Source organism: Esox lucius, chromosome 16, assembly GCF_011004845.1.
Source record: "Esox lucius isolate fEsoLuc1 chromosome 16, fEsoLuc1.pri, whole genome shotgun sequence".
NCBI classification, from domain to species: Eukaryota; Metazoa; Chordata; class Actinopteri; order Esociformes; family Esocidae; genus Esox; species Esox lucius.
Window position 1 is genome coordinate 32685813 of NC_047584.1, and position 132346 is coordinate 32818158.

Consider the following 132346-nt stretch of genomic DNA (forward strand, 5'->3'; position numbering starts at 1 on the left):
CATGTTCTAGACGTGTTGGTGAGCTGTGGTGATTCATGTTAATGCCAGATAAGAGCTGTCCTCAGGGACAGAGTATCGACATGCATAGAGCACTACCACCATACAGCCATCTACCACAAACTGCCAAGGTGCCTTTAAAGTCATTTCTTCCTTCCGGCAGCCATTGTTAAAGCTATATCAGTAGCCCAGCCTGTTAGTGAATCACTCTGCTGTTTTGCATAATGCAGGTCGACCAATATGACGACGCCTTCAGCTCAGGCCTTCACTACGCCCTTCAGCAGCACAGCAAGTGCATTTTGAGGGGATATTCGTGGTGCACTTCAACACAAGGGAGTTGCTACAGGGCAACACAAATGGTCCAACCTTAATGTATCTGACACGAAGACCGACAGGACAGCTGGATGAAACATCAGTCCGGGTCCTTGTCAGTCAGAACGACTGGGTGCTCTCCACCCTTCTCCACCTGGTCTACTCCAACCTCTAGTGATGCTCTCCACCCTTCTCCACCTGGTCTACTCCAACCTCTAGTGATGCTCTCCACCCTTCTCCACCTGGTCTACTCCAACCTCTAGTGATGCTCTCCACCCTTCTCCACCTGGTCTACTCCAACCTCTAGTGATGCTCTCCACCCTTCTCCACCTGGTCTACTCCAACCTCTAGTGATGCTCTCCACCCTTCTCCACCTGGTCTACTCCAACCTCTAGGAACGTGTGTGTGAATATACTCAAGAGTTTGTGATGACTCCACCCTGGTCCGCCTCATGGTCATGTCACAGGATCTCATCTCCCCGCTCCGAACTCAGATGTCAGCGTGTCATTCAGCCGCACAAATGCCCCTTCCAGTCAACTGTTCATCACCCAGGTAACCCAGCGGAGGGGTCTGCAGCGTGTGCAGTGGGATTTATTCCTGCTTCTGCTCCGTGTTCTCCCGGTCTCTGTTGAGTCAGGGACGTCCGTGTTGTTAGACACACTAAAGATGACCTTAGGTTGGGTTTTTTTAGTTGGAAACACTGCTGAAACCAAACAGCTGTTTGTTATGCTCAGTGGACTTTTAAAAGCACTGTGTCATGAATGGTCTTGATATACTGATGAGGAGGAGGCGCAGGGAGACATGAGGAGGTGAAGGAGGTGGATGAAGGGAATAGAAGGATGACGAGGTGAGAAAGAGGATAACAGATTAAGAGAATGAAGAGATCATCAAAGAAGAGAACGAGATGAGAAAGAAGAGTTGGGTGAAGAGTTTGAGGACGAAATCAGAAGAGAATGAGGTATTTCTATATGTGCAGGCTGGAGAATATGATGACATCAATGGCACACAGACCACACAGTTAAAGATGCCTTCTGAAGATGTCTTTTTTGAATAAGAAACTCCCATTTTGGGCTGGATGTGTAACACAGCTCCGGAGAAAATTAAGAGACCACTGCAACTATTTCTTTCCTTTCCAAAAAAGTAGAAAAGAAAGGTTTTGAGTGAGGAACAGAAGGGTTAAAATTAAGAGAGCACTGCAAATTGAACACTTGTGTTCCTCACTCAAAACTTTCCTTATCCACGTTTTTGGAAAGGAAAGAAAAAGGTGCAGTGGTGTCTTAATTTTTTCCAGAGCTGTATGTAGTTTATATGGGCATACACAAAGCAATCCAGCATTCATAAGCTTTTGAGTCTAATCAAGTGATGGTATATCTGTAATGACAGTAAGACATTTAATATAGAGATGTTATTTCTGTGATAACCACATTAAATCTAATCAAGAGATGGTGTTAATGTAATAAACATTTATTTTACAGCTGTTTTTACTGTAATAACAACATTAAAGGGGTAATCTGGATTTACAACACTTATTTTCTTTCTACAAATGAGCAGTAATTGTCACTTGATAATGTTTAGCAACAAAGGTTTTATGTTTTTTTTAATTGATGTTCATCAGCTTGAAGTTACATTGGAGATGATTAATCCAATTTCCCTGTACATGTAAGTCATGAGTTTGGCATTTCTGTTTTTGTTCCGTGTAGTTTAAGATTAATGCACCAAGTGGAAGTCACACTTTAAAATTATTCAGATGGAGAATATAATGATCATGTTGCAGTTTCATCATATCTAGTGAAATGTGGCGTGGTCACTAATGAACAAAGCCCACATTTGGCACAGATATGCCGACCCTAGGAGAGGACACTTCGCAATCTCTGTATATTTAACTGGAATGATCTGTAACATAGCATGATATGTTAAATACTTCATGGATATTTTAACTTCCAACCACAAAACTTCCCAAGAAATCCTAAAAATGTAAATCAGTTATGCAATTAAAATAAGCAAAAATGCATTTTCCTTACACAGAAAAAGTTAGCACACCTCAATCATTACCATCACATAAAAGTTTAAATCAGGTGCAATGAACAGACCACTGGCAGTCAACACAGGACAGGTTGTCCCAGCACATTCAGCACAAGAACTGACCAAAAGATCTTAATAGAAGTTTCTAAGAACCCTAAGGTAACGTGAAGAAATCAATGTCAAAATGCGTGAGTCAACTGTGAGAAAGAGAACGAGTCAGGAACAGAGACGGCATGACTGAAATTGGCCAGACAACACCTGAGTAAAGACCAAAACTACTGGAAGAATGTTCCCTGGACAGATGAGTCAAGGTGGAGTTGTTGAGCCACAATGTTAGACTGCATGTTTGATGAAAACTACCATTGACCAAAAGAACCTCATACTCACCATAAAGCATGGAGGTAGTGGCATTATGGTTTAGGACCTGGCAAACTTACAATCTTTGTACCATTGTACCAGAAGTATGTGAGGCCATCTGTCACAAAGCTGAAGCTGAACCAAACAGGGATCTTGCCACAGGACAAGCAAATCTACAACAAATCTACAACAAATGGCTTCTGTAAGGGTGCAGGCAAAGCCTAGATTTCATTCCTATTGAAGTAATGTGGAGGGACAAGAAAACTCTTAAACATGACATAGTTGAAGCAATATTGGAAAGAATAGAGGCATTAATTAAATCCAGTCAATGTCACAGGCTGATATAGTTTTCAAAAATGACTAAAGGAAGTTATTTCAGCCAAACACCAGCTAATGAAGCTGGGGATATTCTTATTTGTTCAACACAATGAAATTGTATTTCAGTTTTTTGGATGAATACATTATTCCAAATTATACTCTTTCAGTGTCATTTGTTATCAAGTTTCATTTATCTGACAATAGTATATATAAGTCCAAATACATTTTTAAAAGACATTCCCGGAGGTTGTACCCTTTCATATTACTGTAGCTCTTTAGGTTAATATTAAGTGACTCCATTACTTGCCATTTAAGTAGCTCAGTTCATTCACAGTCACAGTCTGTCCTCTTTACCAGTATGCAACGGAGTGACATGCAAAGCATAGTCTTGATTTTGTAAATATTGTTCCATCTAAATTCCCATCTTCATCCACTAATAGGTTGCTGGTGGAAAATGAATAAAATTCGTCATTCCCTCCATTATTTAATGCATACTGTACCATTATCATAACTTATCCTGGAAGCGTTTATTCATGTATTTTATTTTACTTTTTTCTTGTTTTATTTTCTCTGATACTGAACAAGATCAACAACAATTCTAATTGGTTATTCTTATTGTGTTAATGTTAGGAGGACATATGAGGATAGTTGTTGCCATAGAAGCTGACATGACCTTTCATAATAATTGACCTCCCTTTTAACCCTTTACTAGTAAAGCTTTTCATTCAAATGTGCTCCTAGGACTCGGGGTTAGTTTGGTGTTTCAGAGTTGAAAGGTGATAGTTTGAATCCATGACCAGGCAAGATAAAAATGTCCTTGAGCAAGGCAGTCAGCACTAAATGCCACAGGCGCTTGTAATTGCAACTCCAAACACCTTCAAACACGTTCAGTTGGACCTTGTGTGCAAACTGATACATATGGTGAAACAAATGAACACTGGACTGATGTAGATAATGATATTGTTCTGGCAGGTATTGTACTTTGTACGGATTAACTACATGTTTACTTTTTTTCAAAGTAACCAAGCAATAACCCAATAATAAATGTTTGGAGAAACATTTTATGAACACATCCTTTAGGCACTCTCCTGTTCTATTAGTTTTTAAAATCACTTAATTTCATTGTCTAGCACTTGAATGCATCATCCCTAGTAATACAAGCAACACTTCACAGCGATTGCATTGTGAATTATCCGCTCTTTCTTGCATTTCGAAGTGATATTTACACCCACGTCCATGAAACCAGTCGCATGAAACCTGGAATGTGCCAATTACATTTCCTACAAATTACATTTTGAAACATTGCATTCCACCTTGCACAAAGCTCAGCTTAAAATGTCAACACATAACAGGTAATCACAAGGGTGAATGCCAGTCACACATTGGGGAAGGAACCAAAAGGTCAGGGGTCAGTGTTTCCGTAGCCAGGAGAAATTCACATTTTGAAACACCTTCCTGCAATCCTCCACATTTTGACACATACTTACTTGACAACAGATAGACACAGTGGTCATTCCCTACAAAGAGTAATTGAAATGTATTCATGCCATGATGGTCCATGGAGAACAGCATATAGAAATGTTGTATTTTGGAAAAAGTGTTTAGACAATATACAAGCTGTACAATATTACACTGAACAGATGTAGAGGGCCATTCTACAGTATCCTTTTCATCTCTAATCTCAGCATCCAATTTTGAATAGGTGTCTATGGGATGAACCGATGTTTGCCCAAACGATTGGGCGTGGCTTTGCATGTTCGAAATCATGACGTGATGCGGATGGTGACAATGAGGCAATGTAACTCACTATTGTCATGACAACTGAGCATAATTTTTAAGCAGGGGATCAAAAGCTCTCTCAGAATTTACACTATTGGCATTTTGCAAGAGAATGAACCACAGAATGCTATAGTAAAATACATATCTTTCTATTTTTCCTTTTGTAGCCATGGAGACGAAAGAGGTAAAGTGGCATGACAGTCTTTCTTATTAAACTTCTGCTAATCCAGATAGCACTTTTGGCCAGAGGTATGTGCAGCAGACCAATACAAATGCCAAATAATAGAACTGAATGGAATACTACTTTCCAGTGAGAAAACTTTCCATGGTGGTTTGAGAAGAGCTAAATTCCAAGTAATCAATAGGAGAAATCAACACAACATTAACCCATTACTTCTGCAGGGAGCAGGAAGTTGATCAGTCCTGCATGCCGATTCCTGTTCTGAAGTAGCGCACAATTAAGAGAATGGGATGTAATTTGGGACCCAGAACTCATAATAACTAATTCTGTTGTTGAGGGAAATCATTCACACTGACCTGATGTACTGTAGTCTCATGTATCCTCAAGTCTCCTGTATTTTTTACTCCAGTCATGTTTGGATGTTTCTGTTCCTACAGGTCTATGGTAGTGCTGACACACTGGGGGCAGCAGGACCCCTTGAGACCCTGATGGCAGGGAGACAGAACCTCAAAGTCCCTCGAACAGACTACCAACCAGTAACACACTGAGTTCAAAGTGAAACCCAATTCCCTACACAGTTCACTACCTTAAATCGTGTGTGAGAGAGAGTGTTCCTGCTCAGTAATTGGTCCCCACCTTCACACATCCAGAGCCTTTCCACGTTTCCAGAGGCCTTGGCTCAGACGCAGAGGACGGCATGTTAAGGAATGTTGGTGACCGGTGTTGAATAGGGTCCCAGTTAGCCATTCAGCCGCTGATTGGAACACACCCCCGCCCCCCGTGTTCAGATTCAATGTGTGTCGTTCGCTAACCTCTGACCTCATGACTACCCTGAACAGGAATCAACGCTCATTTCTTTCGGCGGTGGGTGTATTGAGTGTGGTTGTGCTCTATGGGCGAACGAGCCCGTGGATGGGTTTGGATGGTGAAACACTGCTGAAAACAAACAGTCAGCTGAGCTGCAGTGGTGAAACCCAAGGTGAAACCCAGGGGGACACAGAGGTCAGTCTGCGTAATTACCACCAAGGATTTATCTGACTAACAGAACAGAGCTCAGTAGTCGTGAGTCTTATCAGAACACTGTGTCTCGGGATTATAGGCTGTAATCTCTGCAGCAATGGGATTTGATAAGATTAGATGGAGATTGCATTGCATCTTGTCACGTCGTTGCTTCAGCAAGAACGTTGCATGACTGTTGTGGATAGTACATTTTAAGGGTTGTTTGTTTGTGTGTGTGTGTGTGTGTGTGTGTGTGAGGGTGTGGGTGCTAGATACTGTAATGGGGAGAGACAGAAAACGGACACTGTTCTGGGCACTGTGCATATTTTAACAAAAAAAGAAACACAGTGGGCAGGTACAAGCATAACCCCCCACCCCCCAGAGGCCCTTTTAGCGGTCCGCTGATGAGGCATGATTGGGCCAGGTGTGCCTCGTCAAGAGGTGGCAGCTGTGTTCAGAGATAGCAACTGAGCTGTGTTCAGAGATAGCAACTGAGCTGTGTTCAGAGATAGCAACTGAGCTGTGTTCAGAGATAGCAACTGAGCTGTGTTCAGAGATAGCAACTGAGCTGTGTTCAAGGGCCCCATTTCACAGCCCCGCGTCAGCTGGTTCTTCCTGGGGGCCGTTGGCCAGGTGCTGATATTGGAGAGAGTGCGTTCTCGCCACCATACTGTGACCTAGCATCTAGTTTGATTGTTTTTTTGTGAGTGTGCTGTGCTTCTGCTTTTTATTATCCATTTGACAAAAATGAAAGACAAAAAAGGCAGTGCAAAATAATTTCCTGCATCCTCTGCACATTTGGCTGCACCGTAAGTAGGAACAGGTGGTCCGCGGAGTATGATGTCAGGCTTTCTGAAGAATTGGTCACAGAGAGAGACGTAAATCTAACTTCTGTTCCATACCTGAAAATTCAACCTGATGCCGTAATCCCTCTGAAAGGTTATCTTCCACGTGACTCTGATAAAAGAGCTCAGGCTTCGAAGAGAATTGGGTTTGGAATTGCAGATGGTGTTGTTGCAGATGAGATTCTAATGAGCGTGTTATTGACTATGTATTCTCATAACTCCCTCCTCTCACAAGCCCACTGCCCACATTGGGTAAACAGATGTCCTTTACGCTGCAGGACAGTATGACTGTTCATTCTTTGAAGTCCAAGTAGGTGTTCCTTCCCCTCGGCAGGTTCGTTTTTCCTGCTTTGCTGACTATTTCAGTACAGTTACAGAAATATAATTATTTTGTCCTAACATTTCAGCATCGTTGGATTAGGTGCTGTATTTCAGATTTTTGAGAACTGATAGTGGTCGTTTTACCAGGTAAGTATGCTAAGAACAAATTAGCATAATTATAGGTAATGCCATCAGCTACAATAATAGCTAGAAAGAAAAAGGCAAGGTATAAGAAGAATCAAGAAAACGTTTCTCCCCCCAGAATGTCATGGCCAAATGTCACTCTAGTTCAAGAATGACTCCAATGTTCCATCAAAAACCCAATCAAAACCCAGTGATTTCCAGGAAGAATCAGTGTTCATGAAGGCGAAAATACTTCCATCATTATTTTTCTCCCCTTTTCGTGCCCTCTTATTTCTTCCGTCTCTAAAAAAAAAAAAGCATTAATAAAAGTGTCTTTCTAGTATTAACCATGATGTTGTTTATGTGAGCGAAAGTCCAAATAAATATCAACATGTTTCAAGGTTTTGAACATGGCCCATTTTAGGTATTATTAGCAACATGTTTCAAAAACGTTGAGCCAGGGGCATGTTTAACCACTGTGTTGCATCACCTCTTATTTTAACAACACTCTGTAAGCGTTAGGGGACCTTAGGAGACCAATTGCTATAGTTTTGAAAGTGAAATGTTTCCCATTCTTGCTTGATATAGGATTTCAGCTGCTGAACAGTTCAGTCTCCTTTGTGGTATTTTTTGTTCCATAATGTGCCAAATATTTTCATTGGGTGACAGGTCTGGGCTGCAGGCAGGACAGTTTAGCACCTGGACTCTTTTCCCATGGAGCCATGCTATTGTAATACAGGCAGAATGTAGTTTGGCATTCTCTTGCTGAAAAATGCAAGGTCTTCACTGAAAAATATCTTGTCTGGATGCCAGCATATGTTGCTCCCAAACCTGTATATATTGTTCAGCATTAATGGTGCCTTAACAGATATGCACGTCACTCATGCCATATGCACTAATGCACCCCCATACCATCACGGATGCTGGCTTTTGAACTGTGCCCTGAAAACAAGCCAGATGGTCCCTCTCCTCGTTAGTCTGGAGGACACGGTGGCCATGATTCCAGGCCACTGGACAGTTTTCCACCTGGCCTCAGTCAGGCCTAGGACTAGAGAAGGCGGCGGTATTGTTTTTATATGGTCTCTTCTTTGCATAGTACACTTTTAACTTGCATTTGTGGATGCAGCGACATACTGTGGTCACAGACAGTGGTTTTCCGAAGTGTTTTTGAGCCCATGCGGCGATTTCCACACCAGAATTGTCTGCTTTTAATGCAGTGCTGCCTGAAACATTATTCTAAAATTGTTGCACTATTTGCCTTCGCAGTCTTTCACAGAGTGGTGAACCCCTCCCCATCTTTACTTCTGAAAAGTCTCATCCTCTCTGGGATGCTCTTTTTATACCCAATTATGTTACTGACCTGTTGCCAATTAACCTAATTAGTTGTGAGATGTTCCACCAGGTTTCTTTTAGCATTACAAAACATTTCCAGTCCTGTCCCAGCTTTGTTGATGTTGCTGGCATCAAATTCAAAGTGGGCACATATTTTACAAGAAACAATAAAATGTCCCAGTTTCAACATTTAAAATGTTGTCTTTGTACTTTCCTATTAAATGTAGGGTTTAAATGATTTGCACATTATTGCTTTCTGTTTTTATTTCCATTTTACACAGCGTCCCAACTTTTTGGGATACATGGTTGTATATTTATTTTAAATGTACATTTAATTACTGTATAACCTAATTTTGGATCAGTTACTCTTGCTTTGTATGAAGTTATCTTATTAATTTAGCAAATGATGTCAAAGGATATACAGCAGCTACCAAACAGGACAGTCTACTGTACCAAACAGCACAGTCTACGGAACCAAACAGCACAGTCTACGGAACCAAACAGCACAGTCTACGGAACCAAACAGCACAGTCTACTGTACCAAACAGCACAGTCTACGGAACCAAACAGCACAGTCTACTGTACCAAACAGCACAGTCTACGGAACCAAACAGCACAGTCTACGGAACCAAACAGCACAGTCTACGGAACCAAACATCACAGTCTACTGTACCAAACAGCACAGTCTACGGAATCAAACAGCACAGTCTACGGAACCAAACAGCACAGTCTACGGAACCAAACATCACAGTCTACGGTCCCAAACATCCATCTGAGATTACAACACAGCCTGTTCCCTTCACCCTCAGGAGGGCAAATGTATCCTTGTATTAAGCCAGAATTACACAAAGATGTTGATACAAATTGCTTGAGCCATGAACGCTTCACAGAATCACATTAGTTTAATGCTTAAAAATATCTTATGTTTAATTATTATTTTTTATATTATTTTATGACAGATGCTTCCAATATGATCTTAAGTGTTGTACGAGGACACTCATTGAAAATATGATTTAAGCTGCTTATGTGGGGCCGTGGATGTCCAGAAGTGGATGTTTGAAGCTTTTCCCACGATAGCAAGGGATATTAAACAGGATATGTATGACTACAGAGGTACTGTGTGGAGGCTTGTACAATGGGCGGATTTTGAGCATTTGTGAGAGCAAAATTGCGGTAGGTGACAGCCAAGTCGTCTGAGTAATTATTAAATTTTCCCGTTGTTCATGATGATGGTGATTCCGTTCAAAATATACATGCAGTCCAAGTACATATTTTCAACCTCAAAATGTCCTCATTTAAAATAAAAATACTCTCCTATCAGGCAAATCTGTCCATTACTAAGATTAGGTAAGGGCAGCGCTTGATTGGAGAAAAGTCATGGCCCATACATTTGGTCTTAAAAGCACCACATTTATTGGCAGTGTCTTTATGTCTCCCAGTAGAGGATTTCTGATCCTGGTGGGTCCACCATCTCTTGACAGTGTGACACTAAGGAGAATAACAGCTACGTTAGGTTACTGTATAAAACAGACGGGAGTGTGGAGGCATTTGATACAAACCTGAATCCTTCCTAAGCATTTCAAAGTCTTGTCCTGTAGCTGAAGTCAGTGGTATCCTCATGCCACTTCAGTTGTATCAGCCAATCACTGTTCACCATTCTCTGTGCACCTCACAGTGATAACACAGTTACTATGAGGAAGTGTGCTATTGGAAGTCGGATATATGTGTGTGCGCGCCTTCGTAGATCACCAGGAAAGTGTTTAAACTGGAATACCATCTCCTTGTTCTGACTGGACACCCTTGTGGTGGTTGCTCAACGGCCATCATCAGCACCTAATAATGCATCTATTGAATTAGTGGTCCTTCATCACCCAACCACATTTTCCAATTTTTAAATGTAATAGTCATAATCCATGATTCCATTATATAGCACAAAATAGGTAAAACCATGATCATCGAAAACAAAAAAGCATAATTTAATTAATAGTTGATTAAACCAACCGTGGGAAACCTTAAGGTGATGGATTAAAGTCAATCAATTACTTACACTATCCTATAACACAATCCAGGAACCTATGCAAGGGTCCTGTTTGTGGCATTTAGCTTTGCATTTAACACCAAAAAGCTGCAACATCAGAAACCCTGGAAACCATTAAGCCATGTCTTTCAGTTTATATCTGGAACAAAATTGTTTTGCATAAGTCACGATAGTTCATATTCAATTGCTGCTTGGTCGATAGGTGTTATTTAACACCTTCATATTGAGACGCAAATAACCTAACGGCATCCTTACAAGTGCATATTAGTTCTGCATTTCAAAGCCGTGTGAACGGGATCGCATTGTTGTGGATTTCCTGCCTCCCCGGTCAACTCGGGCTATGCGGCTGGATTATCCTTTTGGCTTGTTTTAATTTGTGTAACTACTGATGCTTGTAGACAAGTAATCTTTCTTGTCCAAAGCCAGTGTTGATACCCCGTCTACTGGGTAGCAATCTGCGTCTAACCACTACGCTATTTAACATCAATATTTTAACAACAATATTTAGTCAGACGCACTTGCTCTTCTTGGGCGCTTCCGGGTAGCGGCCCGGCAGAAAGCTGTATAGTTGCAAATACATCTAATACAACAAGCGAAGCAAAACATTTACTGCCGGGTGTGGTTACAGAAAATATCGTGGACCACGTTTCACCCGCGGCAAGTGAAGAGAGTTTACTACGCTGCTTCGATGCGACGTTGTAGGGGATTCGGCAGCGGAGTAGGCCGGGACCAGCCGAACGGAATATCACAACTAAGTGGCAGGGAACTGAACTACAAGGACAGCAGCTGATGTTTTTTTGAAGGTGCACGATTGGCTAAGAGTTGTAAAATTGTATGAGTATAATAGCAGTATAATCCAATCAGTTGAATTAAGACAGTCAGTATTGTGAGTCCCATAATACATAGACTTTATTAAGTGTTATAAATGTGTGTCTACATTACTACTTTGTATTTCTTAATCTCTATATTTGTCTCTAATGTTTGGAGCATAGATAAAGCGCTAGCTCGGACAAATAGTTCAGACGTCCCAGTAGATCCGCAATCTTGCCATAAAGTCAAACGATACGAGGGAGGTTTATTCCATTTTAATCAGTAATACTTTACAAAGGCAATATGTTAACATAATTAAATAACGTTATTAATGTGTATAATCAGCAGATGGCGATGTTGGGTAGCTTTTGTCCAGAAGAAGTAGCCTAGCTTTCTGCCCCGTTCTGTCCTCCAATGACTATGTAACGAACCAAATTCAGCAAGCTAGCTAGCTCTGTTTAGCATACTGTAACAAAAATTTTATTTTATATAATTAAATTATAATATGTTTATGTACAATGCATACATATACAATATATACATATATTATAATGTAAAATTCTAGCAGATTTTTATTGGAAGTAAAGAAATATACAAAACTCCCTCTTGCTACTGATGTGTTTATTTAACACATCAACAAACAGCTTGGCTCCACAAATCACTTTTAATGACAGAGCGGCTTGCTTCTACCAGGTGTTGTAGTACACATACTGGAGAGAGAGAGAGAGAGACCTTCTTGCGTAATTGCTCTCCTTCTCTCACACACGTGTAAAATTACCACTGTAACATTGGTAATAGGACCTAAAATTAGGAATGCAAATTAAGAATGCAACCAAGCTCAGAACCAATGTGCCTACAGGGCCATACGCGAACAGCAATGAGCTCAACACCACTGAAGGCCACAACGAAGTGGAAAGACAACTTCAGGGATACAGATCCATTCTATGACAACAGGCTTAATAGATAAGCATGGACACACTGACACTTGTCACCATCTATATCAATTGATCCAGCGCAAAAATATGACCAATGCACAGACCAGCACCACAAAGGCAGGACGATAAAATATCATGTGGCTGTCCTATGGTATTGCGAGTGAAGGATTTTACCCTCTTCAAGATGGAAAAGTTCCTCTCTGACTCGGATGTCATCATAGATGTTGTTATGATAATTTTCAGCAGAGTGACGGTCTCAGCAAAAGCCTCCTCTAGGTTGTTCTCATGGATGGATCTTAACAGAGACAGGGCCGTCTTACCAGTGTGAAGCTCAGTGTGGTGGTACAGAGTGGTCAGCTCAGACTTCAACTTTTCCTCGTATCCTGGAGGCCATTGTTTCACCGCACAGTCAAGCTCAGATGTAGGGAATGACAGGACAAACTGTGGGAAGAGCGAGCTGTCAACCAGCTTGGCAGCGATCAGGTGGTCACTTTGTGGAAACCTCTGCTCCACCTGGGAGATGACTATGTCGCATGCCTCCTTCATCAACGGCGCTGTGATGGTTACTCGTCGGCCTGGCTCGTCTGTTCCATCGTGAACTGTGGCAGCCCATTCATCAATTTGCTTCCGCATATTCTGGACATTCTCCTTGAAACGGGTGAGCGCACTGCTAAACAGCAACTTTAAACATCAACTTCTGGCATAAGGAAGAAAGAAATTCCAGTAGCTGCAGTAAGGATCGGTCCCAGAGTTTTTTTGACAGGCTGAATGCCTCACTTATGGTGGCCTCATCCCATCCTGGTTGTGTGTGTATGTCCTCCATACACAGGAGAAGCACGGTTTTCCCAAACTGCATTGACAGTTCTACTTTTAATGTTCCATCGTACAGCTAGTGGCCTTGGAGTGCGTCTCTGTGTTGCCTCAGCAAGTGCCGTTTTGGAGCGCCAGAGAAAAAGGTGGTAAAAGCAGTTAAATCTGCTCATCCATGCTGAACAAAGTTGCTGCAAGATCAGGTTCAGCTGGTGATCATAGCAGTGAACAAACTGGGCATGTCTCTTTCATTAGCGTCTGTACCCCTCAGACGTTTCCACTCATTACAGCCGCACCATCATAAATCTGAGCGATCAGTTTTCTCTCAGCTTCAGTGGTTCTAGCACACCCTTGATGCTATTAGAGAGGCAGAGTCCAGTTTTATCTTTGACTTCCACAAACTCCAAAAACCTCTCTGTCACTGTATTGTCAGGCAACATGTATCGCAACACAACCACCATGTGATTTACAGGAGACATCAGTTGAATCATCTGCCTGTATGGCAACAAATTATGTCTCGTCCACTTGCTTGGCTCTCTCCTCCCTGTACACTTCATACATACTCTCTAACAGTTTGATTTGTACATTGCTAGATGTCCCTTTGAAGATGGGCTCAACATCATAATGGCTCTGAAGTCTCGCATCTGAATATTCCAGGATTCAGGAAGTCCACCGACTCGTCGTGCCCCCACAGTGCGGTTCCACACAGTTTAATACGTTATGATCCGACTGAGAACGTACCTGTTTTCCTCCACCTGTTTGTTATGCTGCTAAATGGAGCGCCTGTATGCACTGTCAACTTGGGCTGTGACATTTACCCTTCCAAGTAAGCCCAAATTCACAGCATTGTCCAGATGACTCCTGATCTCATGCAATCCTTTCAGAAAGATGTTTTAAATCCTCGACCAAGTACCATCTCCACCAAATAGCAGACATGGAAAACAGAAGAGTGCCTTCTTCTGTATTCTAACCGTTAGCCACTTTTTTTTCCAAAAACCACTTAATGTTAAACCCGCGGTTACTTTTACCAGCAGTTTGAGTGATGACAATATCCTGTGGTTAATGGGCACCAAGTCTCTTTACTTCAAGTTTCTCCTCCAAATTAAGGGTTTCAAACTGGAGCTCAAGGAATTAAATCCACTTTATCTGGCGTTATCTGGCGTTTGTGAAGCTAACAAGCTAGCTAAGACAATCTACCCTCCTCGCTCTACTTGCCGACTAATGTTGGTGACAGACAGATAGCCAATCAGGTCTGAAATATGAAATGACACTGTAGTGGGGCTACCGGCTGTCAGCCCCACTTGGCATCAAATTTGTGTGATCTACATTGATCACACTAACATTCTGAGCATGCATATTAATATTTTCACATGTACAATGTACATTGCATTGTGAGAGAGGGGCTAGCCCTACATTCACGCTTAGCCTATGCCCTACTACTGCAAACTTGAATCTGCAGAACGCAATCTGAAGCAGCAAGACAGGGACCAATGAACATGAAATAAAATCCTAAAACAAATGATATGCAATTTAAGAAGATGCTATATTCATAGATAATAAATTATAGGAAGTAATCTTTGAGAAATTAAAATAACAATTTTGTTGCAGTTCTTTCTGTTGACAACAGGTGGGGCTGTGCCCCACATGCCCTTAATGACCAGTCGCCCCTGTCTTAAATTAATACATTATTGAAAACTATCTCAAATGGATTTGTTTGTTAATATGGTTGAGCTTGTTTAGAACAGGTTCCAGCTAAGATTGTTCCAAAATGGCTCCTTTCTTATGTATAGGGGCTCTATGACCTCAGTTTATCTTGTGTTGTTTTATCTATGGCCTGGATTATCTTGGGCTCTGTACTCTGGGTCTCATTCTTGCGTCACAAGGCCAGGCATTTAAAATATTGCCTCTGGTCGTAACCTGATAGGGAACCCTGGCATTGGGCTAGCAGACGTATGCATGAACTGTACAGCTGGCTGTTAGCATGACTCAGCAAATCCTGACGTGATACTTGTGAATGATCTAGCAGTATACTGGTGAATGATCTGAAGAAAAAACTACTTAATGTGATACATTTTGTTACGACTGTTTATGGAGACCCATCCCAGTGTAGCTGCGTATTTTATCTGATAAACCATTTATTTACCAACTGCCACTGAGTGGACCAGACTAAATATTTTACGGACCGAGGGATGCAGTTTCCCCTAAAAATATCAATGCTCTTGCTAAGGTTTATTGCCTACCCTTTGTGTAGTAAGAAACACTACACAACTAGAAAAGACTTAATAACCTAAACATATGGCTGACACCAAACAAACAAAGACAAGATACAATGGGAAAGGAAGAACTTAAATAGGGTCTGTGATCAGGAACACAGGTGAGGCAATAATGTGAAACAGGTGTCCATGCTCCAAATGAGGGAGAGAGGGGGAGTTGGATCTCACTGGCACAGCAAGCCTGCAAGCCTGCCATGCCAAGATGTGACAGGGGTAGTAGCTACCAGTATTCTTGTTTCTGCCTGGGTCATTCGATGTAGAGTACGCAGAAAGCAATTCATATCGTCTGTGCTTCAGCTTCCCCGATGTTTTGGCCACAACATTTGGGCTTGGAACATGAATGCTTGAAACTATTTGAGTAATTGGTGTGTCCAGTGGCAAAGCTTTTGGGAGACATCGTAATTAGGATGACAAAAGTTTAACATGTGAAATTGTTCAAAGACAATAGCATGAATCAAATTGCACATCCTGGTATTATTTTCATCATTTCATTTAATCTGCGTTGCATATTTTCATTTTGTTTCAAGCGTAATTCAAAAAAAGGGAAGAAAGTGTATGTCTTGCACCAGATCATGCTCCTGTGTAACAGCTAGACAGCTGTACCCCAACCTGACCGGCCAAAGGTGAGTAACATCACCAGTACTTGGATGTGACCCCTACTGTCCTCATTTAAGGGCTGGCTCACGTGGGGAGGGAGGAGTAAACTATCAATGTGATCTGGTTTTCCGGTTATGAAAAATAAAATGCGTTATTTTTCTGGTAGTAAAATAAACAACAACGCCATGCTCAGTTTGTTTACCATACAGTGTTTGAAATTAAGTAATACAACTAGTTTCTTCCTCAAACTCCTGCGACTGGCTTCTTCAGCACCTACAATCGACGCAACTAAACCAGTTTAATAAGTATTTTGTCAAAACTATCTAACTTTAATAGAAGGATTTGGGAGAATTCTGAGATAATTTTGTGTTATAGGTTCTGCAGACTACGTAGTCCCAGCGCAAGTTCATCTTCAGTCTTGTTAGAAATTGCTCAATTCTTGTGATTATTCCTAGGAGGTTAGTAGATACTAGTAACCCTGTGACTGGCTCTTCACGAATAGCCACATACCTGTTAAAAAGGTTGCTTTAGGGATTGACAAGGATTTTTTTAATTCATAGATAAAACCATCATAATTTTTTGGTAGGGGGAGAGAAAATTCACCAAACATCGAAGTTCAAAATGTGATGGGGTAAAATCCTGTACAGATGGAGTATTCAGAGGCGCTACAGCTCAGAGGAACTGTGCACAGAAATACAATTATTTTCTTTCTACCCAATCATTACTTCCATGTCGTTTTAATGGAAGCTGATTTATACTGCAATGATTGTTGACATTGAGCAAGCCTTAGTAAATGTAATGACTTCCATGGCAAGACAGCGGCCACCTTGTAGCGAAGGACACTGGGAGAGTGAGGCAGGTGATGAGAGAGCCTTGTGTAAAGTAGAGCTGAGGTATAAAAGGGTTTTGAGAGAATGGCAACCAAAGGTTTCTTAGGCTCATCGCCACACATTACACAACCTCACAAAGGATAATGAGAGTATCATTCAGATATGTTTCCTTGGAAACACCAATGAATTCAGTGCTTTCTGGGTATGGACCCTACTATGGGGGTTTTCTAGCCACTGTGCATCAATTCTGTCATTGCTTGCTCTTAGGAGTTTCAGACTGGGTATCTGTAAGAACACTTTCTGGCAACTGATTGATTGAACAAGTGAAAATAGCTTGAGTGTAGAGATTCAGTAGATTTCCAGACACCAGTGTTCCACTGCATAGACTGACAAACCTGTGCAGGTGAACTGGTGCGTGAGGCCACTGCTGAAACCAATACAATGAATGTCACCATTACCTATGTTTTGTTGAGATACTGAGCACTCAGAATTAGCTCAGCATTTGGTCACATGTCCTTTGCATCCAATAACTGCCTGATATCTTATGACCCTTTGACCTCAGACTCTGGGCATCTTCATCATGTGTTAAGTGCAATCTGTTTGGTGGTATTTGCTTTTACTGCTGACAGACACCAAAGGCAGATTCCAAGAGACAATACCATAAAAAATAAGCAGATAATCTATACTATCTACTATAACCTTTATACTAATCATTTCATTTCCAATCCAAAAGTGGGTAGTATAGAGTCTGTGGAAGAAAAAATGCTTACTTTCCCGATAATGAGGCCTATGGGTCGTTATGTATTAATAATCTCCTTGTCTTTGTATCCAACACCATCACTGCCATTGAAAAAATAATGACATCCCAGTCGACCTTAACAAGCATTGTATGTAAACGTGTGTTGTGTGTAAACGTGTTGTATGTAAACATGTGTTGTGTGTAAACATGTGTTGTATGTAAACATGTGTTGTATGTAAACGTTTGTTGTATATGAAGGATGTGTGTGTTCTATATACAGCTCTGGAATAAATTAAGACACCACTGCACCTTTTTCTTTGTTTTCCAAAAAAGTTGAAAAGGAAAGTTTTGAGTGGGGAACAGAAGCGTTCAATTTGCAGTGGTCTCTTAATTTTAACCCTTCTGTTCCTCACTCAAAACCTTCCTTTTCAACTTTTTTGGAAAGGAAAGAAAAAGGTGCAGTGGTCCTACATTTTTTCCAGAGCTGTATTATCTTCCATTTAGTGATGGCCATTTGAAGCTTCAATACTGTTCTTCTAGCAGCAGGATATTATGCTAGCAGCGCTAACGCAAATTTCATTTTTCGAAATAAAAGCCATCATTGAGATATAAATGGTAATATAGTTAACAATCATTATATGTTAAATGTCCATTCCAATGTTGTTTTTGTCTTTTCTCTTTTACAGATTGTTAACTATATTGCCTTATAAATTTCAATGATGGCTTTTATTGTGATAAAGAAAATCTGAGCGCTGTCAGTATAATATCCTGCCGCTAAAATAACGCTAATGAAGGCTCTTTTGGCCATCACTACTTGCACTCACCGCAGCAGTAACCCCATGAACATTTTGAGAATGTGCAAATGTACTTCTGTTTCTGACATACAGGTCCATAGTTCTTTCCTCCATATTTTTTATGATGGGACAGTGTAGTACAAATAATTAAATGATCTGAGAATGTGAAGAGTGTGAGGGTGTCTGTGTGTCTCTATGTTTCTTCCACTGAACATTAAATAGTTAATTAAAAAAGATGTGAAAGAAGAGCCATTTCCGTCAAGCTGATGATAGAAAACAAACAAATTCTGTCCTTTTATTAATCAATAAATCTAGCCTCTGTGGGAGTTTTGACGCATCGCTGACCAAGGCAAGGAACACTTTGAACATGCTGTGCGCATGCTGTCAAGTAAATTGAAAATGTACAACAGTCCATGAAAACCACCATGAATTAATTACTTCATGGTTAACTGTCATCATATGTCTCAAACACGTGTGTGTGGGGGGGGGGGGGGGGGGGCTGATTTCAATTGGGAGGCAAAATAAAACATGTATTATTCCAAAAATACTATTTGTTTTTAGTGTTAAACCATCCTCTGTGTTTTTGTCGTCTGTTGTTCATCTGAACAAAAGATTAGGGCCAATCTCTCTTTACCTGCTTTTGTCGATGTCTGGACAAAGGATGGTCAGTACATGCAATCCTACAAGCTCAAACCTGGTTGTCACTGGGGAGTACACTCTCCTCAGGTGCGTAAGTTCCAGCAAATACCTCCTGCTTCAAACAGCAGTGAGATAAAAGGCAGAATAGCATGAAGCAGAACATCGGAGCGTGCATGTTTCAATCTTCTAATTCATTTTTGCATTGAGGCCATATTCGCAAATTTGACATAAATTTCGAGATGGAGGAATATATGGAAGAAAAAATTAAAAATCAATGCACTTAGAACAACAAAGAATACTTTTAGTCATAACTTTGGTATAGCTGTGGTATACAATGGCTTTCATAATACCCCCCTCTTCTCTCATGGATTATTGGTTAAACATAGCAACTGAATGTTTAATACATTTCCTACATAGTTGCTTATTGCCTGCCGTTCTGGTTCTGGACTATATTCTAAACTGGTCAGCAAGCAATTTTTTTCTCTGTACATTTAATGAGTACTTTTGTAAGTACAAGAGGAAGTTCATGTGATCTTATATTATTTTGTTATTGTACCTCAAGACAGAGCACAACCACAAATGTCACATTTAAAAAACTGAAACAAAACACAAATAGTTGTACCTAGACAGAAAGGTGTTGGATGGCCAAACATGTATTTAGATATCGCATGTACTGGTGTGATGTACACACTGCCCACTATTCACGTGGCTAGGTGTGTTGTCCTGTCGCAGCCATAGGCCAGGTCATCCTTGAAAACGGTTCTCAGTTGGAATTCACTTGTTGAATAATTATCGAATGAACAAAACCGGAAATGAGAATTATAAAAACTAAGACCTGGTATAAACTGGGGAGAGACAGTTTATACAACAAGGCATGGAACAGAGAAACGCCCTAATGGGTGTGGAAAATTACTCAACTGTGCAAAAGTTTTATGAATGAGCCACTGTGCATGCGGTGAATGATTCTGTTCTCTACATTTAGTACGCGTAACACGTAGGTTTAAAGTTCATCCTACCAAATCGCAATTTATACATAAAACAGTTGTGGTTTTGCTTGGGAATTTAGCAGAATGTATAATATTAATATGATTTATATAGTCAAATAAATTATCAAAAGGCCACATATTTACTTACAAAAATCCATTATTGAATCTGCTACCGCGGCAGGCTGCTCAATCGAGGACTGGAATACTCAATGGCCATGGCTTGTCGTCTGTCGGCCCATGAGGGAAATATTCTAAATTGTGTAGTTTTATTAGGTTAAGTTACAAATTAGCAAAGACATATTTATTATTAACTTTTTTATTCGACGGTTGTTAGAAAACTTTACTGACGTAATCCTTGATGAAAGATAGAGCGTATATTGTTAAATAAAGTAGTAGCACGCTAATGTTATGTGTGTGTGACAAGGCAGATAGCTTAAGAGCTAATTTATTCAGTGGTCGCCGAGCGATATACAGTATTAATGGAAAGATATGCTGAATTGGAAGTTTGCTAGGATTACTGCATTGATGTTGATAGTCGTACCACGGCGCACAGAGATGATAAGGCACAACTGGCAGTGAGTTTGAAACAGTGTGCTAAGCTAACTAGCTAGCTTTGTTTATAACGTACAGGAGGTAGCCACGTAGTAATCTATATCCAGTCCTAAGTCCTACGTGTAATATTACCACGCGTTAATTTGCCAGAAGTCTATTAGGTAATCAGCAAAAAACTCGATCTAGAATCCAGACGCACGCATTTTGGTCCGTGGTACTGAGATGTTATAAACCGGAGCCTCGCGTGCTTCCGGGTTAGATGTTGCATTGAGCAGATGATGAAGCGAGTCATCTGGGTGATATCAGGACTAAACCGAAGGATGATGAAGCTTCTGGTCGCCCTCGCGTTGATCGCCTACATTGCCTGTAAGTGTAATACGCCCGTTTATAATATAAAACCTTGACCTATTGTGTTGGAGAAGTTCAGCTGTATTGTAAAATCACTGATTTGACTTGGGTCTTTTCCTTCCTTCGTTCTAAGCAACAATTGTGACATGAAAGACTTGTTTACATTGTTCTAAAGGGATGTACGGTAGGTGATAGTTGTAAAAGTTCTCTTAAAATTTTGAATGAACATTAAATGTCTAGTGGCTTAACTCTTTTATTGTTCTTTTCTAACTTAGTGGCAGAAGTTTTCGTAATATTTGAATATCGGAGAAATATGTCAGACTCTTTGGTTTTTGTAAAACTTCTGAAAATGGTGAAAGAAAAAAAGCGTAATTTATCAAACAACTATTAGAACAAATGTTGTGACAAATAATTTCACTCGGGTCCAAGTTTCAGACAGTGGCAAACAGATTTTTCCCACATGGCTCGGTACTGGTAAAAGGTAATAATATTGTTGACCCAAGCTCCCCTAGCTGGTGCAGTTGGGACTGATTAGCAGGAAGAGCCCAGTTTGGTCACATGTTTTCATGCAAACAAGAGACAGGGTGGGTTGGTCAATTCATTTTTATTAAAGCTTAAGTGGGAAGAATTATATTCTGGCGGCGTTCGTAAAGGCTGATCAGGCAGCCTCTACAACCACGCAGAAATTAATCTGTCCTACTTCTAATGGAGTACTGTTATTATTGACCAATCACAGTGGAATGTGTTGTTCGTTGATAACGCACTGCGTAGTTAGTTTGACATCCCTCGTTTTAGTTGGTTTATTTATTTATTTTCATCTAATGAGATTATAGTAGCTGAGAAGTACAGGAAGATGAATGCCTTAACTAGTCAGGAGTTGATTTGTGTGTGTGTGTGTGTATACAGTGGATATAAAAAGTCAACACGCCCCTGTTAAAATGCCAGGTTCTTGTGATGTAAAAGAAGATAAATCATGTCAGAACTTTTTCCACCTTTAATGTGACCTATAACCTGAACAATTCAATTGAAAAAAAAAAGAAATCATTGAGGGGTAAAAATAAACAATTCACAATAACCTGGTTGCATAAGTGTGCACACCCTTAAACTAATACTTTGTTGAAGCACCTTTTGTTTTTATTCCAGCACTGTCTTTTTGGGTAGGAGTCTATTAGCATGGCACATCTTGACGTGGCAATATTTGCACACTCATCTTTGCAAAAGCGCTCCAAATCTGTCAGAATGCGAGGACATCTCCTGTGCACAGCCCTCTTCAGATCACCCCACAGATGTTCAATTGGATTCAGGTCTGGGCTCTGGCTGGGCCATTCCAAAACGTTAATCTTCTTCTGGTGAAGCTATGCTTTTGTGGATTTGGATGTGTGCTTTGGGTCGTTGTCGTGCTGAAAGGGGAACTTCCTCTTCATCTTCAGCTTTCTAACGGACGCCTGAAGGTTTTGTGCCAAAATTGCCTGGTATTTGGAACTGTTCATAATTCCCTCCACCCTGACTAAGACCCCGGTTCCAGCTGAAGAAAAACCGCCCCAAAACATGATGCTGCCACCACCATGCTTCACTGAGAGTATGGTGTTTTTTGGGTGATGTGCAGTGTTGTTTTTGCAGCAAACATAACTGGAATTATGGCCAAAAAGTTAAACCTTGGTTTCATCAGACCATAACACATTTTCCCACATGCTTTTGGGGGACTTAATGTTTGTTTTTGCAAACTTCAGCCGGGCTTGGTTGTTTTTCTCTGTAAGAAAAGGCTTCCGTCTTGCCACCCTACCCCATAGCCCATTCATATGAAGAATATGGGAGATTGTTGTCACATGTAGCACACAGCCAGTACTTGCCAGAAATTCCTGCAGTTCCTTTAATCTTGTTCTAGGCCTCTTGGAAGCCTCCCTGACCAGTTTTCTTCTTGTCTTTTCATCAATTTTGGAGGAACGTCCAGTTCTTGGTAAAGTCTCTGTTGAGCCATATTTTCTCCACTTGATGATGACTGTCTTCACTGTGTTCCATGGTATATCTAATGCTTTGGAAATTCTTTTGTACCCTTCTCCTGACTGATATCTTTCAACAATGAGATCCCTCTGATGCTTTCTGCAGACCATGGCTTTTGCCCTGAGATGCAACTAAGAACAGCTGAACTTTATTTGTGATTTAATCAGAGTCACTTTAAATTATGGCAGGTGTGTAATTACTTCTATTTAACGTGAGTTTGAATGTGATTGGTTAATTCTGAACATAGCCACATCCCCAGTTATAAGAGGGTGTGCACACTTATGCAACCAGGTTTTTATTTTGAATTTTTCACCCTTAAAGATTTCAGTTTGTTTTTCAATTTAATTGTTTACATTATAGGTCACATTAAAGGTGCAAAAAGTTCTGACATGATTTATCTTTGTCTCATTATTTTACATCACAAAAACCTTGCATTTTAACAGGGGTGTGTAGACTTTTTATATCCACTGTATATACAAACAATTTACAGCAAATACAATTTTGGAAGTCTGTCAGTTGTTCGAAATTCCGATAAAAGGCTTTGAAAAACAAGGCAGTCTCCCATAAAATAATTATGTTGTCATCTGAAATTTCGAGTTAGGCGTTTTCAACTCGTACCCTACAAGGTCTGGTACCTGTCACTTTTATGTTGTAGCTGATAATTGCACCCTTTGTTGTCCGAGGTCTTAAGTCAGGACCTGATTAGAGGGTTGAAAAAAGCAGCGTAGAGAGAAACACACAGTGGAACTAGCTTTGACATTCATCGTTGAGTTTCTGGGTTGAAGGTCTCGTCGTGGTATCTACAGCTCTGACAGGAAGTGTCTGTTTGAGCGGGGCACATTATCCCATTCACTGCAAGCTGTGGTATAATTGTGTATATATATTTTTTACCTTTATTTGACTGTTTCAGAACCAATTCACATTTGCAACATCAACCAAAGGTTTACAAAGGGTTGCATACAGAAGGCATAAAATGAACTGTGTATGATGGAGCAAAAGCAACAAGGTCATTGGTTTTATATCTTCAGCATGCCAACATTTAAGAGACTAAACATATATATATATTTAAAGGTATTCCATGGACTCCTATAATTTTTGTAAATCCATTTTATGAGACATCAAAGTTGTGATGTGTATGTGCTACTGTATGCTAATGTTATTGTAGATTTACTGTTGTGATTTATGTAGGCTGTCTCTCTGTTACACTAGTTTGACTTTTGCCTCTGGGCTTAAACTAATCGTATGACTAACCTCCTTGGAACCTACCCAATTATAATGACACTCCCTTGAATTTTAAATGGGTGAGTGGCTAAATAGAAAACACACAGACTGGTCCACACACACACTCACTTGCCACATATACTATAGCATTTGGGAATGGGGACCTTCATGAGTGCTAGTGCAGAAACACACACACACACACAGCTACAGTCTTAGAATAAGATATATTTTCTTCCAATTAGCCCTGGGTGTGTGGCCTTTGGCTGACTTGCAGGGGGTTGGAGGGAGACACAGAGGGACATCTGTTTTTTTTTTATCATGCCTCTTTTCAGGCAGGCAGAGAACATCGAACACCACAACAACAACTAGAAGCATTCCACGCTGCAATGAATTGTTTCAGTGAACTCTGCTGAACTTTCCGGTAGAAGACACCCGGTGCTATTTTCCACCGGTTTGGTTTTCATGCACGGAGGTAGCCAAACCGCATCGCATATGACCGTTCATTTGTGTGCGTGTCTCCGACACACGGTCTGGCTGTCTTAGATCGCTGGTGATTCTGCACCAGCGATGCCTTTATAGTCTCTGACGGTGTTATGGTATACGGTAGCACCCTCAGCCTAACCGGATAGCCTATGTTTGGGTGAGACGTCTCCCGCCCGAGTGGCTCGTTCAACATTTCATGGGTGTTTTCCTCTTGTATCGCATTGTGTGTCAAAATTGATGGTGACTTGCGCTCGTTCTGGTTGAGTGGTTTGTTAGTGTCGGAAAGAAATTAGGGTGCTTTCGAAATCGTTTTTCAATTGGCAGGAAGACGTAGCTGCCTTTTGGTTTTATGTTGCTTTCGCATACTTTCGTGCGCAAGCTCGAACACACTGCCGGTACTCCGCGGGCTACAGTGTGTAGAGAGTACCCTGTCAGGGTGCCAGACTGTCACCGTTTAAACGCGGCTGTGCAAGTAAAACAAAAGGTCGCTCGCAAAGTTGCGATATGCAAATTTCACCGCGTCATGATTCGTAGAATGCTTCTACTGCTTGAATATGTACGCCTCTCACCCCTGAATCTGAGAAATGTCTCCCACTCTTCATTCCAACACGAACCCACCCACTCCCTGCATTCACTATTTATGCGGTTTCTCTTGGCTGTTTGCATTCCTTCAGTGTGCTGTCATTGTTAACTGGAGTGTAGTCTGAAGCCTTGTGTGTGTGCAGGATGGTTTGCCTCCAAGTCACGCGGCACAGATTTCCCTTTGCTTATGCCGACACCCCTGTCTCTGCCTTTCTCCACCTGCCCAATTGTGTGAGGTTCCAGGCCACCAGAGTGAATCCTGACCGCCGTCAGCTGCCTGTAATCTATAGGCCTCGTGTCTGGCGTTGGTGTTAGATGTTACGTTCCAGGCCAAGTCACCCGCCATGACAGTGTCTAGTGACAGACTCACTTTCATCTCCCTGTTTCTCTCTCGCCCCTCACCTCTGGTGAAAGGACAGCAGTGGTCTGTTGACTTAAAATCTGCCTGCTACAAGCAGGGTGCGGAACGAGACTGTAGAATTGGAGACAAATCAGGAGGATTTGTGGGGAGAGCGAGTAGCGGAGACTTCATGTGGGTTGTGTAGAGGTGGCAGGATGATGAATGTCTGTCCTAGTTTTGTGTGTCTCCTTACGTCCTTAGGCTCCCCTCAGGTTCTCTGAAAGAGGCCAACCTTGGCAGCTTTTGGGCACCTTTGTGTTCTACTTCAGGAGTCTCTTGCTGCCTCTCTTCAACCCCACGTTCCCTGGGGCACCAACCACCGATCACCTATCGACAGCCATCCCTGAGACCCAAGCAACCCCCATTCTCCAGCATTTGGTTTTTATTTTCTCAAACCTCCGACTGATCTCCAGGGACCGATCTCCCTACAGCCCCTCTCTTTCCTCTCCACCTTCTCCTACTCCCACACACCCCCCCCCTAGAGCCCCTCCTCTAAAGCACCACCACTAACATTCTGGTTAATATTTCTGCTTCCACCTTGAGGTGAGACCTTTGTACATCAAAATGGAAGTTTGCCCTCTTCATAAGCCAAATTCATGAATTTGTGATGCTTTTCACCGTCCTGGGATTTCTGAGTCAGTTTACGGACAGATCTTATGAAACTCTGTCAGATGATTATCATCTAGCAAGAGACTCCGTCTTCAGCTTCCCTGTGGCTGTCCACCTCATCCTTTGTCATTGAAACTACCTGAAAACCTTCCACCTGTGTTCCTTGAGTTCAAAAAATGTGTGTGAAATTGCCTGGGATGAAAACAGAGATGCTCAATGAAACACTCATCTCATCTCTGTCTCCCCCATCTCTGGTCCCTTCCATGTAAGAAGCGTCTACGTACAATGCAGCCCTAAGCATTTCAAGCATTCGTTATCGAGAACAGACCGTTCTATGAAATAGCAACTCTAAATACAGATGTGCAGAATACAGAGGAGCCCAGAGGCTATCAAACTGTCACACACTACTTACAGGGCATGCTATGCCAAGCAGACTTTCTGCAAGAGGATTTTCTGTAAATTACATTTTCCAGATTTTAAATCATAGCTAAATGAAAGCCAGAAAATGTTTTGAAAATTTTAGTCTAATGCCTTGGATGGGTAGCTAGGCTAATGTGGACCAAGTCTGCAAGCGTTTTTCCAAGTTGCTTCTCAAGACTGTGTGCTATATATATAATATATATATATATATATATATATATTAAAATAATTATATCATGGCATTTCATTAGTAGTAGTAAAAAAGGGCTTTATAGTTTTAATGTAGGTAATGTTGGCCAACTGTAGCTAACGAGAAGCTGATCTCTGCCGGACGCTTTCCTGTTTTACATAATGTGGTTCGTTACTGTTAGCGATCTCAAGGACAAGCTGCGCTGCTTGTAGTACTCCGATGAGAGAAGAGCCTTTGAGCTCATCTCTCGATGAGACCGTTAGTGTTTTACTTCATCACTGTCTCCGCCCACCTCCCTGTACCCGACACACACATTAACTAGACACGCACACACGCCTTAACTCCGTTAATGAACTATGGATGTGTATGACCGTGGGACACTCTGCAGCGCTGCATAGATCCGGGTGATATTGAGGAACCCTGATACAAATGTGTCCCCTCTGAGATGATTGACAGATGGGTGTCTAGCTCCAAATATGACGGGAAGCCGTGTGAGCCGAGAGGCTGCGGATTCACGTCACGTCAGCTTTTATGTCTGGCGTTGTGCTGCACCCTGGCCTGGGCTGCATCAGTCGGCCTGTGAGCGTTGTCTCCCTGCTCCTCGTGGATCAGGTGTGTACGGTGAATGTCAAATCACTGCTCACTGTTGACGAATGACATAAACGTTTGAAGATGATAATGTTTGCCGTTTTAAATTCATCGCAAGGGTGTTTTCTGTTTAGGTTTGTGTTTAATGTTTCCCAGGGGAGGCTGCGATATGATGGGTATAAGGATGGAACGGGCTGTGTGCTCCCTGTGTGTCCAGTCCTCTTGAAAACAGGTTGGACTATAAGATATAAGGCACCAGCATACAGTCACACAAATGCGCCACCATTACATGTGGATTGGTCGTTGCGCTGGCTGTGGAGCGTTGCGCTGGCTGTGGCGCGTTGCGCTGGCTGTGGAGCGTTGCGCTGGCTGTGGAGCGTTGCGCTGGCTGTGGAGCGTTGCGCTGGCTGTGGAGCGTTGCGCTGGCTGTGGAGCGTTGCGCTGGCTGTGGCGCGTTGCGCTGGCTGTGGCGCGTTGCGCTTTGGATGATAATGTGGTAATGTAAGGTGTTATTGTGGATGTCTAAATGCTAGTACTTCATGCAGGTCAAATTTAGATGTTGCAAAAATACTTTTTTCTGTAAGTACTCTTATGTAATTTTCAAGCAATAGATTCATGTTTTTATTCTGGCATAAGTTACGATTTTACATGAATATTTAATTTATTAAGTTTACGTTTTCAGTTAGCTAGCGCTCACATAACATGTTACATCCAATTTAGTTACCAACTGGTTTCATGTTAGCCCTGTATTATATAATAAAACAGAGCAAATGCTTTCATTTAAGATATGATTTGTAAAATTAAAATAAAACAGTTTGTGCTAGGGCTGCAATAACTTATGGACCGTGTTGATAATAAAAAAAAAATTGTGTACATCGTAAAATGTAAGAGATTACGGTATCATTTTTTTTGGGTAGTCAATCTGTTGATGCTTTACAGATTATCTACAGACTACCAATAACATTTCATTTAACTATCTACTAACACTAACCCCAACCTTAAACCTCGTCCTGTATCTACATTTTACCTTTTCCAGATAACCAGATGGTAATTTTATGAAAATAAGGTGTAACTGATATTAATCAGATTTGAAGATATGTTGCAATATACACTCACCTAAAGGATTATTAGGAACACCTGTTAAATTTCTCATTAATGCAATTATCTAATCAACCAATCACATGGCCGTTGCTTCAATGCATTTAGGGGTGTGGTCCTGGTCAAGACAATCTCCTGAACTCCAAACTGAATGTCAGAATGGGAAAGAAAGGTGATTTAAGCAATTTTGAGCGTGGCATGGTTATTGGTGCCAGACGGGCCGGTCTGAGTATTTCACAATCTGCTCAGTTACTGGGAAAATGCCTTGGGCGAAAATGCCTTGTTGATGCTAGAGGTCAGAGGAGAATGGGCCGACTGATTCAAGCTGATAGAAGAGCAACTTTGACTGAAATAACCACTCGTTACAACCGAGGTATGCAGCAAAGCATTTGTGAAGCCACAACATGCACAACCTTGAGGCGGATGGGCTACAACAGCAGAAGACCCCACCGGGTACCACTCATCTCCACTACAAATAGGAAAAAGAGGCTACAATTTGCACGAGCTCACCAATTGGACAGTTGAAGACTGGAAGAATGTTGCCTGGTCTGATGAGTCTCGATTTCTGTTGAGACATACAGATGGTAGAGTCAGAATTTGGCGAAAACAGAATGAGAACATGGATCCATCATGCCTTGTTACCACTGTGCAGGCTGGTGGTGGTGGTGTAATGGTGTGGGGGATGTTTTCTTGGCACACTTTAGGCCCCTTAGTGCCAATTGGGCATCGTTTAAATGCCATGGCCTACCTGAGCATTGTTTCTGACCATGTCCATCCCTTTATGACCACCATGTACCCATCCTCTGATGGCTACTTCCAGCAGGATAATGCACCATGTCACAAAGCTCGAATCATTTCAAATTGGTTTTTTGAACATGACAATGAGTTCACTGTACTGAAATGGCCCCCACAGTCACCAGATCTCAACCCAATAGAGCATCTTTGGGATGTGGTGTAACGGGAGCTTCGTGCCCTGGATGTGCATCCCACAAATCTCCATCAACTGCAAGATGCTATCCTATCAATATGGGCCAACATTTCTAAAGAATGCTTTCAGCACCTTGTTGAATCAATGTCACGTAGAATTAAGGCAGTTCTGAAGGCAAAAGGGGGTCAAACACAGTATTAGTATGGTGTTCCTAATAATCCTTTAGGTGTGTGTGTGTGTGTGTGTGTAAATATAATATAATATATATTAGAAATGTTGGTAGTGCTAAATAGTGATTTTAATTGAATGATTTCAGATGTCAGAAGTATCTGAATTATTGAGGAATGTGTTATTCTCTTATTCCACAGAGGGTCCTATGTGTTAATAGTAAGCTTGTGACATTCCAGTTTGAGCCTGATGGGTGCTATGGAGACAATAAACTGTGGTAAATAGCCAGGTCCATTTACCATGACAACCAGCAATTACCCATCTCTTTCTCTTTCTCTCTCTCTCTTACTTTCTGCCACTTTCCTGTAACATCACATCTAACCTCCCTGTCTCTCTGTAACCCATCTTCCTTTTAATTTTTTTAAAATTTTGTGCTACATAAATAATTTTTATGGAAACGGTGCGTAGACAAAATGTCATTAAGTTTGTGGCAGTCCTGAAAACAGCTTGTCGATTGCAGAGTCCTGAACATTCGGGTGCAGACTGGCTCCATCTGGCAGACCACAAGGACACCCGGCTTCCTGGTTTCACTCATTCTGCTCAAACTTGACTCTTGTGTCTATAGAGGACAGCATGACTGCCTGACTGAAACAGGTTGAATAACTCGTTCTTGCTCTTTCTTTTTCTCCTTCTCTCTCTCTGTGAGGCACAAGTAGAGTCTGTTCACGGGTGGGAACTCACAGATACAGTGAGAAGAGAGGATGATCCTTTTAGCCCTTAAACCTCTCTGGCTCCCTCCTGTTAAAAACAAATAACATTTAAAACAATTTCACGAGGAATTGTTTTGCACAATGAAGAGTTACGCTGATAAAAGCAGCATTCTGACCAGTGATGCATGCTGTTGAACAGGGTCCGCAGCTTACAGAAGCTTCGAGAAGCTCTGTTTTTGTTTATCTGAGTGGACAAAATATCCACAATGGTCTCTGTAATAGCACTGTAATGTGTCATGTTTGGATCCTAAACCTGTGTATGGTGATATGAGATTGTGGGTTAAAAATCATTTTGTGGAAGGTCAGTTTAAAAAGCTCTTTGTTAATGTTGTCTTTCCCCTCTTTCTTCCCTGGCCTTCTAGCTGTCTGGGGGACGTATACCAACATGAGGTACTGTGTCATTACACATGTCTTATTCCCCTTTTGTCCTAAAAAATGCACAACATCTGTGGCTCTGTCTCTATCCTCTCTCATGGTCTTTCATGATTTTCTTGATAGATTATGTAATTTATTTTCTTTCAATTCAGTTCCTTTACTCTCAGTTTATCTGTCATTATTTTCTATTTCTTCTGTTCAAATATTTTACGTTTGATATTCATTAGTTAATTCCTTTTTTATTCATTCAGTTAATTTAGAATTTGGTAATTATTTTATAGTAATTTTACCAGGTAAGTATACTAACAACATATTCATAGTCAGGGACAGAATGACTGGGTTTTTGGACCTGGTCAGCTCTGGGTTTAGAACCAGCAACATTTCATCTACTGGCCCACAGTCTTGACCACTACCCTGCCTCCCTCTATCCATTCAGCTCTTTTACACCATTTGACTTTCACTCGTGCCTTCACTTCCTTCTAGCCTTCTTCATGACAGACTTAAAGCAAAGTCAACAACCCAAGACTACCTTTAATCTAATGCATGTCCTGGGTTCCATGTTTACATCCTCTCAACAGGGTGTTTTTTCTGCTCCACTCACTCTGACTTTATTCTTATTCGTCTGCTGCAATCATGTCTGGCTGTCTGTCTGAAGACCGTGATGGAAAGATGTCAGTCTGGCTGTCTGTCTGAAGACCGTGATGGAAAGATGTCAGTCTGGCTGTCTGTCTGAAGACCGTGATGGAAAGATGTCAGTCTGGCTGTCTGTCTGAAGACCGTGATGGAAAGATGTCAGTCTGGCTGTCTGTCTGAAGACTGTGATGGAAAGATGTCTGTCTGAAGACCATGGATGGAAAGATGTCTGTCTGTCTGTCAGTCTGGCTGTCTGTCTGAAGGCTGTGATGGAAAGATGTCTGTCTGGCTGTCTGTCTGAAGACTGTGATGGAAAGATGTCTGTCTGGCTGTCTGTCTGAAGACTGTGATGGAAAGATGTCTGTCTGGCTGTCTGTCTGAAGACCGTGATGGAAAGATGTCTGTCTGAAGACCATGGATGGAAAGATGTCTGTCTGTCTGTCTGGCTGTCTGTCTGAAGACTGTGATGGAAAGATGTCTGTCAGTCTGGCTGTCTGTCTGAAGACTGTGATGGATAGATGCTTGGTTGTGCTGAGGGGTTTTGCCTCTGGGGCGTCTGATTGCATTTACATGGGGGTGAGGCCCTGCACCTGTTTGGACCATCTGTAGAACCACTTTGCCGGGGTTAATCCAGAGCCAAATCAGTCTACGGCGCTGTGACTGAAAGATGCGAGGAGGGGGACTGGATGGATGAGGAAGATGAAGAGACATGGGTGGAGGATGGATGAGGAAGATGAAGAGACATGGGTGGAGGATGGATGAGGAAGATGAAGAGACATGGATGAAGGATGGATGAGGAAGATGAAGAGACATGGGTGGGGGATGGATGAGGAAGATGAAGAGACATGGGTGGGGGATGGATGAGGAAGATGAAGAGACATGGGTGGGGGATGGATGAGGAAGATGTAGAGACATGGGTGGGGGATGGATGAGGAAGATGAAGAGACATGGGTGGGGGATGGATGAGGATGATGAAGAGACATGGGTGGAGGATGGATGAGGAAGATGAAGAGACATGGGTGGGGGATGGATGAGGAAGATGAAGAGACATGGGTGGGGGATGGATGAGGAAGATGAAGAGACATGGGTGGGGGATGGATGAGGAAGATGAAGAGACATGGGTGGGAACCTGACAGTTGGCTAAAGTGATTATTGTGCGTGGCGAGGTGTTGACTCTGGCCTACAGTGATTATTGTGCGTGGCGAGGTGTTGACTCTGGCCTACAGTGATTATTGTGCGTGGCGAGGTGTTGACTCTGGCCTACAGTGATTATTGTGCGTGGCGAGGTGTTGACTCTGGCCTACAGTGATTATTGTGTGTGGCGAGGTGTTGACTCTGGCCTACAGTGATTATAATTTCAAACTGTGTGGATCCACATTTCGGCAACAGCAAATGTCTCCAGCCAGAGGCTGATGACCAGGGGGGTCGGGGGTGAAGGGGGGTCGGGGGTGAAGGGGGGTCGGGGGTGAAGGGGGGTCAGTTATTGACCACAGCATCTGGACTCCACTGGCTTTCAACGTGCATTACTACTGTCCCACATCTTTTGGTATTTGTTCTATCATTCTCTTTCTCCCGCTTGGTCTCTTTCACTTTCTCTCTCTCTCTCTTATTATGTCTTGTTCTCTCTCTCTCTTTATAGATCCATACAGGAACATGGAGAGATGAAAATTGAGGAAAGGATTGATGAGGTGAGTTCTCTCTTCCTCCTCTTTCCCCCATCATCCCCCATGAAATGATCAGTATGAATTATAGAATATGACCATCCCCCCATACAGCACACACACACACACACACACACACACACACACACACACACACACATCGACTGTGTCTGTGTGTAAATCTTAAATGTAATTAAGGCTTCAACCCCATAAGCGGCAGCAGTGCATTTTTATTAAAACCAGGAGGCAGAGTCCCCCAGAAGAGTTTATTTCTCTTTATCTTGTCTCTTTGTCATTTTTGCCCTGAAGACCCACTCTTGTACATGATACAGACAGTCAAAGTGCCTGGCACAATTAAATGAGGACAAGGAGCCCTCGCTAATTATGAGGACGAGGAGCCCTCGCTAATTATGAGGACGAGGAGCCCTCGCTAATTATGAGGACGAAGGAGCCCTCGCTAATTATGAGGACGAAGGAGCCCTCGCTAATTATGAGGACGAAGGAGACCTCGCTAATTATGAGGACGAAGGAGGCCTCGCTAATTATGAGGACGAAGGAGGCCTCGCTAATTATGAGGACGAAGGAGGCCTCGCTAATTATGAGGACGAAGGAGGCCTCGCTAATTATGAGGACGAAGGAGGCCTCGCTAATTATGAGGACGAAGGAGGCCTCGCTAATTATGATTTAGAGCGGGGATGGATCATGGAGTGTTGCATTTGATTTGATTTGACATAAAATATTTTACACCAAGCAACACATATTACACCTGCCTGAAACTACTGAGGATATAAACACCAAGTCCTGGACGTGTCCAGTGTGGTCGTCTGGGAGGGCATCCGGTCAGCCGTGGCGTGGGGCCCAACACTTAGTTATTACAACAGCAAAATGGCTACAAACATGTACAGCATATGTCCACACAAAACCAAAATACTCCTACGCAATCTTCTTTTACACCATTAACCTTCCAGGATGGTTTAAACATTTGCATGGCAGAGACCGGGAGGCTACTCCTCGCTGCTGTGCGCACAGCAGCGAGGAGTAGCCTCCCGGTCTCTGCCATGCAAATGTTTAAACCATCCTGGAAGGTTAATGGTTAAAGAGTTCTGACCCGGGAAGTTATTTCAGCGGCACAGGCTCTTGTGGAGAGAGAAAGTGTCCTTTACTGTCGAAAAAACCCCTTTGAAGATACCAGGGGGAGGAGCCCCGCTCAGTCTGGTTCGGTCCATCCGGCCTTGAGATGTATCACCTGCTTTTTCAGCCATCACTCCCTGAGGCTCTGCCAGTTGCCCGAGGCTCAGATACTGAATCCTTGGCATTTGTTCCAGTTGAGCACTAAACGCCTGAACTCCTGTGTCTTGGCAGTTTTAGTTGTTTGTGTCCCTGCAGCACAGTCATTAGAAATGACAAGGTGTTTAGATTTGACCTGGCTGGGCCTGGCTGGGGTTCTGTACATGTACCAGTCACATTTAAAATAATGTTTTCAGTCTCTTATGTAACCAGAAAAGAGTCTTATCCCTTATTCCTCATTAGAATGGGACGATTGGGTATCTGACTGCGCCTGCGGTTCAAAGTGACAGGTGCCTTCCAAAGACTCATTGTGTCTCCCCGCAAGCTTTAACCCCGGGTGACATTGCTCCCTCAGAGGGAGGCACACAATTATATCTAATTAGACATCTCATGTTGATGGAACATAGCAGTCTTTAAAGTCAGATTAACACCATCAGGTGTTTGGTAACACGTTCCATGTGAAGTCACCCTCCCACCCACAATGGAGGCTCACAGGAGCCCCATCAAAACTGTGTTTTCTTGGTTCTTTTGTCTCTGGGTCTTTCTCTCCCCATTCAATATAATGGACTTTATTGGCGTTGCTGCTGCTTTTATGAAATGTTTCACGCATGGAAAAGGGAAGAACCATCCATTATGATCAGTCACAGTTCTTCATGTTAAACCTCCATCAGTGTCCCTTTATTAAAAGCTAGGAGGCATTGAAGCCTGGGCTTACTTTGCCGCTTAGACTATTTTTCTTCTATTAAAAGACAGACACATTCAGTTTCTTGACTAATTGGGCAATGTGTGTTTTGAACGATAATGGCCATCATCGACAGCATCTGAAAGGTTTTCTGAGGGCTTTGCTACGACAAAGAGGGCACTTCTGGTTAGATGCTAACTGCATTTGGTTGTAATGTACTATGATCAAATACATGAACGTTGTGAAATGACGGGGTGTATGTGTATTCTGATCAGGTGTTCAGCATGTCCGATGGAGTTCATGAAATGTCAGCTGGGAAAATATCGCAAAGCAAGGCACACTTGTCTGTTTAACGGCGTTCCTCTCCGGCAAGTGGCATTGGATACATCTGGCCTCGGAAGCCGGCAGAGATCCGTGTGCCAATGTTGATTGGCTCTTCCAAATGTGCCAGAATTTTTCCGGAAAAGATTGTGGTCTTGGGGCGTGGCCTATTGGGTAACGTTGAGTTAACCTGCTCGGAGTAGCTTAGCAATGCAGTGTAAATTGCCATGACAGCATAACTCTGGGAAAACGTATCTGGGTTAATCAGGAAGTTACACCAAATGTTACAAAGTTACTCCTGAAGTTACCTCGCTTTTTTGTACATGTCTCTGGTCATCTCTACTCAAGGGGAGTGAAGGCCTTACGCTCTCTGACCCGCCTCCTCCAGGGGAGGGGCTTCTTATACTCTGGGAGTAGACAGGGGGGAGGGGCCATTGTAATGGCACTCTCGTCTTGGCACATTTAGGACCGGTTTCTATCTTTTTCTCATTCTTTTATCTCTGTTTTTCTCTCTCTCCCTTTCTTTCTCTTTCTTCTTCTCTGTCACAGGCGGTTGCTCCCCTGAGGGAGAAGATCCGGGATCTGGAGTTGAGGTACGCCTTCTTTATCAAGTGGACATACAGACCACACAGACACACACACATTGACACACACACACACACACACTGTTAATCCCGCAGCTGTGGCATGTTTATTCATAACATATGGCGCTTTGAGCTGCAGAACCGTCCTGTCTACATGCTCTGAACCCACATGATTGGCTGGACTCACTTTTTTTCTGTTCATCACTAGGGCCTGTTGGTTCCTCTGAACATTGGTTCATGAGCTTTCTGGGTAGTGTGCTAACTGATTATACTGTAAATCATCATTGTGGGTTTTGGGTTAACTGATTATACTGTAAATCATCATTGTGGTTTTTGGGTTAAGTGATTATACTGTAAATCATCACTGTGGGTTTTGGGTTAACTGATTATACTGTAAATTATCTCTTCAGGTGACGTGCTAACTGTTCTGTATATCACTCTTGATGTCAAGTGGGGGTAGTCATGGAGACAGAACACAGTTGTGGGTAATGCTGTTGTTGGATTGGGTAACGGAGCCCCTCATCACATCCCCTGTGCCGAGTGAGGTTCCTGAGCCGTGTGTTTCACCTGGTGATTTTGAAGTGAAGGACAATCCAAGGAGAAGCACACGCTGCTTTTCAAGGGCTTGGTTGGTGCTTGTGGCCCTCCAGGCTTTCTGGGGCTGGTCCTTAACTAGGGCCCTTGTTGGAATGAACTGACTGGAGGCACTGGACTTCTTGTGTGTCTTTGAGTCTCTGTCTCCTTTCATTCTGTCTCTTTTCTTTCTTTTCTTTGTTCATTCTTCTTACCTGTCACTACTTCACTCTGTCACAGACATACACACACACATACACACACACACGCACGCGCACACACACACACGCATACGTTCCTCCCTTGGCAGCTACCAAGCACATCTAAGTGATCATCAGTCTCATTCATTTAAAGGGCACCCAGCGGCTTGTGGGGTCCTCCCTGTGCTATCTCTCCCAAAACACGGGCAAATTGAGTGGAAATCTAATTTCTCCCCCAACGCCACATCTTTTCCAGATAAGCAACGAGTCAGGGATGAGTGGAGCAAGACTGAAAAGGAACAGAAAGCGTAGTAATGAAAAAGCAATCAGTTTTCCCCTGCAGTGTGGTGGCGTGCAATAAGACTGGCATGGTTCACATTTGGTCCAGCCTCTTCTTTTTCCTGGAAAAACGATCAACACTGCGGTTGGAATTTGACCTCAGGGGCTACCGTAGAGTTCTGTGGATGTGGGTTGATGAATGTGATAATGGAACATGTCTCTGGTCATCTGTGTCACTGTATTGTGGTTATGCTAACAGCCAGTGTCAGAGTGGGTTGTGGCTCTCCTGTGTGGCTATGCTAACGGCCAGTGTCAGAGATTGTTGTGGCTATGTGTGGCTATGCTAACAGCCAGTGTCAGAGTGGGTTGTGGCTCTCCTGTGTGGCTATGCTAACGGCCAGTGTCAGAGTGTGTTGTGGCTATGCTAATAGCCATTCGAGTCTTACTTTGGCGCACGCGCACACGGTTCTCTGTGCCCTGATCCCTGTGTCCTACAATGTCTGAATGACACCCCTAGGACAAGGCCACGTCCCAAAAATGTAAGGGTTGTGGGGAGACTCATCATACACCTGATCGTCAGAATTTGGAACTTTGGAAAAACTATTTGAGTCACGGAACGATGGCACATTTCTCATTTGGGTCCCTGCTTTAATTAAGTTATGTTGGGTACCAAGAATCTCAGCTTGATTGTTTGGACCCAATAGAATCCCATCTTCTCAGCGTCAACATGTTACTACTCTTCATTGTATTCAGCAGTTTTATTCGTTAAAATCTAATGACGGTATTTCTATCAATGTTTTAATTCTGGCAGTGTTTTCTTTTCATTTCCAGTTTTTCTCAGAAATACCCTCCTGTGAAATTCCTTTCAGAGAAGGATCGGAAAAGGATTCTGGTGAGTGTTTCTAAACCAGCAATCATGACTGCATTCAAACACACTCACACAAACTCTCTGCTTTCTGGACTTAAATGCGTTCCACCACTCACTTTTTACCTCCTCAGCCCTCCACCATCTACTCTTTTCTCTCCACATCCTGCTTTTAGTCCTCCATTATTTAGTCTTTTCTCTCCACTTCCTCCTCTCTGCCCTCCATCATCTACTCTTTTCTCTACCTCCTCCACTCAGCCTTTATTCATCCAGCACTCAGACCCCTTAATCATCCAACAACGGTTGAGGTCCGTTTCTCCTCATCATTCTTCCCTGGCTGGACACTCGTTGTCCTCTCAGGTTAATGGTGGCAGATATTCGTCTGCGGAAAATCATATAGTACATGTGGAGAATGAATGGTGCCAGCTTTCTGCAAACATGTTAGGACGTGTCCGCCTGTCTGTCTCTGTCTGTGTCTGTGTCTGTGTCTGTCTGTGAGTGTGCGTCTCTCTGTGTTTCTGTGTCTTCCATATGTTTCTATATATTTCATTAATCCAAACTGATGGGTTTAACGATTCATTTAACTCACAATGCGAAACGATTCACGATATTGGTATCACAATACAATTTTCTCACAATTAATTTTTTTCACAAAATGAGATTGAAGACAAAAAAATTAAAAAGTGTCCTTTTATTATTTCTCACTCAGACAAAATGCTTCACCTCCTTTGTGATATGTGAGATATATATATATATATATATATATATATAATATTTTATGTAAATAATAAAACTAAACAAATCCCAAATCAAGTAAGTAAATTAATAATACAAATAAAAGGAATCTTTTCAAATAAACAAACTAAGGCTTTCCTAGCTTGGATTTCTTTTTACATGTTTTTTTTTAAGAAATATCAGCATATCCACATTTTCTGGCAAAAGCTGAGATCATATTCACAATGTCCCCTGCTGATTAAAAAACCCTTTCGCTAGGGACAGAGGTGGCTGGTGTGGAGAGGTATGCTTTTGCTAGGTTGGAGAGCAGTGGGAACAGCCTAGCATTTTCTTTCCACCACTTGAGTGGACAGCTAATGGGGGAAATTGATGTTTCAGCTCTGTGCTGGCTCATTGAAAGTGCCTCCAAAGAGATCTTCCAAGGCTGTTTTCTTGGAAGGAGGTTGATTCAGCTCAGCTCCTGCTCTGTTTGTCTGGTTAAGAGGCTGCTCTGCTGCAGGGGGGTGGCCACTGGCACCTTCTTCACTTTCATTCTGCACAGAGTAACAGTGATAGGGGTTACAAATTGTTATAATTTGTATCATTACTCTTGCAAGAATTAACACTTGAACACAGGCCATAATAATCAACAAATTATTAAAAAATCTATTTTGAGAGAGAGTAAAATAAATACAATATATGGTTCTGCCACAACAGCACCACTTTCTCCTTCAGTCTGTGGAATACATCCTTGCGCTGGTCTTTCTCTAGATTTCTCTCTAGGAATCTGGGGTCGAATCCAGTGCTCTCCAGCAGGTGGTTGTACTCTGAAGTGCTGTTCCGGATTGCGTTTGACCATATGCAGACTGCTGTTCCTGATTGCGTTTGACCATATGCAGACTGCTGTTCCTGATAGCGTTTGACCATATGCAGACTGTTGTTCCAGATGGCGTTCGACCATATGCAGACTGCTGTTCCTGATAGCGTTCGACCATATGCAGACTGCTGTTCCGGATTGCGTTTGACCATATGCAGACTGCTGTTCCTGATAGTGTTTGACCATATGCAGACTGCTGTTCCGGATTGCGTTCGACCATATGCAGACTGCTGTTCCGGATTGCGTTCGACCATATGCAGACTGCTGTTCCGGATTGCGTTCGACCATATGCAGACTGCTGTTCCGGATTGCGTTCGACCATATGCAGACTGCTGTTCCGGATTGCGTTCGACCATATGCAGACTGCTGTTCCGGATTGCGTTCGACCATATGCAGACTGCTGTTCCGGATTGCGTTCGACCATATGCAGACTGCTGTTCCGGATTGCGTTCGACCATATGCAGACTGCTGATCCGGATAGCGTTCGACCATATGCAGACATCGTAGACATTAACTTGTGCGCTGGAAGCTCCAGTAGTGTCTGTTTGGCTGGGAGTGCCGCTGTGGCTGTGGAGCTTCGGTGAAAGAAGGCAGCAATTCGCCGCCCTCTGCCAAGGGCACGGCTCACGCGTGGCACACTCAAACCCGCTAGGCTGGTGTGGGCAAAACACCTGACATGGGGGGCCAGCCCAGCCTCTCTGACAGCAACATCCATATTCCTCGCGTTGCCCGTGACAACAGAAATTCCTCTGTTGGCCTTTTGAAGCCCCCATTCACCCACAGCAGATTTTAAAACTTCAGCAATATTAACCCCGGTGTGTGTTTCAAACAGAAGGCTAGTTTGGATAACAACATTAAGCATCTCCCACTGGCTGGTTATCATGTGGGCTGTGACCGTAAGATAACTGTGTGTAGCCCTGGAGGTCCAGCTGTCGGTTGTAATTGATACGCTATCTGCTTTTCTGAGGGTCTCAATTACCCTTAGATTTTGTTTCCCCTGTAAAGCGCTGGCGTGACAGTCTGGCTAAAGTGGGGGCGTGATGGGATGGTGTATTTGGGCTCCAATGTGTTGACCAGTAACCCGAAATCCTTCATTTTCTACGACAGAAAACGGCCTCATATCTTTTGCCATGAAAAGACTGATGCACCTTGTTATCCCCGTGGCTCTTGCTCTCATCACCGCGAGTGGGGCTGCACATCCTCCAGTCAGTGGGGTTTGGCCTGTTAATACGGTTTACAGACGAAGGTGACTGGAGCTTCTCACCGAGGTCACGGATTGTGTGCTGCGTCATGTTTGTTGTGCTATTAGTTTATATTAAAATCTTCTTTTTTGTATCTGCACACAGTTTTAGTTTTTTCTGCCACTACCGCGTTCATTTTTAGTCTTCGGAAAGCCAAAATGCCGCCACACCTCTGATTTGAACGAGGATGGGGCATCCTCCATGTCAACATCCACACTTGCCCTCGCCATGTTTGCTGTTGTTTAGCGCTACAACTTGCTCGCTGCTACACTGCCTACAAACCGAGGTCAAAGTATACAGCTTCAGCGCCCCTGCTGTTTAAAATGTGTATTGCGATTCGTTTAACATCCCCACCGACTTGAATCGTCTCATTTCCATCTATTTTAAAGCGTCTAGGAGCGCATCGTTACATCCCTAGTGTCCTGTCTGTGTGCCTGACTAATACTCCACCACTAATGCCCTGTGATAGACCGGTCGCTGCATCTGTCTTCCAGGCCCAGTCTACGGTGGAGATCAGGCCTGTGCTGTAAGCAGGTCCTTCAGACGGGCGCCTTTAATCCGCCGCTTTCTGTTATGTTATTAGTTGTATCAGAGTTCAACGCTGAAGTGAGACGAGGGGAAGTTACTCTGTCATTCTTCTTCCCCTGTCTCACGGTCTATCCAGAACTACATCGATCTTCACAAATGTTTTCTCTTTTTCATACCTTTTCTCTTTCGTCTGTCTCTGCTCCCTCTCTCCCTCCTGGCAGATCACTGGTGGGGCCGGCTTTGTGGGCTCCCACCTGACCGACAAGCTGATGATGGACGGCCACGAGGTGACGGTGGTGGACAACTTCTTCACCGGCCGCAAGAGGAACGTCGAACACTGGATCGGCCACGAGAACTTCGAGCTCATCAACCACGACGTGGTGGAGCCCCTCTACATCGAGGGTGGGTCAAGACGCGGGTTAGACTATTCATCACACCAGAGCTTTTGTTTGGTTAAAAGGTCAGAGGGCAGATACTTGGGTCCTGGGTGGTGGACAGCCTGGTGGGCGTGTTTTGTGCGTGACTGGACGTGGTCCCCGGAGGAGGAGCCACAATTAGGGGAGGTGTTTGTGACGAGGCGCTGGTGGCGAGGGGAGGCGCTAGTGGGGACCCATGCAGCACAGTTCTGGGACATGACGTAACTGTCTTGGGCACCTGGTGCATTCTCCTCTAAATCACGTTACAATATTCCCACCGGGATGAGAGAAACTCCTGGGTAAACCGCTGGGCGGCAGGTCATCATGGCTTAGGTCGTGACTTTGCAGCAAAAGCTTGGTGCCGTTTTACCCAGCACACGGCCAACAAACCCAGGGGGGTGATGAAGCCTTGATGCTACCGATGCCGTTAATGATTGTGTACGCGCCAATCAGGACGACCTCTGGCCTTTTGAAGCTGAGACTACACTCCACTGCATCTTTGATGTCCTGCATCTGAAGAAGAGCATGTTTAGCAGTTTCAGGGTCGTCTGGATGAAACAAACCTTCTTGTGGACGAGTTCATTGAACGTGCGCCCTGACAGACAAGCTGACACGCTGGTCAAACAGAGACGGCTAGACACACAATAACCATTTCTCTCCATTTACATTTAAAGCAAATGTTCATTCTCTGCAAGTCCAACAGACTTTGACCATCAAAGCAATGTACACCGTTCCCATTTTCCACAATTACCAACCACGCCTCTCCTTTAAATCTTCCTTATTTCTTAACTCTTTATATTGCACCTTCAAGTGACATTTTGTCTACAAACGGCCTTAATTTGGGACTCTGTCAATGTTTTGCCATTCCTCGATAAGGTTCGTGAGAGAGTAGCGTAATAGTTTGGTATCTCATTCAGTCAATACTCCCTGTATGAATGCTGCTGTCGAAAGGTGAACTGGTGTTGATATTCCTGTCATGTTTGTGTGTGCGTGTGTGCATGTGTTTGTCTGCCTGTGTACGCAAACACATGTTTCTGTTTGTCTTCGCATGTGAATGTGACTGCCAGGAAGCTCTTTCAGTTGTTATTCAGCTTCTGTTGGCTGCCTGTTAAACACAGTAGTGGTGCTCTCCTGGGGACCCAGAGCTCTCCTGGGGACTCAGAGCTCTCCTGGGGACCCACACCTGTTCCATTTGAGGCGTTCTAGAGCCCCCCCAACTCATTATCAAACCCTTGACTGCTTGGTTCAGGTGAAGTTGAAGGGTACAACTAAATCCTGAGACCCCTTGGGGTCCCAAAGAGAGGGTTGAGAACTGCAGCAATATGGAATTAAAGATTCACATTGGTATTATTTACTCTTTCATCACCCCCCTTTTTTAAATATATTATGTATTTAAAATACATTAGGAGAATATATTCAATGTACAAAAATGCTAATTGCAATCATGTATTATACTAAAGTAGGACTGCTATAAAAATAAATAAGTGAGTACAGTGAAATGCAACAGAAGTGGTTTAAAAAATATATGCATTAAGAAACCTGCTTTTTTGGCTTGAGGAAAGCCCTCTAGGGAGAGAGAGAGGAATGGAGGGAGTGAAAGAGGGGGGAGGGAGTGAAAGAGGAATGGAGGGAGTGAAAGAGGAATGGAGGGAGTGAAAGAGGAATGGAGGGAGTGAAAGAGGAATGGAGGGAGTGAAAGAGGAATGGAGGGAGTGAAAGAGGAATGGAGGGAGTGAAAGAGGAATGGGGGTAGTGAAAGAGGAATGGGGGGAGTGAAAGAGGAATGGGGGGAGTGAAAGAGGAATGGGGGGAGTGAAAGAGGAATGGGGGGAGTGAAAGAGGAATGGGGGGAGTGAAAGAGGGGGGGGGGTGAAAGGGGAATGGAGGGAGTGAAAGAATGAGCAGGAGAGTGGGAGAGTTGAGGTAAGAACCAGAGGTGAAAAGAAGCCTTCAGATCTGAATGGTGCTGAGGTGAGCATGGTATTTGATTAGGGGTTGTTATTAAGACCCCGATCAGACACGTTACAGCCCCATGTTGTTAGTTGATGGAAAAACTACTCTCAGAGGAACAGTCTCTCTGTGGGTTCAGTATCCCACAGCACACCACTGTGACCTGAAGTTTAACACACAGAAATCTGAAAGCTTTGTCCCTGCGGGTAATATTTGTTATAGATGTATTTTTCATTAAAATTGTATTGTATTTTTTTACACAAGAACATTGAATTGACTGCAATAGTCAGGTCTCACCACAGATGAGATCTAAAGATCACAGTCCGCAGACGTTCTTCATTTGATACTAGAACCGCCAGGCCTTTCAGACACCCAGTACCCGCCAGAGCCAAACGCTGGTTTTCGTCATTAGCATTCGAATCGTCCCTATTAGCATGGACCTTCTCCTCCACAGCATCACCATCCAGCCAGAGCATCAGTTCATCCACTGGGTCGTCATCAAACTATATGGAAGTATAAAAAATAATGAATTACAGAATGTTTGTTTTAAATGTTTAATGAATTTGAAAAATACAAGAATGTGTTTGTATTGAGGGTCATATCATAGAACAAAAAAAAAAAAAGGATTTCGCAGAACAATTATTTCTAAGAACACAGGCATTAGTATTTTCATTAGTATTTTCATTAGACCCTACAAATGTACAAAATGAATATTACACTACTCAATTTGTTGAAATCAATTAGAATTTTGTTTGTATAAGGAAAAATAAGAGACATTATCGACCAGTTTGCAAAGATCAAAGGATATCCCCATGAATATCCGTACATAGGCCTAAAGCACGATTGCTTGATAAACACGATAAATGTCAAAGGATGAATAACACAGGCTACAGCCTATTTATAGAAACAAAATGGATTTGCTCCCCCGCTGGTCTGGTTTCTTATTTCCCCACTTAGGGATAGCCATTGAGCATGTACTTCGTGTCGACATCAGCAGTTAACAAGAATTTGATCCTAAACTTATCGGGTTTGTTGGCCGTGTACTGGGTAAAATGACACCAAGCTTTTGTTGGGAACAGTAGCTCATCAACAGTTATGTTCACTCCTGATTTCCAAGACTAGTCTTTTTGTCTCCTTGTGTAAAAAAACGCAAGTGTCACATAATATCTCTGAAGCGGTGGTGTAGCATGGTCTCTGGAAAAGTCCACTCCATATCGGTCAGACCAGAAGGAATCCACATCAATATGCACCACATACAAGAGCGCAATAAATGCTTTGAGCTCGGTTTGCCATTCTGTACTAAACGCTATATTGTCCGAGTTGTGTCTGACTTGCTCACCAAGTTCTGATTAAAGAAATACTGATCAATTATACATTAATTCAATAACACAACAAAACATACAAAAAGAAGTGTCCTGAAAACTAGTTACTGTGCCTTTGGGAAGTATTCATCAGCCCGTCTCTGCTCTGCGGCACAAGTCCAGTTTCTTAAAATGGAAACATACTATTCCCTCCACTTCAATGTCCATCATGTCCTTTCATCACCTGTCTCTTTGTCTTGCCATTGTGCTGTGCTGCGTTCTTCGAATTAGATTTATGCCTTCAAAGACTAGTATAACCAATCACTAATACAGAGTTGTGTGGTGGCTTTAAAGACTAATATAACCAATCACTAATACAGAGTAGTGTGGTGCCTTTAAAGACTAATATAACCAATCACTAATACAGAGTAGTGTGGTGCCTTTAAAGACTAATATAACCAATCACTAATACTGTAAGGATTTCTGTTTCTATAGACAGACTTCCCCTCTACCTTATATCCTTCTCACTCCCGCTCCCTCTCGTTCTTCTCACTCCCGCTCCTTTTTGTTCTATCTCTCTGTCAGTTTAGACGCATGCGGACCAGACCTTTGGCGATACATATCCAGTTGATCAAATGGTTGATCAAATTGTCTCTCAGAATTCAGAAGTTTATGTCCCTCACGAAATTACCATTCAGTCATGTCTCTGTGTTTGTACCTTCTGTCTTCCTGGTACAATGTAAGATTCAGTGTGTTTTGATGACTCCCAGCCTTCTGTTCAGAATGCATCTGTGTATTTAAGGATAAAGCCAGAATGAACGGCCATAGTAATTTAAGGATAGATTTTATGACGGAAAGCAGCTCTTTTTGTTGAAACAAACCGTTTGTAATACAAAATGGCCAAATGTGTCATTATTTGTACACTAATTTGATTAGATTAGATTCAACTTTGTCATGGAGCAGTAAGAGTACAGTACAATGAAGTGCATTGACCATCTAACCCGAAGTGTACATGGAAGGAAATGTACATGTTTTAAGTAAAGTGGATGTTACAAGAGGAATGTATAGATGTGCAATGAAGGCAAATGCAGTGCAAAATGGCAATTCTAAATTAGCAATGGAGGCAGATAACCTGCAAATGTACAAGTATTGAGTATGTGTGTGTGCAAGTGGGAATGAAAAGTTGGACATTTTGTGAGTTGATTCTCAACTTATTGGCTGCTGTACATTACTTACCCATTTTGCCCTTTACAGTGGACCAGATCTATCACCTGGCTTCTCCTGCATCTCCTCCCAACTACATGTACAACCCCATCAAGACCCTGAAAACCAACACTATTGGCACCCTCAACATGCTGGGTGAGTACAGAAGCACACTTTCTGGGGACAACAGCCCTGACTGTCTGGGGACAACAGCCCTGACTGTCTGGGGACAACAGCCCTGACTGTCTGGGGACAACAGCCCTGACTGTCTGGGGACAACAGCCCTGACTGTCTGGGGACAACAGCCCTGACTGTCTGGGGACAACAGCCCTGACTGCCTGGGGACAACAGCCCTGACTGCCTGGGGACAACAGCCCTGACTGTCTGGGGACAACAGCCCTGACTGTCTGGGGACGACAGTGTTGACCGAGTGAACCAGCCATCCTATTGTCTGGGTTCTGGGTTTCGTTTATCTAGTCTGTATCTCTCCTCAGGTTGAGCTCTGGGTTTCATTGATCTAGTCAGTATCTCTACTCAGACTGGGCTCTGGGTTTCATTGATCTGGTCATTATCTCTACTCAGACTGGGCTCTTGGTTTCATTGATCTAGTCAGTATCTTTACTGAGACTGGGCTCTGGGTTTCATTGATCTGGTCAGTATCTCTACTCAGGCTGGGCTCTGGGTTTCATTGATCTAGTCAGTATCTCTACTCAGGCTGGGCTCTGGGTTTCATTGATCTGGTCTGTATCTCTCCTCAGGCTGGGCTCTGGGTTTCATTGATCTAGTCTGCCTCTCCACTCTTTTTGGCTCTGGGTCTTATTGCTCTTGTCTGATTCCCTCCAGGGTTGGCGAAGCGAGTTGGAGCCCGTCTTTTGCTGGCATCTACGTCTGAAGTGTATGGAGGTAAAAGGCCCACAAAGACTCACCAATCGCAGAATGTGTATGTGTGTGTGTGTGTGTGTGTGTGTGTGTGTGTGTGTGTGCGCGTGCGCAAAACCCATGTGATATTCAGTTTATTACAACATATGTGCTACATGAATAAAGGTTGAGTTAATCTGGGTTGGATTGAGGCTAGCAGATAGGTGACATGGATTTTGGTGGTTTGGTATTAGGTCAACACACTGATAAAACCCTACTGTGTGTGTGTGTGTGTGTGTGTGTGACACCACTATCATGTACCCTGAGCTGCAGGGTCAAGCAGGGGTCAGGTTGAGTCTGTCCTTTCATTTAAACGCCAGACTGTTGCGGTCATTATTCAGTCTCTCCTCCTGAACCACTATCCGAGGGGGTGTGTCTGCGGGAGGTCAACATTTGTGGTGACCTCTGTTTGTTCCGGACTCCCCTCCCTCAGACCCGGAGGTGCACCCCCAGAACGAGGAGTACTGGGGCCACGTCAACCCGATTGGGCCCCGGGCCTGCTACGATGAGGGCAAGCGTGTGGCGGAGACCATGTGCTACGCATACATGAAACAGGTACGACGACGGGCAACACACTCACACACCTGAAACAGGCACGACGACGGGCAGCACACTCACACACCTGAAACAGGCACGACGACGGGCAGCACACTCACACACCTGAAACAGGTATGACGATTGGCAACACACTCACACACCTGAAACAGGCACGACGACGGGCAGCACACTCACACACCTGAAACAGGTACGACTACGGGCAACACACTCACACACCTGAAACAGGTACGACGATTGGCAACACACTCACACACCTGAAACAGGCACGACGACGGGCAACACACTCACACACCTGAAACAGGCACGACGACGGGCAACACACTCACACACATGCTTGGTCGGGTGTGTCTCCTGACAGTGGTGAACGCATCGCATAAATCAAATGGGGTTGACTAACCTTGGCAGCTGAGTGGGGGACTTTATTTGTGTATTAACCTTGTGCGAAATAAAGCCACGTTGCTGCGGGTGATAAATCAAATAAATCCAATCTGAGACCAGTGTCACTGACAGATTGTGGTTATTGTCATCCCTCTGGGTAGACTCGTTGTCTGTGTTTGGCCATCCTGATACTATGGAAGAACAAACTGTTGTGAAAATGATCACTGTTGGATTATATTTTTAGGGCAGTTCCATCATTATTTGTATGTTATCGAATAGCATAGTTGTTTGAATATTATTATTGTTTACTTTGATATACATTCACTCTTTGTTAAAGTTGTTTCTGAGACAACCTGCCTTGGCAGCGGGAGGGATTGTAAACACCTAGAACATCTCAAGGAGTTTGATTAACCCTTGATCAACATTACAAACAGCATATTAAAGTTGAATTCATCATGGTTACATTTACTGCAGCTGTATTTAGCGAAGCCAGGTACAAATTTTAGATTTGTTTGGGCTGATTTCTTGCAGCAGTTTAACCTTGGTTCCTATCTTTGTTTTATTTTTCATTATTATGCTGAGAAAAATAAAAATTCTGAAATGGAATTCCGCGTGGCGGTCGGGGACAGTGCCTCTGGGATGGCAGACCGGGGTGGTGGTCCCTCTTTTTAAGAAGGGGGACCGGAGGGTGTGTTCCAACTATAGGGGGATCACACTTCTCAGCCTCCCCGGGAAAGTCTATGCCAGGGTTCTGGAGAGGAGAATACGGCCGATAGTAGAACCTCGGATTCAGGAGGAACAGTGTGGTTTTCGTCCGGGCCGTGGAACATTGGACCAGCTCTATACCCTCTACGGGGTGCTGGAGGGTTCTTGGGAGTTTGCCCAACCAATCCACATGTGTTTTGTGGATTTGGAGAAGGCATTCGACTGTGTCCCTCGCGGCATCCTGTGGAGAGTGCTTTGGGAATATGGGGTCCTGGGTCCTTTGCTAAGGGCTGTCAGGTCCCTGTACAACCGAAGCAGGAGCTTGGTCCGCATTGCCGGCAGTAAGTCAGACTTGTTCCCAGTGCATGTTGGACTCCGGCAGGGCTGCCCTTTGTCACCGGTTCTGTTCGTAATTTTTATGGACAGAATTTCTAGGCGCAGCCAGGGGCCGGAGGGTGTCAGGTTTGGGGACCACACAATTTCGTCTCTGCTCTTTGCAGATGATGTTGTCGTGTTGGCCCCTTCTAACCAGGACCTTCAGCATGCACTGGGACGGTTTGCAGCCGTGTGTGAAGCGGTGGGGATGAAAATCAGTACCTCCAAATCCGAGGCCATGGTCCTCAGTCGGAAAAGGGTGGCTTGTCCACTTCAGGTTGGTGGAGAGTGCCTGCCTCAAGTGGAGGAGTTTAAGTATCTAGGGGTCTTGTTCACGAGTGAGGGAAGGATGGAACGGGAGATTGACAGACGGATCGGTGCAGCTTCTGCAGTCGATGTATCGGTCTGTCGTGGTGAAGAAAGAGCTGAGCCGCAAGGCAAAGCTCTCGATTTACCAGTCAATCTACGTTCCTACTCTCACCTATGGTCATGAGCTTTGGGTCATGACCGAAAGGACAAGATCCCGGATACAGGCGGCCGAAATGAGCTTTCTCCGCAGGGTGGCCGGGCGATCCCTTAGAGATAGGGTGAGAAGCTCGGTCACCCGGGAGGAGCTCAGAGTAGAGCCGCTGCTCCTCCACATCGAGAGGGGTCAGCTGAGGTGGCTTGGGCATCTTTTTCGGATGCCTCCGGAACGCCTTCCTGGGAAGGTGTTCCGGTCCCGTCCCACCGGGAGGAGACCCCGGGGAAGACCTAGGACACGCTGGAGGGACTATGTCTCCTGGCTGGCCTGGGAACGCCTCGGTGTCCCCCCGGAAGAGCTAGAGGAAGTGTCTGGGGAGAGGGAAGTCTGGGCATCCCTGCTTAGACTACTGCCCCCGCGACCCGGCCCCGGATAAGCGGAAGAAGATGGATGGATGGATGGAATTCCATTTGGTCAACAGAATATTGGACTGGATGTTTGGTCATGAAAGACGACAGGGAGGAGAAAGATACCCAGTTTGACATTTCGTGTTGCTTTTCGGTTTTCGGTTTTGGGCCGGTTTGACCACCGGCCCAAACTCCTGGCTGTTCGATGGACAGATAAATAAAAAGTAGAGACAATTTCTGCCCTTATGTTGAGAAACCAAACTTGTTCCCGAAGCCAACATCAAATGCAGAGCGTGGTGATGGTGAAGCCAACATCAAATGCAGAGCGTGGTGATGGTGGCAGTGTGGCGTTTAGGGGACTGAAAGGGAATGCAAGAGTTTGGAGGAGAAATGGGGAAAGACGTGTCTGCCTTTAGAAACAGCTGTCCCTCTTGTCTTGTCAATCACGTTGCATCCTTTAGTCCTCAATGCCACACTCCTGCCATGAGCCATAGAGAGGACCACAGCAGGAAAGCAAGACAAGGGTGTCCTTGAAAGGACGATGATGAAAGGGCACGATGGATGGGGGAGACATGGAAGGAATAACACACATCTGTCTATAGAGACTGGCTCATGAAAGCATATTATACTCTATGGATAAGAGCACTAACACACTCTGGTGCAAACACCTGATGACTGTCAAAATGTCTTGTGTGGAGTAGGAATCTCAACGTAGGGAGTAACCGCTATTAAATCTGTGGACATTACTATTGTTATATTAAATATTATTGCATTTAATGAGCTTTCAGAGTATGATGGGATTGTATTATACTGTAAATTGAGCTGTCAGCTGACTTGTTAACATCGTAATTTCTCTGTGTGTGTGTGTGTGTGGTACAAGCCTGAGTTGTTGTTTTCAAAAGATTGCTTGTGTGCCTGTGAGAGAGTAACATGGTGTTTGAAAGAGATGATTGCGTGTTATTCTCTTAAGCGCAGTGTAATTGAGCTCATGGCAGTTCGGTTTGGCCTCTATCATAAATGTGTTTGGTATTTTTATTTGATATCCTGTGTTTCTATGCTGTTATCAGTCAGACGTCAGCTGGTAGGTTAATCTTGGGCAGAGTCTGCTTAACATGCGTATATAGCGCTTCTGTAGGGATATCTTATCTTGCGCCCCGGCCTGGCGTCACCCCACTATGCCAGGGATTCAGTTGTATGTTCAAGTAGGCTTAAGCATGTCGTTCGTTCAACCCGTAACACACTTTTGTGTAAAATGAATGTGATTATTGAGAACTTGTTAGGTATGTAAATGAATAAATGACCACTATTAGACTTATTTTGGATATTTATGGAAATCTGAGAGGAAACCAATGATTAAAAGACCAATGCAAATCAGCTTGGACTTCAGTGTTCAGTGAGTAGAGAATAGCAGGACCAGTGTGAGAGACAGGAAGAACACAGATGTCACAGAGGCTGAACAAGAGTAATAAAAAGTGAGAATGCAGACCGTTACAGAGAGGCTGAAGCAGTTGGAAGAAACAATGAGAACACAGACCGTTACAGAGAGGCTGAAGCAGTTGGAAGAAACAATGAGAACACAGACCGTTACAGAGAGGCTGAAGCAGTTTGAAGAAACAATGAGAACACAGACCGTTACAGAGAGGCTGAAGCAGTTTGAAGAAACAATGAGAACACAGACTGTTACAGAGAGGCTGAAGCAGTTGGAAGAAACCGGGGGAACACAGACCGTTACAGAGAGGCTGAAGCAGTTGGAAGAAACCGGGGGAACACAGACAGTTACAGAGAGGCTGAAGCAGTTGGAAGAAACCGGGGGAACACAGACAGTTACAGAGAGGCTGAAGCAGTTGGAAGAAACCGGGGGAACACAGACAGTTACAGAGAGGCTGAAGCTGTTGGAAGAAACCGGGGGAACACAGACAGTTACAGAGAGGCTGAAGCAGTTGGAAGAAACAGGGAGAACACAGGCTGTGTCTATAGCAGCAGCTTAGCAAAGGTGAATTACGTGTTCCTATCTCTAAGTGATAATGGCTTAAGCCATTTATGCTTAATGTTACGGTTCTTCAAATCACAATGTAGCGTTTTTGAAGTGCGCAGTAAATCTGCTTAAACTGCCACAGAAATGTGGCAGTTTCGGTGGTGGTTTCTCACAATTCCTCATCTTCTGTCTGCACACCTTTTTGTCACTGGTGGACATTTATTTTCCACCCTCCCTGACTGACACTAGCCTTTGACAATCTCAATCCATTGTTGCGGCTCACCTGTCATGTGGGCTGGCTGATATTTCTTTATCTTGTCCCTCCATCCTTCCCTAATCCCTCCCTCCCCCCGGAGCATTCCAGGATTTACCTCCCGTTCGGTGATTGTTGTCACAAAGGCAGCTGGAATTCGCAAATGACATCTGTCAGCTAGCCCCTAATTGAACCACGTTGACATTTAGAAACGCCATGAGGGCGGGTCGGACAGTGTCGGGGTGGAAGCCTTGCTCAACCTGCCGTGACAGAAGCTGTTCATTGGTTATTGTTGTCTGACGTCTGTATCCGGATGGCTGCCTAATGTTCTCTATTGATAAAATACTGTGCACTCAACAAGTACTGGGAGAGACAATTCTTCTCTTTTGTCTTTATACTGCCAACAAACAATTAATATGGGCTTAAAGTATAGGTTGTCAGCTTTTATTTGAGTGTATTTGTGTAAATATTGGTGTCACAATTTACAAAAGCCAAAACTAGGGTCCTGGTGTGGTCTGGCAGTCTAATCCACTTCCTCTGGTTCAGATGTACTGATGGGTGGGTGGGTGTGTGTGGGTGGGTGTGTGTGTGTGTGTGTGTGTATGAGAAGATGGAAGCATTAGTGTCAGGTTGAGTTTATGTGAACATTGATGTGTGATATTAAGAGACAGTACTCCAGGGGTTTTACAGTAATTAATCAGATGTAATTAATTTGATGTCCTATTTTCTCCGTGTTTGTTAGCATGTCTTTTCATTCTTTCACCTTTTAAAAATAGATATTTTAGCTATTTTACCTAACCTTAATCTCTAGAAGGCTAACTTTAATCTCTAGAAAGCTAACTTTAATCCCTATAACCGAACTTTATTCTCTATAACCTAACCTTTATTCTTAACCTAACCCAAACTCCTAAACCTAACACTTAATGCCTAAACTGAAGCTTAATTCTAACCCTAAACATAATCCCAAATCAGATTACATTTTTTGTTAAAGTGAGGACCGGCCTGATTTGCTCGCTTAGCATGATTTTCCTTTGATCAGAAAGTTATACACGAACGCTCTAACAGGCACTGACACACCCTAACATAGTACACACTCTCTAACATAGCTAACGCACACCCTAACATAGTACACACACAAACATAGCTATCACACACTGTAACATAGTACACACACTGTAACATACTCTGTCTGAAATATAGCTGTAAACACACACTGCTACTGAATGACATCACAGAAACCCTTCTGGCCTGTCAGCTCCTCTTGAACATCTCACCTGTCTCCTTTTTTGACCTCCGCTCTCCTCCCCTGACCCCTCCTTGTCGACTGACCTCCTACTCTTATTTTCCCCTACTGACCTCTACTCCTGTCTTCTCTCCATTTCCTCCTTTCCCAATATTTTCTTCTGTCTCCTCACATTCTTTTCCTCTCCTCCTGTATGCTGTTGTCCTCCCTGTTACTTTCTTTGCCTCTGTCACTGTTATCTGCTCCCCCACTCTTTCCATTGTCTGTCTGTTATTAGGCCCCATTCAGACCGCAGCGGTGACAGCAGTTTAATTTAAGTTGTATTTAGGCCATATTGCTTCCCGTGTCGTCCTCATTCTGCTCCAACATGCGTTGACAGAACACACACACACACTCGTCTTTAGACCTCGGAAGACGCGGAGAGTATTGGTCGGAAAATGCTCACATATGCTTTGAGGATGTCGTGTAACGATTGATATTTTCACCCGCGTTACACCGTAACAAAATGTATCTCTGACACGAGTCGTTCATTTAAATAAGTCCATCCTAGTGTAAAGACATTACTCGTGTGCGTGTGTGTGTGTGCGTGCGCGTGTGCTTTCTACAGCCAGGTCTTAATAATCATTACTCTGCCAATTTGAGGCAATTGGGCTCGACAAACACAGATGTAAACAGACCGATAAACTGCAGATAAAAGAAGCCAATCAGCCGTGTCTCTTTTCCCACAATGCATTGTGATTACTGATGGATTGTTCTGTCATTGTTCCCTTATCATCGTGGGTTCCAGTTATTTTCCATCAAAGTCCTCTCCAATAATGTTGCCTCATTGCCATTCCTCAGGTATGCACATTAGCAGTTTTGGCGTGTGTGCGCGTGTGTGTGTGTGTGTGTGTGTGTGTGTGTGTGTGCGCCCGTGAGTGTAATTGAGTGTGTGTGCGCCCGTGAGTGTAATTGAGTGTGTGTGCGCCCGTGAGTGTATTTGTGTGTGTGTGCGCCCGTGAGTGTAATTGTGTGTGTTTTCAGGGCTGGTATTATACTCTTCCAACAGGGAGTTTTGCTATTTTGCTCCCAGGTTTGTGTGTAAATGTAATCAACAAAGCCAAAAACACACACACTGCGCCAACCTCCTAAAGATAAACAGAAGTGAAAAGACTTCAAAGTTTATTGATGTCTTGACCACCCCCCCCCCCACTCTCTCTCTCTCTCTCTCGTTTTTCTCTCTCTCTCTCTCTCTCTCTCTCTCTCTCTCTCTCTCTCTCTCTCTCTCTCTCTCTCTCTCTCTCTCTCTCTCTTGTTTTTTTCTCTCTCTCTCTCGTTTTTCTCTCTCTCTCTCTCTCTCTCTCTCTCTCTCTCTCTCTCGTTTTTCTCTCTCTCTCTCTCTCTCTCTCTCGTTTTTCTCTCTCTCTCTCGTTTTTCTCTTGTTCTGATAGAACTTATAACCAGCAACTTTATTTATTATGGGTCTATTTCAAAGAATATCTCTTCCTTTCACTCAGCTGGCGCCTGGTTATCTTGCCAGTGTAATTGTAATTATATGTGTAATTGTATTTAAAAGAGGGAATTTCCTGCAGTTTTCTTGCAGTTTAGCTGTTTGCGGCAGCATCCCCCCTGTTTATAACTTAAATTAGAATAATAAAACCAACAATAGAAAATAGATCTAAGAATAGGGCAGGGAAAAGTATAGATTTATATATTCAAAGGGCTGTTCTGTTTATTTGTCATGTTAAACCTCATTTTCTGCTTTAAATATTGAAACATTCAAATGGTAGTTTTGGTGAAAGTTCCATTTCTAAGATCTGTTTGGCTGTCATATAGCACCGGTCAGATACTGCTGAGGTCCCCAGGTCTTGCCCTTTACCAGTAAAGCAGTAGCTTTCCTGATGGATGGTTGGCCAAAACCAAATACTTGTCCTTATTAAATAATTTCTTGACTAATGGGTAAATTATTACTTGACTAATGGGTAACGGTAGGCTAGATGGCTAGAGGTGTTTATCTCCACACAACAGTCAGGAGAGATCAGTAATGAATTGTGCATACACAAACGTTTCATTGAGGACATTCCAACAGCTCTAATGTCGGGTGTGTTGCCCGTAAAGCATGTGGAAGTTCATCTTTAAACATAAATATACGATATTTTGACAGTATGAAAGAGAATCCAATGATCCACCAGATGGGTATAATCCAATACTTATGAATATTTAAGTATGTTGACCCCACTACAATTCAATCATGACCCAGGCTTAAAATACCTCTTTAAATTGTAAAGATGTAGGCCGCCTGGCAGTTATCCAGGAAATAGCCTGTTCAGACTGTTTGCTTTGCTAGAGAGTCCTGTCCAGTAATCAATAGCACATTACAGAATGTACAAGTGGATAGAATCCATAACATGCAATACGGGGTCGCAACTTCATTATCACTGTCAAATTCGAGTCTTGAATGAAAACCATTTGAGAACCGCCACATTACGCTGTTAGGCTGCGATGTGACATTTAGTTGTCAGTTCAGATGGTGTTTTATTGTGGCTCGGCTGTGTACGCTGCAATTAAACTAAATCACCCAGCACAGTGATGTACTGCAGCTTAAAACAGCGTTAACCTTTCATTTTAAAGCTGTTAATCAGAAGGTCTTTGTTAGGTAATTACACAGCAAGGAAAATGGGTAGGAATGATTTTGTATAGTTCCTTTACCAGGAGCCAATCCAAAAAAAGGTATATAATTGATTACACTAAATAGATATTACTAAATGTTTCGTGTAAATTATTACAGGCGAGGGGGGATTTTTTTTTTGATCCTGTTATCATTTTGTAAATCCTGTTAATTTTATTAGCATACACAGCAACATTCCAGGTGTGCTGCAGATACAAGGGGATTACTGTACATGTGAGAGAGAACTGATAACCATGAAGCTATGCCTGTAAAGATTGATGAAACAGCGACTCTTTACCTCCCTTCAAGGCAGTATGTGAATGCAGTGACTTTACCTCCCTTCAAGGTAATATATGAGTGCTTCAATCAGCAGACTCATTAGGGGCTGTCAGTCGCTTTTCAAGTGTATAATTCCCAAAATTTGCATAGCAACAGCCACCTGGGTAATATTCATATTGAAGTGTTCAGATAAGAGGCCAGGTTTCGACCAAGGTCTGGTGTCTCCTCAACCTCATACTTAAGCCCTGGGCCCTTTTCATTTGGTCTCCGACATGCTTAACTGGCTGGCTAGATGCATTAATAACATAATCACATTAATTTGACCCCTGTTCTCATGCCCTCACTGCTTTTAGACCGTGCCTGTTATTCCTGCGTGAGAGAGCTACATTTTGTCATAATGTGTCATAATGAATTACCAGTAATTATGAGGATTGGAAACGCCCCTGGGCATTTTTCTAACACCAAGCAGGACATTATCCTCATCTGTTTATTGGAGGAATATCACACACACTTGAGCCTTCATTTATGCAGATATAAACACACTTTGTTCTTCTCCAAGGCACTCTCACTCTGCACACTCTGAACATCTCCCTCAAAAGTTAAGGTGTCATTAGACCTTAATAACAGTGGTGTGAGTCAACACACATTTTCTCTCTTTTTATACCAGTGTGTTTAGCGCTGTTCTTTGTAGGACGGCAGGGTAACCTGGTGTTGAGAGCATCTGTCCAGTAATTGAAAGGTTGCTTGGTCAAATCCCTGAACCGGGAAGGTCAACGATGTATTGTTCTGCTCCTCAGCCAAGTGGTTCAACCTAACTGCTCCTGTGTTGCTTCTGAAAAGGAGCATCTGCTCTCAATCATACTAACCTGGTGAAAATGTTTTTTGTCATATTTGAGGAGTCTTCTGTCCTTGTTGACATTATACAATATATTACCTGCTGTTTAACATCTTCAAGGTAGCATGTGTATTATTATACTTTGTTTTATTCATTTTTAAAACCAATAAATATGATTTTGTGGATGAAGAGGGGCGACTGTCCTTGTTGTCAAGGTGATGTGGCCAGAAAGATCCTTTGGGTTTTATGGGTGTTTTTGTCTGCGCTTGTTTTTGATTCACTCTTGTTTTTTTGAATGTGTTTGATCAAGGTTTGTGTGCGTGTGTGTGTGTGCGTGCGTGCGTGCGTGCATGGCTTCCAATGGCACTGGGTCACTAGTGTTTATTGATGATGTGACAGAAGACAGAAGCAACTGGATGAATTCTGAAGCGTATAGGGATATATTGTCTGCTCAGATTCAGACAAATTGAGCAAAGTTGATTGGACGATGCTTCACTTTACAGATGTACAATGACCCAAAACATACTGCGAGAACAACCCAGTTTTTTAAGGTAAAGAAGTGGAATATTCTGGCCGAGTCAAACACCTGATCTCAATGTGATCGAGCATGCATTTCACTTGCTGAAGACAAAACTTAAGGCAGAAAGACCTACAAACAAGCAACACCTGAAGACAGCTGCAGTAAAGGCCTGGCAAAGCATCACAAAGGAGGAAAGCCAGCGTTTGGTGATGTCCTTGCGTTCCAGACTTCAAGCAGTCATTGCCTGCAAAGAATCCCCAACAAAATATTAAAAAGTATTTAACATTTTATTTTTACGAACAGAACTGTGCATGTTGGACTCCGGCAGGGCTGCCCTTTGTCACCGGTTCTGTTCGTAATTTTTATGGACAGAATTTCTAGGCGCAGCCAGGGGCCGGAGGGTGTCAGGTTTGGGGACCACACGATTTTGTCTCTGCTCTTTGCGGATGATGTTGTCGTGTTGGCCCCTTCAAGCCAGGACCTTCAGCATGCTCTTGGACGGTTTGCAGCCGAGTGTGAAGCGGTGGGGATGAAAATCAGTACCTCCAAATCCAAGGCCATGGTCCTCAGTCGGAAAAGGGTGGCTTGCCCACTTCAGGTTGGTGGAGAGTGCCTGCCTCAAGTGGAGGAGTTTAAGTATCTAGGGGTCCTGTTCACGAGTGAGGGAAGGAAGGAACGGGAGATTGACAGACGGATCGGTGCAGCTTCTGCAGTAATGCGGTTGATGTATCGGTCTGTCGTGGTGAAGAAAGAGCTGAGCCGCAAGGCGAAGCTCTCGATTTACCGGTCAATCTACGTTCCTACTCTCACCTATGGTCATGAGCTTTGGGTCATGACCGAAAGGACAAGATCCCGGATACAGGCGGCCGAAATGAGCTTTCTCCGCAGGGTGGCTGGGCGATCCCTTAGAGATAGGGTGAGAAGCTCTGTCACCCGGGAGGAGCTCAGAGTAGAGCCGCTGCTCCTCCACATCGAGAGGGGTCAGCTGAGGTGGCTTGGGCATCTGTTTCGGATGCCTCCGGAACGCCTTCCTGGGAAGGTGTTCCAGTCCCGTCCCACCGGGAGGAGACCCCGGGGAAGACCTAGGACACGCTGGAGGGACTATGTCTCCCGGCTGGCCTGGGAACGCCTCGGTGTCCCCCCGGAAGAGCTGGAGGAAGTGTCTGGGGAGAGGGAAGTCTGGGCATCTCTGCTTAGACTGCTGCCCCCGCGACCCGGCCCCGGATAAGCGGAAGAAGATGATGATGATAACATTTTATTTATGATTGTGTTAATTTGACCAATTACATTTGAGCCCCTGAAATAAGGGCACTGTGTATAAAAATGACTGCAATTCTTAAATGTTTCATACAATATTTTTGTTCAACCCCTTGAACTAAAGCTGAAAGTCTGCATTTCAATTGCATCTTGGTTGTTTCATTTCAAATCCACTGTGGTGGCATACAGAGCCAAAATTGTGAAAATTGTGTCAGTGTCCAAATATTTCCAGACCTTCCTCTATCCATCTCATCACCTCAGTGTTTCATATCATCTCTGTGCAGTTCCTCTTCTATTCCTGTTAAGATGTTTCCATACCAACTGACTGGCTGTAATCTCAGGCCGGGGCTGTCCAAGGATTATGGACCATAGTCCTCCAGGGCCAGAATATGTCACAGGCCTCCCTCTCCATCGACTGGTAAATTATGTGGATTTGCTGGAGGCCAAACACCAGATTTGTGAGGACGGAAAGAGGAACTAGCACAGATTTAGCACCGACACATTTTGTTAATATATGTTTTTCTGCACGAACCCATTTATTTGGGATTTTTAGTAAGCGTACATACTGACCACATGCTTTAAATAAAAATACAATGGTTTGCTTTGATTGGTTTGAGCTGCAACGTCATCCGCGCGTAGATTCAAAGTGTTTCCCAATACTGGAGGCCTGGAGTGGCTTTAGTTTGAAAGGCCCTGCACTCTTCTGCCTCCCTGCATGGGACTTAAGTGTGTGTGTGCGTGTGTGAGAGAGAAAATTTTGTCAGCTGGTGTGTATTTGCAAGTGTGCCCGGGCCAATTCTCTCCTGGTGCTGACAGCCGATGAGGCTTTGTGTGCAAATGTTGCTAATTCCTTTCCGTACTCTGTGCCTTCTCTGTTGCTGCTAACATTCAGTACTGTAGTGTACATCGCTATGAACACTGCATCAAATGGAGAAAGGTCTGATCTCGGAGGAAAAGAAATCCTGCAAAGATATTTCCTCTGTTGACTTTTAACAAATGCCAAATGGCGCAATCGTGTTAGGATCAGCTTTTTTTCCCAAATAGAATGTAGTCAAACATAAACCGATAGCTTGTTGTTTTGTCAACCTGACATAATGATCTGATTGCATGTGCCTATCTTTGATGTTGTGCCGACATTCAGAAAGGGTAGGAATGTATTGCTGGGCCGTTTTAATCCTCTAAACACATTGATTTGCGTAAATGAAACTTGATTTATGAACAGCTACGTGTCATAGAGCCACGAGCAACACAAGTTTTACTTTCAGCCCTGACTTTTACTGTTTTACTGAGTTGGTGTGGCTGCTTTACTTCAAGGTCCACTTAGATACAGCCCTGTTAAATGTACTTGTTCTACTGTACTAACGCATTTGTTACTCTATTCTCAATATTATAATAGTCTTGTTTTATTATGTGTATTTTAGGGTGGCCATTTGAAACTAACATTCACACCCCCCATTTAACATCTTGCGTCGCAGAAGAATGTGAACATCTGACTCGGCTTCCTCCTTCTTTGCCCACAGGAAGGAGTGGAGGTGAGGGTTGCACGCATCTTCAACACCTTCGGATCGCGGATGCACATGAATGATGGCCGCGTGGTCAGCAACTTCATACTGCAGGCGCTGCAGGGAGAACCGCTAACTGTACGTTCACAACTACTGTACTGGGGGGGTGTGGTCTTCTGTGGGGTGTGGTCTTCTGGGGGTGTGGTCTTCTGTGGGGTGTGGTCTTCTGGGGGTGTGGTCTTCTGGGGGTGTGGTCTTCTGGGGGTGTGTTCTCTCTGTCCCTCTGCATCTTTCTGTCTCTCTGCACCTTGTAGACATGACAACGATATGAGTCTGAATGACTTTTAATTTCACCTTTTCTTTCTAGGTTTATGGTAGTGGATCCCAGACAAGAGCCTTTCAGTATGTGAGGTAAGACACACAACACACACACACACACACACAAAATAACACAAAACGAGACCCACGAAAAGACACACATGACACATGCACACGCAACACGTGTGTGCACCCCCACACAGGCATCACGGGCAAACACACACGCTCACAGGAGTTCAGATACGTCTGTATCTTGGCATCCATTTATTAGTGTCTGTGAATCTTTGCTTTCTCTGTAAATGTCTCAGATGGACTGTATTGGAATGTCTTTCAGCTCTTTATCTCGTGGACACAGACAAACAACACGCTGGGCGGCTTAAATGTCAGTCTCTCTGGAAGACACAGTGTCACTCCGTGGAAAAGGGAAAAACTATTTCTGAGCAATATGTCTGTCTGTCCGTCTGTCTGTCTGTGCGTGCGTGCGTACGTGCCTTCAGATGTAGGTGTCTGGTCACTACGAGAACATTGAGGATTATGTGATGGAGTTATCCACCTATATTCTCTATAGGTCCAGATATAGACCCTTAAAAGACTCTCTCTCCTCACTGGGTGGGTTGGATAACCTCAGAGGGAATGTTCCCCCGGCTTGAGGTGGGATTTACCAAAGCTTTCCTCTTATTAAATTCAAGATATGTTCTAGCCACAGTTGGAGGTGTTGATTTGAAAGACTGCCGGGGTTTGTTGTGGTGTACATTTATCATAGAAATGTGGGTATCCAGTATTTACTTAATGTACTAGACTCTGGAGCCAATGGACAAGCGGCCAGCTGGTCATGTGATCGCTCTCGGTTTGTCTTTTTTTGTCTTGTACAAATGTGATAGGTCCCGTGAAGCTCAGCTGGTGCAGCATGGTGCTTGCAACGACAGGGTTGTGGGTTTGATTACCATTGGAAGACCAGGAGAAATGTGAAAATATACACACTCAGTACTGTGAATCTTTCTGGGTTTGAGCGTCTGATGACTGACTCAAATGTAAATACTGTAAGACAACTTCTGTCTCTCCTTCGATGTCGATCGCATGCGCAGACGCGAACACGCCACATAGAAATGTCTTCAAAGGGGTTTGGGTAATAGCTGTCGGTTTGTGTTTATCATCTGAATGCACGTGTGTTAGTGAACCATCATTCGAGAGTATTTAATTTTGCCTGCTTTCATCTACGTTGTAATCTGATGATCGCACAACACACACACACACACACACACACTCTGCACTTTAGAAGGGGTCGAGATCAGAGGCTGGCGGTTATTTGAAGATACCGTATCTCCCCTGAGCAAACATTTGCCTAGAGCCTGAACAGCGTTAATTGGGCTTGAACAGTGGGGGTCTGGACCTTGACGTGACCTCTCCAAGTTGACTCCTCGCTCATCCACATTTTGTGACTTTCACACTACAGGAGAGTAAACTATATAAATTGTCTATTTTCAGGTGATGGTTTAGATGGATGTGTACCCACATGCTGAGAGTGGAGGGTAATGGGATTGAGTTGAGTAATCCCATTTGTCATTACAGGAAATGTATCATAGTGAAAGAAGGGCCTTATAGGCCAGTGGTTGGATGAATTAATTGTTTACTTGGTAAACCACTAATAGCTAGCTTAAGGAAATATTTTAAAGATTTGAGTCCGTCTGGGAATCAGTCAGTTCCCATGACATTAGTTTTCTTTTAGCATGAAGTAGGTTAAAAGGTGTCCGAACAGTATCATGAAGGCCTAATTAAATGATATACACCCACCTTAGCATATTAGTAATCGTGGAGTAATGGACAACATTGACAGTTGTACTTTAGATTTACTCTACCGTTCAGTTTAAAAAATACATTTTGTTCCATGACAACATACCTGAAATTAATGTTGATTAGGAAATAGAGAACAATAGATAGGAAATAATGTCTCAAGATTAGATTTGATTAATTCAAATAATAATTGTGTCCTTCAAACGTTGCTTTTGTCAAAGAATCCTCCATTTGCAGCAATTACAGGCTTTGCAGACCTTCGGCATTCTGGTTGTCAATATGTTGATGTAATCTGAAGAGATTTGATACATCCATAATTTGTGGATGTTTCAAAAAGTGCAAGTTTAATGACTATAGAAATATTCTCTATGATCCGAATTAAGGTTTTAGGAGTACTTCTGGTTTTAATTGCCTTTGTGTTTATTGGTGATGTAGATATTGTCTGGAAGAGTTTTGCCCTTGGGGGTGAACAAACGCTGTTTTGAAGGTGACAGTTTAATAACAAAACTGGGTGTTTCCATTTTCTGGGTAGGGTGGCTTATCTGTCACTTACTGGAACAGCATCTGAGCTGCTTGACGAGATCAGAACCCCACTCCCTGTCAAGACACCAGACCTTTCATCACTTCTCAGGGTGCATTTCACACACCCGGCCGGAGCTTCAGAGGGCCAGAGGGAAACCCTCATGACATCTGCATCTGATGTGATGTCACTCATATCTCTTTTCAGTATAAACTTGATGTCTTGCTGGGCAGGTTGGGGCCTGTGATGGTTTCACGTGGTGAAACAGGCCAGGTTGGGGCCTGTGATGGTGTCACGTGGTGAAACAGGCCAGTTTGAGGCTTGTAATGGTGTCACGTGGTGAAACAGGCCAGGTTTGGGCCTGTGATGGTGTCATGTGGTGAAACAGGCCAGGTTGGGGCCTGTGATGGTTTCACGTGGTGAAACAGGCCAGGTTTGGGCCTGTGATGGTGTCACGTGGTGAAACAGGCCAGGTTGGGGCCTGTGATGGTGTCACGTGGTGAAACAGGCCAGGTTGGGGCCTGTGATGGTGTCACGTGGTGAAACAGGCCAGGTTGGGGCCTGTGATGGTGTCACGTGGTGAAACAATGAGTGAGTGAGTGAGTGAGTGATGGTTCTCAAACCTCTCCTGGGGTCCCCCAGATGTTCCGTATCAGATGTATCCCATATGTAAATCTGCTTGTCAACTGATCATGAAGCCCTTGTCTGTGTCATTCTGGTGAGCTAGTTCAGGGATACAACAACATTCAGAGATGGCTGAGGTCCCCAGGAGATGTTGGGGGATAACCCAGCTTAGCGGGTCAGGTCATTGGACCAGTGGAACGTTGCTGGATCAACAGTGGCTGACCCCCTGGCTCTCTCTACACTCTTCAAAAACACATTTCCAATTCTCATGTGTGTAACACGTACGTGTGTGAAATCGGACTAAGAGAAACCACTGTAATCACTGTTATCACGCCGGCTCATCTGGGAAATTGGTAGTCATGTTTGTCATCCTTGTCAGACACATTCAGGAGTTCCAAAACTCTATGGGTAGTAATCCTCCAGACTCCTGGATGCTGCGGTGTCTGTGATCTCTGGTGTGTCTGTGATCTCTGGTGTGTCTGTGATCTCTGGTGTGTCTGTGATCTCTGGTGTGTCTGTGATCTCTGGTGTGTCTGTGATCTCTGCTGCCCCTCTGTGTTCACAGCCTCAGCATGTTAATCTCTCTGTTACCTCTCCTCCTCCTCCCCTCTCTCCTCCTTCTCCCCTCTCTCCCCCTCCTCCCCTCTCCCCCTCCCCTCTCCCCTCCTCCTCCTCCATCCCACTAGTGATCTTGTTAATGGTCTGGTCTCGCTGATGAACAGCAACATCAGCAGCCCAGTCAATCTGGTAAGTGTCAGTTACACCATATAACGATTCAAATTTGAATTACTTTCATTTTGAAAAACATTGCATTGAATCTACATCAGGTGTAATTATTGGGACAGGCATATTGTTGTTTTACCTCATGATTCATATTACTAAACCAAATGACCTGGACCTTGGTAAGACCCCACTACACATCACAATGACAGGATATATCGGTGGTTTTGGAGTCATTCTGTGATCCATGTAGGTGTTCACCCAATTATCTTAAGTGACTCTGGGTCCGTTTTTATATCTTTTTGTATCTTTTTACATTGGACATTTTTGGCATGGAAAATCACGGTTAAAAATAGTTGATTTCCAATGCCCATAGTAAAGGTTTGACCATCAGGCTCTTATTAATGTTGTTGGGGCAAACTAAGGTTATTACAAACAATTCTATATGTGTTCCATATATGTTTTGAAATTGGTCACAAATAGATCACTGATACATTTAGTAAAAAGAAGATGATGATTGTGTTATTGATGTATTGTGTTATGTGTTTTCGTGACCTCTAAACCCTTGCTTGTCTCTGTTTGTGTGTGTGTCTCTTTGTGTCTGTCTATCTTTGTGTGTGTCTCTCTATCTTTGTGTGTCTCTCTATCTTTGTGTGTCTCTCTATCTTTGTGTGTCTCTCTATCTTTGTGTGTGTCTCTCTATCTTTGTGTGTGTCTCTCTATCTTTGTGTGTGTCTCTCTATCTTTGTGTGTGTCTCTCTATCTTTGTGTGTGTCTCTCTCTATATATATTCATATTGATCTGTGTTGGTTTATATCATTTCCTGTAGGGGAATCCAGAGGAACACACCATATTACAATTTGCTGAGCTCATCCGTAGTCTGGTTGGTAAGTGTAACCCCTCCTGTCCCCTCACCTCCTGCTCCCCCGTTCACCTCCTGCTCCCCCGTTCACCTCCTGCTCCCCCGTTCCCCTCCTGCTCCCCCGTTCCCCTCCTGCTCCCCCGTTCCCCTCCTCATCTGGTTCTAGGTTGGCACCTAACTGTACCCTTTATAAAGTACCGTTCTCCTCCACCCTCAGTGAGCCGCAGTCACATCCAGTTCCTTCCGGAGGCACAGGACGACCCTCAGAGACGACGCCCTGACATCCGCAAAGCTAAGATGATGCTGGGCTGGGAACCCGTGGTCAGTACCCATGTCTACAACACAGCTCAGTAGCATGGCCAGTCATTGCTTCTACAGAGGTGGTTGTGTAGAGTGTACTTTGAGTGTCTGATCTCTTGTTCCAGGTGCCATTGGAGGAAGGCCTTAATAAGACCATCCAGTACTTCAGCAGAGAGTTGGAACATCAGGCCAACAACCAGTACATCCCCAAACCCAAGACAGCCCGCCAAAAGAAAGGACGACCCAGACAACACAACTGATCGTCCGGGATCAAGGGTCCGACCCAAAGGCCGCTGGAGGACCCAGAACTCCTCAGAGAAATCTCAGAGTTTGTAGCAAAGAAGAGGAGGACATGGCACTCCTGTGTCTTCTGTTGTTTATCACCGTGGAGTTTTGGGACGAGATATGAAGAGAAACACTAGAACTCCACATGGTCCTCCTGGGGGGGTGTTTTCGGACGGCAGACGTAACACAATGAAAGAAGAGAATTGCAAAGTGAAGAGGGGGAAAAAAAGGTTTTGGACACCCAGTCTTGCACTCTGGGTTCTTTGCCAATAGACGCTTTTGTTATTTAAGAGCCTCAGAGAAGCATCGTTCCTGAGTTGTTCCCACTGTGTTACTTGTTTTGTTCGGTTGACGTGATTCATTTTCCTGTGTGCTTTGTTTTGTGTCTCTAAAATACGACCGCTTGTTTTCCCGCCATGCCCCCATGGGGAGGAGGGGTACATCGTTCTGTTCAGAGCCTCAGAGGGGTGGTCGGCCCTCCTACATTTATCCTGGTGCCGTGGGCTCTAAACCCACACACGAACACCTCCCAGAAGTGTGTCCTCATGGTGTTGCGTGTCTTGGTTTTATCCGAGCTTCCTTTGGTGAAAGCTCTGCTGTCAATCAGGAAATCATATATAATCCATTTCAGGTGAAGATGCTATTTTAATAAAATATTTCCAGTAAACGTCTCACGTGTTTTTTCAGTCACTTGAAATCGCTGTTGATGTTCTGGAAGATGTTCCATGGTGGAGGCAAAGAGCTTGGTCAATATAGTGAGGCTGGGCTGAGACACGGACCTTCTGGAGACCACAAACCCAATTAGCTCCCAGACGATTGCTGATAATGACCGTCTGATCTCATTGAACTTGCCTGGTACGACACCAGAACAGCCTATGCATCGTTTCACGAGGTATAAAGAGATTTCTAGCAGGAGTAGGGGAGATAAGGGTTAGGCTGGGAAAGGAGGTGAGAGGAGGAGGGGGAGTAGGAGGTGTTGCTGTTCAGCCTCTTGACAACCGTGCTGATGCAGAAGGTCTGTGGCTAGTCCCCCGTGGTGTGGCCATTGACAAATTAAAACTATTTGGACCACTTACTGTGAGGAAGGTGTTGTTAGAAGTAGGACTTTGTAGGGTTTGTTGAGGCGCTAACAGAGAACAACCGTGAGGAAATGAAACGATAACAAAATGTTACACAAGCCCGTGCTGGTGCAAGGATTGACCATCCATGATATGATATACTCAAGAGAAATATAAATGCTACATGTAGTTTTGGTCTCGTGTTCCATCAGCTGAAATAAAAGACGTCAAAAAGACATATCTCAAATGTTTTGCATAACTTCGTTTACTTCCCCAGAAATCAGTTGGAGCATTGCATTCATTCAGAAGCCTGGAGAAGGAAAACAGGTGAGGCGACTGCCGGTTGCCTCTTTCCAGAGGCTAGACAAGAGGAGAAGACAGAGCTGGCCTATCTTTCTGAGCCAGAGAGTGAGACGGAGGGTGAGAGAACGTGTGTCGGGGTTAGTAATAGTCATAGTTCACGTTGGCGCCGTGGCGATATGACCCTCTGTCTCTGGGTCCGATGGGAGAGTTTTCGTCGTAGTGGTGTTGACGACCCTGGTCGCTGGAGCGTGATTGGTCCCTCCAGTAAGACAGATCTGTCTCCAGTCTCTGAGGAGGGGAAGAACACAACTGTTCTGTTAGACCGCAACCCCCAACCCAAAAGATCTAAAACATTGAAAAGAAAATGCCATATCTCAAACTGGCCAATAAAAAGAAACGGTTAACATGGGCAAAAGAACACAGACACTGGACAGAGGAAGAACTCTGCCTAGAGGGCCAGCTTCCCGGAAAAACAACTTTTGTTCCCCCAGAACTTTTTATTTTACGTCTCCACCTGTCTGGCTTTCAGCTCTTCCCTGTCTCCACCTGTCTGGCTTTCAGCTCTTCCCTGTCTCCACCTGTCTGGCTTTCAGCTCTTCCCTGTCTCCACCTGTCTGGCTTTCAGCTCTTCCCTGTCTCCACCTGTCTGTGATTTCTTTGTGACATGTTTTCTATGGTAGGTTTTCTCCCTGGTCGTGCTGTTTCTAAAAAATGAACAATTGTTGTGGAAGAAACAAGATGAAAAAGCTTGTGTGTTTGTTTGTGTGTCCGTCCATACTGTTGCAGAATAATTGTCTTCTTTGAAGGGAGTCTGTAGGTCCTGCTGTGACAGAATCATCTGTCTTCTCTTATCTAGCCTGATTACGAGGTGCCACCAGGCATCATCCTGTCTCTCTCCCTACCTGCCTCCATCTATAGTTCACTTGTTCTGTTATTCTATAAATGTCAGTTCTCTATTTAAATCCATTACACACTTTTTGAAACCTTACAATGTCCTAATGATCCAGTTACAAACTGCTGATGTTCCGGGATCATCCTGACATTGTGTCCTTTTCAGGGCTCTTTCCATGTATATTTTTATGGACTTTTTGATGATCGATGGTCTGATTGATGGCCAATGTGTGTAGGAACGGTTTCATGGCAGTCCTTTCGTCCTTCAATTCGCCTGCATAGTCTGCGTCCTTTCCCCTATAACTTACGTTGTCCCTGGGCTTATTTCAGAGTCTTTCATGTTATTTATTCCCTGCTGAGAAAGGTTACCCGCAGTTTGCTGGGAACGTGACTGACTGTCACAACCATCCTGTCGTGGTACTCTAAGCCATCCCACATCGGGTACCTTTTCCCGACCCTGTGACCTGACCAGGATGAAATCCAGGCGGTTACTATAGCCTATGACAGTGGCCCGTCGTTTCCCCAGGTCACAGGTTCCGGATAAGCCGGGCCGGACCATGTTCCACCCTTTTCACGCTCACCGTCTCATCAAAGCCCATATACATGAACTGCATGATCCACTGTTGCACTTCAGGTCTGTTGCGGTCCCAGATGTATCTCTTCAGCCTCCTTTTCTGGGCTAGGAACTCTTTTGCCTTGGCAGGAACCAAGGCGACCCTGGTCTCTGAAGGAACACCATCATCTCCCACCACTAGGGGGAGGAAGAGAGGGGACACCTTTATGATTGTTTTTAATTGTCTACCTAATATTAGTTTTTCCATGTCATTTGTTAATTCTTTGTCCATATTACCATCTCTTTTCTTCAGGATCTTGTGCACGCTGCTCTGGTTGGAAGCCACTAATGAAGAGAAAAGGACACTTAGTAGGGAAAATGGATTGCCTGGAATCACTTTAAAGAAGACAATGCTGAAATAACCTATTCGGTACAGGTTTATTTCAGTACATTAGCCTCCTGGCTTTGTTAAATACGCACACAGACAGCCTGAGGTGGAACACATGGCGAAGGATGTACGAAATCATTTGCAGGTGTTTCCAGGGCAACACATTATCTGTGAACAGCAACAAAACAATTTCCTGGAGATTTGTTCTAATCAGGCTAGTGGTCCACAGGGAGGATGGGACTATAAATACTAAACAGGGTAGCGGTCCACAGGTTGGACAGGACTATAAATACTAAACAGGCTAGCAGTTTACAGGGAGGACAGGACTATAAATTCTAACTAGGCTAGCGGTTTACTGGGAGGACGGGGCTATAAATACTAACCAGGCTAGCGGTTTACTGGGAGGACGGGGCTATAAATAATAACCAGGCTAACGGTTTACAGGGAGGACAGGACTATGAATACTAACCAGGCTAGCAGTTTACAGGGAGGACAGGACTATAAATTCTAACTAGGCTAGCGGTTTACTGGGAGGACGGGGCTATAAATACTAACCAGGCTAGCGGTTTACTGGGAGGACGGGGCTATAAATACTAACCAGGCTAGCAGTTTGCAGGGAAGACAGGACTATCAATACTAACCAGGCTAGCGGTCCACAGGGATGTTCAATGAATCTCTAACTGACCCCTTTCTCTTATGAAATTCTGATTTACAAATCCTGCCTATTGCTCAAGAGGAAATAAACATAATTGAAAATTTAACATATAATTTAGGCCATATTCTGTTTGTTTCGCGTCTTGAAATCAGATGTAATCAGATGTTCAACTGTTTAGGAGGGTCTAACAAGCCTTTGCATCTCTAAACATTTTTAGGCCCTCAGCTTTGGGACACTTGTGAACCTGAAATAGGGGGCTGACGGTGGGTGGAGTTAACGGACGGGTCCATGTGTGAGTTATGGGTTATTTTCCTCACTGCCTGCGCCTTTGTCAGCAGCTCCCCTTTCAACGTTCATCATTGTGACCTTCCATTAAACAAACATCACTGGGAAGGTGGGGCTTCCAGTCTGGCCCCACCCATCAATGGCCTTGAAAGGTGCAGTTGAACAGTGATTTTAGGATATCATTCACTAAGGATCCACAACCCGATATTTTACGTTACTTATGTTCCAATATTTATCACTCCTTCAGGGAAGCAAGGTTGTAGAAGTACAGTTTGCACAAACTGCTCTCTTGCTCTCTTTCACTTTTTTCCTTCTTTCCTCCTCTCCCCTCACTCAGTAAAATGGTGGTCAAGAGACCGATAGAAAAGCCATTTGAGGTGAAAAGGATTAATGGATTTTTAAGTTTTCATTGACATATAGTCCATTGTCTGATTACAGGAATCAAATTTCCACGTCTGTTTTTCTACTGTCATCGGACAGCAATTTTTCCTTCATTTCTTCCTTTCTACGCATTAACAGATTACTTGAAATAACTTTAAAGCAGTCACCCTAGATGATTCACTACATTAATAAACTTCAGTGTAGCATCACTTTTGCATTAACATCTGATAATCAGATGAGTTCAAACCCACCATTACCATATTTACACAATGTCTTTAATTTATAGTTCTAAGTGTGAGGAGAAGGACTTGAGGAAAAAAAGATGGACAGATAAAGAGAGAGAGAAAGGACAGCGAGAAGAAAGTGGGAGATAGAAAGGGAGAGAGTTATCTCACCTGTGAGCACTAGGAGTAGAGTGGTGAATCCCACCACAAGAAGCTGCTGAGATGCCATGGTCCCGTTCTTCCTCCTCTTTGCTCCAGTCTTCTTAATGGCAACACACATCATCCACACCGACACCAGGGTGGAGCCTAATGGTACCAGTACTGGCCCATGGGGCGGAAAGCTGTTTATCCCATAACGCACAGAAATGGGCCTGTCTTGAGTTTTTTCTCTTAAGTGAATAATCATGTGTGCCTCGGGTACTTTTCCATCCAGTAGAAACAGGAGCAGCACAGTGGAAAAAGTGCAAGAGAGAGGCCATAGCAGGTTAGAATTATTCAAGTGGTAGGTTAGGAGAACTTCCAAAGAATGCAAGACGACAACACCAGGGATCAACCTTCTGACTTCAAACACGCTAGTGGTTTAAATCACACTGAAAACACACTGCAGTTTAAATTCACTCTTAAAACACACTGCAGTTTAAATTCACTCTTAAAACACACTGCAGTTTAAATTCACACTTAAAACACATGGCAGTTTAAATTCAGACTTAAAGCACACTGGCAGTTTAAATCACACTGGATGTAACTTAAAACTCACTGGCGATTGAAATCTGACTTAAAACAGTGGTGACTTCAATCAGACTTAATTGAGTTTTCACTTGCTTAAGCAGTTTACCAGCTGCCAATGAGAAAGTTCAGTATTACAAAGACTTGTCTGTTATTTAAAGTTCAATAGCTTTTAAGTGAGACTGTTTTAAAAAACTGTATTCTCCTTAAATGGTGTTGAAGCTGAGAGGGCCACAGAAACACTGGGAAACCTCTCCTCAGTGGAACTACAGAGTCAGCATTCAAAATACTTCTCTCCACTCAGAGATTCCTTTAGAATGTGCTATACTGCTTCAGGTCAGACAGAGTGATTTCATTTTCTTGTCCTGTCCTTTCCCTTTGTCTCCCCTGATAAATGTGGTTCCATTCCTGTGTCTGTTCAAATCATTATTAAACACATACACACTTCAGGTATCTCTGTACGTGTGGCGATATGAAAAGTTATTTTGGTCCAAAATCTTATACACTACACTTAAATCTTAACCTAGATTCAACCCCAGTGCCTAATCCAAACTTTAACCCCTAACCTTACAAATGCTCAGTTTATGGAAGCCATAGCTATCTCTCCAACAATTAGTGCTGAGTCAGTTGATGTACTCCTGGATCATTTTAATGTCAAAATATTGAATGTCATGGATCGTGTTGCACCGGTAAAGGTAAAGAAAACTATGAGCAAACAGAAAACACCATGGAGAACCACCATGATGGTAAGAACCCTGAAAAGAGAATGTAGGAAAGCAGAATGTAAGTGGAGGAAAACTAAACTTCAAATTCATTATGACATCTATAAACAAAGCCTTGGTAGCTTCAACAATGAGTTACGCAGGGCCAGACAGCAACATTTATCGGGAATGATCAACAAGAATATCAACAATACCCACACTCTATTTGTCATGGTCGACAAGCTTACAAACCCAATAAAGCAGATAGCGTCAGAACTCATGTCCACTGTGAAATGTAATGAATTTGCGTGTTTCTTTAGTGAAAAAATTATTATACTATTATAAGTATTAGACAGAACATCAGAACTACACAGTCTAACAAGGACTCTGTACCGTCTCCACAACCACCAAGACATAACTTGGTTATTATGTCGCATTTTAATACAATTGATCAAAAATCCCTAGAAGAAACATTTTCGACATCTTAAAGCTTCCACTTGCTGTCTCGACACACTGCCATCAGACATTTTTAAAACAATTTTTGAATCTATAATAATGGACTTACGGCAAATAGTTAATAGCTCTCTGCAATCAGGCATTTTCCCAACATCTCTAAAAACAGCTGCCATTAAGCCCCTGTTAAAAAAGAGAACACTGGATCCATCTATAATGAACAACTATAGACCTGTATCAAATCTCCCTTTTATAGTCAAGATCATTGAGAAGGTTGTCTTCAAACAATTCAAAATGTTGTGACCTCAAGTGGTCTCTTAGACAAATTTCATTCAGGTTTCCGACCTCACCACAGTACTGAAACGGCCCTGATTAAAGTTTTAAATGATATACGTCTGAATACTGATTCTGATAAAATAACAGTTCTGGTTCTATTAGATCTCAGTGCAGCATTTGACACTGTAGATCATAGAACACTTATAGATAGGCTGGAAAATTGGGTAGGACTCTCCGGGACAGTCCTTGATTGGTTCAGATCTTATATAGATGGGCGGAGTTACTTTGTCACCATTGGTAATCATGAATCATGACATGCAGAGTTCCACAGGGATCAGTTCTCAGACCGCTTTCTTCAATCTGTATATGCTACCTCTGGGCCAAATTCTACAGAACAACAACATTAACTACCACAGCTATGCCGATGATACTCAAATATATATGGCTCTTGAACCGTATGACAACAGCTCAATAGACTCTCTGTGTCACTGTATAGAACACATAAATACCTGGATGAACCAAAATTGTCCACAATTAAACCATTATTTTGTGTTTGGCAACAGGGGTCAAGTACGTATTCTTGGTGTTCTGATATACTCAGACCTCACATTTAACAATCATATAAAAGCGGTCACCAAAACGGCATTCTATCATCTTCAGAATATAGCCAGAATCAAAGGCTTGGTGTCCCAAAAAGACCAAGAGAAGCTCATCCATGCTTTTATCTCTAGTAGGGTTGACTACTGTAATGGCCTCTTAACTGGACTCCCCAAAAAGACTGTAAAACAGCTGGAGCTCATTCAGAATGTTGCTGCTAGAATGTTAACCAGGACCAAGAGAACAGAGCACATCAGTCCGGTTCTTAAATCTATGCATTGGCTTCCAGTCAGTTACAGAATAGATTTCAAAGTGGTGCTTTTAGTTTATAAATCTCTGAATGGTTTAGGACCCAAATACATTTCTGATATGTTTGAAGAATATAAACCAAGCTGGGCTCTTAGATCCATGAACACAGGTCAGCTAGTAGAGCCCAGAGTCCAAACTAAACATGGAGAAGCTGCATTTAGCCCTAATGCTGTACACAACAGGAATTAATTAACAGAAGATCATTGACGTACCCCAAACATATACATTTTTTAATCCAGGTTAAAAACACTTCTCTTTTCACGTGCCTATGACTGAGCACTTAAACTTAACTGCACTGTTTAGCCTTAGAGCTTTCTATTTTTTCTTATTGTATTTTTTCTTATTATGATGTTTTCATTTGTTTGGATGTTTTCATTTAGGTATTTGTATTTATGTTGTATTTTTATATATATATATATATATATTTTCTTTCTAAAGCACATTGAATTGCTTCGATGTATGAATTGTGCTATATAAATACACTTGCTTGCTTGCTTGCTTTAGAATCTCCTAAAGTTTTGCCAGAGTGGCAGATATTTTCCCTGGGGTTCACGTGTCTCACAGCTGGCAAAATTCCAGGAACTTTTGATAAACTCCCCGATGTTCCCAAAAATCCTGGTTTAGGGACTACCCAAACCAGGAGGGAGCATGCAGAACAATCCCAATGCAGAATTTCTGAAAAAACACTTCACCTAGAGTTTACTTACACGCTTGCACTCATTACTACATTTCCATCATAGTATAGGGGAGACCGGGACTGGTTGTAACACGGGTCAGCTGTAACACTTCCAATTTCTCTAATCAGGAACAAGTTACGAATCATCTGATTCACTCTGCACATGTGAAGAAGTAGCACCCTGTGGCAGACAACCATTTTTAAAAGGAAGAAACTAATTTTGAAGTAAGATTTTTTTTTCTACCTTATTACTTTTGTGATATTATTGCCAGCTATGTAATTAAATTCATCAAACTTAAATCATGTTTATTGTGTGTCTATCTAGACATCTTTCATGCAAGTTGTTAGTGATAATGTTTTACCTGTTAGGAGTAGGAGTCTGGGTTAGTTGTAAAAACAAGAGTCTGGTTTAGTTCTAACAACAATTAAAATGTTACAACCTACTATATGCAAATTTTTTGTTGTAGGCCTATATACAGTGGGGAGAAGTATTTGATACACTGCTGATTTTGTAGGTACACCTACAAAAAAACCTAAGAGACGGAATCTAAAACAAAAATCCAGAAAATCACATTGTATGAATTTTAAATAATTAATTTGCATTTTATTGCATGACATAAGTATTTAATCACCTACCAACCATTAAGAATTCCGGGCTCTCACAGACATGTTAGTTTTTCTTTAAGAAGCCCTCCTGTTCTCCACTCATTACCTGTATTAACTGCACCTGTTTGAACTAGTTACCTGTATAAAAGACACCTGTCCACACACTCAATCAAACAGACTCCAATCTCTCCACAATAGCCAAAACCAGAGAGCTGTGTAAGGAAAATCAGGGATAAAATAGTAGACTTGCACAAGGCTGAGATGGGCTACAGGACAATAGGCAAGCTTGGTGAGAAGGCATGTGGTCTGATGAGACAAAAATAGAGCTTTTTGGTCTAAACTCCACTCGCCGTGTTTGGAGAAAGAAGAAAGATGAGTACAACCCCAAGAACACCATCCCAACCGTGAAGCATGGAGGTGGAAACATCATTCTTTGGGGATGTTTTTCTGCAAAGGGGACAGAACGACTGCACCGTATTGAGGGGAGGATGGATGGGGCCATGTATCGCGAGATCTTGGCCAACATCCCTCCTTCCCTCAGTAAGAGCATTGAAGATGGGTCGTGGCTGGGTCTTCCAGTATGACAACGACCCAAAACACACAGACAGGGCAACTAAGGAGTGGCTCTGTAAGAAGCATCTCAAGGTCCTGGAGTGGCCTAGCCAGTCTCCAGACCTGAACCCAATAGAAAATCTTTGGAGGGAGCTGAAAGTCCGTATTGCCCAGCAACAGCCCCGAAACCTGAAGGATCTGGAGAAGGTCTGTATGGAGGAGTGGGTCAAAATCCCTGCTGCAGTGTGTGCAAACCTGGTCAAGAACTACAGGAAATGTATGATCTCTGTAATTGCAAACAAATGACTCTGTACCAAATATTAAGTTCTGCTTTTCTGATGTAACAAATACTTATGTCATGCAATAAAATGCAAATGAATTACTTAAAAATCATACAATGTGATTTTCTGGATTTTTGTTTTAAATTCCGTCTCTCACAGTTGAAGAGTACCTATGATAAAAAATGACAGACTTCTACATGCTTTGTAAGTGGCAAAACCTGCAAAAAAATTTATCGAATACTTGTTCTCCCCACTGTATGTTTTCTTTGAATTTCAGTGTGCCTAGACTGATGGTAACAATCAGAACAAACACACAAACTAATATTCAGTAATGCTCATTTTGTTCCAATATATTATGTTCTAACCTCTCTACTATGACTGACAGTACTTGTTCTCCCCACTGTACACACACACACACACACCAGTTATGTTAAATAGTAATTTAAGTTTTCAATAAAAAGCTGTCTTTATTAATTTTTTGCCATCATAATTTTTTTAATAATGTTACTCACCTAATATTATATCCTAATGTTATATTTCACCACAGGCTGTGTTACAACTCACCCAGGTTATGGGGTGAATTGTAACATTTCACTTCTTGTGTTTGAGACTAAACTAAAAAAATAAATATATTTTGTTTGTGTCACAGATATAACAGCTATGCCATCTAAGAGCAGACACATGTAACTAGTTTGTATAAAATGTTGAATGCACGGGCTTAAAACAAATACTTATGTCATGCAATAAAATGCAAATGAATTACTTAAAAATCATACAATGTGATTTTCTGGATTTTTGTTTTAAATTCCGTCTCTCACAGTTGAAGAGTACCTATGATAAAAAATGACAGACTTCTACATGCTTTGTAAGTGGCAAAACCTGCAAAAAAATTTATCGAATACTTGTTCTCCCCACTGTATGTTTTCTTTGAATTTCAGTGTGCCTAGACTGATGGTAACAATCAGAACAAACACACAAACTAATATTCAGTAATGCTCATTTTGTTCCAATATATTATGTTCTAACCTCTCTACTATGACTGACAGTACTTGTTCTCCCCACTGTACACACACACACACACACCAGTTATGTTAAATAGTAATTTAAGTTTTCAATAAAAAGCTGTCTTTATTAATTTTTTGCCATCATAATTTTTTTAATAATGTTACTCACCTAATATTATATCCTAATGTTATATTTCACCACAGGCTGTGTTACAACTCACCCAGGTTATGGGGTGAATTGTAACATTTCACTTCTTGTGTTTGAGACTAAACTAAAAAAATAAATATATTTTGTTTGTGTCACAGATATAACAGCTATGCCATCTAAGAGCAGACACATGTAACTAGTTTGTATAAAATGTTGAATGCACGGGCTTAAAAGAGCTTCAGGATACAGACAGAAATGTCCAAAATGTTACACCATCTCTGGTCTCCCCTATAGCTGGTGAAAATAAGCATCACCACAAGTAACCGTGAATGTTCCCGTATTTTAATTAATGTTGGCAATTTGTTTGCTCAACATGCTGGTATATTTCGGTATCTGTGAAATGTATGATGCATTAAATGCCAGTGGAAATCCATTCTTATTTCAATAATAATGAACTAATAATCATAATAAACTTGTATTAGTGTTGCTGCATGGCTGCCGGCAAATGAAAATGTCCCACTATTATGTTTACTGCTCTCATCGTGAGGAGTGAAGTACTCTCACTGTATTTGTCGAGTCATGTCTCGGCACATTTGTCTTTGGCAAATTGGACAGTTATTTGCAACAAGTTTAATTGGTGGAATCACCTCGGGTGGGAAAAATATTTTCTGTAAGCAGATTCCTGAATACTTCCATTTCAATCTGTCAAAAACCGAATGATATCCAAGCCTCAAATGCCTGGTAGAGACTAACGGACATTAGATTTGGGTACATGCACGCGTGTGTGTTTTGGGCGGGCAGACAGCAGCGTTGGCCAGGCTTGGAAATAGACCCAGGAGACTGGTGGGCGAGACTCTCCCTCCGGTGGCAGAAACAGTCGGGTCTTGAGTGTGTCCAGACTGAGGTCAACAGTCCATCCGATTGAAAACACATTGCTGCGGCTTTGCACATTAACGAAATATAACATGTGAGCTTGCCGATGTGCTTGCCAGTGATTAACACACAAAGCATACGCAAACTTGTACGATCAAACTAAATAGATGGTCGGGCAGGCTGGTTAAGAGCTTTGCTAGACATAGTTATTATTTTCATTGCAACAGCTTTTGCCACTTTTTGGAGCGGCGGGGGGGGGGGGGGGGGGGGGTGCGGGGGTTACATTTACATTTTGTTTCACCGTGACAAATTCACCGTGTCAAATGTTTCGGAATCTGTCAGAATAAGCCACTCACATCTTGATTTGAATCGGTCTTGAAATTAAATGTTGTATCAGAGTGGGAGGTTCTGGAACAGACAACAGTAATGAAATTGTCAGTAGAAAACCACTCGTTAGAAATGAGTGACAGACATAAGATTCTAAGGAACAACATGATGTCTCTTATTGGTGTTTTCGCTGTGTAAACCTGGCGTCTTCGCATCTCGACTATAGACTACGCACTTCACAAAGTTGGAAATAATTCGGAGGTGACCGTTGACTACTTTTCCAAGTTCCCAGTCATCTGAAAGCGTTTCTTTGCTTTAATGTGCGTCGCTGAACGTCTCCCGGCCTCATACTCCGTGGGCAATAAAGAAAAGTCAATAAAAAGTAGCCGAAACATTAGAATTTCTGAAAAGGCTTCTATCCTTCTAAATTACGGGCCCCCACCCATAAGCTTCTCTAGCTTCTTTGGGGGACCCATTCATTATACCGATGTGATTTTGTTGCAACGACTGTATTATTATATTGCTTTTGGTATTTGTGAATAAACTTTGATTGATTGATTGATTGATTGATCCTGTCTTCACATCAAAACTCAACTCGACACTGGATTTGCTTCAATGTCTCCAACCAACCCTATCGGTCTTGTTTTCTGAAGAACAGCGAAGCTTGGGTTTATTTCTGGACACAGAATTGCTCGTGCTCGGGGGAAGCACTAAACCGCTCCATTTACAGTGGACAACACCGTGAAATTCGATTCACTGTTGTGGCGGTGAACTAAGGAGAAGAAAGGTTGTATATTTAAGACATGCAAATCAGAGCCTTGTTACACCTCTGCTGTCACACAAGGACACTAATCTCCCACAGCAGCTGTGTGTTCTGATCATCCCATATCAAAAGCATATTATTTTTTTTGGTGTTAGCTGGATGACTAAGTGATTACTTTATTAAATAAATTATGTTTCCTTGTCCACAGGCTAGTGCCCCAAACGCACTGCGCTCATTGTGAATCTATGTAATGAAGCCCTTTGCTTATAAACATTGTGGTGTAATGGAGCGGTGTTTACTTCAAGGCAGAGAGGACTGAGCTTCACAGGGCCATGTATAAGATTTTTAATGTACTCCTAGCCTAATTACAAACACCTAGAAAATACCCAGAAGACAACTGCAGTTAACGTTTGAAGTTCATTTTTAAAATTTCTTGTTTACAAAATTCTTCTTAGTGCCAGAGATATTCTCCATTGTAGACACTCGCAGTACTATCACTAACTATTAATATACCAGTCAGTACTACCCCCCACCCAAACCCCCCTGGACTAACTAGTAATATACCAGTCAGTACTACCCCCCACCCAAACCCCCCTGGACTAACTAGTAATATACCAGTCAGTACTACCCCCCACCCAAACCACCCTGGACTAACTAGTAATATACCAGTCAGTACTACCCCCCACCCAAACCACCCTGGACTAACTAGTAATATACCAGTCAGTACTACCCCCCACCCAAACCACCCTGGACTAACTAGTAATATACCAGTCAGTACTACCCCCCACCCAAACCACCCTGGACTAACTAGTAATATACCAGTCAGTACTACCCCCCCCAAACCACCCTGGACTAACTAGTAATATACCAGTCAGTACTACCCCCCCCAAACCACCCTGGACTAACTAGTAATATACCAGTCAGTACTACCCCCCACCCAAACCACCCTGGACTAACTAGTAATATACCAGTCAGTACTACCCCCCACCCAAACCACCCTGGACTAACTAGTAATATACCAGTCAGTACTACCCCCCACCCAAACCACCCTGGACTAACTAGTAATATACCAGTCAGTACTACCCCCCACCCAAACCACCCTGGACTAACTAGTAATATAACAGTCAGTACTACCCCCCACCCAAACCACCCTGGACTAACTAGTAATATACCAGTCAGTACTACCCCCCACCCAAACCACCCTGGACTAACTAGTAATATACCAGTCAGTACTACCCCCCACCCAAACCCCCCTGGACAGCACTTTTCTGTTTGCATTTGGTGAGGGAAGAGGAGGAGCCAAGACGTGTTACTGTTTAAATTGAGTCTTGTAAATGTTCGAGGCAGGACTCTGCACAGCGCCCTTTGAAGTAGTCAACAAAATAACTGGTATTCTGATGATCAGGAAAACAAACCTGCACTCTCCTTTAGATAATCACTTCACAAAACCTGACAGTAGAGGTGGTGTAATCATAAAGGAACATGGGATTTTACCGTGATCCAGCTCTTTCTTTTGGGCACCACATCCAACCGCTGACTAAAAAGGGATGTTTTTCAACACGAGCTAGAAAAACCCTCTTCACACTCAGTTACTTTTTTGCCTTAGTTGGACTTAGGTGATATTCTGTAGATGATTGCTACAGGGTTTGTCTGCAGTAGACACACTGTTATTTCTCAAAAGGACAATTAGTGTAAGAAATATCAGAATTGGGCTGCCTGTTTTAATGCCTCCCTGGTGAGCAGCACAGCAGCACTTCTCCCTCCCATCATGACAACCCACATTATAAACTACTGGACTTCATCAAAGCCACAGAGTTTTTACATCATTATGTCAGGTTTCAAAAGTTCAATCAATCCATCAGTTTGTTTAAACAAGATTTATTACATCACATCTGTTTGAATGCTTGCAAACCCTCCTGCTAAAAAAAATGTCCAGTTTCAGAGCAAACATCAATAAAATGATCTGACAAAGTCAGAAGGGCTTTTCTCTTAAAGGTGGACTCTTCTCTGGAGGGTTGTGTTTGACCGAGACGTCATTCCGGAACCTCTTCAGATCCGTCTGGGTTTTCTTCAGGGCTGTCATAACCCAGGTAACTGGCTATAGGGAAGTGGGCCCAGTAGGTTCTGGCCAGGTTCTGGATCCGGTCATAACCAGCTTGTGCAGTCAGTTCCTGCAGCCAGCCTGTGAAGTCTGATGACCACAGGGACCAATTGGGCATTTCACGTTTCTCCCTGCCTGGGGTACAAATCAATTAATTAATCAATCAAATAACTAGTCAATTAACTAATCAATCAACACTGTCATTTGTTTTCTCTCTCTGCTGATTCTTTTGCTCACCTTTGCCTTCCTCTCTGGGAGTGTCTTCTGCCCCTGGTTACGAGACGGAACAAAGTATAAGTTATCAGAAGAACGCTATGGCATTTTCTTATTTAATTTAACTAACCCCTCCATCATCTCTCTTCCCTAGAAACTTTCGAAATAAAAAAATGCTAAGGTCAACAAGGACAAGCAGAATTTGAATGTTATCTGAAAAATATTTTATAAATTGTAAAATGTTCAAAGCAAATTAACTTACTTGTCCAGGACCTTTTAAGGAAAAAAGTATTAGTTGTATTTAAAAGCTTTAGATGCTTTTCTGCGCTATCAAAACAAAAGCTGGTTGAAAGGAATTGTAGCAGATGTCAAACCCATCCGCTGAAAAATTGACCAAAAGTAACATTGATGAAAGCTGGCTTCTAAGGGGCTACTCTCCTCACGCTTCCCCTTGCCTACCAACAAAATGACATCTGTTGACCACTCATTTATTAGTACAATGTCACGGATTTGAGGATTACTATGGACCAAAAAATCACTATTGCTCACACACACTGGCAGCCTAATTTAGATCTATTAAGTGGTCTTTTGACCAATCAGATCAGAATTTTCTGTGTGAGAACAGTAGGTAGAGAAGTCTTCTGGTGGTGAAGTGCAATAGGACAGTAAACCAAACGTCTGTAGTTGTAATTCCTGAGCTGAAATGTAACGGTAAAACTCTTTCGTAGTGCCCTTGAGCAAGGTACTCACATACCAGTGAAACCGAGGAATCCATGGAGAATTAAGAGGACCAACATGGAGACACACAGATGGTGCATGCTATCAAATAGGACAAATCAGAGACAGACAGGACACAGACACACATTAAAGTCAGACAGACACAGACAGGACACAGACATGTTACAGACAGAAGGACACAGACACATTACAAACAGCCAGCCTAGGAGAAAACAGAATGCATCCAAAAACATCATCAGGAAACACATGAACACTTCATGTACTTTGATCAGTCAAGGACTCCTAAAACCAGAGCTTAGAAAAATCATCAAAAACAGGAATTGCTGCCAGGGAGATTGTCTGTTGAGTTCACTGTGCTTACCACCAAGCTAGCATAACAAAACTTCTACCCTAACTTTGCTGATAGCTACTTCATAAAGTGTATTAAGTTCTACTGAGTTGTGTGGTTCCCATAATCAATCTTAAAGAGCCTCCAGATGACAGTGTCTGAAAAATGACTGAAATATCTTTTTGTTTGCTGACATATTAAAAGTACATTGAAACCTGAAAATGAATACACTTGCTATTTTGAGACAGTGTTTCAGTCGCTAATCTGGGAATATTGCATACCAAGTAAAGTCACTCTCACCTGATGGAGATCACTGATGTTTGGAGTTGGTTGGTACCACAGAAAGCTCCCTCTGACCGTTACTGGCTGGTCTGCTGTGAATTCTGGGGTTTCTGTCCCTCCACGGATGAGGAGCCTGGCAGGTGGGAGGAAGAAATATTTGACTTTCACACTTCCTCTCTCTATGTCTGACCTCTACTGCGTATACACACACACACACACACACACACACACACACACACACACACACACACACACACACACACACGCACACACACCACCACACACGCACACCCACACACACACACACCACCACACACACCACCACACACTTGATTTTCTCTCCTTGTGAGGAGAAAGTTTTATTTTATTTTCTCTATACCTTACCCTAAACCTAGCCCTAACACTTATCTTTACATTAACATTAATAACTTAAAGTCTGTGCCTAAACTTAACCTAAAACACTTCACACATCGTGTCCAGACACCAACCTGCCGCAGAACCAGGAGATTCAAGTGATCTTCGGTATTTACTCACTTAATGGGAATATAGAAACAGCTCCCATTCTGGCTGAGATAAAGTCACGGATGAGACAAGTCACGGATGAGATAAAGTCACGGATGAGACAAGTAAAGGATGAGACACGTAAAGGATGAGCCACAGTGACACACAAGCCACAATCTGGACCAGACAAAGTCTTGACGAGACCTGACAGGGAACAGAGAGAAACTCAACATCCTGTAATTTCTCTCGTCTGTAAGGAGACTGTTCACACTAGGTGAGGAATGCACACCAGGGTGCCAGTCTCAGGCTTAGATGGAGCCACAGACGTTCAGGGTCAGTGTTGAGCCAACACACCCTGCCAGGCCTTTTGCTCCAGCCAAGCAGTAGTACTCCTGATGGTACTAGACGTAAATTTAAATTAAAATGACATTTAAGACATTATCACAGGTGTAGAAATACGCTGGGCATGCCCCCTCACGCCGCACTCACTGTCCTGTCAGCCTCATCGAATCCCTCCGACTGTCAGCTTCCACCTTCTGTCCAGGGCCTGACCCAGCCGTGAACCTGACCACATGGACCTGACCACATGGACCTGATGCCCACACACCCTGACCACATGGACCTGATGCCCACACAGCCTGACCACATGGACCTGATGCCCACACAGCCTGACCACATGGACCTGATGCCCACACAGCCCTCCAGATCAACTTGGTGCCCTAATGAAGCTCTGGAAGCCAATCCTAAACCACCCAACACCCCTAAACCACCCAACACCCCTAAACCACCCAAACCCCATAAATCTCCCAACCCCACCAAACCTCCCAACCCCACTAATGCTCCTAAACCTCCCAACCCGCTAAACCTCCCAACCGCCTAAACCTCCCAACCTCCCTAAACCTCCCAAACCCCTGATTACACTGAATGACCATTATATTGCACTCCTGACTATCCACCAGTGGGACCACTCTTCGGTGCAGTGTGTCCATGCAGTGTCGCTATGCAGTATCTCCATGCAGTGTCTCCACACATGAACTCAACTCAGAGTTGGACGTCATCATCAGTCAGGGGCAAAGCAGTTAGTGACGTTCTGCTCTGTTTCAAAGGCTGTGTGGAGGAGGTGTGTCCCGCGGTGTGGAGGAGGTGTGTCCCGCGGTGTGGAGGAGGTGTGTCCCGCGGTGTGGAGGAGGTGTGTCCCGCGGTGTGGAGGAGGTGTGTCCCGCGGTGCGTAGGAGGTGTGTCCCGCGGTGCGTAGGAGGTGTGTCCCGCGGTGCGTAGGAGGTGTGTCCCGCGGTGCGGAGGAGGTGTGTCCCGCGGTGCGGAGGAGGTGTGTCCCGCGGTGTGGAGGAGGTGTGTCCCGCGGTGTGGAGGAGGTGTGTCCCGCGGTGCGTAGGAGGTGTGTCCCGCGGTGCGTAGGAGGTGTGTCCCGCGGTGCATAGGAGGTGTGTCCCGCGGTGTGGAGGAGGTGTGTCCCGCGGTGTGGAGGAGGTGTGTCCCGCGGTGTGGAGGAGGTGTGTCCCGCGGTGTGGAGGAGGTGTGTCCCGCGGTGTGGAGGAGGTGTGTCCCGCGGTGTGGAGGAGGTGTGTCCCGCGGTGCGGAAGAGGTGTGTCCCGCGGTGTGGAGGAGGTGTGTCCCGCGGTGCGGAGGTGTGTCCCGCGGTGCGTAGGAGGTGTGTCCCGCGGTGTGGAGGAGGTGTGTCCCACGGTGTGGAGGAGGTGTGTCCCGCGGTGTGGAGGAGGTGTGTCCCGCGGTGTGGAGGAGGTGTGTCCCGCGGTGCGTAGGAGGTGTGTCCCGCGGTGGGCATGTGAAATGTGTGTGCATATTTTCTACTGGACTCCTGGACACCCCAAACAACGAGTGGAAACGTCAGTGTGGCAGAATGAAGAAGTGTAATGGAGTGAACTCACCAGAGCCGGCGTCCAAGCGATTATCACCAGGTCACATTGCAGTGGATCAGAGGTGATTACAAGGGTGAACGGGTCTATTTGATCAACTATTACACGGAAACCTCTGAACATTTATTTTTCCACCCTTGTGTGGAAAATCCATTCCACTCATTAACATACTGTTCTATCCCAGAGACCAGTGTCTTCAACTGTCATTATTGTCCTCTTTGCTTTAACCTTTACCGGCACCATGTAATCCAATATGTGAACTTTGTGTTTCTGGACCAGAAAGCGTGAAATGTAATAAAGCATAGGCAGATTAGGCATTCACGGTGAGTCTGTTTTATCTTGTCGACTAGTGCCCTCTATAGGAGACTATGGTGTATGGAAATTGCACTCTTCCTGCCTTTTACCATTTTGCCATTCTTTGCCTTCTCTCATCCCCCTTTCCATCATCAGTGTTCCTTCTCTTCTCAATCCCTTCCAGAACACTCCTCTAATCCTCCCTCTTCAATCACCCTCTCATTCCTATTCCTTCCTCCTCACCTTGCGCCTCCTCACAACCCACATTCAACTCCCTCTTCTCCTTCCACAAGCCTCTCCTGTCCTAGGGTCTCTTCTCCTTTCACCATGCTCTCCATACCTGCTCCTGTCATGCAAATTAACCTGCTGTTCTGACAAGTGTCACATGAGCGGCTAAAATGTACACCTTGTTATCGACTTCGAAACACACCTCAGTAACTCATGTCTGAATAGGCTGTCGGTCATCGTTGTGTAGGACAAATGTGAAGGGTTAGGATGTCTTTTCACGCTCAAGCACCTCCTTGTTCTAGGTCAAACACCTGCAAGGACAAATGTGATGACCTTGCTTGATTACCTTCGCAAAATCTGCAACATTTCAATCAGAGGGCGACAGATTGAGGCAAGCAAATCCTGCATGTTGACAGCAAGTCCAGCCTCATTTGACTTGTGGGATGCATGATGATGCAGAAAGATAATCTATTATCATCTGCTTGTCTGTATGACAAAAAATAGAATGATTAATTTAAAATGAGGCCAACTTCTAAAATTTGGAACATCGTTCCATTAAGTTAGAAACTTAACTATTACCTGTTTAAGGTAAATGACAATCAACTAAACAACCTACAGAGGGCAGCATCAATCACCACTCATCACAGAGAGCTGCACCAATCACCACTCATCACAGAGAGCTGCACCAATCACCACTCATCACAGAGAGCTGCACCAATCACCAGTCATTACAGTGATACATCCCAACCAGAAGACAACCACACAGCATGATTAATTATTTTGCAAAAACTTTTATTGAACAAAAGTATTTTAATTCTCATCACGTTGTGGGCAGTACAATAGATTGGATCGAAACGATTCATATATGCACCTTCTCTTCTGAATATATACATACAATGGAAACAAGAATTAAATAACATTGCTCAATAACATTCAGATATATCATATCCTGTAAAAGCTGAGAACCCCATGATCAATACATTGGTAAACAGACGCAAGTAGCAAAAAGTAAATAAAAACAAAAACAGCGGTCTTATTACTTGGTTAGTGCCCTCCAATAGCTACACTTTCCTGCGAGAGTAAAACACCAGAACACCTGATTGGAAATCAGAACTAGGAGGGAGAAAGAGTAGTACAGTAGACTCCAATCAAATTTAAATAGATCTGTAGCCAATACAAACACGGAACAGTAGGTATAGCGTAGAACTGGGGCCAACAGAAAAGCAGTTCAGTGAAAACATTCAGCGGGTCATTCTGATGAGGGCTCTAAATTATTTTCTTTTTTTTTATTTATTCCAAATGAACAGTTTTTGGCTCTAAACAATGGAACCTGAACCCACAACGTTCCCTGCCCAAGTTCAGCGTGTTGAAGAATGTTTAGGGTATTTGGTGGTAATTGGTGTGTGTATGTGTCACAGCAGCGGTTTGACCAGGTACAGCTTGTCTCCGTGTTCGCTCGTGAAGATCGGGGCTTTCTTGTAGTGCTCCACCAGTTCATCTATGGAGTTGAATCGGCGCTGGCCAATGCAGTAGAAGCCCTCTGAGCATTGCACCTTGAAGTGCTTGTTCTTCCCAGGAGCCTTCAGAGACACAGAGAAATCATTGGGCTAGAGAGGAGGGGGAGAGGGAGGGGGAGAGGGAGAGGGAGGGGGAGCGGGAGGGGGAGAGGGAGGGGGAGCGGAGGGGGAGAGGGAGGGGGAGCGGAGGGGGAGAGGAGGGGGAGAGGGAGGAAAAAGTCAGTTAATTCACTGACAATTGAAGAACTTTGAGACAAACTCCATCAACATTGCCTCCAATCCACCACCAGAGGACACCCTGACTGCCTCCAATCCACCACCAGAGGGCACCCTGACTGCCTCCAATCCACCACCAGAGGACACCCTGACTGCCTCCAATCCACCACCAGAGGACACCCTGACTGCCTCCAATCCACCACCAGAGGACACCCTGACTGCCTCCAATCCACCACCAGAGGACACCCTGACTGCCTCCAATCCACCACCAGAGGACACCCTGACTGCCTCAGATCCACCACCAGAGGACACCCTGACTGCCTTCAATCCACCACCAGAGGACACCCTGACTCCATAGAGAGATCTGGCTGTTCTGCTTTGTATTCCATAGAATACTGGGCTGTTCTGCATTGTGTGGGCGTCTCGTTTTTAGTTGAGCTATTCATTCCATTTTTATACTGTCCCAAATGTAGTCATGTCAAATTCATATGTCCTGCCTCAACACAGCAACTCTCCAATGGGTTCAACACAAAGACAGATGCACATCCCGCCAGGTCGCTTTGTTTCACCCTGCTAGCTCAACCAGGTAATATCTGCTAACTCAACCAGGTGATATCCGTTTACACTATCCACCCTGTCCCGTTGACATTATCCACTCTGTCCCGTTTACATTATCCACCCTGTCCCGTTGACACTATCCACCCTGTCCCGTTGACATTATCCACTCTGTCCCGTTGACATTATCCACCCTGTCCCGTTGACACTATACACCCTGTCCCGTTGACACTATACACCCTGTCCCGTTTACATTATCCACCCTGTCCCGTTGACACTATCCACCCTGTCCCGTCGACACTATCCACCCTGTCCCGTTGACACTATCCACCCTGTCCCGTTGACACTATCCACCCTGTCACGTTGACATTATCCACCCTGTCCCGTTTACACTATCCACCCTGTCCCGTTGACATTATCCACCCTGTCCCGTTTACACTATCCACCCTGTCCCGTTGACATTATCCACCCTGTCCCGTTGACATTATCCACCCTGTCCCGTTGACACTATCCACCCTGTCCCGTCGACACTATCCACCCTGTCCCGTTGACACTATCCACCCTGTCCCGTTGACACTATCCACCCTGTCACGTTGACATTATCCACCCTGTCCCGTTTACACTATCCACCCTGTCCCGTTGACATTATCCACCCTGTCCCGTTTACACTATCCACCCTGTCCCGTTGACATTATCCACCCTGTCCCGTTGACATTATCCACCCTGTCCCGTTGACACTATCCACCCTGTCCCGTTGACACTATCCACCCTGTCCCGTTGACATTATCCACCCTGTCCCGTTGACATTATCCACCCTGTCCCGTTGACATTATCCACCCTGTCCCGTTTACACTATCCACCCTGTCCCGTTGACACTATCCACCCTGTCCCGTTGACATTATCCACCCTGTCCCGTTGACACTATCCACCCTGTCCCGTTGACACTATCCACCCTGTCCCGTTGACACTATCCACCCTGTCCCGTTGACATTATCCACCCTGTCCCGTTTACACTATCCACCCTGTCCCGTTGACATTATCCACCCTGTCCCGTTTACACTATCCACCCTGTCCCGTTGACATTATCCACCCTGTCCCGTTGACATTATCCACCCTGTCCCGTTGACATTATCCACCCTGTCCCGTTTACACTATCCACCCTGTCCCGTTGACATTATCCACCCTGTCCCGTTTACACTATCCACCCTGTCCCGTTGACATTATCCACCCTGTCCCGTTGACACTATCCACCCTGTCCCGTTGACATTATCCACCCTGTCCCGTTGACATTATCCACCCTGTCCCGTTTACACTATCCACCCTACTACCTGTCACAACTCCACCCTCCATCCTTCTCCTCTCCACTCACCGAGGACTCGCTGTCCCTAATCAGGAAGTCTCCCTCTTCGCCCCTCTGGTTGAGAACCAGTTCTGCCTGGTGTCTGGTCAGTCCTCCGTAGTACCAGTCCATGCCTGCGAACCTGCCCAGGCATGCAGGCCCAATGTAGTGGTTCTGGGGGGACCCGGGGTCCGACAGCGCCATGGGAGGGATTCCAGACGACCCGTTAGTGTCGCTCAGCACCAGCACGTAGTTCTTGGGCACCATCCCCACCAGGCCTCGAGCGTTTCGGCAGCGCCACCACTCCGGGTCATTCTCCGGCTTCTCCACTACCTCCATCACCTCGCCTTTCTCAAAGTTCAGCTCTTCCTCAGTCACCGAACTGAACGGGTAAAGAGTCTGGACCCGCTGGAGGGTGCCGCCGCCCCCACCAACCCCTGCCTTCCCGTTGTTCACCGAGGGCCCCCTGCCTGGGCCGAGGTAACCCGGGGAGAGCCTGCCTCCTCCACCCCTGTCTCCCTCCGCGGAGTCCTCCAGGACGTAGTTGGAGGGGAACCAGCCCACGCGCCCCCCCTGGCAGCCCCGCCACCACCCGTCACTACACTTCTCCATCACCGTGACCCGGGAGCCTTTGGCCAGGGTCAGCTCATCGTCTCGCTCCGCCGCGTACGAGAACTTCACCACGGCCGGGATGTTGAGGTCGTAGATACGCTCGCCGCCGCCACCTCCTCCTCCTCCTCCGCCGCCGCCGCCGCCGCCACCGCCACCACCACCACCACCACCTCCTCCTCCTCCTCCTCCACCTCCACCTCCACTCCCGTTGAAGTGGAACTCTGTGTCGGTGCTGGGTGTGGGGGAATCGTCCCGGGAGCTGTTCTTCCTCCTGCCTTTACCCAGTCCTGAGGAAGTCACAGAACCAGTATGTTAACATCACCAGGCATTGGAAAGGCAGAAGTTTAGTTTGCTGTATGAGCAGGGTCCCACTACACTTGAATAACCACCCTGACAGCAGGTCTTTCATTCTGCACTCCAATAACACGCCCGCTCCCCACACGCCAATAACACGCCTGCGCCCCACGCGCCAATAACACGCCCGAGCCCCAATAACACGCCCGCGCCCCACGCACCAATGACACGCCCGTGTCTCTCACCCCTACAGTAAATGCACTCAAGAGAGACGGTCACGCACGCACATGCACACTCTCAGACACAACCGTTGGAGTGTTTGTCAACTCCCACATCCTCATTAAACCAGGCTATGAGCGTCCTAGCTCCGCTCCCTGCGTCTCCGCGTCTCCAGCAGCTGAAAGCAGAGCATGCAGACCGGGGAAGAAAGTGGAGCAGGCAGAGCAGGATGCAGAGCTGACAGGCAGGCAGGGATCAAAAGGTGCCTCTCCGCCCACCTGTCTCCTTGCCTCCATGTCACCCCACAACAAAGACAGCAGGTGCCCTCTCATCTGCACTGTGCTGCTCATCCACTGGCATCAACCCATTTGGGAGTTGAAGCTGGAGCAGAGGCCCACCGAGACGTGCTGTGATGAGTGTCGGGGCGCTGTGCCCAGGAAGATGTGGGAATGACAGGCATTTTGATCGTTTCGTTGGGCAGATCAGTGGGGGCAGGTTATACAGCAGGCCAGCAGGACACTAAGCCAGTCTGGTCCTCCAACAACAGGGCGGAGTTCCTGGAAAGGTACCTGGAACAGCAGCCAGTAATATTGGCAGCTCTGATGTCACTACCGACATGTAGTTTGCAAATGATTTGTTCTTTTGGAAGGACTTTTTACCGAATTGAGGGAAACGAGTCCTTTTTAGTAACATAATCTACTGTGATGTTCAGTCAAACAGCTGCCGGTGGATTTCTACATCAATGGTTTCATACGCTGCAACTAACAACTATTTTGATAACTGATTAATCTGTCGATTACTACTTTGATTAATACTTTGATTAATAGGATAGAAAAAGTACATACATTTCAGAATTAAATGAAAGTGTTTTATTTAAAATAAATTAAAGTTTTCTGGTTTTTCTTATCTTTTAACAATGCCTTCATTAAAACTACTGTCCGCCATATTTATGCTACATCTCGTGTAGACCCAACCCCAAGGATAATGACATTTGTTTTGGAAACCCAATTAATAAACGATAATGACATTGGTTTTGTAGACTCAAGAAAAAGATGACATTGGTTTTGTAGACCCAACTAAAGGATAATGACATTCGTTTTGTAGACCCAACTAAAAGATGACATCGGTTTTGTAGACCCAACTAAAGGATAATGACATTAGTTTTGTAGACCCAACTAAAAGATGACATTGGTTTTGTAGACCCAACTAAAGGATAATGACATTGGTTTTGTAGACCCAACTAAAGGATAATGACATTCGTTTTGTAGACCCAACTAAAAGATGACATTGGTTTTGTAGACCCAACTAAAGGATAATGACATTGGTTTTGTAGACCCAACTAAAGGATAATGACATTCGTTTTGTAGACCCAACTAAAAAATAATGACATTCGTTTTGTAGACCCAACTAAAAGATGACATTGGTTTTGTAGACCCAACTAAAGGATAATGACATTCGTTTTGTAGACCCAACGAAAGGATGACGATATTTGTTGCCAATATTTTGTATTATTGATGTTACACATTTGTATTGATTAATCAAACTGAAATGGAATTGGGAGATCAGTGGCGATACCCAGCCCTACTGGCTGATGAGGTGAACACACACGAACTGTCAAGGTGAACACACACGACACGTCTCGTCTGAAGTAAAAGCAAATCCCTCAAAACCCCATTGGACCGTGTTTCATTGGAAGACCATTTCAACATTCATTAGCTGAAGGTGAAATTTAAGGCAAAAAAAACTCAAAACAAACACCAACTGAAGGAAGAGCAGCTCAAGTGCAGACCTATTAGATAACCACCTGAGAAGATGAACCCAGAGTCTGGGTTCAGTGGGTCAAAGATCTCCCACAGAGCATCTGTACCGAACATTTTAGTACCCTCAAAGTGTCTTCATTTTTTATAACATTATTAATGTTCCGCAGTGTGTGCCAAAGGACAGCTCTAAGCCATGGTAAACTGGCCATACACCACACCCCTTTGTGCCTTATTATTTGTGGGTGTGTGTGTGTGTCAATTAGGGCTTTTTACATACCCCCCATCCCCATTTTACAGCCCCACTTGATGTAGCACTCTGACTAGTTCAGCCTTATGGGAAAACTGGACGCCGTCCTGTGGAGAGACAGATCTGTCCACAACCACAGGCTGTAGCTGAGGTGTGCAGAGGGGCAAACACACTCCCCTGAGAGCCACACAGCCCTGCTCAGCTGAAACACACACACACACACACACACACACACACACACACACTATTTCTTTCCCCCTCATTTCCACTTCAAGGCTCTGGCCTGGTGGTTGGCAGGGGTACAGTCTTCCTACAGACTTCCACCTCTCGGTCCCTTCATTTCCCTGAACACAGAGGCTTCTTATTTATTCACCCCTGCTGCCTGACCCCGGAGACTTGTTCCTCAGCGTGTTACTAAGAGCCCCAGAGGAGCTTCAGAGGGTAGCACAGCACCCAACAGACTCACAATGAGAAGTTACTACAAACACAGCCCAGAGGAAGGGGTCACCAGGCAAAACACTACCTGGCCAGAAACACCGGGAAGGTAAATGTTTTCTACAAGCAGCCCAGTCCTTCATAATTCTAAACATTTAAAATGTCCTTACACATGTCTACCTTTGCCCCATTAAGGCGACTGACTGCGAGTCACAACGGTTGGAAAGACTGGGTGGTGTCATTAACATTTAGTACTGCTTAACCTTTGCACCCAGGCAATTATACAGTCCATAAACAGACGTCTGTTTATGTTTCTACAGTCATTATGGGACAGGCAGGGTTGGCATGGAGACAGTGTGTACTGTACCAACTGTAAGTCTGTCACAGGGAGTGAAGTCTAGGGAGCCATTCTGGCTCAGTGTTGAGGTGGTTGAACGCCAGCATCTGTCAATGGATAGGTGAGCACCACCATTTTGGCTCAGTGGAGAGCAGGTTATGTCAATCAACAGCTCAGCCATTTTGTGTCAGTGCTGCTTCTCCCGTCTATAACCCAACACAGAGAAACAAACTACCATCTATACGTAGTCCTGACTGGAAAAACTGACCTGACTGATTGGAGGAAACCCTCCAATCAGCTCCCAGCTTGTTGTTGCTCTTACAAATTGGCCAGGGATGCTGGTAATTTTTTATCCCCATCTGGTGTCCAGGGGCAATATTTCTAACCCCCTGCTCGTTTCAAGCTACATCTTTGGAGTAAGCAGGCACAACACGTTCGATTTGACGAGAGAAAAAATGTGACAGAAGCATACTGAAGGCTTAACCGTGGAATGACCTTGGCAAACAAAGTCACACATTCAATATTACACACACACTGTGTTTGCATTACTGTGAGGCCAGCTGACCATTGTCCCTGGGATGCTTCTGGACAGCACATCGACAGACATTCACATACAACCATAACCTGCCTGGAATAAACAGAAAGATAGAGACACACAGACCTTACATTTCTAGTTGTAAGGTAAAGAGGTAGCGTTTTCACAGCCGATTAACCACAACCACTTATTAACAGTAAATTCAACTAGCCCACCTAACCCATAATGCCTTTCATACTCAACCAACCACACCTCCTTAAACCTAGCCCTCCCCACCCATGATAACCTAGTCCCACCCAGTCCCAGCCCCCCCCCCCATCCAACCCAGTCCCAGCCCCCCCCTCCCCCCCCCCCCCATCCCACCCTGTCCCAGGATGCCCCTCTTACCCAGTGTGTCTTTGAGGTTCTTGACCAGCGAGGCCTTCTTCACCAGGCTGTTCTTGCGCTCTACATAGTTGGAGGGGACATAGCCTGTCTGGTTAGAGGCGTTCCTCACCCTCCACCACGTTTTGCTGTCGTCCAGAAGAGTGAGACGCTCGTTCTTCCGGATGTCAAGTTCCTGGTCCTGCTGGGCCATGTAGTCCCACTTGGCTACAACTGTCACCTCCTCCGTCATCTTTCATGGAGTCCCCCTAGGAGGAGACGCACGGCCGAGGGGTAGGGCAGAGAAAAGGGTCGAGAGGAAATAGGATGGTTGGAGGAGATGGGTGGAGGGAGAGACGGGTGGAGGAGAAAGAAGATGTCAAACTTAAATAAGAGCAAATACAGAGACAGAGGGTGGTGCGGGCTGCTAGCCAGAGAAGAAAACCAACTGATAGAGGACTACATGGATGTTGGACTACATTACATTTCAATCATTCAGCAAACCTACTACAGCGTCTCTCACCAGTCCACATACACAGTCCACTTCCTATAGGCCTTTACGAAAGAGACTAAATACCTGTTAGAATGAGTCACTTGGGAGGTTTAGGGGGCCATGAATGGTATGAGGGCCAGATTGGAAATGGTTATGGGGAAGTGGTACATTTACCTCTAGTAATCACCAGTGAAACAAACTCTTGAGCTACATTTTAAGTGAGAAATAAGCCGTAAAGTCCCCTGACACATGCAGCATCAGTGGCACACTGGGACAGGTGCACACTTCTGACTGGCTCTGTATGATCAGTCTCCATTAATACAGACCCCAGCATTATGAGCGCGCCCAAATGTGAAAGGGACATAAAAAAAACAAATCCTTCTGCAGTCTAGAGATTATTCCGTAATGAAATCAGGATCGTGTGTTGAGATTCATTCACTGTCATTAACATGATCTGATCAGGATCCTAAACCACCAGCCAGCCAGAAACACTGGAGGATACCAGGCAACCATGTGTAGTCATTTATACTATGATATTAGGGACAACGGGAAACATTCATCACTCCGCCGGATCAGGGCCTCGGAGGTTTATACGTGAAAAGAAAAGCTAAACAAATGCATGAAAGGAGGGCCAGCCTCATGTCTTTGGTTGAGAGGCTGAGGTTTGAGTGTACTGACGACACTGTAAAAAAGATAACTGACATATCATTGAATGGCAACCAGCTGCAAAAGGATTGGTAGTGTTCGCACACAAACACGCACACAGACGTGTCTCTTGAACCATAACTTTGTTTGGCAAAATCACAACCCCCCTTGCAGCTAGCTAATACAGGCTGAAATTTTACATTACAATATCGAAAGCATTGTCATGAAAAGCAAAGGCACTCAAGACACCTGCAGTGAACCTCTTGCAGCTGTATGGTAATCCACGTTTTGGTTTGACAGAGGCAGGCAGACAGAGAGACAGACGTGACAGATTTTACCACACAGGAGGGAATTTAAGTGAACACACTGTATTACAACGCCACCTTGACACCAGAACCCAGACTACATCTAAGACTGTTATCAAGCCACTTATCCACTTATGGGAGAAATTTGAGTTAATTGCACTGCTCAAGGGCACGATGACATGTCTGATTAAATTGTTTTAGCTTGTCAGCACAATGATTCAAACCAGCAACCATATTGTGTATGTAAGGCTGCCCAACTTCCTGTGTATCTGATTGGCTGAGCGCACAACAAATCTAGACATTTTTAAATTATGGGTCTGAACAGCACCAACAACTTAAATGCGTGTGACAGAATGTAGCACTGATCAGAAGGTGTGTGTGTGTGTGTTCAATCCGCTGAAGGTGTGTGGCGTCTGTCTCCTGAGCTTCATTCCTGTGTTTCGGGCAGTTCCTGGCCTGAACTCGCCTTCGCCTGACAGCGTTCTCTGGCACCCACAATGGCATTGGAATGAAAAGCATCTTCACAGCCGTAGTCTATGTTTAGAAGTTATGTCAGAGAGTCGACGACAGGGGCAACTGAACCGCCAAACTCATGAAGTGTCGCCATTTAACATGAAGCAGAGATGACCCGACAGAAGAAAATAGATGCAATTTCTAACACACAGCACCGATGTCCTTCAACAGTCAACATGGTCTTTACATGTCAAACTTTAAAGGCAGAGTTTAAAGGCAACTCCACCCAATGTCAGCTTTTGCACCCCCATATATACTGTATACATATTGCGTACATAATTAAGTCATTGCATTCAGGTGAAAAGTTCTTTGTGGGGGGAACTTCCCTTAAGTTAGTGTGTTGTATTTAAGAGCCCCTCAAACATGTCCTTAAGTAAGGTGATTTGAAGTTGTACACAGCAGAAAGATGATCTTACCACAAAGAAGGTCTAATTCACTAAGTGAGCGTCTAAAAGAGTTTGAATGAGATCTCCTTTGAGTCTGAATTGTATGTGTTTTTGCCAGACCGAACGAGCAAGCGACTGACTGAATGACTGAGTACCCCTTGTTAAATAGCGTAGTGGTTAGAGAAGCGGACTTGAACTATAGGTCCCGAGTTCGTATCTTCTCACAGGCGAAGTGATGTACGCATTATGAATTATTTCATATAGACGAAAACTTTACGGCCTAAAACCGTTAGTATCTACATTATAGTAAGCCTGAAATAAAACATATTGCGTCTGTTTCTGGTGGATTTTCGAAGTACGCATCCATGCATGCGTTTGAGTCAGGAAAGACAAACACATTTGTTGGCTTAACAACGTAGTTACGTTATAGTAAGCCTTAAGTGAAATTGTATACGGTTATATTGCGACTGTTTCTGGCATGGAAAAGTTCATTTTCAGTCTCGCTAGAAATTGCTCAATTCTTATGATTATTCCTAGGAAGTTAGTAAATACTAGTAAGCCTATGACTGGCTAATAAGCTGTTAAAACGGCCAGTGGCAAAAGCAGTACAGTTCATAGACGCTATTTGTGGTGGAGGTAAACTTAAAAAACGTTAGTCAGTTTAACACAATCCTCAATGGAGTCTAGCGACTGCTGAAACGTGTAAAGCTGTGGCGTAGTGGTTAAAGACAGTGTCTCTCATGTGGTAAACTGAATCTATTGAAAGCAACAATATTTATGATTCCACGATTCTCTCGTCTTTTCACTTGATTAAAAAGTTAGTTATCACTGCCTTTATTGATAGTTACTGTATAAATGTCATTCACGAATGAAAGAAAAAAGTTTTTAAGCCATGAAAGAAAAAAAATAACGTTTTTATAGTGTAACTTCAAAACGAATGAATGTGTGTAATTACCCTTTTGTAGCATCGCACAGACATCTACAGTAAAAGTACAATTTCTATAAAAAAAAAAAAGAAAACTAAAAAGTACATTGGCTAGCTAGCCATCTAACGCTGCGCAACATCCACCGTGCAGCTAACTTTGGTAGATGAGCAAAGCAACAGCAACCTCCACAGAAAAGCTGTTTGAATGGACATTGATTCAAAACTAGGCTGTTAAGCGACTTCACGTGTACCCATATTTCTGCACAGAATTTAAGGAGTCCATTTGACTGTAAGTGATTTGTGTTATGAGAAAGAGAACTTAAGATGTTTCATGAAACTGGGCCTGTAATAGCAGCATCTGTACAGTAATGCAGGGGACTTTACTTTCATTTTTCTAAATGAATGTGCTGCATAGTAATGGCCTGATTAGCAATGCATGGTGTTTCAGAGAGAAAGAGTGAGAAAGTATTCTACAACTGCTGACCCCCTGTTGAGTGAAACCAGTAATTAAAATAGAGTGGTGCGTGTGTGTTGCTGCATGTGCGTTGGTGTGGATGCGTGTTAAAACCCAGGAGCTGAGTGTTCTGGAGACACACATACCTAGATAAAACAGCCAGGTCCACACAGGAGAGAGACTAGGGACTACACAATATATTCTCTCATATCCTCATTTACACTTCAATCACAGATGAAGATACGCAGAAACGTGGCATATAACTCAAGAGTAGCCACACCATTACACGAACCAAAAGATTCCATTAGCATCGGGAAGATGTATACCTTCGTATACTGCCTACCGTAGTTGAGAAATGCAAATGCACTCAGGGAAACAGGGATATTAAACTCCACTCAATTAGCCCAGAACCAGAGAGGCTGAAAAGACGCCGCAAAATATTCTACACAACTATCCCATATAACTGCTAGCCAGAGGAGGCTCATTTCTTAATGCAGTGTCCACTGATGTTTTTACACCACGGGTTATTCATGTGTTGTACATAAGACTAAGAGTATTCCACCAGCCCAGGCCTCCTGTCACAGCCTCTGGGAGGGCCGTGGGTCTGGTGAGAAAGCTCGTGTCACATTGGAAGTGTTGCTATACCTGGTATGATGCGGATGGGTCCCGGCTTGCGCACAAAAGCTGCCAAACAGGATTGTCTCACAGGCCCGGACAGGGCTGAGGTGGGAGGATAGGGCGAGAACGTGTGAGGAGGAAGCAGAGGCCAAATCTTTGACGGTGAGCAAGTTCCTGCCCCGCTAGGAATGCAGAATGGTATGTGAGTGAGGTATTAAATCACAATTGTACCCACACACAACGGAGGGCTAAACCTGCGTCCACTGGAGACTAGGTAAGGTCCTCCTCTATTCACCCAGGCCCAGTGTTTCTGGTTGATGACTAACCTTAACTCGAACCCCTGTGATGGCTCCAGCTACCTCCCTACTCACACAATGAGACAGTCCATTGACAGCCCAGCTTGTTAAGGAACGTGATGGAGATGCCACTCAGAATCACATCAATCCTCCTTGCTGGGGGTTCTCACACACAAACGCAGCAAACACACAAACGCAGCACACACACAAAAGCACCACACACCACACACAAACGCAGCACACACACAAACGCAGCACACACACAAAAGCACCACACACCACACACAAACGCAGCACACACACAAAAGCACCACACACCACACACAAAAGCACCACACACCACACACAAAAGCACCACACACACACACAAAAGCACCACACACCCCACACAAAAGCACCACACACCACACACAAAAGCACCACACACACAAAAGCACCACACACCACACAAAAGCACCACACACCCCACACAAAAGCACCACACACCACACACAAAAGCACCACACACCCCACACAAAAGCACCACACACCCCACACAAAAGCACCCCACACAAAAGCACCACACACCCCACACAAAAGCACCACACACCCCACACAAAAGCACCACACACCCCACACAAAAGCACCACACACAAAAGCACCACACACCCCACACAAAAGCACCACACACCCCACACAAAAGCACCACACACCTCACACAAAAGCACCACACACCTCACACAAAAGCACCACACACCTCACACAAAAGCACCACACACCTCACACAAAAGCACCACACACACAAAAGAACCACACACAGTGTTCCTGGCATCGACAAAAACACTAAATTGGTGTTAAATAGTGTCAGACCTATGTGCATTTACAGTGTCCAGCTCACTAATGATCACCAATATAAAAAACAGACAGCCAAGGAGCACGTAAGAATTCCCAAACTATGAATCCAGGTAAAGAAACATTTTGATAGGATGGCCCAATGAACCTTATTGAAGACTGAATTTGACCGCTGGGACAAAGTGAGTCTGCCCCACTTTAGAAGGAGTAAATAAAAAGTAAGGCGAGGAAAAGAGGAACTCAAAGAGAAACAAAGGAAGAAAGGAAGAGAGATGAAGAGGAGAGAGGCAGACTGACATCAGAAGTAAATGGAAAGAGGAAGAGGCCCTCTAATCCCCCCGACCCTTCGTCTTTTTACTGCAAGTTTAAAAGAGAGAAGAGCGTCAAAATGCTGAGTTCAACAACGACAGCTCCTCTGTGATGGGGGGGGGGGGGGTCTCCCAGGTCTATTTAGCACAAGACAAAGAGAAAGTTAAAGTAAAAAGAGGCCCAAGAAGAGAGGAAAAGTTTAAAAAAAGAATCATGGCCCAGCTAGTGGTCAGTGTTTCTGATTCAGGTCAAGAACACAGCCAGGGAAACAAAACACTGTGCTCCGCCCCATCGTCCTGCCATTATTTGATTTTAAAGATGTTAATTTTTTTGGCTCGGTTTGCGATGGGTTGTTTCTCACAGAAGAGAGGGACGCTAGTTAATCTCAAACCAGTGCACGCCCCCCAGCAGTGAGGTCGCAGGCTGGCAAGGGAATTTGGATCATCCAGAATGAATAAACACAACACTTAAGAACACAGCTACTGCTTTATTTCCCTGGAAAGGAATACAAAGATATTAATAAAACCTGGCTGTGAATGGGTGCTGAGAACAGGTTAAAGCCCTAGTCATCAGGCCCAAATTCACTGGAACACTGTCACTGTTAACGATCTGTTTTATAGTGACCCCATTCCCACTGTCATGCCTCACCATCACTGCTCACGCAAGCCCTGAAACTCTATAACTGGGACGTGTGTGTGTGTGTGTGTGTGTGTGTCCACATCAGGGGCGTGGAACGCAGTGGAGTGCAATGTAATTGGCTTGGCCCAACTCTCTCCTGTATTGACTCTCTGATGGGGTCGATGGTTGCTCATCTTCAGTTCCAGTAGCAGAAAATTACTCCACGGTTTGATGATGAAAAAACAGAACCAAGGATTTGACAGCTTAGGGAGGTCCCAAAAAGGAGCTGTCACCATGCCATCCTTTCAACTCCCTGCTCAAAACAAAGCGTGATTGGGAAGAAATATTTTAAATTAAAAAAATTTAAGCAATGCACTACAGATGACCAAATTAGCCAGTAGATGGTATGGGCAAACATGTCTAGAACACAGCCCAGATCTATATCTTTAAGACAAAGTATATATATATATATATATGTTTTGTTTTACTTTCCTTTCGGAATAATATACTTCCAAAGCAGTTTCTCACCAGAGGTAAAAATGAGGCGGGTTAACTCTCAACTCCTCCGGGCGATCGTGTTAAGAACACAATCAACAAACAATGTGTTATCTTTTTAATCACATTCATGTTTATTTTTATCCTATATGAGCTGTACTGCATGTACACTGAACAAAATTATAAATGCAACACTTTTTTTGCCCCCATTTATCAGGAGCTGAACTAAAAGATCTGAGACTCTATGTATACAAAAGGCCTATTTCTCTCAAATATTGCTCACAAATCTGTCTAAATCTGTGCTAGTGAGCACTTCTCCTTCACCTCACAGGTGGTGGCATATCAAGATGCTGATTAGACAGCATGATCATTGCACAGGTGTGCCTGAGGCTGGCCAAAATGTGGCGTCTTGAATTTGCTAGTTGCCAGCGCTGGTCATGGCCAGTGATTTTTTAAGGTGGTTTGATTACCATTAGGCTGGGGCGTGCACGCGGGAAGAGTGGCAAATGAACGCACTTCATACATGACGAGCACTCTGATTCCAAATGTCTGAAAGAGGCACGCGTGATCAAGCGATTAGAATTTAAAAATAATAATATGAATGTACCTACCATCGAACAACTCTGGGAACGCAACTAAAATGGATTAATCAACCATTGCTGTTATTGGCAACATTTGCTTAGCAATCGCGTGACACAGAAAGACAACCAGAACCTGATTGGTCGACTGTCCGCTGGGTCGGAGTATTGAGCATTTCTCAATATGCTGACCAAAACTTTAAAGTCGATTATTTTCATCAGTATCTCTGATTTTGTTGAACATCTCTGCACATAAGTATAATATTGTATTTTGAGGTCCCTTGCAGTTACCAGCGCTAAACCTTGAGGTGATAGTTTGAGCTAATGACAAAAATCTTTCTGAGACACAGAATCAGAGCACGGTCTGTAGTCACTCAGCCAGCTACACACTGAAAACACAGGAGAGGAACTTGTAAAAAAAGTTTTTGTAAGACCAGATGAAAGCTACTCTGGTTAAACCATATCGCTGACAAAATAATGTTTAGAAAATTGGATTGGGACCAGTAGACTGTGAGGCTGAAACAGCCATACTCAATGCCCTTCATTTTACCGGAGAAAAGATCACATTTCTTCAAAAGTTATGCCACACTATTAATTTCTTTTGTTTTCATATGTGGTTTACAACATTTGTAATTTCCAATGGTCTGTGAAAGTTATACTGATTACAATTTCAAAAGCAGTCTTAAGTGTCACTAGTCTTAATCGATAATCTCCCGACAGTGAGAGCCGGGATTGTGGGTAGTTCTGTCCACCCCAATCTGCCCACAAGTATCCTAGTCTCCATTAAACAGGATCCTTGTGGGTTGCATTAGCTCTCGTTTTGCCCCCCACCACCCCCCTGGTTTCCTGTCCCATTCCCGCCCCTTTCATTCGTGCCCCCGTCACCTGTGTGGGAGAGGCATAGTTCAGGGGGTTTCCATGGTTACGGTCCCATGTCCCACTGGTAAGAGTCCAGCCCACCAGCCCTGCTCCAGCCTTCATCTGTTCCGTCTCCCGATGTTCATTCTTCCTCTTCACTCTAATGGCTCCAACTGATCCCATTTAGTTTCCACATTCTGTTCTGTGACACCTTCCATATCCGCTCCCTTTCCTGTGCTCCTTCCCACCCATCCATTTCCTCTCCCCATTTATCTACACCATGAAGATAATCTGACCCAGGAGTAGCAAGCCCAGCAAAGTTTAAGCCCCCATTCAAGTGAGATCAGAACCATTACCGGTGTTTCTGGGCCAGAAAGATTTCCTTAACAGAATAACAGCCCGTTTACGGAGGTTGACCCCATAATGTTGACTGGTCGATTGTTAAGTCAATAGGCTGTTAGTGTTACAGACATTGAAAAGCTATTGTGACTTCTTGCATTCATCAGAACATAAGTTCTGGGTATCATGTTCGGAAACATCCTTCTTCACAACTCAGTGCCAAACGTACTACAGGTGTGGAGTCCCGTTCTTCTCCTCATCCCTGTTTATTTCCTAGTGCTACAATGCAAGTGCACTCGACCGGACCGTGGACCACGTTCCGGCCCCTTTTCCTCCCCGGAGGTGTGACAGCCTGGCTACTTCCTCCACATCTCCGGGCGCTGCCTCACAAAGCACACGACGCAACATACTAAAAACACGAGCTTTGATGTACAGCCCTGTCGATTTAGCGGCGTCTGGAGGAGGGGCCGCGCCGAGGTGGACACAGTGGGGTGTTTGTTTGTGGATGCGTGCGCAGAGTATCAGGGAACACGGAGTCCCCATGCCACAGTCTATTACCGGTCAGTCAGTGGGACCTTTAAAGGAGAGCCAAATACGAGGGGACATTACAACACAAACCTCCTATTTGAAAGCAGGGTGCAGGGAAAGACAACACGGAGACAGGCGGTATGGCCCGAGGAGGTTTTATTAGCATCCCAGAACAAACAAAAAAAAAAAAACACGTGTTTAAAGACACAAAACCCATTGGAGACATAGTGCTCACTGGCGCGTGATCTGTAACGAGGCTAAATCCCATCCCAGGAGGTAGTAAAGCAGCTTGAGGATGACTTATCGGACGGCGAGCGGTTCCCGCTCCATGGCGGCCAGGTTGATAAAGACAGGATGCTCGACGGTCCTGCTGATTAGGATGACAGCTCCTTGACAACCGTTCTGGAGGGGACCATTCAAAGGGACCCCTTTAGGGTTCCAGGTAGGACTAGGTGTCCATCCAGGGCTCTATGACGGTCCAGGTTCTTGGGGGGAGGGAAGGGGCTACCATCAGGCCCTGCCACTGTCAATCTGTCACCGTCGGTTTTATTTAGTTGCGTCATTTGCCCTCGCCTTAACGTTTGTCTAACTAATTTGCCACAAAGAGGCTACAGCATGAATTTGTCTGTTTAACAACAAACTACAAACCAGGCCCGGTAACAGAACCCTTTATGATTCATCATTCAAATGGAAAACCAATTAAAAAAAATCCTAATTCCTCATCCCCAGTAACAAAATAATGAAAAGAAACAATACATACTCTGTTGGCACAAAAACATTGAGATATTACTGTATATTGTATGTCACTGGCAATTACCAATGCTATGGGTAAGGAGATAGGACACCCTAATCACAGCGGGGAGGGGAGATACTGACACAAGGTAGTGGAGTTGGGAAGATCCCATCTGCCACTGGCACATAACAGATGCCCATGTCCTTGGGTTGCTTAAGGTCATGTGTTTGAGTGTGACCTAAGGTCATGGACATTTGGAGTGGAGCCAGATAAAGAAACGGGCAGAGACACACACGCACGCACGCACAGGAAGAGAGACACAGACATATTGACGAAGCGATGTGTCACCTCACTGGGTCCCTGGGACTCTGACTGATTGACGAAGCGATGTGTCACCTCACTGGGTCCCTGGGACTCTGACTGATTACACACCACAAGTAACAGGAGGACACTCTAATCTTCTAATCGTGAGCTACGAGAAAACCTTCCTCTGAACGTCAGAGAAGATTGCCGGCTATGTTAACCTCACACAAACATAAACACATGCAAACGCCCTCCGGTACGAATGGGTAGGAATTACTGAACAACACGGATCTGCTAGCGTGGGCTGGACAGCTAACCCCGCGAGGTGTGGGCAGAACAGGCTGCAGGCAGCAAAAACACAACACGGGAAATACCATCAATCTCAAGTTACCTGCAGATTTCCTTCCTGCTAAGGTTTTAACCTCCCATTCACTGTGGGTCAGGCTGCCCCCCGTTCAGCGAATGGCTGCTGAAACACCTGGCAAAACAAACATTTGTTCCGATTTAGTGGTCCAACTTGCCCCTAATTTCTCCGAACACCATTTCTCTGGGTCCATCTTCACAAAATGAACACAAAGTAAATGTGAGTAAAGAACGACGAGGAAAACATTTTCAGACACCCACAATGTGGTCAAGTGCGAGCACGCACGCACGCCCAAAAACACACGCACACACCTTTTCCTAAATTCTGGTTATCGGCTTAATCAGTGGTTTGACAATGCTGTTGGTCAAGATAATCGGCAGCAAAGTCTCGTTTGTTAAAATTTCTTTGGTACTATTCACACAAGTATGTGGTAATGTAACTACAGATCATCACAAAAGCCCTTTTTAACTCTTTAACAGCTTATTAGCCAGTAACAGGCCCACTAGTATCTACTAACTTACTGCTTGGAATAGTCATAACAATTGAGCAATTGCTAATGAGACTGAAGATGAACTATACACTGCCAAAACTATTTCATGACACAAAAACGTTTGTTTTTCTTTCAATAACTGATACAATTGATACAATAACTATCAATATAGGTGACGATAACTGACTTTTTAAGTGAATAGATGAGAGAAACATGGAAACCCCTACTATTTTGCTGCCCGAGGTGTTTTGATCTAGCCTATTTTACCCCATAAAGCATGCCTGGATACATACTTAGAAAATCCACCAGAACCTGTCACAATAACCGTAAACAGTTTTATTTTAGGCTCACTATAACGTAGCTACTGAAGGTTGTCTCCAGGGAACAGTTTGTCTACCCGGAATAAATCCTAATGCATAATTTGCTTTGACTGTGACGAGATTTGAACACGGGATCTATTGTTTGCAGGTCCATGTCTCTAACCACTGCACTATTTAACAAGAGTCAGTCAGTCAGTCACATTCCCTCTTCTTGGCTGGCAAAAACATGGAATATAGAAAATATTTTTTATAATTTTTTAGCTCCAAATGGTAAATCACCCTCACCTGGTGAGGGTGATTTACCACTGACTCCGTAGCGTAGCTTTTGGTTGATAGCATGTCATCTTACAGCAAAACTAAACCCATCCATGTTCCAGAGACACTCCTGATTAGTAACCTAGGAGTTCTCAGCTCTGACCATTAGGTCATTGTGATTGTCAATGGATCATTTTAAAACGTGTCTTATATTGTCTGCTCTTGGATTAACTGGTTGTTACAGTGACTAAACTGCAAGAATTGCACTCAGTTATGTTTCGCTAACTTAACCAAAGCACTCACTGTATTTCACAAAGAACTTTGTGGTTGGATTGAGACTCTTACGGTGAAAGATGTTTACTATCCAAATGAAAGCACAAGCAGTGCTTTTGAATGGAAGAAGAGCTGTGTTACAGGTGTGATCCGTTTGGAGTTTAGGTTTTTGAAAAATCCCCACATTGTACCAATCACTGTACAAATCTCTTCAATAATTGATTTGGCCGTGTATTTCAGATGGAATCATGGCATTAGAATGTGCCAGACGTCACTGAAAACCGACCATGTTCGACAAAAGAAATGCAGAACCGGGGGACCTGGGTAATTTCTCTCAATTCAGCTACTAAATGTGCTTCTGAAACAAAGTGCCTCCCCCCTCCAGGCTGCTGTTGGCAGTGAACTTCTGTTTTTCTCATTAGTCCCAGTGGGAGCAGAGCTCTGAGGGTGTCTGTGTTGATTTTACATTCAGAAGCACAAATGGCGAGAGCCTAAATAAAAAATAAAGAAGCAGGAGACAGCGGGCTGATTATGTCTCTGGGCTGGCTCTGTGACGGGTTCAAATATGGGACGACGTTATCCATACATACATTCATACAGTTGTGTCCATGAAGCGTGTGGTCATACATTTATAACCAAACGTGTGGGATCTCACCAAGACAATGAAGGCTAGGCATGATATTATCTTAACGAGCTAACCTGGGAAAGATGACTCCTCTCATCTGCATGAATTACCTTTGATGTGAAAGAGACAAAGAGAGAAGAAACGATTAAGTAAAGATATGTGTCTACCCTGTTTACTTTGATCATATTTTCTTTATTATCATTTATTATATAATTACTATGTAAGCTTCGGGCTCTTTTGCAGAACATCAAGTCAGAAGAGTATAAAACTAAAATTCCATATCATCAGGAAAAGACATGCTTTCTCACAATTATAATAAGTGTCATTATTGTGGTTGTTATTTTATTCTGTATTGTTTTATTGCTTTGGCAACACTTGAAAATGTTCTTGTTATGCCAATAAAGTGTTGGAAAATATAAAATGAGACAGAGGTTCTGTACAGACAGGATGTTGTTGAGTCATTGTGGGCATCGTTAGGTGTAATAAAGAATCAGACAGCCGAGCAGAACATGTGCTTGACATCCTCTCGGCTGTGTCTTCCAGGCTAGGCACCCAGGCTGTCTTCAGGGAACTGGGATTTGCATATGTAAGAGTTCTCAGGAAAAGGCAGTCGCTGTGAACTTCACTGCACTTGTGCTCTCTCACTCAACCACCCATCGTATTTCTCCAGTAATGTGAAGGGGTGTTATCCATCTTCACCTTCTCTCATCCACAGCTGTTCTGAATGTATGAGTAATCACCTTTGATAAAGAACATCCCAGCATACACAAAGAATGAACAGCACCGGAGAAACAACAGAGGAAGAGGGGGTTGGAAATTAAATGGGGTGTGATGAACCATTTGAAGTGAAATGTTTCCTTGTCCGCCCATGACTCTGCCATGTAATACAGTGATTTAACTTCAGTCCTGAAAACCTTTGACCTGGTCTTCAGAGGGTGTTCACTGGAGGTGAGTCACTGTTCTCTAGTCTTGGTATTGTGTGTGTGTGTGTGTGTTGAATAAGCACTGTTCCAAGATAATGACAAAGATGGGTGCAGTGTACGGCAGAATGCACCATGGGAAATGGGATCAGCACATGTGCTTTCGACCCTCTCTGACCAAACAAGAAAAAAAACTGACACCGATTGACTGGACACCGATTGACTGGACTAACATCTCCTAACAACGAACATCTCCAGCCTCTGGGCATGGCTTCCAACTTCACTGCCTACCTTAGCAGTCCCCATTAGCATTTACCATTGGGTTTCATTGTTTATTACCAAATTGCTTGCAGTGAACCAGATTCTGTGTATGGCTAAAGAAACTACAACTCCCTAAAGCATATTGTCCCGGTTTGTTGGTTCCAGGTTAATCTGGAAATCATTTTGATTTCTCTTTAGAAAAAAATGAGAACTCAGACTCAAATGAAACTTGTTCAACTTCGTTGTCTAATAGCTGAAGAAGAAGAATTAGTTAATCACTCAGAACCACTGTGTGCCTGTATCTAGAGGACACAAGGTTTGAAAGACCCACATCTATCCATCTAATAATAACTGTTGTCTTTGGCCCCCAAGTTGTCTTAACAATACTCTGGCATGTCTTTGTCACTATCCAATAAACATTTATATTATTGCGCAGTCCTGCATGTTTCTGTGAGTGTGTGTGAGGTGAGTATCTACAAAGGCAGTCATGAATGCACATTCAGCAGTTGTGTCAATTTACACTGCGGCAAACGGCAGCTTGCTAGGCTGTCGAGCCAAACCAACCGAGTGTGGAAGAGGTGACATGACAACCCCATTGAGACCAATGCATAACAACCTGTTAGGGTTCTGATCCAACCTGTTTGGGTTCTGATCTCTGGTCCACTGCAGTTTGCAGATGGACTCTCCCAGGTCGAAAGCAAATATTTGTATCTTAATTAATTAGTTTAATTGACATGTTACCCAATCAAAGCTCTAGTTTTCCTCTAGATAGCAATACAGAGACAGCCAGTGGGGTAGTAGGTTGTGACTTTGTACCAAAATGACCCATCAGCCCTAAACTGCATCCAACAGCATTAGAGTCACATTGTAATCAGTAAAAAGCAATGGAAGTCTCCAGGCTTACTACTGGCACTACAAAGCAGTATTTTAATCCAGTCTAGTGCCATAGGGCGGTCCTACCAGACTCACCGGAGAGTGGGTCAGAAATAGGGACGCCTTATGAACTGGCTGGGTCGAGTCCTAACTGGACTTTACCAAATTGAACATGGATTTAAAAAAAACAACAATAAAAAAATAATATTTAAAACAGGAAACACCCATTATAACAAATAGATCACATCTAACAGAAATGTAAAAAAACAACAACACTGTATTATGGGTTTGTATTGTTCATGTGTGTTCTAATAGCCTGGGAGCACCGAGGCAGTCTCACTGTTCCCACCGAGGCAGTCTCACTGTTCCCACCGAGGCAGTCTCACTGTTCCCACCGAGGCAGTCTCACTGTTCCCACCGAGGCAGTCTCACTGTTCCCACCGAGGCAGTCTCACTGTTCCCACCGAGGCAGTCTCACTGTTCCCACCGAGGCAGTCTCACTGTTCCCACCGAGGCAGTCTCACTGTTCCCACCGAGGCAGTCTCACTGTTCACACCTTCCTCTTCTCTCTGCAACGGTGCCGAAGCTCCCCGATGATCTGGGTTTTATCGGAAAACACTGCTGAAGCCAGGTGGCAGAACTACCCCGGCTCTCTCCAGGCCTGTCACACAAGTACCACGGTCCACAAAATAACAGGAGGTTGTTTTGTGACAAAAACATTAAGAAGGTTCACTCCAGTCACATGATCAACCCTATGACATCTCTTTCCAGATGAAACGCCCCGCTTTGCATAACCAATCATTGGTCCAGAAGACAAAATCTGTGAAAACTACTTCTAGCCAATTAGCACAGAGAAGTGCATTCCCCTCCCAAAATAACCCACTGCACACCGGAACCTCATTTTCACTAGGGATTGGTGGTGAGACAGGGTGAGGTCACTTTTAGGCAAGGTGAGATTTTTTCCCCCCCTGAAAGAGTGTGGTTTTGGAAAAGCTCTGTGATTTCAATTGGACAAGCACCTCCAACGACAGGCTGTGAAGCCGAGGGAGATAGAGAAATTACATGCGTGTCATTTTCAGCTCACTAACAGGTTACACCTAGGCTGGCAGCCAAGGCTGACTCACACCTCCCAGAGTATTTCCTGTGACCAGACAGCAGGCCAAGACTGACCATGAGGCTCATCTGACAGCTTGTGTCAGAAGTGTCTGTGTAGACCAGGTCCTGATGCAGGGTTTGTATCTGTCATTCCCCTGACTCTCCCCTCCTCGGTGTTGGGTTTCCCCCCCCTCACCACGTCTCGCTCCACAGAGCAAAGTGCCAATTTTCACTGAGGTAATCCGAAGCCAGTCATGCAGGCTGGGAAAAGGTGTGGGATTGCCATCGATCCTTAATTATCCGTTAATAAGCACTTCTTAGGGTGTTTATGAATTAATGGCATTTTACGTCTGTTCAGGGGAGGGGCAATCACAGGGGCGGTGGGGCAATCACAGAGGGGAGGGGGCAATCACAGAGGGGGGGGGGGGGGGTCATTCAGACAGCCAACAGAAACCTTGCATCCTGGTACAACTCTGGTGGGGTTTCTCTAGCTGGTATACTGTATCTATACATCTTCATGTGGCAGCAAGCCAACAGTCTCCTGTCCAGGATCCCTCTCCCCCATCATTCAAGGAAGAGGTGGGTCTTCAAAAGGCCTATTTCAAGGGTGTTCTGAACCATATGGTGTAGGGGAGGGTTTGTGCGAGGGACTATGAAAGCAACATACCAATGTACCAGCCTTCAACCCCCCCCTCCATCCTCCCATCCACCCCCTCACTGCAGCCTCCTCTCTCGCCCCCCCGTGTCCAGTTCGGCAGCCCAGAACAGGATTAGGCTGCAAGCCCAATGGTGACACAAGACCCTCTGTGCCAAGCTAACAGACTGTTGGTTGAGTTGAAGGATGTGAATGGACCGAGAGCCTGGGAGGGGGGGGCGATAAATAGGGGGATGGGAGAGGGAGTGAGGAGAAAGAAGTGAGATAAACAGCTTAAAATCATTAGGGACAATGAGTGAGGAGGGCAAGTGAGAGAGCGAGCAAAAGACAGAGAGAGAGAGAGACAGAGAGAGAGAATCAGAGAAAGGAAAAGGCTATGAAACGGTCAAAGTTTAGTGAGGGCAGAAATTGAAGGTTCAACTGAAGGACAAAGCGTCCTGAAACCAACTGTGTCCGGAGAACAGTGAAAGCCCCAAACTCAGAGGGACTTTTGCTATGAGATCCAGGCTGTGAGCCCTTCACTGCATCTCTTCAACACCTGCGGTCGGCAGCCCACAGACGATAAAACACAGAAACATCTCAGTGGTTTGTCACCACCGAGCCTCACATTCTCAGTGGCCTCTCGCCACAAGCCCTTCATTTCCATTCCGGGTCAGATCCCAGGTCACGGTCCCATTATCCCTGTGTACTGCTGCTACGGCAACGGCCGACCGCCCAGCCCGCCACGCTTCAGATTACCGCAGATTACCATATTAAATAACACGGCTCCATCAGGGTGCTAGGATCATCCAACCATCTGGGTTTACGTCCATCAAGTCCTCCTGGTTTGGGCTGGATTAATATTTTGTTCAGTGGGAGAAACGGGTCACAGGGAGATATTCGGCACATGTAACCGAGGGGACGCCGGATCAGCCGCGTTGTGTTCTGCATCGGCCACTGCGCTGCCAAATCAGATCACTGCGGTGGTTTAACACCGTTGCTCTGGAACCACCAAGAGACGAGTAACGACGACGGTTCTGGGTGTTTTATGGGTCCCAGGGTCCACAAGACATTTGGTCTTTGGCAACACTGTGGGATTCACAGCTCACCGCCTAGAAATACATGTTGACAAGTACACACGTTCTGCTTCCCGAGACGTCCAGTCAGCACATTGACAAACGGCTAACTGAGGTAACATATGATAAAGCAAAACATTTCAGTGCAATAAGAAACCACTAAATATCAAGGGATGGGCTCTGGGGCTTGTAAGGCTCCACCAAGTCTTAAACACTGTAATTAGAGTCTTTTTATAGACATTAAAGTCTATCGAGGTCAGCATTCCAACGAGACGGGGAGAAAAACGTTTGGATCTGAAACAACAAGGGGAGCTCGAAACCGAACCTGGAAAAAGATTCATGCTTCAGCAAATTAACACCAGCTATCATCAGAGTGCTTTGGAAGCCCGAGGCCAAATGGAAAGGGTTGGGGTTTTTACACTGCATGTAGCTAATATTCACAAGTGCCAACAACCAAGCCCGGTAAAGCAGCCTGGTGAGCAAGCACTTCATGTCATTGCAGATCTTTGGCATACAAGAGGTGAATTTGTACCAAGGCTACTGGTAATAAGAACCCCAAATAAACAAAATGATATAAGCAGTTGCAGATAAATTAGGAATATGGAGGCTGTGATTGGAGGCACCAGCTTCAGAGGTTTGGAAATCTGGAGCTTTGTCTTCAAGGGACAAATGGCTGTTTCCCAGTGGGACAATAGACCCTGTCTCTGCAAACACACAGAGCCAGTGAGAGCTTCATATAGCTTGTTTTGTGTGAAAGCGGAGACTGGTACTGATGGGAAGAAGTAGGACAGTAGGTCATAAACACACATAGCTATTTAAGAAACAACACTGTCTTGCAGGTGACAGGCATTCAGTCAGAAAGAAAATTATGTTTCCAGTGTCTGGACAGACTTTCATTAGACCTGACGTGACTGAGATAAAGACCGTTGTCTCAGACTCTCTTCAATGGTTGAGTCAGACATAGAAAATCAAGCTGGTCTAGGCGACATGTTCGTTCTCGTTAACAGACAACGGATTTGTATTGTCAGCGCTAAATTACTTTGCTCCTTGATTTACAATCAGGTTGTAGGGCAGTATTTCCTAATGACATCTCTGGATTTTAAACAAGCACAATTGCAGAGGTGGTGGTCACTCCGAATGTGAAACGAAATGAAAAAAATTAAATTAAAATAAAGTCCACTAATAGCTTTACTGACTCCATAGAAGTGACAGGACATGCCTTTACAACATTACATGTTTAACATGATTCCTTAAACAGTGATATGGCTCCAGGAGTCATGTGTGATATTTCACCATGCAGTGCTTTTTTCAAGCATCAGACCTCTCAGTGGTATCTGATTTTAATAAATCAATAGTATGGAAAAAATACCCAACTGTATGTCAACCAATCAATGGGTCAAAAGAATAAACATTTCATCATTTTAATCAGGACACCCCATCCTGTCTGCAAAATGCTTTAATCATCTTCCTGCCAATTCTATTCACACAATATGAGAATCATACCCGCCTACATTACTATGCAAATAGTCATAGCCCTTGCCTGTCTGCCTATGGACATCTGTGGGAGCCAAGGGTTGACCCGCTCATGCCCAAAACCTCCAGAGGGCCCAAACCCAATTATTGTTATTATTTCCAGCAACAGGTGGAGAGGCCCCAAATCCAATGTCACCTAGCAGCCAGAAAGCCTAGCGCCAGCCTCCCTCAAACGGCATAAACCACAGCAGAATGTGTCTGTCAGCAGTATCACCACGGACATGTAGATTTCAGGAACCAAACAAAATGGAGCCTTGGATAGACTGTGTATATAAACAAGTGACTGGGGATTGGTTGAATCCTGGTGGATCGAGGGAAACGGTTGTGGGAACAGCTGACCAGGTGGTCGTTTCTGGCTTTGGCTGATCGGGCATACGTCTTCCTCCAACTAGCAAAATGACAACAGGGCTCAGAAGCACAACGGCCTTAAATCAAGTTTAACAAGACTACAGAAAGTCCAACCCAGGAGTTCACATACCCGCCATTGCAACAACAAAAGTCAACCAGCCTGTGGGAAAAGCGTTGTCATGGTGCCGGCAGCAAAGGGGCGGGGCTGTTATGTAGGTGCGGCCGAAACTTCACCTGACCCCTGCGCACCTGCTTGAATGTCCCAGACACCTCACCTGCATCTACGTTACATCAAGCTGTTTGATAAGGAAAAGAACACTGATAAGCTCAGTTTCCTTACAAGTTGCTTAATCAGTGGAACGTTTTTTGTTCAACCCTTTTCACAGATTGGACCTAAATGTGTTAGGTCTGAAATACATTTGAAGTATAATGTGAGTAAAATAAGATTAGTCTGACTGTAAATGTACAGAAACTTAATGTCTGAAAGTACTTCACACCTTCAGTCGCTTTAATGGAATTAAATCAGGGAGATGAGCGTAGGAGAGATTGGTTATAAACTAGTGCTGCATTAGGCTACCTAAAGACACACACACACTAATTTGCAAAATACCTAAAAAATTGTCCTTATGCTAAATGATATCTAAACAACAATGTGCAGATCAAAGGTGAACCAGGATTGTAATGTCATGTACGGTTCTCTGTGCTGCGTGTGACAGAGGTTCATGAACTATTCTTGAACACACAGCAGAAGAGTTCGGCCAACAATGTGAAGTTTTAATTCATAAGAAAGTGAAACTCGAACCAACGATAAAGACGGAAAATGCTCATTGCAATATGAACTACCAGAGCAGGCTTCTGGTATTTTATTGGATATTAGACCCAGTGTGGGGTAAAAGGCAAAGGCTATGGTTTAGCATTTTGCAAGTATTCAACTGATGACCAGATGAAAAAACGGATAAAAACAAAGACAACATTGAGAAGTAAGAATTAAAGGGAAAGAAAAAAGGATGTCAACGGGGGATGTTAGCTAACACACAAATCAGACATGATGGCTTCAGTCAGTGAAAGCACAAGAGAGGTAAATGAATTAGTAAAATGCTAGGCTACTCGATATACTTTAGATTTCTATAACAGTCTCTCACTTATTAAAAAGTGAATAATTCAATGTAAACTGACAAAATGCACTTATTTTGGTTAATCATACTTAACCGCAATTCTGTAAAACGTCTAGACTATCAACACACCGCCAATGTGTGGACAAAGACCCAGTGCATGAAATAAATCAAAAAGTGACGGTCTAGTCAAGTAAACTGACAACATGGTCCACGGATATCGTCCACGTCAAGGCCTTGTATCAAACAACACGTAGGGTACTTTGTATAATATTTGTAACACACATGTCATGGTTCGCACTTGTGCCTTTCTGAAACACAGCGACTAGGCTTCAGTTCACAACACAAACATCACCCCCAGGCGACCACACCAACTTTAAGCGCAGTTGAACATTTTCCTTACCTTGGTGTTCAATCCAACGAGAATGGACAACGATGAGGGGAGCCACACACACTTGAACACGCAGACAACAAACCTTTTAACAAACCGGTCGAGACTTAAGCAAAAGCGCGACAAAAGTAAATGGAGCTCTTTTGCTGAGTTTATAGAAACGTTTCTCTGCGCCAGCTATTCCATTCGATCCGTTCGCTTGTTCTCACGCGCCGTAGCACACACGCAAGCTGCCTCCACCTCAATGCACTCGCCCGACCAGTGACGTCACGGCGGTGGAGGCAGGATCGGAGGAGGGAGGGAGGCTCGCGGGGGGTGTGGGTTTGGTGGTAATGGATGTAAGGACAATGCCTGGTAGTACTTCTACTCACAGCCCACCCTGTTGAGTACAGACGGGTTATATTAAAAAGTAGTCTTTATAGTCCATGTAAATTGACTACGTCATGGAATTCGTGGAATCTCAGGGTACACCGGGACCAGCAAGCGTTGTTTTAATTGTGTTTTACGTGAAATGTTGATGAGTTTGCCGCGTAGAGGACACGTTTACGCATTGCCTTTGACTGGAAGCCAGGACAACCACGCCACCTGACCCTTGTTCAATGTTTATTCTGAAACTTGGTTTTCCTGCGAGACCTTTGTAGTCAAGAGAAGTGTCGGGGAAGTATGACGAACCAACCCGTTAAAGAGACTACGCTGTGCGAGTCATGATGATGTTCGTGAGAGAACCTTCTTAGACTGATTTCCCACAAATGTAATTATAATGCACGTATTACATTATATATTTTTTATATTCTCTCACACATAATGTCTTTTTACCGTTATTTAACCAGTCACAAGAAAAAAACCTATTAAAAACCTATTCTAAAACTAACGGACAACCAGTGTGAAGACTTTCTAATAGGTTTGTGGTGTTCTCCCTGGTACTGTAGTCCTCATTAGTCCACGTGTTGCTGCATTTTTTATTCATTGTAATTGGCCAACTGATTTTTAAGACCAGACGGCACTGCAAATACTAAAGCTGCTATTCAGGTTAGGATCCATTCGTAATTTCATAATGTACATTTTAAAAGCGACCCGGCCCCGGATAAGCGGAAGAAGATGGTATGGTATGGTATGGTACATTTTAAAAGCACTAGAGTGTTGTGACTGGCTCATTATTCCAACTCTGGAAAACAGTTAGGGCTGAGGCGGTACCTGTTAGCTATTAGCCTTTTGGTCCATTGTAATTGATTAGTATACTGTAAAGTAGAGTTCAAATGCATGCCTTTTAGGGTATTTGCGATATCCCGTATATTGTATAAACACTACTACATTTCTAGTATTGACACTAGAAGTAATTGTTGGCGTAATTGAAACTGAAGCGTCTCAGTTTTTTTAAATACATTTATTATTTTGCTCCCTTCTGTTTGGTACTGTATTTCAGCAATCCACTCAGAACAATATTTAAAATGACTGTACTCTAGAGGCCCATCTATTCTTCGAAAGTGGACGGGAACATGAGAGAGATGAAAAATGAAGGAGAGAGAATACCGGCAAGTTTAGAATGCCACAACGTATTTTACAGTGTAACAGATGTGATCATTAACCCTGCTGCGTATTGATTGTAAAGAATTGCGCGGGCAGCAGTCCCGGTGAGTTGGTCCGGTCCCTGAGACAATAGATAAAGGAGAGCACATTAGTTGTGAGGAGCCTCCTGATGTTGATGGGTATAGATTGCAGCATGGAACGCTTGCTTAAACAGTTAATTGACATTGATGCATTTCTCAGGGGGCAGACAATCTCCAGTCTAGAGACTGTACAGGGCACAATGCTGTCCAGGGTGAACGCGTTTTTGAATAAACAATTTCTAGTTAAGTATGAGTATATGCAAGCAATTTAAAGATGTCTCTCTCTCCCTCTCTCGCTCTCCATCTCTCTCTCTCTCTCTCTCTCTCTCTCTCTCTCACACACACACGTAAAACAATCTGCCATACAGTCATAAAAGGCCTGGGGGGAAAATCCGGGGGAAACATGAATACATTTTACATAGCTGTTTTGAAAGTACTTCTGCAGTTTAGTTTCATAGCTGAGTTACAAATTCCGATTAAAGGTGTTTCAGAAATGGGTAGTGTATTATGCAAATGTAAATACATACTACCTACACGTTCCCCACAAGGTATTTTGGCTGCAATAGGGAAAAGTGATTTCTGGCTTAGGGTTTAGGAAAAACGGTTTAGGCATTACAGGTTAAGTTTAGGGTTAAGCGGTAGTGCTTGGTTACGTTTAGGCATAAAAGATACTGAGGTTAAGGTTTGAGATAGGGTTATATCAAGGGTTTGATTCAGGTTTCAGGTCTCCATATGGACTGAAAGATTGATATTTGTGCATCTGTCTGTCTTTTATTCTGTCTTTATATCACCCCAGCCCATTCATGTAATGGCTTGTATTTGGAGTACATTTTTGTCTTGACAAATGCAAAATAATATGCAGGGGGAGTAGTCGGAGTTATGGGATTGGTATGGGGTATTGGGGTGACAGGCAGAGGCGTTGGCCATCATAACATTGCACTGTTTCCTCCAACTCTAATAGGAGAGTCCTGTCAAAGTATCCATCATTATCCTGGTGTAGCACCCCATAAATCAGTGTTGCACCAACGCCCCCAACAAAAAATACTACCATCATCAGGGCAAGTATTTTATGGGTCCCATGGCGCAGCCCTCAGATGGAGGCCAGAAGTAAAGAGGTGAACAACATGGCACCAAGGAAGAAGAAGAAGAAGAAGAAGAAGAATTGGTAGAAGTGTTGGAGGAAGAAGAAGAAGTAGTAGTAGTGTTGGAGGAAGAAGAAGAAGTAGTAGTGTTGGAGGAAGAAGAAGACAGTCAGCATATGGAGAAGATGCCAAACCTACGACTGCCATCACCCATTCTTCCCAAAACCCCACCAGGATGCTGAGCCAGAGTCGACACCGCCTCCCCGAAAGGGCGGTTTGATTCCTCCCTCGCCTCCTCACCCTTCTCTTCTTGTTTCTAAAACTCCCTCCAAGGCCCTGAACACACCCTCTGTCCGTCCCTTCTGTTTGCCCCCGTTACAGCGGATAAACAGAGATATTATTCCATAATGAAAACAGACCATTAAGGACATCACGTCTGCTTACAGTTGCTTTCCCGCATTTGGCACAAAGAATTCCATTGTTTGGGCGGAGACAAGGCCATTTAGTATCTCTGGTAAACCAGCCACTTTGTGTAATTACAGAACAACAGTCCACTATAACTAATCTCTCTGTGGCCCTTTCATTTTTCTTCCTGGTCTTTGCTTTGGTTTCCCTCCATTTACACCACAGCGTAAACAAACATGACAACGAAGCAATGCAAAGAATTAGATGAAGTGGAGAGGCATTGCAAAACAGAAGAACAATTGATTGGGTTAAATTAGACTAAGCCAGCACTCTTTCCTCCTGATCTATCCCTGTTTTGGCAACATGGGGCCAGAACACTAACAGTGCGGACAGATTTGAAAGCATCAAATCTCTATTTATTACTGCCTTTGTCCACAGCAAATAGACACAAATATAAAGATTCATAATATTAACTGATTGGCTTTTTAATTAATACAAAGGAATTGGTTTGACATGGTGCTATAACATTGCAATGTATTATTATTCTGTAAATGTTAGCCTGAGTTTTCACAGGCAGCCTAATTGTGTAAACAGCCTCAAGCACTGAATCTTAACTTCTCATAAACATTTGACATATTACATCAGATATTTTTACACCAGAACTTTTCAGAGCTAATCTCATTTGTCAAAACTGTATCTGAATTGGGCTGTCTAGGTCCTAATTCATAACACAGTAGAAACGAGTGTTATCATAACATACCTTATTCTTAGATTATTTTTAATGACAGCATAGCATTAGCATTACAGCAGGATGGGTATGCCATTGAGAAAAGTAGGTTTTTAAACGTGTTTACTCCCTTACCCAGTATTATGTTTCCTGTCCAAAACCGCCCCCATGTGTTCGTGTTCAGTACTCACAACCATTTTACATGGATTCCTTATTTGTAATGCAGCTTTATACCAGAAGAGGGTGCCACTTAGCTAGTTTATAATAGATCCGAAGCATGAAGTCCATGATCAACTGAAGGATAGTTTTTCACAACTGCTAACAAATAGTTCCTGAACATGTACTAGAACTATGAACACACTTCTCAAAACTCCCAGCACATTAAATTAAAACTTGAAAATTAAATTAAAACTCAGAAATACCATACAAAATGAAACATCATACGCAAAACCGTATTATCTTTTGTGTAAATAAAACGTCGCCCTCAGCTGCCACATAAAAGCATCAAATACACGGACACTACTAATTACACAGGATTTCCAGACTTTTCCCTACAAGTTTCACATTTTGCATGAGATTATAGACTATGAATTGCGTCCTGAGGGTATGGTCTACTGCCATCAACTTGTCTCTCAATTCCATAAAATGAAAAAAAAGTGTTTGGCTTCATATATATTTTGATACATTCCATAGAATATGAATGAAAGTTTCAAGTTCATGTCATTTTCCTGTACTGTCCTGTTCGTGTAAATACGTACAGATTCTGAGTAAAGACAACAGGGGGGTTAGTACAAAAGTAGGATCACACAGTAATTAATCTGCCCTCATTTCTGAATAACCAGATTTTGATACAACAGTGAAATGGCTCAGGTTAACCTGGATTCCCTGCCTCCCCTCATTGTCAAATCACATACAAGAACATGGTCAACGAATGTCGTTACAGATCATTATTCCTCTCTCTCTCGTCCACCTCTCACTCCTCTTCCACTTCCTCTATCCCTCTCTGGTGTTGGGTAGGGTAGTGGTTACACCATGTGACCAGCGTCAGGGTAGGGTAGTGGTTACACCATGTGACCAGCGTCAGGGTAGGGTAGTGGTTACACCATCTGACCAGTAAAAGTGTCAGGGTAGGGTAGTGGTTACACCATCTGACCAGCGTCAGGGTAGGGTAGTGGTTACACCATCTGACCAGCGTCAGGGTAGGGTAGTGGTTACACCATCTGACCAGCGTCAGGGTAGGGTAGTGGTTACACCATCTGACCAGTGTCAGGGTAGGGTAGTGGTTACACCATCTGACCAGCGTCAGGGTAGGGTAGTGGTTACACCATCTGACCAGTGTCAGGGTAGGGTAGTGGTTACACCATCTGACCAGTGTCAGGGTAGGGTAGTGGTTACACCATGTGACCAGCGTCAGGGTAGGGTAGTGGTTACACCATCTGACCAGCGTCAGGGTAGGTTAGTGGTTAGACTGTTTTAGGGTAGTGGTTAAAGCTGTTTTATGAATACAAATATTTGTAAAAAAAACTAATATAAAATCCCAAAATAATTACTTTGGTGTTGACGCATTTCATTTTGAAACCTTGAATATAAACTATTAGAGTATTTAAAATGGGTTTCCACTTATGTGCATGAGTCATGCTGTGGAGCCCTCTCATCCCGGACAGCCCTCTTCTGGAACCTGGAGTGGATCGACCAATGAATCATAGTTAAGAAAGTAATTCGGCCCATGTCGACACCCATCTCCCCTGACTATCCAACCAGGATGTCATCCATTCAGACCAACGTTCCACTCATCAGCTCTTCTAAATCACCTCACTGAGTGACTTTGGGGAGTCGAGCAGCTAGCAGCAGATTCCCTTACAGATTTTGCCAGGCTGGGCATTTGTCTTTGGCCTAAGGGGCCCTTGGTTCTTTGGAAGGTGACATACATCCTGTACCATAGAGGAAAACATGTTTATTTGACTTTTTAGGACATTTTTAGTTTACAGAATATCATGTGAATCCTGCACATGATATTCTGCATTTATAAATCTGTTTCCTTGTTGGAAAAGGTCAAATTAAGATATCATTGGGTAACTGAATTTTGTTCCAACATCTGCCAGGTCACAAATCTACTGTTTCCCACAAATCTATTGGCTCAGCCAAAAGACAAACAACTCAGAAATGAAAAACCAGAGGACTTTAATATTACAGTTGATTACAACGGATGAAAGGAGGTCGTTTCTAACCCCGAAAGACAAAAGAAAGACAAATCCAAATTAAAAACACAACAGGGTGAACCATGGAAGCGCAGCATTTTCCTGCACTGCCGATAGGAAATGTATAAAGCCTTGAAAAGTTAAACGTATCTAATTTAAATACAGCATCTGTAGGAGAGGATTTCCAGGGTTGCCCTATGGCCATAGACCCTGACTACCATATCGACATATAAAGAGACCAAAAATATTTCGTAATTCCATATCTACCATCAGTTTTGTCGTCACTCTCCACTTATCTGTAAAGCGAGAAGGAGACAAGGATGAATATGGAGGAGTATAAAATGGTGTGAAATTCCTCCTTAAGCGACACATGCATCTATCTGCTAGCTGATACCCAAGACTCCCAGTCATTGCGCTTTTGCTAGATATCATTGGCTGGCAAAACTAGCTCTAATTTACTTCTGACAGCACAGAGTGAAATAGAAATAGTACCCAGGGGTTAATCTCACTCTGGGGAAAAATCTTGCCAAAATCCTGAACTGTCTCTTTAACAACTCTGAAGATGATTTTACTCCAGTATGATGACAGAACCCTCAGTGAAGGGAGAGAGACAGCGGGAGGCAGGAAGACAAAACAAAATAAGAATTTATTATTATCACAATTTGCCCGAAAAACATAGTTACGATAAAATTAAGACTCAACTACAATTTTGGACCAGAGATGGAAAATGTTTTGAGTCGGTGGTCTTTTCTTATAAGCAAATTATGCAGAATTTTTTGGATAACAGATAACTGTCAAAGGTGCTCCCATACTGTTACATCACCATCTTCATGAGGTCGTTGTAAAATCTGGCCAAACTTTCCTGATGCTCATCTCTGGATACTCCGGTCTCTCTGCAGAACCAAGGAGATCTGGACACAGGTCAACCAGGCTGATCGCAAAGCGATTCATCCCTCCAGATCACATCCCTCCAGATCATATCCCTCAGTATCCTACATACCCCGCCTGGTAACCCTCCTCTCCGGGGATGACCTAAAATGATCGCCTCCGGCCTGCCTGTGTGTGGGCAGCAGGGGATCCCGCAGCCTTGAGGAGATGGAGAGCACCTGACAAAAGACGGTGGGTAGGCATGGAAACGTCAAGTAAAACTAGGAGACGCTGTGGCCCTGTCCAAAGACAACCCAGCTACGTAATAGATCAGCCCACTGCTAAGCACCAGACCACTGAAGAGGACGACAACAAACCACCCTGAGACAAGACAAAGTAGAGCCCCCAGAGTTCACTCCCATCGCATGAGCATTAGGGACAGCATGGGGTAACATGAGTAAGCTAGTGACTCAGCACCCAAATAGCTTTGGAGAGAGGATATTCCAGAGCATTGGACGGAGCCTGCCAGGCACAGACACCAAGGGTGGCTTGTATATCCAGTGCCTTTCCATTCACCTTCACACCCCTGGGACAGACTAAACTTAACCATAGACCCTACTGAAAAGATGAGGGTTCTATAGACATTAAATCGTTGAGACTGAGTCTGTTTCTCTCACATTAAATCAGCAGATCATTCCACAGAAGTGGAGCTCTATGGGAGAAAGCCCCGCCTCCAACTGTATGTTTAGAAATTCTGGGTACAATAAGGAGGCAGGCAGGACCAATTTAGAGAGAGATAAGCAGGAGCAAGTCCATGTAATGCTTTGAAGGTTAACAGGAAAATCTAAAATCAGCCCTAGCCTTAACAGGCTGCCAGTGTGTAGAGGGGCTAGCACTGGAGACTTATTTCAAGTTTATTAGCATCTTATCAGTGTGTCATCTGCATAGCTGTGAGAATGGACATTGTGTTTCTGGATGACCTCACAAAGAGGCAGCATGTAGACAGTAATTTCAGATATTCGTATTTTTTTTGCCATTTTGGGTGATAATGCTGCCTTAGTGAGTGGGGTTTCCCAATAAAACACAGATACTTCCTCCACGAAAAAACATCTGACACATCTGAGCATAAATAGGATGTTGAACCGACAGGTCAATGGCCAAGTACAGACTCAAATCAAAACTTAAATGATCACACGTTTTCAACTGTGATATTTAAATGAACATCACATTGCTGAAAGGTAGTCAGCAGATCCAGTCTAAAAAACGCTAGAAATTAGATGGTCTCTCCTGAATATGCTTTTCTGTTGTGTATAATTAGATGGTCTCTCCTGAATATGCTTTTCTGTTGTGTATAATTAGATGGTCTCTCCTGAATAGGCTTTTCTGTTGTGTATAATTAGATGGTCTCTCCTGAATATGCTTTTCTGTTGTGTATAATTAGATGGTCTTCTCCTGAATATGCTTTTCTGTTGTGTATAATTAGATGGTCTCTCCTGAATATGCTTTTCTGTTGTGTAAAATTAGATGGTCTCTCCTGAATATGATTTACTGTTGTGTATAATTAGATGGTCTCTCCTGAATATGCTTTTCTGTTGTGTATAATTAAATGGTCTCTCCTGAATATGCTTTTCTGTTGTGTAAAATTAGATGGTCTCTCCTGAATATGCTTTACTGTTGTGTATAATTAGATGGTCTCTCCTGAATATGCTTTTCTGTTGTGTATAATTAGATGGTCTCTCCTGAATATGCTTTACTGTTGTGTACAGTGGGTAAAGAAAAGAATCGTCCCCCTTTAAAATAATCACATTTTGTTGCTTTGCAGCCTGAAATGAAGACAGACACAGTTTTTGTTTCATTCAGCTGTATTTACTCAGTGCAACTTATAACATCCAAGTGAAAGATATAACACCAACATGTCAGAAAAAATTAAAAAAACATAATCACTGAGTTGGAAAAAGGATCACCCCCTTGTGTCAGTATTTTGTTGAACCACCTTTTGCTTTAATTACAGCCTTTAGTCTGTTGGGATATGTCTCTACTAACTTTGCACATGTAGATGTTGCAATATTTGACCACTCTTCTATGCAGAACTGCTCAAGTTCAGTTAAATTTAATGGTGAACGTTTGTGGACTGCTGTCTTCAAGTCATTCTACAGATTTTCAATGGGGTTTAAGTTCGGGCTCTGACTAGGCCATGCAAGGACATTCACCTTTTTCTCCTTCAACCACTGTGTGGTCAGTTTTGCTGTGTGCTTTGGGTCATTGTCATGTTGGAAGGTAAATCTTCTTCCCATTGACAACTTTCTGGCAGAGAACAGCAGATTTTCCTCAAGAATTTGACAGTATTTTGCCCCATCCATTTTTCCTTCTATCCTGACAAGTGCTCCAGCCCCTGCTGCAGAGAAACAACCCCATAACATGATATTACCACCTCCATGCTTTACTGTAGGAATGGTGTTATTTGGATGGTGAGCTGTATTGGATTTTCGCCAGACATATCGTTCGGCATTGAGGCCAAATAATTAAATTTTAGTCTCATCTGACCATATCACCTTTTTCCACGTGTCCTTAGAATCTTCAAGGTGCGTTTTGGCAAAGCTCAGTCGTGACTGCATGTGGCCTTTCTTGTGGAGTGACTTTTTTCTTGCAACCCTCCCATACAAGCCACATTTGTGGATAATTTGTGATATTGTTGTCACATGCACACAATGACCACTCTTTGTCATGAATTCCAGCAACTGCTTCAGAGTTGCTGTAGGCCTCTTGGTAGCCTCTCTGACCAGTTTCCTCCTGGCTCTTTCATCCAGTTTGGAGCGACGTCCTGACCCAGGGAGGGTCTGTGTTGTACCAAATACCTTCCACTTCTTAATAATAGACTTCACTGTGCTTCTAGGCACTGATAAAGCCTTTGCATTTTTTTTATCCATCTCCTGACTTGTGCCTGTCCACAACTTTATCCCGGAGATCTTTTGACAATGCCTTGCCACCCCTAGTTGATTGTTTTCTTCAGTTGCACTACCAAGGACTGAAATGCTTCAGGAAAAGCTTGTTTCATGCTGAGCTAATCATAATGACCACAGCTGATCACAGTTGAAAGTCAATTGGCTTTGTGTGCTATTGAGAAGGTGATTAACTACACCTGGTTGGGTTTACAAGTCATTCTTAGGAGGGGGTGATTCTTTTTCCAACTCAGTGATTCAGTTTTTTAATTTGTAAAAAAAAAAATCTGACAAGTTGGTATTATATCTTTCACTTGGATGTTATAAGTTGTAAATACAGCTGAATAAAACAAAAAAATGTTTGTCCGTTTTAATTTCAGGCTGCAAAGCAACAAAATGTGATTATTTTAAAGGGGGGTGATTCTTTTCTATACCCATTGTATAATTAGCTATTTTTTTCTAGAAAAACAATACTTGTTGGCTTCATCTAACTATATACAACAAAATAGCAATGCCACTCAGAGTCCTTGATATACTCTACAGAGAGCCAAATCAAAGTATTTTAAAGTCAGAATAACATTATATATAAGCAGGCTTTTATGGAGATATTTTAGTGTTATCGTGTTGGCCATATTGGAATCAGAATAAAATTTATATAACCAAGGTAACAAAAAAACACAGTGAAATATTAATGTTTCTAGAAGCCCTGGTTTGACCACAGAACCAAAAATATGTATCACAGAACTATGTACTGGGATCCTTGCTTCACCACTCTTTAATAATGTTGGGTGATGATCAACCAGGAAAATACAAAACCAAATGAAACATAAACTAAAATTGTTAAAACTCCACAGTGTTGATTTGGGTATAACCCTCAAGCAGACACTTTGGCGGCACAATGTATTCCTGTGACCAATGGGTGGATCGGAGCCACTGATCTAACGCCGCAAGAACACCAACAAACACATTATCGTGATGAAGATTGGTCTGCAGCCAAAACTACCCCTCCATTACCGCCTGTCCAATTCATTCACACCCTACTTTAAAATAGCTGCAAGGCCCGGGGGGGGGGCTGGGATGGGGTTACAGGTGTCAAACAACAATCATCCACACCACCTCTCCCTCCTCCACTGTCCTCATCCTCTCATCTATGCTCCTCCTCCCGTCCTCTATGTTGGACCCAGTTCTGTAATTAGGGTCTGTGTCCTCTATAATGGACTGGTTCTCTTGGTGGGATCTGTGTCCTCTATAATGGACTGGTTCTCTTGGTGGGATATGTGTCCTCTATGTTGGACCAGTTCTGTTGTTGGGATCAGTGTCCTCTATAATGGACTGGTTCTCTAGGTGGGATCTGTGTCCTCTATGTTGGACCCAGTTTTTTGGATGGGATCTGTGTCCTCTATGTTGGACCAGATCTGTAATTAGGATCTGTGTCCTATATAATGGACTGGTTCTCTAGGTGGGATCTGTGTCCACTATAATGGACTGGTTCTCTAGGTTGGATCTGTGTCCTATATAATGGACTGGTTCTCTAGGTGGGATCTGTGTCCTCTATGTTGAACCTGGTTCTCTGGGTGGAATTTGTGGATTTCTGCCACAGCATGGGTTCGAATCCGGTCCACTCAGCAGAAACTCTCTCTACACTCTTTTCCCACTGTCTCTGTCCAGAAATATGTTTTTAACAAAGACAATCCAAATAAAAGTGTATTTTCATTATGTGCATAGAGGGCAGGATAGGTAGTTGATAGGCAGTTGATAGGTAGAATATAGGCCTGACATTAGCGACAGAGTTGAATGCAAACACATCGGGACATTTGGTTGGGAAACAAGAAATTGTGCAGTGAAAACTGCAAAATCCTTAATAAATAACGCCCACCACCCCACACCCCCCCCACTGTCCCCTGAAGTAAATGTTGACTTGTCCCTTTGATAAATGTGTGCTGCGACTGAGTGGTCCGGTCACCAGTTGGGCCAGGTGGGATGACATAGTCCTACAGGCTCAGAAAGAGGGCTGGTGGAGAAAAAAAAAGACACAAAGAAGGAGAGTGAGAGAAGGAGAAGAAATTATAGCGTAGAGTGAGAGACAGAGGCAAAATATGTCCTAATACGCTACGCTCGTAACTCTTCTGTGCATCTAACAAAGGGGGGAAAACGACAGTAATTGGCAGGCCTCTGCGTTTCTAAATAAAGCATCCAACCAGAGATAGCAGGCAGCAGAACCATCCCATCAATCTGTAGAGGGATTTAGCAGGCAGAGACCATCAGCACAGGATAAATGGCCCGGGCTTTACTTACTCATTTATAGACTTGCATCACTTTAGTGCAGTGCCACAAGTTCAGTAAACGAGACTTGGATAGAAAAAAAAATATGTAAATATCTGTTATTTAATTCGAGTATCCTGCTGGGTTGATGTCCTTTATGAAATTAGTTCAATGACCCATTGACTAATAGGGAATTACTTGAAATTACATTGCTTATATCAGACTCAAAATCCAGATAAAACTTAATCCATCGCCATTAAATTGTGCCTCTCATATGACATGGCCTCGTTGAAATTTAATTTAGGAAAATCTTTGTTTTCTGTGAAACTTCACATTTGCGGTTGTGAGTTATCGTCTTCTGCTTACACACGATCGCTTCCATGATTACGTGGCAATCCTAACATTGAAGTTACCGTGTGTTTATTACACCTTCCCTGGTTTAAACTTTTTTCATTTAGTCACATTGTTTTCTTAGAGAACTGCTTGTACAGACAGAACACCATATTAGCCTTGCATTTAGCTGGAAATGGATTCATTGTACCTGGTCACAGGTGGTCACAGGTAATGGGCTTGTGCCTTGAAGGCTAACTTCCATGAAACATGTTCAGCCACTGTAACCTGCATGGAGCAGGCCAGGTTCTTCCCCAAGGTCAGGGAGATGGCTGTCTGCTACGGCTGAAATCGGTGCCTTCTTGGTGATGGTGAAAGCTTGGTGTGGGAGCAGGCTTTTGCGCCAGCCAAGCCGTAGTACGTGAATCTAATCACAGACGCCTTGATTTAGGACACAGGCTGTCATGTACTTTGAGCCTGCCGCTACACTGGCACTCCCAAAAATGACCCCCCTCGGGGTCCGTCGTCTTAGGTTGCTCCTCGGGGTCTATGTTGGTGTAATGGAGCGAGCCTGGATGACCTGACCTTTCAGTCCTGGTTGTATGCGTGGGGGAGTGGTAAGCACCAGGCGTTAACAGCACCCTGGACCCTGGTTGTGCCCAGACAGCTGCAGTGATATCCCCCCCAGCAGGGCTTATTGACCGGGCAGGATGCCCAGGATGGAGGATATACAGTATGATGGCCAGAGACGGGACGGAGGATGAGGTGGAAATGGGTGGGTGACGGGTGGGACGGGGGTGGGGTTATGGGTGGATGACAGGGGGGTGGGTGACAGTAGATTGGGTGTGTTATGGGGTTTGGGTGGGTGACAGGGGATGGGTGGGTGACGTGTGAGACAGGAGAGGGGGTATGGGTGGGTGACAGGAGATTGGGTGTGTTATGGGGTTTGGGTGGGTGACAGGGGATGGGTGGGTGACAAGGGGGTGGGTGACAGCAGATTGGGTGGGTGTCGGGGGGTTGGGTGGGTGACAGAGTTTGTGTGTGACATTGGGAAGAAGATGGATGACCAGGTTATAACGAGGGCCTGCAGGCTACAGGCTTGGGCTTCAGGGTTAATAGTTTCTCTCTGAAGGACTGGGAGAGATTACTATGTATTTTCTCTTCAGCAACCTGGGAGCATTTGAGTTAAACCACCATACTCAGGGACTGAAGCACAGATTTTTCACTTTCAACATCCGTTCAATTCCACCACGCAATCAACCACTGTCAGCACATCACGCTCAAAACGTCTTCCCACGGCCTCTAAAACAGTGAAGTCCAGGTGATAAGGTGTAGGTAGTCCTACGAGAAATTGTTTGTTTAGATTATAAAAGCAATTGGTGTAAAAGGAAATTGGTAGGCAAAAAGATTATCCACTTAGGAAATGTTCGGGTGGGTGTGGCTTCAGCTTTGTTAATACTAAAACAAGCAGGCATTGGCAGCAATGAATTTGCCAAACAATAATCCCAATCTGATTCACTTCGAACAATAGCTTTTGTATAGAGCTTCAGTTCTGTACTGATGTACACTGAGTGATCTACTTTAATTTAGTTAAATCCAATCAGAATAATTAAATTAGGGACCTGAACATCACAAGTCATCTGATTCCAATTTTCCACCCATTCCTTTCCACTCCTCACAGCGATTCTCAGCATAGTTGACTAATTCAAAGCTTGATGCATTCACACACATAAACACGCACAATGGTTTTTCTTTTACTTGTGAGGATGTTTTGGGGACAAACAAAACGTGTTCTTCACTACGCCCTTACCCTAAACCTGACACTAATCCCACTGTAACTCTTACGATAACGCTTAAATTAAATCCTAAACTTTAACACTCCAGATAACTTTAGTACCCATTCATCCTTGTGTAGGGGATATGTATGTCTCATTCTTTGCAGTCTTCCTACCTTTAAATTCACAGACAGATGTTTATTTCCTTAACTCTACATACAGTATGGATGATTGCTTTAACTTTACAAATGTATCTGTATCTCCACAGGGTATAGGGTTAGGGTTTGAAAATTATTAATATAAACTATTAATTTGAGACTGTAAGACATTGTTCTCACACACACACAAACACACACCCCGTGTTGAAAAACATGTCTATAAATTACACACTTTACAGAAGGCTACAAATAGAACACTTGAGAAACACAAAATGGTTTCTAAAGCATTCCCAACCTTCTGGACAGTGTTCAGACACTACCAGGTCAGGAAAATCAGCTAGAATCATGATAGTGTGTGGGAGAAAGAGAGAGAATGAGTACAAGAGTTTGTGGACAGGGGAAATGCAGAACATAGTCATAGTGTTTTTCAGGGACACTAAGTGGATGTCTATCATTTCCAACCAGGCCTGAAAACCTTCCAACAAGACAGATGGTGTGGGCAGAAAAGGACATGGAAATGGAGGGAGACACAGAGACACAGAGAAACACAGAGACACAGAGACACAGAGACACAGAGACACAGAGACACAGAGTGAGAGGTGGAAATACACTCACCTAAAGGGTTATTAGGAACACCATACTAATACTGTGTTTGACCCCCTTTCGCCTTCAGAACTGCCTTCATTCGACGTGGCATTGATTCAACAAGGTGCTGAAAGCATTCTTTAGAAATGTTGGCCCATATTGATAGGATAGCATCTTGCAGTTGATGGAGATTTGTGGGATGCACATCCAGGGCACGAAGCTCCCGTTCCACCACATCCCAAAGATGCTCTATTGGGTTGAGATCTGGTGACTGTGGGGGCCATTTCAGTACAGTGAACTCATTGTCATGTTCAAGAAACCAATTGGAAATGATTCAAGCTTTGTGACATGGTGCATTAGCCTGCTGGAAGTAGCCATCAGAGGATGGGTACATGGTGGTCATAAAGGGATGGACATGCTCAGAAACAATGCTCAGGTTGGCCGTGGCATTTAACGATGCCCAATTGGCACTAAGGGGCCTAAAGTGTGCCAAGAAAACATCCCCCACACCATTACACCACCACCACCAGCCTGCACAGTGGTAACAAGGCATGATGGATCCATGTTCTCATTCTGTTTACGCCAAATTCTGACTCTACCATCTGAATGTGTCAACAGAAATGGAGACTCATCAGACCAGGCAACATTCTTCCAGTCTTCAACTGTCCAATTTTGGTGAGCTCGTGCAAATTGTAGCCTCTTTTTCCTATTTGTAGTGGAGATGAGTGGTACCCGGTGGGGTCTTCTGCTGTTGTAGCCCATCCGCCTCAAGGTTGTGCGTGTTGTGGCTTCACAAATGCTTTGCTGCATACCTCGGTTGTAACGAGTGGTTATTTCATTCAAAGTTGCTCTTCTATCAGCTTGAATCAGTCGGCACATTCTCCTCTGACCTCTAGCATCAACAAGGCATTTTCGCCCACAGGATTGCCGCCAACTGGATGTTTTTCCCTTTTCACACCATTCTTTGTAAACCCTAGAAATGGTTGTGCGTGAAAATCCCAGTAACTGAGCAGATTGTGAAATACTCAGACCGGCCCGTCTGGCACCAACAACCATGCCTCGCTCAAAACTGCTTAAATCACCTTTCTTTCCAATTCTGACATTCAGTTTGGAGTTCAGGAGATTGTCTTGACCAGGACCACACCCCTAAATGCATTGAAGCAACTGCCATGTGATTGGTTGATTAGATAATTGCATTAATGAGAAATTGAACAGGTGTTCCTAATAATCCTGTAGGTGAGTGTATAGCTGCACTTTCTAATCTTCTGACATATTTTCCTCAGATCACAAAGGCACAAGAATAAAACATCAACTCCTGTGTCGGTTAGAAAAAAAACAGCACTAAAACATTACTGTATTATTACTGTACTACAGACATTCATGTACATAGTCTGTAATATAACCCATATTCATGTCTGTACATCGTCTGTAATATAACCCATATTCAGGTCTGTACATCGTCTGTAATACAACCCTTATTCATGTCTGTACATCGTCTGTAATATAACCCATATTCATGTCTGTACATAGCCTGTAATATAATCAGAATCAGAAAGAAATCAGAGAGAAAACTATAAAAACAAATAAGAATAATTATAAGAATAGTGACAGAACATAAAAACAATAGACTGGGCATTAATAAATTACAAAAAATACAAAGAAAAATATGTAAGGTGCAAGGATTGTCCAGTTGAGGGTTGTGTGTGTATGTGGGGAGGGGTTATAGATTAGTCCAGTTGAGGGTTGTGTGTGTATGTGGGGAGGGGTTATAGATTTTTCCAGTTGAGGGTTGTGTGTGTAAGTGGGGAGGGGTTATAGATTTGTAAAGTAAAGCCAGGAAACAGAGAAAGATACAGAGATACAGAGAGAGAGACCGAGAGGACACTGGAAGAAGACATGCGAGAGGATAATCAGAGTCTCTGATGGGGTCAGAGGACAGAGACATATCTCTGGTGGAGCATGGTGCTTGGTGATCTCTGACCCATGGTGTAATTTACAACTTAGGGTTCAAACCATAGAGAATGTGTCAAGGGGTACACAAAGGTCAAGTGTCAAGGGGTACCCAACAATCAAGTGTCCAGGGGTACACAAAAGTCAAGGGTGAAGGGGTACACAACAGTCAAGGGGTACACAAAAGTCAAGGGTGAAGGGGTACACAAAAGTCAAGGGGTACACAAAAGTCAAGGGGTACACAAAAGTCAAGTGTCAAGGGGTACCCAACAATCAAGTGTCCAGGGGTACACAAAAGTCAAGGGTGAAGGGGTACACAACAGTCAAGTGGTGTGTGTGCTGGTGGGGGCATGCACGAGGATATATTACACAACATTATGTCCCTGGGTATACTGTATCTGCATGTCTGAAGTGCTTAAAAGACTGTACTGTTGCAATCTAGGCTCAAATCTAATAAAACAATTCTCATGACAGGAATGTTCTCAGTGAAAACAAACACTGAAACAAAACTAAAATGGAGGGACGTCTGTGGGCCAGGATTCTGAAACAGTTGGGGGGTATTTGTTTTTTCTGGCTTTCCTCTGTGATAGAGAGATGGGTTTAGTGGAAAGGGGGAGGTTAGGAGAGCAGGATGGGATTAGGATGAGACTGGGAGGGGGAGGGAGGGAGAGAGGGACGGAGTTGATCTTATGGTTATTGAACCAGGATATTGAAAACCTGGAGGAATGCTGGGTAATATGGCCGCAACACGTGTGGCGTTGTGGGTTTTACTTTACTTTTAATTTGTTCATTGTGACATTTGGTC

The 132346-nt window shown here is 43.8% G+C and overlaps 5 protein-coding genes across 6 annotated transcripts; 1 reads left to right on the forward strand and 4 right to left on the reverse strand.

Annotated features, from left to right (window-relative positions):
* Nucleotides 1-20209: 20209 nt before the first annotated feature.
* uxs1 (UDP-glucuronate decarboxylase 1) lies at nt 20210-66491 on the forward strand. Of its 2 annotated transcripts, XM_034286768.1 has the most exons (16): nt 20865-20955; nt 30146-30279; nt 30758-30785; nt 33043-33091; nt 35904-35947; nt 37822-37882; nt 41437-41617; nt 46137-46241; nt 46929-46988; nt 47437-47558; nt 60419-60538; nt 60768-60811; nt 64340-64400; nt 65203-65260; nt 65453-65556; nt 65661-66491. In XM_034286768.1, exons 3-16 carry the CDS (start codon nt 30781-30783, stop codon nt 65793-65795), a joined length of 1149 nt encoding a protein of 382 aa, XP_034142659.1. In that variant the 5' UTR covers nt 20865-20955; nt 30146-30279; nt 30758-30780; the 3' UTR covers nt 65796-66491. The 2 variants fall into 2 exon arrangements, with proteins under 2 accessions (XP_028981719.1, XP_034142659.1); XM_029125886.2 differs by lacking the exon at nt 30146-30279 and having other exon boundaries at nt 20210-20955.
* Nucleotides 38716-41375, reverse strand: LOC114841034. Its single transcript, XM_029125887.2, has 2 exons — nt 39264-41375; nt 38716-39123 (listed from the first exon to the last, which is right to left on the reverse strand). Exons 1-2 carry the CDS (start codon nt 40217-40219, stop codon nt 39039-39041), a joined length of 1041 nt encoding a protein of 346 aa, XP_028981720.2. The 5' UTR covers nt 40220-41375; the 3' UTR covers nt 38716-39038.
* Nucleotides 66492-67130: 639 nt separating the features above from the next.
* On the reverse strand, nt 67131-70805 carry ecrg4a (ECRG4 augurin precursor a). The gene is made up of 4 exons (XM_010880515.3): nt 70730-70805; nt 68923-68970; nt 68654-68823; nt 67131-67469 (listed from the first exon to the last, which is right to left on the reverse strand). Exons 1-4 carry the CDS (start codon nt 70785-70787, stop codon nt 67320-67322), a joined length of 426 nt encoding a protein of 141 aa, XP_010878817.2. The 5' UTR covers nt 70788-70805; the 3' UTR covers nt 67131-67319.
* A 9935-nt stretch (nt 70806-80740) lies between these two features.
* si:ch73-23l24.1 (otospiralin) lies at nt 80741-82662 on the reverse strand. The gene is made up of 4 exons (XM_020054694.3): nt 82531-82662; nt 81919-81983; nt 81189-81221; nt 80741-81086 (listed from the first exon to the last, which is right to left on the reverse strand). The coding sequence occupies exons 2-4, from the start codon at nt 81980-81982 to the stop codon at nt 80884-80886; spliced, it is 300 nt and encodes a 99-aa protein (XP_019910253.1). The 5' UTR covers nt 81983; nt 82531-82662; the 3' UTR covers nt 80741-80883.
* Nucleotides 82663-86201: 3539 nt separating this feature from the next.
* Nucleotides 86202-114884, reverse strand: nck2a (NCK adaptor protein 2a). Its single transcript, XM_034297678.1, has 5 exons — nt 114669-114884; nt 93884-94128; nt 89867-89956; nt 89088-89794; nt 86202-87037 (listed from the first exon to the last, which is right to left on the reverse strand). The coding sequence occupies exons 2-5, from the start codon at nt 94110-94112 to the stop codon at nt 86843-86845; spliced, it is 1221 nt and encodes a 406-aa protein (XP_034153569.1). The 5' UTR covers nt 94113-94128; nt 114669-114884; the 3' UTR covers nt 86202-86842.
* Between the last annotated feature and the right edge of the window lie 17462 nt (nt 114885-132346).

What these genes read in the sequence shown, in the direction of transcription:
- LOC114841034 (XM_029125887.2), bottom strand. Translation starts at nt 40,219, where the DNA reads ATGGGGGCTTCAAAAGGCCAACAGAGGAATTTCTGTTGTCACGGGCAA. An exon ending in TTGTGGCAGAACCATATATT is followed by an intron (nt 39,124 to 39,263) that starts GTATTTATTTTA and finishes TACTCTGTGCAG; the next exon opens with AATGAAAGTGAAGAAGGTGC.
- si:ch73-23l24.1 (XM_020054694.3), bottom strand. Translation starts at nt 81,982, where the DNA reads ATGCACCATCTGTGTGTCTCCATGTTGGTCCTCTTAATTCTCCATGGA. An exon ending in TGGATTCCTCGGTTTCACTG is followed by an intron (nt 81,222 to 81,918) that starts GTATGTGAGTAC and finishes TCTCGTAACCAG; the next exon opens with GGGCAGAAGACACTCCCAGA. An exon ending in TCCCAGAGAGGAAGGCAAAG is followed by an intron (nt 81,087 to 81,188) that starts GTGAGCAAAAGA and finishes TTTGTACCCCAG; the next exon opens with GCAGGGAGAAACGTGAAATG.
- nck2a (XM_034297678.1), bottom strand. Translation starts at nt 94,112, where the DNA reads ATGACGGAGGAGGTGACAGTTGTAGCCAAGTGGGACTACATGGCCCAG. An exon ending in GAACCTCAAAGACACACTGG is followed by an intron (nt 89,957 to 93,883) that starts GTAAGAGGGGCA and finishes TGACTTCCTCAG; the next exon opens with GACTGGGTAAAGGCAGGAGG. An exon ending in TTAGGGACAGCGAGTCCTCG is followed by an intron (nt 87,038 to 89,087) that starts GTGAGTGGAGAG and finishes CCTCCTCTCTAG; the next exon opens with CCCAATGATTTCTCTGTGTC.
- uxs1 (XM_029125886.2), top strand. Translation starts at nt 20,865, where the DNA reads ATGATGAAGCGAGTCATCTGGGTGATATCAGGACTAAACCGAAGGATG. An exon ending in TTGAGGAAAGGATTGATGAG is followed by an intron (nt 33,092 to 35,903) that starts GTGAGTTCTCTC and finishes TCTCTGTCACAG; the next exon opens with GCGGTTGCTCCCCTGAGGGA. An exon ending in AGGATCGGAAAAGGATTCTG is followed by an intron (nt 37,883 to 41,436) that starts GTGAGTGTTTCT and finishes CCCTCCTGGCAG; the next exon opens with ATCACTGGTGGGGCCGGCTT.
- ecrg4a (XM_010880515.3), bottom strand. Translation starts at nt 70,787, where the DNA reads ATGGCATCTCAGCAGCTTCTTGTGGTGGGATTCACCACTCTACTCCTA. An exon ending in TCTACTCCTAGTGCTCACAG is followed by an intron (nt 68,971 to 70,729) that starts GTGAGATAACTC and finishes TCTCTTCATTAG; the next exon opens with TGGCTTCCAACCAGAGCAGC. An exon ending in GATCCTGAAGAAAAGAGATG is followed by an intron (nt 68,824 to 68,922) that starts GTAATATGGACA and finishes TCCTCCCCCTAG; the next exon opens with TGGTGGGAGATGATGGTGTT.